Source organism: Bos grunniens, chromosome 2 (genome assembly GCF_055505025.1).
Source record: "Bos grunniens cultivar Pamir isolate PY7600 chromosome 2, Bosgru_T2T1.0, whole genome shotgun sequence".
Classification (NCBI taxonomy): domain Eukaryota; kingdom Metazoa; phylum Chordata; class Mammalia; order Artiodactyla; family Bovidae; genus Bos; species Bos grunniens.
In genome coordinates, this window is record NC_141166.1 from 2,118,929 (window position 1) to 2,227,827 (window position 108,899).

Here is a 108,899-nt window from a genome sequence, read left to right on the forward strand (position 1 = left end):
ATGTGGATAAACCACTTGTACCTTATGACAACCCAAGGGGGCAAATATCATCCCCATTTCAGAGAAGAGAAGGATAAGGCTCAGAGTAACCAGTTGTCTGGCCCATCACTCACAGTTAGCAAGTTGGGGGAGCTGGGATACGAACTTCCGACAGTCTGACTCAAGACAAAGTGGTTAAGAGTGTGGACAAACTGCACCTCAGTTTCCTCATCTGTAAGATGGGGTTGCTAGCAGTAACGACCGCATAGGCTGTGAGGCATCTGTTGGAAACAGAGGGAAGCACAGAGCGCTCACAACATGCTGGTCCCTCTGATAGTCCATCTGGCCCTTCTGCAGTGAACATCAGCACAGTACAAGCTATGACTGAGCTAAGAGCTAAGGGATATGGGAGCCCAGAAAGGCAGACCAGTAGCTTAATCATTTGGGGGGATTGTCAAATTAGATATGAGAATAAGATCCGTGCTGCTGCTAGGTCACTTCAGTCGTGCCCGACTCTGTGTGACCCCACAGACGGCAGCCCACCAGGCTCCTCTGTCCCTGGGATTCTCCAGGCAAGAACACTGGAGCACACGTTTATTTATGCAAACATGTTTACTTACTGTGCACAAGCAGTGCACAGTGACTGAATTTGAAGCCAAAAATTGGGGGGGGGGGGGCTACTCGCAAAGAGTCGGACACGACTGAGCAACTGAACTGAACTGAATTTTTAAAATTTGAGTTGTAGTTTATCTTCAGTTAAATGCACAGATACTGACGGTTCTATATGAAGGTTTTCCACAAATGTAAATGGCTGTGTTACCACCACCCCAATCACAACAGAGAATATTTTCATTACCCCAGAAAGCTCCATTGTGCCCCTTTTCAGTAAAATGTCTCTATCCTGTTTTTAAAATTTCTGTCATTGTAGATTAGCTTGCCTGTATTTGAACTTAATATAAATAGGAGCATACAGAATGTTCCGTTTTCTATCTGGTTTCCTTCACCCCACATAATACCTAGAAGATTAATCCCTGTATTAGTAGTTCCGTCTTTTTCATTGCTGGGTGATATTTCACTGCTTGCTGGCTATTCACCATTGCTCTGTAGTTCTAAACTCACCCTTCTTGCCTGCGGACGGAAAGTGAAGCTGGGCCCTTTAAATCTACCCCCCCCCGCACCCCGCCCCCACTCCCGACCCCGGCCACACAGCAAGCTCAGCCTCAGCCAGTAGGGGGCGCTGGAGAGGCGCACGGCCGCTCGCCCCGCCCCCTGGCTGGCCCCGCCCCCGCCTCACCCCGCCCCCTGGCTTCATGCGTGCGTGCGTGCGGGTCCCTGAGCACGTGCGGCGTCTGCCGTGCGCGTGCGTGGTGTTTCCCGCCCGGTCTTTGCCGCCGTGGTGTAGCAGCTGACACCCACCATCCCTTTAAGTGTGGTTTTGTAGTGGGGTGACTCTGGTGAGACGCCTGTGAGCAGCCCGTGTGCCATCCCTCAGAGTGGACTTCCGGTGAGTCCCCCAGGCTGGATTTCTAGCAAGTTACATAGGTGTGTGGCACGGACCAGCTTTCTGCCCGAGCCACAGGCGTGCCCCTTGGTGAGGCCCGGGTGCCCGCGCTGGGGGTGTGTGTGGGCACTGCTTTGGGGGGCTCTGCCCAGGGGCTTTTTCTGGGGGTTTTACTTAAGGTTTAGGAGGGGGCTCTTACTTGGGGGCTGTGTCTCAGCTCTGGGTGGGAGGTCTTCTTTGGGCTGGGGCTCTCCACCATTTAGGGTTCTGTCTCAGCCTGGTGGGAGGTTTGTTTTTTGGGCGACTCTCTGCTCCATATTAGCCCCGAGATCAGGGTGCTCCCCGGGGGCTCTGTATTGGCCATGGTTTTGGGGGGATCTTTCTTTAGGGCTCCTCCTCAGTCCTGGGGGCTCTCTCTGGACATTTGCCAAGGCCCTGAGAGGCTCTTCCTTGGGGACTGTATCTGAGTGGTGAGTGGTGGATGCTCTGAGGCTCAATCCCAGCTCTGTGGGTTGTGCCGTTTCTTACAGCTGCTGTTCTTACATTAACTGTAGTTCTTTCTATTAGCCCTTGTTTGTTGGTTCAGTCCCCTGCTACAGTTGAATAATTCTTCATTTGAAACGTTCCCTGTTAAAATTACTGTGTGATTTCTTTTTCTCAGTTGGACCCAAACCAATATAGAATTGGTTTCAGGAGAGATAACAGGAGATTGACCTGTAAATATGAGATTTATGGATTAGTTTCCTCGTGTCTTTGGGCTTGAGCATGAGCCCTTGCTAATGGGAAATGGAATGCTGGTAACCCAAGGCGTGTAGTGGCCATACAATTAATGGAGATATTACGCGTGGTGGGTTGAGATAAAGCGCTACATCCCTCGGGAGCCTGAGTGATACTGCCCTTGACTGTTAGGGCAGTAACGATGGCTATAAGGACTGTGGGGTGGGGTGGATTCGTTGGAGGGCTCGAGTACTTACACAGAGAAAACAACAAGCTCAGGTCCATTAACTCCCTCTTCTCATGTGGTGTGAGAACCAGAGAGTTCCCATGACAGCCCTTTACAGAAGTTCTTATTTCTTGCAGCCCCAGGGCTGATATTGCTGAAAATCAAATAAAAAATTTAATTGTGCTGGTTGCTGAATTATAACCACAGTTGAATTCACATTGTTCATGTGGAAATTAGGGCATTAATTGGGAAAGAAGGGGGTCCTGAAACGTGGGATGGGGACATCTGTGGGACCCAGATGAAACTGATGGTCTGAAACCTCCAAGTGGCGGTGAGCATCCCGTATGGGTGGTGGGAGGTTTCCTTCCAGTGTCTGAGGAGGCTGTTCTTCCTCTGCTTAAAAACCGGGTAATAACCTCAGTGGAGGCAGGTACCCTGAAAGGGGATGCCTGTTTTCCTTAAGATTCACCATAACCACCCTGTCTTGTCACTAGACTTTAAGGGTCAAATCTCAGTCCATTCCTTGGTGATTGGTGACTTATGAGGGAAAATGCAAAAGAATTGCCACACTTTGCTAATATATATCGGTAGAAATGTGGGAAACGTGTGTGGGAGTTTATTACAAGAGTTTTTGACCAAGAGGGCAGAGCATCGCACCGTGCTGGGCTGAATTCATTGATGTGGGTGCCCTGACTAGAGATTCTGGGTTTGATTGTTAGCATGTGCACTGGAGGCTGGCTCTGACAGTTCACCTGGTTGACTCACTGAAATCTGGACTCAGTAGTACAGTTAGTGGGGGTGTGATGTGGAAGACGGCATTGAAGGGCTTGGGGAGACAGGCATGTTGGGCTGGATGTATTACATGAAACCTGCAGATTCTGGATCCACGTTGCTGCCCAGGCCCAGAAGCCCTCTGGAGGCCAGGTCCTGTGGAAGAAGGAGCCTGCATCATTGCCGCGAGTACTTGCTGTAACTGTTCCTCCAAATCTGCCCCACAGGGACTGGCAGCCATTTGCCAGAGTGGCTGTGCATTGGGGCACAGGAAACGCCCACATGGTTCTTGAATTACTAGGCACAGGCTCTGAATTCACACTAATCCCCAGGGACCTGCAGTGCCACTGTGGGCCATACGTCAAAGTGGGGGCTTATGATGGGTAATAGAGTCTTGGCTCCCGTCTGACTCACGGTGGACCTGTTTGGTCCATGGACCCACCCCGAGGTTATTTAGGCAGTTTCTGAATGAATACGTGGAATAAGCGCACTTTGCAACTGTTTCGTTTTCTCCCCTTTCCAGTTTTATTTCGCATGCAAGTTTTTGGAACCTAGCTTTAAAGTATAGTCTTTAGGCAACAATATTCTGTGGAACTGTGACTGAATTTGAGGGGTAATTGGTGGCAGGAGGAGAAGGGGACGACAGAGGATGAGATTGCTGGATGGCATCACTGACTCGATGGATGTGAGTCTGGGTGAACTCCGGGAGTTGGTGATGGACAGGGAGGCCTGGCGTGCTGCGATTCATGGGGTCGCAAAGAGTCAGACACGACTGCATGACTGAACTGAACTGAAGTACAGTCTTGAGTGACGTCACTTTCACTTTTCACTTTCATGCATTGGAGAAGGAAATGGCAACCTACTCCAGTATTCTTGCCTGGAGAATCCCGGGGACAGAGGAGCCTGGTGGGCTGCCGTCTATGGGGTCACACAGAGTCAGACACGACTGAAGCGACTTAGCAGCAGCAGCAGCAGCAAATACAGTCTTACGACTGTGGGGCTGTTGGTTTCATTTTATGGAGAGGGTGAGAACTTTGCTTGTAAGAAGGATAGCTGTGTCTTCTTAGGTAGAAATAAAGAGTTGTGTTGTCATACAGGGGTGCGGTTCCACGTGAGAAGGGCTCACGTGGAAGCTGAGTCATCAAAGAAATGGATATGCTGGATAAACTCACCCTTCTTGCCTGCGGACTGAAAGTAAAGCTGGGCCCTTTAAATTCCTACCCCCCAGCCCCGGCCACAAGGCAAGCTCAGCTTCAGCCTGTAGAGAGCGCCGGAGAGCCGCTCGCCCCGCGCCCCCCCCCCCGCCCCCGCCCCCGCCCCCGCCCCCCGTTCTGCGCGGGCTCCTGAGCACGTGCGACGTCTCCAGTGCGCGTGCGCGGCGTCTCCCGTGCCGGGTCTCTGCAGCCGTGGTGTAGCAGCTGGAACACGCCGCATCCCTTTAAGGGCGGTTTTGTCGTGGGGTGATTCTGGTGAGACGCCTCGTGTGAGCCTCCCGTGTGGCGTTCCTCACGGCAGACTTCCGGTGAGTCCCCCAGGCTGGATTTCTAGCAAGTTACGCGGGTGTGCGGTGCCTACCGCCCGAGCCACAGGCGTGCCCCTCAGTGAGGTCCGGGTGCCCGTGCTGGGGGGAGTGTGTGGGCATTCTTCCGTAGGGGTTCTCCTGCAGTCTAGGGGGGGCTCCTCTTTGGGCGGGCTCTCATCCTGGGGGAGGGGTGCTCTCGGGGGCCTTGTTCGATCCACGTCGTGGTGGTGGAGGCTGTGTCCATCAGGGTCTGTGTTAGACCTTGGGGGTTTTTCCTTGGTACTATTCTCTAAAGTTCTCTTTACTTCTCTCTAGCTAGGCCTTGTTAATGCAGTCTGCTGTTATAGTTGATAATTGTTTACATGAAACTTGCTCTGTTCAAATTGCGGTGTGCTTTTTCCCTCCTGTCGGTTGGAAAGGGATATCCATTGTACATATAGATCATAAGATTGTTTATCCATTTCCTGTTGATATTTCCAATTTAGGGCTGTTATGAGTAATTTGCCATACATATTGTCAAATGGACAAGATTTTCTGTGTGATATGTTTTCATATTTCTTGGATAGATACCTCTAATCAGTTCCATTGTGAAGGCCAGGCTAATGGACTTTGACTTTGTCTGGAGAGTGCTGAGGAATTACTGGGAGTTTCATGGGGTGTTTTTTTTTTTTTTTGTAGCAGCGATGGGATTCAGTGTGGGTCTTAGAAGGATTGCTTGGCCCGTGTGAGTTGGGGGGAGGGGCACCAGCCTTCACGTCCCTGAGATGGAGGTGGCACTCAGCTTCGTGGCTGTTGCACGTGCTCTGGCATCTGTTTGGAAATCTGTGAAATGGGAATGTTCACACGCATCTACAGAATTGTTGGCAGGACTGAATGGGATGATGCCCATGCGGCCTTTGGCATGGGGTAGGTGTGCATGGGGCAGTGCAGCCAAAATGCTGGTTTAGTTGGGGGTTTACGCCTGGGTGTTCCAGTTTCTCCCTGGCACCAGCTCCCATGTGTCCAGAGATAGAGCCTAGAGGGGTGGACAAGGTCTCAGCACCCTGTCCAGAGGCACCTCTGGACCCAGAAAAGGCAGAGCGCAGCTGCCCACTGCTTCTCAGTGCCTGGCACTTCCCGACACTGTCTTGGGGCTTTCCTCTGGGGAGTGGACCCACAGGGTGGCCTTGGCTTCTGGGCTCTTCGCCCAGCCCCTTGACAATCACCTCAGCTGGCACCCTGCCAGCCTGAGCCCCGAGCCACTGCACCCCAGCAAGTCAACGGCCATGATTAGTCAAATAAAATTTCCATCTGTTGAGGAATTTACAAGAGTTATTACTGGCTATAAAACCGATCGGAGGAGAAGGATGGCTCTGAGGGGGTAAGTGCCTCTAATTGTGCGGTAGTGACTTTTAAATAAGGTTGCAGATGTCCTTATCGCAGTGACCCAGATCCCTGTGGGGGGCTGGGCTGGGGGGCTGGGCTGCGTGGGCCCCCTTCACTGCAGAGGGAGGAAGACGAGCGTCCTCTGCACTGGAAGCTTGGGGGCCGTGGCATTTCAGCATGATCCTGAATGCACGCTGCAGGCGCTTAATGCACGCGCTTAATGCACGCTTCTGCTTCCTCTGCTCCGCTCTGTCCTCCTCTGGGGCCTGAGGCAGGCTCCTGGTCAGAGGCAGCAGCCTCTTTGGGCCAGAGTCCTGCTAATAGACGCTGTGTGACCAGCAGTATAACACCCCTGGGCTTCCATAGCTTCATCTCTGAAATGGGACGATTAATTACCAAGAGTCCGTCCCAGAGGAACACCGAGAATAAAGGTGTTTGAGAATGTGGGCCCAGCCTTGTTCTCTTATAATATACGGCTTTGTTCTGGTGCTTGGCTTATTTTATGCCCTCCACATGTGGGGCTGGAGGTGATATCTTTTGTCTTGGATGGGAAGGTTTGAGGTGGCCGAGGGACTCCTCTGAGGTCACCGGGATGCCAGGGGCTCCTGAAGTCCAGCCCCCTTCCTTCATCCTGAGGGCAAGACTGTACTTTGGGGGCAAACTCGGGTTCCTGGTGGCTGGGGTGAGCTGGGGAGATGGGGGTTCTTGCTGAAAAGGATTCAAACAGCACTGACAGTGGAGATAATTTACCCGACCCCAGAGAGGGTGGTTCCCAGGGTCCAGACCCCCAGAGGCAGGGCTTGGGCCTGAGACCTGAAGACACACAGCCCCTGGCCTGCTTGGCTGGAGGTCTCTCTGTGGTCGCTGTCCGTTCCTCCCTGGCCTTCCGTGCCCACCTCGCGGTCAAGCACAAACTCGCCTGCCCCTCTGTCTCAGGCCCTGTAAACTCGGGGCACATGCCTGGGCCCACAGCCGGCCACACTCTCTCTCCTTGGCTGACACCCGGGGCCAGGAGCCATCGGGATTCCGCCCTCCCGGGGCCCTGGCTCCCCTCCGGACAGCTAACTCTGGTGCTGGGCCCCTTTCCCTGCCAGGCACTTTGAGGGGGACCTTTTTGTTGGAGTGTCTGGAGTCCCTGGGGATGGAGGGACCGATGCTGATGTGAGGAGCTGAGCCCTGAGGTAGGGCCTGTCCTCAGGGACGCTTTCTCCCTGGGTGGCCACCCCCCCCCCCCCCCGCCCCCACCCTGCCAGGCCTCAGCCTGGGTGTTCCTGCAACTTGTTCCTTTGGGCTGCTGGCGGCTGTGGAGGGGAGAATCGGCCTTGCAGGGGCTTCCGGCTCCGCGGTAGCCGGCTTCTGTGATCTGCTGTGTGGACCAGGGACTCGGTCTCCATCTCTGGGACGGGAAAGGTCAGCGTGAGCATGCGGGAGAGAGACTCCCGGCAGGAGCGGGTCTCTGATCCCTTGGTTCCCCTTCCGAGCCACACTAGGGCGCCTCTGGGGAGGGGAGGCTTTTGGGGCTGGAGTGAGGGTCTAGGACTTTCCCTGGTACCCCACTGGGGCATGAAAGACCCTGTGATGGGGTGGGCGCTGGGAAAAGGCACTGGCGCCTGTGAGCTTTGAATGACGGTGGGGTTTAGGTCTTAGAATGAACTTCCATTGTGCTGACCCCATCCAGAGGGGTCTCAGGGCATCTAAAATAGTGAGGGGGGAGACGGGTGGTGAACAAGCCAACCCAGGCATGGAAGGTTATAGGTCACAGCAGCGCTGAGACCACCAGAAGTGGGTGGCGTGGGTGAGGGGTGGGGGTGGGCAGGGGAGCCTCCGGGTTCCCTCGGTCACACTGCATGTTCCTGCCCCCGTGGTTCTCCCACCTCAACCTGCGGGAAGGTCCGGCTCGGTGGTGGGAGCTCCCGGCCTGGAGTCTGGCCACTCCGAGCCCCTCCCGGTGCCCCCCCACCTCCCTTCCCTGGGGCCTCTCGCCTGGAAGGAGAGTCTGGTGAGTCCCCTCTGGAAAGGATGGTTCAGAGGGCACAGTGAATCCCCCGCAGGCTTGGAGAGGCTTTTTTAAGGGTCCGATTTCATCTTTTCGTCCCAGTTTCTCGTTAGTGGGAGGCCCTCTCCAGGGTTTCTGGGCTCACGCCCAGGCCTTGGGTGCTGGAAGGCTTAGAGCTCGGTGTTCCTTCATCTTATTCCTGTTTTCCCTTCTGCCCGCCACCCCTGCCCAAAAGAACAGAAGGCTGGGGGCTTCCATCTGAGAGGTGTAGGGGGTGGTGGGTGTCCGCGGCAGGAAACCCGAGTTGAGGCAGAGCTCTGTGGTTTACCAGCGGAGGGCCTGGTGAGTCTGAGCCGTGGCTTCCTGCTCGCAGAGTCGGAGCGTAAGCTCCCAGGGCCGTCAGCAGGGTTAATGAGACAGTGACTTCTCTCGTATTTTCTATCACAATGACGGTGAGTTTTGGCGATGTGTCCCAGATCCAGTAGCAAAGGACGGAAGCAGAGCCACGAGGCGTGGAGCTGGCTGAGGCCTCGGAAGCTGGCGGCAGAGCTCGCTGGGGTGCCAGGGCCCTCGGTGTGCTCACAGCGTCTGGTTGGCCCCTTGCTCAGGTGGCCAGCCGTGGTGTGCGGCCCTTCTGTCCTTCCCCGAGGCCCCTCTGTCTTTCCCTGAGAGTCTGGTCCTGATCGAGTTTATCGGGGATCCTCTTGAGCTCTGGATTTCTCCTCTTTTTTTTTTTTTTTAATTGTTCGTTTATCTTTGGCTGTGCCGGGTGTCTGTTGCTCTGTTGTGGAGAGCAGGGGCCACTCTGCAGCTGCGGTGCCCGGCCTGCTCTCTGCAGGGGTTTCTCTCGCTGTGGAGCAGGACTCTAGGGCACAGGATCAGTAGTTGGGGGTCACGGGCTTGGTTGCTCTGCGGCATATGGCATCTTTCTGGATCAGGGATCGAACCTGCGTCTCCTGCACTGGCAGGTGGGCTCTTTACCTCTGAGCCGCCACGGAAGCCGCCCTGGATTTCCCTTCTTGACCAAAGGAAAGAGTGAGTCCCCTTTCAGTAGGAGGCAGAGAAAGTATTAGTTGCTCAGTCGTGCCCGACTCTTTGCAACCCTATGGACTGTAGCCCGCCAGGCTTCTCTGTCCATGGGATTCTCCAGGCAAGAATACTTGAGTGGGTTGCTATGCTCTTCTCCAGGGGATCTTCCCAACCCAAGGATCGAACCTGGGTCTCCTGAACTGCAGGCAGATTCTTTGCTGTCTGAGCCACTCATTCTGTTGAAAGTTCCCTGCGGGTGAAGGCTGGCCTGGGCAAGCAGGTGACCGCAACATGGTCCTGCCTACAGAGCGCTTAGTTGGAGTTAGATACGATGGAGTGTGATACGGGGCGTGGGAGCACAGAGAGTGTGCAACTTCCTCGGGGTGGGGAGTAGCAGGGAAGGCTTCCTGGAGGGGGTAACATCTGCGTGGACTCTAAACACGAACTGGCAGAAGGCAGGCAGACGGGAGGACCCGGAGGACGGCAGGCCAGGAGCAGACGGGAGGACCGGGAGGACGGCAGGCCAGGAGCAGACGGGAGGACCGAGAGGACGGCAGGCCAGGAGCAGACGGGAGGACTGGGAGGATGGCAGGCCAGGAGCAAGGAAGGCTTCTGGGCGGGATGACCTGTGCTGTGTTGCTGCTGGAGGGTTAGACGTGGGGCAGGGGATGGTGAGCATTGATGGGGCAGAGCCTTGAATGTCAAGCCACGGAGCTTGGGGTCCATGCCGAGGGCGATGGTGCCAGGGACGGTTTGAAACGGGGACAGTGAGATCAGGCTTGTTGTTTAATGGCTTTTATCTCTCTAGCCTAGTAGTCTTTACCATGTTTTTTTTTTTGCCCTTCAGGGGACTTTGGTTGTCAGAACTTGGGGTTGTCAGACGGGAGGACCGGGAGGATGGCAGGAGTGCTGCTGACGTCTGCTGGGTAGAGGCCGGGGTGCTAATGAACCCATCACGCCGCACAGGGTGCCCTTCCCCACGGCAGAGACTCACCTGGCCCCAGGTGTCGGCACTCCCTGGTCCGTGCGTGGGGCGGGGCCGGCGGCTCACGTGCAGTTAGCCTGAAATTTGGGTGTGTTCTTCCCCTTCGCATGCTGCTTCTTCCTGCCGCTCTGGTTGCTGTGGCCAGGGACATTACAGGGTTTCCACAGGCGGGCCTGTTTGAGTCTGGGTGCCCCTGGCCAGGGGCAGCTCCTGACCACAGTGGCCCAGCCTCCTGGGCCACCCCTCTGTGGACCCTCCTCCTGATGCCTAGGTCCCTTCCAGCCTCCTCTTCCTCTCCCCACCCAGGCTGTGCTGATAATCCACCAGCCCCACTTAGTATGCAGCCCAAGCCTGGCCCCAGAGCTGGGGTTTTAATGGCTGAATATTTCTTTAAAAAAACTCTGCTTGTCTCCAGGCCCTCATTCCTCTGACTCTGCCCGCCTGGCTCCCTGTGGGAGTTCATGCAGAAACCCGTGTGTTAATAGGCCCACAGCATCTCCGGGCTGGCTCCCACTTAGCCTCCTGCAGAGAGGGCCCTGCTTCTGTGCTGCTCCGAGCCCCTGCCCTCAGCCCGAGCTGTGCTTGATTCCGGGACCCTGTCCAGGCGCTGGGGGCTGGGTGGGCACAGAATGTTAGAGTCTGCTGGGTGCCGTGAGCTGCAGGCACCGGGACTGCCAGACCCTGGTCCCATCTAGGGCACGGCCGTTTATTTGTGACTTGTCGGGCCAGTCCCCTCTCCATGAGTGAAACAGACAGAGGCCTTCAAGGCTGTGCTGGGAACAGATCCACCCCCTTTGCCCAGCTTTCAAGGCCCTGGGATCTGCCTGCTTCCAGTGCCCCCCTTGTCATTGCAGAATTCCGGGGATGCTTCTGAGCTAGGCTGCCGGCAACCTTGTGTGGCTCAGTGGTAAAGAATCCGATTGGAAAGCAGGAGACGTAGGAGACAGCAGTTTGATCCCTGGGTCAGGAAGACATCCTGGAGGAGGAAATGGCAATCCACTCCAGTATTCTTGCCTGAAAAAATCTCATGAACAGAGGATCCTGGCAGCTGCAGTCCATGAGGTCACAGAGTCGGCCACGACTGAGTGACTGAGTGTGTACACACACTCTCTCTCACACACACCCCGACCTGATGTAATAATGGGCACACTGTTATTTCCCCCATTTTACCGGGAAGCTGTCACTTGGAGGGCTCACTTGGCTAGGGTCACACCTCTGCTGAGTGGTGGTCCGGGGCTTGGACCCCAGGTGCTCCCCCTGAGCCTGCCACACTTAGCTGGCCTTCCAACCCTAGCAGGTCTCCCGTGACTTCCCTGCAGTTGGATGAAATGAGGAGCAGCTTCAGTCTGCGGAGTCAAAGGGCAGGACTGGCTTGTGAAGCGAGAATGATAATAATGAAGTCGCTCAGTCGTGTCTGACTCTTTGCGACCCTGTGGACTATAGTCTACCAGGCTCCTCCGTCCATGGGATTTTCCAGGCAAGAGTACTGGAGTGGTTTGCCCCCGAGAACTTCCCATCAGCGGACCAGTCTGCCTGTGTGGTGGGCTTTCTCATGAGGCGGTGTGGCCCCGTCACTGGGGGTTATGCAAGCAGGGGGCCGATGGCCATTGTCCAGGTGGGTCAGAGCGGACTCCTCTCAGGTGTGTGAGGGACTGTGTGAGGGACTGGATTAGAAGCTGTCTGAGATCAAAATCCTCTGAGCCTGGAGTTCTCTGAACCTTGGAGTCACGGCTCCCATCCTCAGGATGAGGAACTGCGGCTCAGAAGCAGGCATTTCTGAGCCCAGGTCGCCTGACCTTCCCTTCCCTTCCACTAACCCCGGGGTCCAGGCACAGCCGGTCACCCCTTGGGTCTCGTGTGGTGACTGCCCTCTGGGCCTTTGGAGGGAAGGAAGGAGGCTTTGATCTGGTCGGTAGTGTCTGTCTTCTGCGCTGAGCACCACTGAGTGCCAGGCCCTGGGGACTCAGGGCTGGGCGGGTGACGGGCAGACAGGTTTGCGTGTGGTCCTCTGGCATCCGGGTCTTGCTCAGACCTGCAGAAGCTCTCCCGTGGGGCGCGGCCCCGGGCTCTGTGTTTGTCACAGCTGCTCAGGACCTTGATTCAGGGATCGGGACACAGGTCCCAGTGGGCAGCTGGGCGGTGGTTGCGGGGGAGGGGTGCCGTTGGGACCCAGTGTAGGAGGCGAGGTGGGGTGAGCCGGAGGCTTGCGGGCAGGGACTGTGACCCAGGGTGCTGCTGGAGTTGTGCTGGGTGGCATTCCTCCTACACTGGCCCCTGGGGCCGGGGCGTGTGTCTCCTCCAGGTCACCGCCGCGTCTTGGGGGCTGCCTGGGTCTGGCACAGGGGAGGGGCTCACACTTCATCAAGCGACAGCCCCCTCCTGGCCTCCAGACCACAGCCTCTTCGTGAACCCTGCGGACCAGACCCGAGCTCAGTGTTTCACGCCTGTACACTCAGCACACCCTCGTCATAACCCCAGGAAGGAGGCATGCTAATTACACCCATTCGACAGGCTAAGAAACTGAGGCCCAGGGAGGGGAAGGGGAATGCCCAGACCTCCTCCATGGCTGGCTCCTCATGATCCTTTAGGGCTCAGCTTCGGTGTTGCCTCCGGGGCCTGTCCTGAGCCCTGGGCCCGTGACACTGACTTCAGCCTCCTCGCTTTGCCTGTAGCATGTGGAAATGTCCTGTCTCCACTGCCCTGGAAGGTGAGGTCTCCGAGGACAGCGTCTGCCTCGTGGCGACCACAGGCGGGCAGGGCCTGCTGATCTGATGTGACATCTGGGTTCTTTTCTTTCCCGTCGCTTGGCCTGACAGGAGCTGTGAGTTCATTATGACAGCGGCGTCATTTCCCCGGGACCCTGATGCGAGGCAGAGGTTCCCCTGTGTGTTTCTACCCCAACTCCCAGGTGGTTAAATCTCACCCCAGGTTTTAGGTCAGCTGAAGTTCATACAGCCAGCCCTCCCGAGGAGTAATTGCTGTAATTCCTCTGCATAACCCTCAGCTCTTGCCTGATATTGTGACCGAAATGTGAGGAGCCGTGACACTGCCTGCCCTTGTAATTGAGGTTTTGAAAGCACAGCCGATACCTCCACAAGGAGCCGGGGGTCGTGGCGTGTGCTGGGAGCGTCGTCGCCTGCACTCTGGCTTTCTGGCCTCGTGGCTGCTGTGCGCGCAGAGTCGTGACTGGGGCGGGCGCCGTGTTTCACTGCCCCGCCCTCCGTGCGCACACGGCTGGTCCGGGTTGGAGCCCCGCGGCAGCCCCGTGGGCCTGGCGCTCGGCCCTGGCTGTTGGGCGGAGGAGCTGCGTGTCTCCCAGAGCTGCACGGCACGTCAGTGGCAGTGCCTGGCTTGCACTGGGGCCTCCCGTCCCCACGTCTGGAGCTCCTCTGCTGTCTCCCCCCTTCTTCCCAGAGGCCCCCTTAGTGAGGACCTCCTGAGGATTCTGCCACCCGGCTGACATTTGAAGAGCAGTCACATAAAAACAAAAATCATAACCTTGGACACTCATGGCTCATCAGGCACCATCCACTTCGCCTTGTCTAGTAACGCGTTTCATCCTCCCGGCCCGCTGTGGTGGAGGCTGTTATCATCCCCAGTTTACGGATGAGGAGCTGGAGCCAGAGATGACGTGCTGACCCAGGGGCGTGCGGACGGGAGGTGATGGGGCTGGAACCCAGGCAGTTCCCAGGGCCAGGCCTCTGATCATCCTGCCGTGTGAACCTTCCTGGATATACTCTGGTTTTTCTTCAGGGACTCCGTTCGTTCACTCAGCCCTTGTTTATGGGTACCGTCTGTGGCCCAAGCATTGTCCTTGGTGTTAGGGATTCAGTCCTGAACAGAACAAGGTTGCTGCCCCCATGGAGCCTCTGTTCCAGCTGGGGGAGACAAACCATAAGTGGATGGATAATTCCATTTCAGAATGGGAGAGTTGTGGAGAAAGATGAGTTAGGAAGGAGGGCCCTGTGATGGGAGAGGGTAGATCTTAGCTAGAGAGGCAGGGGGGTGGGTTAGAGACCTGAGGGGAGCCAGCAGTAACCGTGAGGACGTGATGGGGAGGAGGCTTCCTGCAGAGGGAACAGTGTGTGCAACGGCCCTGTGGTCCGGCCGTGCGGAGCCAGCTGGAGGACCCATGGTGGGGGTGGGCGGAGGTGAGGTCGGAAAGATGAGCGTGGGGGGTGCTGGTGGGGGCGTTCGGGCAGAGGAGTACAACCTGACGTGCGCTGCTGGGGAAGGCTGTGGGGCGATGCAGTGGCAGAGGAGACGGGCAGAGGTGGTTGCCGTGGTGCGGAGGAGACGGGGAGGGTCCTGGCTGCCTGGGCCACGGTGGTTCTGAGCGCACTCTCTTTGGGCATCTCTCCCCTCCCCTCTCGGCCGCCGGCTGGCTCTGAGCGGCCCTCCCTTGCGTCAGGCCTCCTCTGGGCTCCGGGGGGTGGGTTGGCTGCCTGTCTGCCCAGGCCCCGGTGCTGCTCTCGTGCTGGACAGCCTCGTCTTTTGGTCTCTCTGCATTCTCAGCCAACGCTGAAAATCCACGCATGCGGTGTTTGTCCTACTTAGGTCCTCAGGTTTTATTTTTGACATCTGCAGAAATACCTGCTTTATGTGTAATCTGCTCAGTAACGTCTCATTGTTCCCTTTTATTTTTTTCGAGCAGGAGGTACCGCTCCACTTGTTTTCTTGGTGCACTTGGATTCTGTTTTGCTGACATGGGGGAAATGAAGCTGTGTTACTTAAGCCATTGAAATCCTGGCTTTTTCTCGAAAGCGTGAGGGTTTTGGCCTCTTGGCTGCGCGGAAGTGGTGCCCATGAGCCTCTCTGACGGGCGTCTGTGGGCTGGGCTCTGGGAAGCATGTGGGAGCACGTAAGTGGTGGGGGTTCTAGTGAATCAGGGAGGGCTCTTTTCTGCAAACTTCAGCAGAAAAGGGATTGACCAGAAGCAAGTTTATGGGATCAGGTTGAACTGAAGGACTGCCTTTAAAAGGCCAGGAGCTCAGGTAACTCTAGGGAGGCGGTCTCTTGGCAAGACCTGTTCAGAGCCTCTGGGACCCACCGGGATGGGCACTGTGTGTGCGCAGTCGTGTCCGACACTTTCGACCCCGTGGACTGTAGCCCGCCAGGCTCTGTCCATGGGATTCTCCAGGCAGGAACACTGGAGTGGGCTGCCCTTTCCTGTGCCAGGGGGTCTGCCCGACCCGGGGGTTGAAGCCGCATCTCTGAGTCTCCTGCGTTGGCAGCTGGTTCTTTGCCACCTGCACCACCAGGGTGGGCAGCCCCAGCTTCCGAGGACCATGCAGGATGGAGTTCCACGTCCTGGGAGACATGGATCTAACTGAGGGGCTTTGACCAGTCCAGGCTTGGGGGCATTCGGAACTTTGTGATCGGTAGTCCTGCCAAGACTGGGTTTTGGAATGTAGGATCAGTCCAGGACAGGAATTTGGGGTGCTGGTGTCAAAAGAAGAGGTGCTGGGTGTGTGGCCATTATAAACACCTGATGTCCCCTCAGAGGAACTCAAAAGATGTGTGAGCCGCATCCTTCAAGATGCTAAAGGCACAGGGTGGTGCCTTACAGAATATTAGAGAACAGGACCAAATTCCTCTGGGTGAATGAAGGAGCAGAGGTCAGGGTGGACAGAGGTTTGAGGGTCTCGGGGAGGTTGTGAAACCCTGGATCTGGGTGGTCTTGAGTTGCAGGGCGAGTGTGGGGAACGGTGTTCTGACCCAGGCTCACCGCTTGGGTTGAGTCACAGAGGTGAGGACGTGCCTGCTGGGTTTAGTGCAGGCGAGGCCAGCTGGTGAGTCACCCGCTGGTGGGGAGCGGGGAGCGTGGCTGGAGCTGCAGGTGGAGGGTGGAACTGATCAGCAGGCGCCGGGGGGTGACTGGCTGGCCGGCGTGGGAGCAGATTTTGAGAGGCTGTGGGGTACACTGGTTTATGGGGGCCCTGGGGGCTCAGACAGTGAAGAGCCCGCCTGCGATGCGGGAGCCCCAGGTTTGACCCCTGGGCCGGGGAGATCCCCTGTAGGAGGGGAAGGCTATCCACTCTCGTGTTCCTGACTGGAGAATCCCATGGACAGAAGGGCCTGGCGGGCTGTTAGGCTACGGGGTTGTAAAGGGTCAGACGTGACCCTGACTGTGTGCCTGACGCTCTGCCAGGTGCTTTGGTGTGGCTTTGTCTAGCCTGCACAGCAAGACAGCCCAGTAGTGCTGCTGCTACTCCTGCATGCAGGTGAAGAGACGGGCTCAGAGAGGTTAGGTGATCTCGCCAAGGCCACACGGCGAGCAAATACCAGAGAGGGGTTTGAGCCCGGCCCAGCTGATGTTCTCTGCTCATCTGAGCTGCAGTCATCAGCTGGGAAGTTGGGGGCTGCTTGCCCGCCTGTCCTGGGCTGCGGCCCCAGCCTTTTCTTCCTCGGAGTCCTAGACAGCATTGGGCGCGGCCGTGGGCCGGCAGGGGTGGTGGGAGACGGGGGTTGGGGAGGGTCTGAGGAGACATTCTCCCTGTCTTTGCAGCGCTTTCCATCCTCCTTCCCTGCTCCCTGCAAAGAGATGGAGTGAAGCTGGCAAGATTGGAGTCAGCAGAAAAGTCTGCTTTTCACCTTAGACACGTTTGCAGCTGACAGATACTAGCCCAGCGCCTTGGCCCTCCTTCCTGACGGGTCTGAGCTGAGCCCGCCCTGCGTGTTGGGGACCAGCTTTGTCACGAATCTGCTGCTGCGTTTTAGGCACGCTGTTTTCCCCTGTCGGTCTCGGTGTTTCCACCAGTGAAGCGGGGGTGCGGGTCCTCGGGTGGGATGTCACAGATTCAGGAGCCTGCGGGGACCCTCCAGGAGAGACGAGGTGTGAAGACGGTGCTGGGGACAGTGGGGCCTGGCACGCGGGTGCTGCCTGCAGGGACGGCCCCTCGTCAGTGCCGGCTGCTGCTGCTACCTGGGGTGGCTACCGCCCAATCTCTAGGTTCTTTTCCAAAACAGGCAGAACTCAGAATTGTGCTGGAAAAATATTTCAACTTTTGACTGTTAGCAACTTAATTAGAAATTCTGTGGAAGCCGATAGTAGTGGCTCCATGGTCTGACGCTGGCCTGTGGTTGCTGGCTGGCAGTGCCTGCGCTTTTTGTCTGGGTTTCTTCTAGCCAGCTGAGATACGGCTCTATTTAATATGCATGTAAATAAAAATCAAATATTTGCCTTCCAGATACACTGATTTGTGTTTATGGATGAGCTCTGTGGTTTATAATGTGCATCTAAGCTCAGAGTTAATAATGGGGCAGAAACCTCGTTGAGAAACTTTAATCTCAGATTAGGGACCCGTGTGTCTGGACCTCCCTCTGGAGTACTTCCGCCTCTAACGTCTGTCTTTAATCCTTCCTAATGCAGATGTAGCCTAGCCTAGTTTCCATGGCAACAGAGCATGCTGGCGTCTCCCCTCATGTATATTCACGGAGAGTGAGGAGTGGGGAGGGAGGCCTTGAGATTTCCATAACCTGGACAGCAGTCCCAGGGACTTCTGCTTTCTGCTTCTGGGAGATCGTGGGCAGGACGGGTTTATTTGAAGCCAGTGGGCAGCCCGAGAGCAAGATTTATTGGCTCTCATAAAGTTTTAGAGACCTCTGGCGAGAGCTACTGACTTTATCATATTTGCTGCTGTCCCTAGACTGGAGGGTGCTTGTGGATTGATTTTTTTTTTTAGTATCCAGAGAGCAGTGGGTTTATAGTCCCATTTAAGGGTGGGCTTGGGAAAGATCACAAAGAGCCATGAGGATTAGGAGAGGATTTTGGGGTCACAGTGGCCGATGAGCTGACCAGGCCCTCTGGTCATTCCCGTGAGGCACAGCGAAAGCCAGGAGGGCCGATAGGCAGGGGAGTGAGACGGCGCCACGGCCTGTGGCACGTGGTAGACGTCAGCCCTGAGTCTGACAGGACGAGGGGAGTGGGTGAGACGCAGACACGTGTCAGGTTGTCTGGGTTCCAGTCTGCATTCCACCACCATGAGGCAGTGGGATTGGCAGCTGGGTGATTGAGCCTCTGCTCCTTTGTCTGTGAAGTGAAGGTCGTAGCAGTCGGCTCCTCGTGGGTTGTGCTCAGACTGAGATGGTACATGTAAAGCGTCTGGAATGAGAACCTGCAAACTGTTCCTGTAAAGGTTCCAGATAGTAAACATTTGAGCCTTTTTGGGCCTTGGAGTCTCTGCCAAACTCCTCAACTCTGCCGTAGTAACTTGAAGCAGCTGTAGCCAATATGTAAATGATGGGCAGGGCTGTGTTCCAATAAAACTTTATTTTTATAGGCACTGGAATTTGAATTTCTTATAGTTGCCATGTGTCACCAGTGAGTCCTCTTTTCTGATTCCCCCTCCCCCTAATCGTTTAAACATGCAAAACCCATTCTTGGCTCACAAGCCGTACATATAAAAACAGGCAGGCAGGCGGATTCTGCCCACGGGCCAGAGTTTGCTGATTCTTGATGTAGAATAATGCCCATTTTATGTTAGTTAAATGTTAGTCGCTGAAATTACCTTTATCTTCTTCATTATCCTTTTCGTCCCTGTAGGGGAGGCTGAAGGCAGTAAAATATTTGGCCCAGAAAGAGCTGTGGGGAGGCAGGGGCGTGTGAAGACTGTGCTCAGGGAGAACGATGGAGTTTGTCCCCGCAGCCCAATAGGGGTGTCCTCTGGGCCCGACGAATTCTTGGGTCCGAGGCTTCCAGCAGCTCGAGATACCTACAGTTGGAGTAGACTGCCTTGGGCGTGGTGGGCTCTTGCCCTGGAAGTGCCCGAGCAGAGGCCTGATGCCGCTGCCATACTGCCCTGGGGTCTGGTCACCGGGGAATGGACGTGAAGGCGCTGGGGTCCGAGCTGGGCTCCTGCAGCTCTGGCCAGGGGTGGGGGAGGTCGGGCAGGTTCCCCTTCTTCCAGGTCTCCTTTCCTGATCTCAGAGAACGTTGCCCTCTTGCTTCTTGAGTAATCTGGAGATGTAGGTGGGTCTGGCATTGCTTCTCTTTAACAGGAGGGGGGTGAGGGGATAGAGGATGAGCTGGCCACGTGGCCGGACCTGCCAGCTAGGTGGTGGGGGGCGGGGGGTGTGATGGGAACAAAGACTGTGGCCGTGGACCTGGCTCAGACCCCAGCGGCGCAGCTTCCTACCTTTGTGAGCCTCTCTGAGCCTCAGTTTCCCCATCTGTGAAGTGGGAGTGTATTACCTTGTTGACAGGGCGGTCATGAGGCTGAAATGCGTTGCTGTCATTCAGTCGCCCAGTCGTGTCCGACGCTTTGTGACCCCGTGACTGCAGCACGCCGGGCCTCCCTGTCGCTCGCCGTGAAGTGCGTGGGTGCGTGTAAAGTGTAGCGCCCCTGCTGACGGCCGGGGCTCAAGCTCTGCTCTCCTGTCCCCCCCTGGGCCCAGGCTGCTGGGGTGTCCCGGGAGGGTCAGGGAGGAGCTGCCCTTCGGCGCGTGGCCGGCCCCCCAATGGTTGGCTGTGTTGGTCTTCTCTTGGCCTGTGTGCCGGCATCCTCAGGGCACGGATGGGTGAGGGGTTAAGGGACTCCAGCCCAGCACAGCCCTCCCTGGGCCCGCAGGGTGGTGGGGCCGAGTCCGGGGCAGAGGAGCACAGCATGTGAGTCAAGGGTGACGGCAGATGGGGATGCCGGGTGGGGGTCATGGGTTTCATGGGCTGGGCCCCCTGTTCGAGCAACTCACATGGGGGAGTCCATGAATCCTCAGCTGCTCAATGAGGAGTCTTTAATTTTTACCCCGTGTGGATGAACACATTGAGGCTGAGCCCAGATACCCATCTGGGGCCACAGAAGAGGAAGGGAGAGCTGAGATTGAATCTGGGTCGGGCACCAAGAGCCTGCACCTGCCAGCCTGGCATCCCATCTTCCATCCCCATCCCCGGCTTCCGTCTTTCAGCTGCTGCTGGAGGTCACAGGGGCCTGATGGTGGGCGTGGCCAGCGTTTTGGGGGGGGGTGGCAGTGCCCCAGGCACTGAGCTAAGCAACAGTGTGAAAGAGTCAGGGTCTGCTGTGTTGATTAACTTTATAATTGTCACGACCACTCTGAGCTGCTCCCATCATATAGCTCAGAAAACTGAGCCATGGGGAGCTTGTTACAGCTTGCTCAGGGTACAGAGCTGGGCAGTAGAGCTGGGACTTAACTCTGAAGCCCGTTCTCACCTGGCTCTCCTGCCGTCACTGGACGCAGAACAGGTGAGCAGCCACCGTGAAAACCCAGGAGTGCGGCCAGCGTGACATCATTGGTGAGTCTCGGCCCACCCTGGCGGCAAGTCCCCGCCTGTGTAACGGGCACGTGGTCCCCATCGCTGCTCTTGCCTCACAGGATGGTTGGTGCATGAGAAGAACCACCCCTTTTCTGTAACAGACCCTTCTGAGCGCCTCGATACCATCGTGCTGCCTGAAATCACACAGTAAAAGCCGCGGGCTTATGGGAAGATGGGGTTAAGAGCACAGCACTCAAGCACGTGAAAAGTAGGAGTCGAATGTGGTGGCAGCCGTGCTGTGTCCACGGTTCAGGTTAAGAAATGCATGAATGTTAGACTGCCAAGCGTGGCGCTCCGTCTTGAAGGAGACCTGGCGTTTGCTCGTGGGCGTGTGTGCCATCCTGCCTGCTGGCCACCCGTGCAGTTTGCACACCTGCCGCCCAGCGTGCACAAGAAAGGAAGGAAAGCAGGTGCGGAAAGGAAAAGGCAGGAGGATGGAGAGAAAAACAAAATGGGCCGAAGGGAGAGAGTGGGGAGGCGAGCGGGCCTGGGAAGCGACGGGAGGGAGGCTTGTGGCCCCAGCGTGGGTGGCCCCTGGCCCAGTGAGGTGTGTGTGTCTGTCTTCCCACCTGGCTCCGCAGGGCAGCTGTCTTGTCTGCCTGCTGCTCCTTGTGGGTGAAATCCCGTGGAAGCAAATGGAAAATCTGCACGATGCTCAAATTGTCCCCCAACACAGGGATTGCCCTGGAAGATTCGTGTTTTCCGAACAAGCGCTCTAGCCACATTGGCTGGACTTTGAAAAGTCGGGTGTTAGGAGGTGTCGGGGGGTCTCCTAAATAGGGACTCCTGTAAGTGTGGCCTGCCCCAGGTGGGGGCTGGTGCTCCGCAGTTCAAGGCCGGGGCGGCCCGGGGGCTTGAGTGAGGCTGAGCCTCCCCTGGCATCTGTCTCCCCTGTGACTCCCGTCAGCTCTCTCAGATCTCGAGGTGCCACACCAGGTCCTGTACTAAGTCCAGCCCCCCTCACGCACCCCCGGCTCCCTGCAGCCTCCGCCATTCGGCCGGCGCGCCCGGGGCCGAGGGGTTTCCTCCTCTCAGGCCCAGGCCGTCTGTGGTCTACTTCCCTTAGCAGCAGCGTCCACCATGGGGCCTCCACGTGGGTAATGAGGTCTGGTACGTGGCTCCTCCTCGGAGCAAAGAGGGAGAAAAAAGCACAAAAGGATTGCCCGGAATTTATTAGTCTAATTACATTTTCCTAGCGCAGTTGACCCCCGCACGCGGCAGTGCGCTTATCAAAGCCGCAATCACACCGCATTATTGGAGTTTTAATAAGAGTCAACCGGTTATTGTCCTTGCTGCAGCGGACACTGTAGACGTAATCCCCTGAAGCCCCTTGGGAGGCAGGGAGCTTGCTTTCTCTGCCAGAGAATTATTTACATTAATAACAAGGATTAGGGGCCTGCTTTATGCGTGTCGGAAAAGCAGACTTCCTCGTTCAGGCAGCTTCTCGCCACCAGCTGGGTGCCTGCTGGCGCCTCCTGAGGTCAGGAGAGCACCGGGCTGGGGGTCACTGCCCACGGCAGCTTGCGGTGTGAGCTCAGGCACGTGGCCGCACCTCTCTGAGCCTTCACTGAAAGGAGAGAACTTAACGATGGCAGGGCAGTGAGAGCGCGTGGAGAGCACTCTCTCAGGCGGGAATGAGGGCTGGCTGTCTCAGAAACGGCCGAGTGAAGGGGTAGCTCAGCCCACTCACGCACACGTGTGTATTTGTGCCTGGAGGTCCCGCGGCAGTGTACCTGGGATGAGCTTTCTAGACTGCCAGTGTCCGTCCCGGTTTGCGTCGTGTGGGGAGTGGTCTTGCTTGGAGGAGAAAGAGACGGTGCCGCAGGGGCTCAGTCTGCTCTCCTCTCGGCTGTGTGACTTTGGGTGCCGTTCTCGACCTCTCCGTGCCCGGCTTTCCCTGTCTGTAAAATGGAGATAGGAGGAGGATCTCTCTCACAGGCGTAATGAGAGATTAAGCTGAGTGACGATGCAGGGTGCCGCTAGCCCAGTGCGTGGCCCATGCTGGTTTCTGGGGGACTGACGGGGTTTCTAAGCTTCCCTTCTCTGGGTAGTGATGCCGCCTCTGTAGGGTGATGAAGAGGGTATGGTGCAGTCCTGTCTGCGCGATGCCTGGCACGTTGGCAGTAGTCAGAAATGGGGGTCTGTTCTCACGAGGACCCTAGAGGTGTCTCTTCATTCCTTTTCACAGACAGCCACAATCTGACGTGCAGACTGCAGACAGCAGATCGGGACTTAAAGTCTGGAATTCTCTGAGTCCCCAGTCTGGGCTCATTTGGCTCCAGTGCGGGGGGTAGGGCAGTAGGGGGCTTTTATGACCAAAAGCTCAGCAGCCTTACAAATAACGGCTTCCTGTATTGGTCCTGGTCATACAGTTCCCCCTTTGGGAAGTGGGGGACACTTTTCTGCCAGCTGAGCAGCTGTGGTGCCCTTGGTTTCAGCCACACTGGGCATCTTGCTTTATTACTGGCTCAGAAGTGTGCCGAGGCGGGGGTGTGGGCTGCCTGGTCTACTGTTACGTCTTCAGGGCCAGACACAGCTCCTGGCACCTGGTGGGTACTCAGTGAATGTCAGACAGACAAGCACCCCTGCTCGTTTAGAGCGGTATGGGAAAGATAGAGCAGGGAGTGGGACTGGGATTCTGGAGAGTATTTCAGGAAGCTTCCGGTTTTAACTCCCCAGGGGCCAAGAAAGACCCACTGAAAGGGTGCCGTCCGAGTAGAGACTCCAGAGGTCAGAGAGCAGGCCGTGCAGCTGTCGGGGGTGTGGGGAGGGGGCAGGGGGCTCCAGCAGAGGAGCAGCAAGTGCAAAGATCCCGAGGCAGGCGCGTGCTGAGGAGCAGACAGGGCCAAGGGTCCTGGAGTGCAGTCAGCAAGAGGGGTGACGTCAGAGCTCTCCCTGCTTTGACGGCAGCTGGGGGGGCGCTCGTGGTAAAGAACCCGCTTGCCAGTACAGGTAGATGTAACAGACTCGGGCTCGATCCCTGGGTCGGGACGATCCCCTGGGGAAGGACATGGCTACCCACTCTAGTATTTGTGCCTGGAGAATCCCATGGACAGAAGAGCCTGGCGGGCCACAGCCCAGAGGGCTGCAAAGAGTTGGACACGGTTGAAGCAGCTTAGCATGCTTGGGAGTGCCAGGCTGAGTGGTGATGGTGGCAGTTGATTGCCAGGGCAGCTGGAAGGAGGCTGAGGCGCAACCCCCAGGAGGGTCGTGCCAGGATCTTCATCTGGCCTCTGGTGACAGGTGTCCCCTCTCACCTAGTGGGATGCACCTGCCTTGTCAGGCTCTGCCTTCTCCTTGGACACAGCCTCTAGCCTTCATTTAAAAAAAATCTGATTCATATGTGGGAGCCTCAGCCCTGGAGCCTGGGAGTGAGGAGAGAGAAGTCTAGGGGTTCCTGGGAAGTGCTTCCTCCCTGGGCTTCAGGGAGGGTGGTCCTGATGGCTCTTTGGAAGGGACTTGTGAGATCAGAAGAATTGACAATTTTGAACTGTGGTGTTGGAGAATACTCCTGAGAGTCCCTTGGACTGCAAGGAGACCAACCAGTCCATTCTAAAGGAGATCAGTCCTTTGGAAGCAATGATGTTAAAGCTGAAACTCCAGTACTTTGGCCACCTCATGAGAAGAGTTGACTCATTGGAAAAGACTGATGCTGGGAGGGATTGGGGGCAGGAGGAGAAGGGGACAACAGAGGATGAGATGGCTGGATGGCATCACCGACTTGATGGACATGAGTCTGAGTGAACTCCGGGAGTTGGTGATAGACAGGGAGGCCTGGCATGCTGCGATTCATGGGGTTGCAAAGAGTTGGACACGACTAAATGACTGAACTGAACTGTAAGATCAGAGCAGAATTAACTCTGACTCTCTCAACCTACCTGGAGAGACACTGAGGTCAGATGGGGCAGTGTTTGGCCCGAGTTCACCTAACAGGTAGAGACCCAGGGCTGACATCAGGCCGGAAGTCTGGGGCCCAAGGTGTCCCACGGAGTAGGGGCAGGAATGGGGGTCCTGGGAGGGGCCTATAGAGGCTGCACCCTGCCCACCCCACTGATGGGCTTCCAGAGCCTCAGTTAACTCTTATGGAAGTGAAGGAAAGAGAGGGGCCTCTTGGGGTAGGGGTAGCCAGAAAGTTTCTTAAATCAGCAGCAGGCTGGGCAGGCAGGAGGTTTTGTAGAGAGAATCGGATGGGGGTGCCAGAGGCCAGGCAGGATAGCTGGCCAGGTGTGCGCCATCAGTGGAAAGCTCAGGTGTGCCCAGAGGTGGCGTTCAAAGACACCCGTTGTAGGCCTGGACCAGGGTGGACCTCCAGAAGGCTGCAGCACCTCGCAGGGTCACCTGTGACTGCGGACAGCGAACACCCACAGCCCCTTCAGTCCCCAAAGAGAATGCTGTCCGGGCCTTGGGCTGACTTGGCTACACACCCTGTTTAGGTGGGAGTGCTTTTCTCTCGGAGGTCCCTGGGCTTTCTCCCGACCTCCCTCCTTCCTAACCCTCACCTGCCCTAGATGTCTCTGTCTGGTGGGGTGGACAGACAAAGGCTAGTAAAGCCAGCATGGGGTGGAGAGGGGGTCTTAGAGCTAGAAGGGGTATCCTCGGACAGTGGGGAAGCAACTGGTCCACCTGGAAGAGTCAGAGGGGCTTCCTGGAGGAGGCATCCCTCAGTGAAAGGACTGGAAGCAGAGAAGCTACCTGGGAGTGTAAGGTGGGGTGAAGGAAGGTCCCTGCAGGCAGAAGGGCACAGTGATAGGAGAGCAGCGTGTCTGAGAGACGACGGGGCTCCGCGTGACTGCTGTTACTCTCTCAGGGCTGGAGAAGAGAAGTGTGGGAGGTCTTGTACAGACTGACGACAGAGGCCCCGGAGTGTCTGTGGAGCGCAGGGCGCCTCGCCTCGTCCTCAGTGCTGGGAGCAGCCGTTGTCTCTACTGCGGAGCTGCCGAGGGGCAGGTGGTGGGGTCACTGGCCGAGGTCACACAGGCAGGAAGTGACAGGGATGGGTTTGTACCTTTTGCCTCTTCTGCCTGACCAAGACCAATGACCCATCCCTGAGGGCCACAGGGAGCCGTGGACAGAAACTCGTGATGAGAGCAGCAGAAGGCCCTGGGGTTGCGACCTGCCCAAGCAGCCTTCACCTTGCTTTTTCCACCAGCTCCGGAAAGAACTGTCCTCTTTGGGAGCCGCTGCTGTGGACCTAGACGATGATGGCTTTGAACCGATTCTGTGTCAGCCCCTGGGGCCAGTGAGTCTGGGAGGCTCGGTCCCTGGAGCGGCTGCAGGAGCTTCTGTGTTGGTCCTGAGCTTGCCCTGCTCCTGCTCCGGGCCTCCTGGCTTCCCTGCCACCGCCCGCTGCTTCCTCCTCCCTGCCACACGGCCTGATGGCCTCGTTTCCCCTCACAGGCAGGCGGCACCATCTGCAGCCTTGGCAGTCTGGGCAATCTCGCGCACATTCTTTTGCCTGGCGCGCTTGTGAGGGTTTTAAGTAAGCCTGGTTCTAGCACCAGTCCTTAGGGTGACCTTGCTTTTCACATTTTCCCTCCCTTTTTCTAAGCCAATAACCTGACCACAGCAGAGGAACTGAAAAACGCAAATAATATACATGTTGCACCCCGCCAGACCCTTGAGGAAGTCTGAGCTCCGTGTCCTGGCTCTCGAGGAGCCTCGTGGCCTCTCAGAGCGCTGCCTGGGTTCACAGCACGCAGACGCCGGCTTCCCCGCCCACTGCTTCCTTGCGCCTGGCAGCTCTTGCTCAGCAGGGTGCCACGCAATCCCTCTTCCCAGGCACGCTTCCTTCCCCTTCTAGCTGTGTCCTGAATCTTTCACTCACGACATCAGACAAATGTACGCCCAGAGGTGAAAGGCAGCCCTCGTGTCTGAGACCCATGGCCGCGATGGCAGGTGTGGGGAGTGGCTTTCCTCTCGTGCGCCAGCTCTGATAGATGGCTGCTGCTGACAGGAATGGGCTGTGGTGGGGTTCCAGGCTGTGCTCAGTAGGGGAGAGTCCGTGATTGATTAGTGATGTCTGCCCCGACTGCACGAGGGCAGCAGAGTGGTGGACGGTGTGCTCGAACCTGCCATCTGGGCCGGGGCCCTTTCCTCTTACCTTTTCTGCCCTCGTCGTGTCTGTGCTGTGAAGGCTGGCGGCGCGTGTGGGCGTGCCCTTTGGCTGCTCTGAGAGCTGAGTGGGAGGCAGGCTCAGGCTTGGGGACAGTTGGGAGTCGCTGTGTTCTGAGATTCGTGTTTATCCAATAGCATGCATTCTGCCAGCAGCCAGCATCCCTTCCGGGGTGAACAGGGAGTGGTTCCCGGGCACCAGGCCTTGAGATTCTCCTGGTCTCGGTGCACAGGGCCTCACGGTGCAGAGGGGCTGCGAGGCTGAAGCACTCTCGGGCCACACCCCAGGGTGTCTTGCAGGCTCCTGGGGAGTGCGGGTGGGGAGGAGCCCGGGGCTGGCGGAGTGCAGGGCCTGTTCTGCCGGGACCCGTGAAGGCGTCCGAGCTCAGCATTTGCCCCTGAGATCCTGGGTCATCTTTCCCCTCCTCCTTGCGTATTAGGCCAGAACTAACAGCCAGTCAGTGGAAGGTGTGTTGTCGGCCCGCTGCTGAATCAGCAAAGGGCCAGTTTCTGGTGACTCGTAAATCCCAGGACCCCAGGATCTAAGAAGTGGAGTAGTGAAGGAACAGCTGGGGCCAGTCACGACGCCGCGCCGCGGACTTGCTGGAGGCTCTAGGCAGGTTCCTTCCCCTCTCTGTGCCCGCTTCTCTGCACAGGAAGGGAGATGGCTGGAGATCTGAGGCCTTTCCCGCTCTGCCTGGGCTCACATGGGTCCGACCACCCTCAGGTGGAGTGTCTGTGGTTGAACCCAGTAGCCGGCGGCGGTGGGTCCCAGGAGCCCACCCTCCCCGTCGCTGACTGACACGCCTGTGGGCTGCAGAAGTGCCAGAGCTGAGCGGCCGACGGGGAGACAACAGGCGGACCGATGGCAGGCCCTCCCGGGTCAGGACAGACACGGCTGCAGGCCGCCTCGCCCTGGTTTTCCAGGCACGACCTGGGAAAGCCTCTGGTCGCCCCTCCACCGCGGGGCTCCTGTGTCTGCCTCTGCGGCCCTCGTTTCCCTGCCACCCCTGAGACGCCAGCCACGCTCGAGAGTCACGGCTCTGTGTCTGATTTCTCCTCTGGGTGTTTGCACCTGCCGATTCCCCTCTCAGATCTGTCCTTCCTCCGCCCCCGATCGTCCCTTTAACATCCAGTCGGGGTGGACCTCGCTGGGAGGCTGTCTCTGTCCTCTGCCCTGTGCCTTGCCCTTGGCTGGCATTAGAGGCAGTCTGAGACCCACACCACTCACCCCCTTGCTCGTTCAGTCTTGGTCTCACTGTCTGCTTTTTTTTTTTAATTAAAAAAAATTAAAATCTTCTGGGCACATTGCGCAGGGATCAGGCCCTAGCCCTCTGCATAGGCAGTGTGGAGTCTTAACCACTGAACCACCGGCAAGTCTCTGCTCACTGGATTTGGCTGCTGTTGGTGTGTGAATTCATGCAGGCCCCTTTACTTTCTGCCCAGATTCCTCATTATCAGATCAGAAATAGTACCTGTGTTAGTCCGGTGAGGCCAGGCTGTGCTGCTCTGATAAACATGTCCTGCAGCCTCAGTGGTGGAAACAGTCAGATCTGGCTTTTGCCTGTTCCAAGTCTGAGGTGAATCGGGTGGCTCTCCAGGATGGCTCCCTCCCGCTTCGTAACCGAGACCCAGGGTGGACCTTGGTTCCACCATCTCAGCGTGGTGCTTCTGTTGTTATTGTCTGCTCACTCAGTCGTGTCTGACACTCTGTGGCCCCGTGGACTGTAGCCCACCAGGCTCCTCTGTCCATGGGATTCTTCAGGCAAGAATCCTGAACTGCCATGCCCTTCTCTGGGGGATCTTCCCAACCCAGGGATGGAACCTGTGTCTCTTCTGTCTCTGGCACTGCAGGGGGGTGGTCTTTCCCACCGCGCCCCCTGGGAAGCCCCAGGGCCTCCATGGTCACTGCTAAGGGGGCATCGGGTGGAGATGGCTCAGTGCCTTTGCCCAGGAGGGACCACTCCTGCTCACATGTCACAGGCCAGAACTGGACTCGGCCCCGCCCAGGACTGGGACATTTCTTCCACGTGCCCGGGGAGGGGGACTGCACCTGGATGAGCCCCGAGGACTCTCATCGCAGTCCAGAAGTCCAGACCGGGCCAGCGGCTCTAAATTCGTGACTGGCAGCAGCCAGGAAGGGACCTTAGCCTGAGCAGACTTGGAACGCCTCCCGTGTCGCCTTACAGACGGGAGAGCTGCGGTCCAGAGAGGGCGGGGTCCTGCCCGCGACGGCCCCTGGGGCCTGGGGGGCAGGGAGCTGCTCCCAGCCCTCCCGTGGTCCAGACATTGTCCTCCCCGCTCACAGTTCTGATGTGTCGCCTGGTAGCCCTGCTGTCTGAGCCTGCTGTGTGATGCGGGCGGGGTGGGGGCGGCGGCGTTGCAGCTCTTGTGAAATTATTTTAAGACCTTGGAAAGCAAATTAGAATTTCAAACCATCCGGCCCTCTTGAAAGCAGACTGGGGGTGTGTTAGAAGTAATTTAATTTTTACTTTGTTTTATTAATAGGATGTGGGAGGGGAGGGCATGCGTTGTGGTGGAGGGTGCTGGGTTCAGAACCTGGGTGGATGGAATCGGCATGAAGCAGGAACACTGGAGGCAGGGGGGTTGGGGGGCGAGGGGGCACCCTGAGGCTCCGACAGAGAGGCAGCCACGGGGAGTGTCCGGGGGACTCTGGCCTGCACGTGCAGATTCAGAAAAGTGAAAGTGTTAGTCGCCCAGTTGTGTCTGACTCTTTGCGACCCCATGGACCTTAGCCTGCCAGTCTCCTCTGTCCATGGGATTCTCCAGGTGAGAATACCAGAGTGAGTTGCCATGCCCTCCTCCAGGGGATCTTCCTGACCCAGGGATTGAACCCAGATCTCCTGCATCGCAGGCAGGCTCTTTACCATCTGACCACCAGGGAAACTGTTCAGTGCAGTCGCTCAGTCGTGTCTGACTCTTCACGACCCCGTGAATCACAGCACGCCAGGCCTCCCTGTCCATCACCAACTCCCAGAGTTCACTCAGACTCACGTCCATTGAGTCAGTGATGCCATCCAGCCATCTCATCCTCTGTCGTCCCCTTCTCCTCCTGCCCCCAATCCCTCCCAGCATCAGAGTCTTTTCCAATGAGTCAACTCTTCGCATGAGGTGGCCAAAGTACTGGAGTTTCAGCTTTAGCATCAGTCCTTCCAATGAACACCCAGGACTGATATTCTTTAGGATGGACTGGTTGGATCTCCTTGCAGTCCAAGGGACTCTCAAGAGTCTTCTCCAACACCACAGTTCAAAAGCATCAGTTCTTCAGTGCTCAGCTTTCTTCACAGTCCAACTCTCACATCCATACATGACTACTGGAAAAACCATAGCCTTGACTAGACGGACCTTTGTTGGCAAAGTAATGTCTCTGCTTTTCAATATACTGTCTCAGTTCAGTTCAGTCGCTCAGTCGTGTCCGACTCTTTGCGACCCCATGAATCGCAGCATGCCAGGCCTCCCTGTCCATCACCAACTCCCGAGTTCACTCAGACTCACGTCCATCGAGTCAGTGATGCCATCCAGCCATCTCATCCTCTGTCGTCCCCTTCTCCTCCTGCCCCCAATCCCTCCCAGCATCAGAGTCTTTTCCAGTGAGTCAGCTCTTCGCATGAGGTGGCCAAAGTACTGGAGTTTCAGCTTTCATAACTTTCCTTCCAAGGAGTAAGCGTCTTTTAATTTCATGGCTGCAGTTGCCATCTGCAGTGATTTTGGAGCCCCCCAAAATAAAGTCTGACACTGTTTCCCCTGTTTTCCCATCTATTTCCCATGAAATGATGGGACCAGATGCCATGATCTTTGTTTTCTGAATGTTGAGCTTTAAGCCAATTTTTTCACTCTCCTCTTTCATTTTCATCAAGAGGCTTTTTAGTTCTTCTTCACTTTCTGCCACAAGGGTGGTGTCATCTGCATATCTGAGGTTATTGATATTTCTCCTGGCAGTTTTTATTCTGGCTTGTGCTTCGTCCAGCCCAGTGTTTCTCATGATGTACTCTGCATATAAGTTAAATTAGCAGGGTGACAGTATACAGCCTTGACATACTCCTTTTCCTATTTGGAAGCAGTCTGTCGTTCAATGTCTAGTTCTAACTGTTGCCTACTGACCTGCATATAGGTTTCTCAAGAGGCAGGTCAGGTGGTCTGGTATTCCCATCTCTTGAAGAATTTTCCAAAGTTGATTGTGATCCACACAGTCAAAGGCTTTGACATAGTCAATAAAGCAGAAATAGATGTTTTTCTGGAACTCTCTTGCTTTTTCCATGATCCAGTGGATGTTGGCAATTTGATGTCTGGTTCCTCTGCCTTTTCTAAAACCAGCTTGAACATCTGGAAGGTCACGGTTCACGTATTGCTGAAGCCTGGCTTGGAGAATTTTGAGCATGACTTTACTAGCGTGTGAGATGAGTGCAATTGTGTGGTAGTTTGTAATGGGTCTATAATACTTTTCACACAAGTATAAAAAAACTAACACGAAAATGAAACGTGTTTAATCTTACAGTGCAGTGCCTTGAAAAGTACAGTACTGCCAGCTGCGTCAGCTTCCCAGGTGGCTCAGTGGTAAGGGATCCACTTGTCAGAGCAGGAGACTTGGGTTCGATTCCTGGGTTGGAAAGATCCCCTAGAGAAGAAAATGGCAGCCCATCCCGGTATTCTTGCCTGGGAAATGTGGACAGAGGAGCCTGGCGGGCTACAGTCCCTGGGACTGCAGAAGAGCTGGACGTGACCGAGTGACTAAACAACAGCACCAGCTGCATCGCCATTGCTTCCGCACGTGCTGGGCTTGAGGTAAAGATGCTGCGCTGCTGTGCTCTGTACACTGACACGCACGACGGCGCCAGCGGCCATGTGCGCCAGACACGTGAAGTGCTAACGACTGCGTGACTGGACCTGCCAGTGCGTGTTTGAACCTTTGCAAGTTTGCAGCTCGAAGGTTCGTATGTAGGGGGCTTACTGTATTTCCAAACAAGGTGGTATTCTGAAGTTCTGGAGGACATGAGATTTGGGAGGGACACTATTCAGCCTGCTACAGAGCCCGCCCACTGGTGGGCCTCAGGAGGGTGCAGGCCTCCTAGAGCCATCACGGAGTTCAGTGTGTGTGACTCGCCCTAGGAGGACACGCAACTTTCTTTGATTTGTCTGAGAGCCCCAAGATGAGTGGGTGACTCGCCCTCGGAGGACACGCAACTTTCTTTGATATGTCAGAGAGCCCCAAGATGAGAGTCTGGCAGTCTTTCAGGACACAGATCTGGCAGGTGGGACCGTAGGGCAGAGGACAGGTCATGGGAAACACAGGAAGAAGGGGGGCTCTGGGGAACTGGCCAGGGAAGGGGCCTGACGGAGCGAGAGGAGCTGGAAGAAGGGTGCTCTGAAGGGCCTGGCACAGGGCCGTACGTTCCGGGGGCCACGGCATCTTTGGAATACTGGGACTTCCCTGGCTGTCCAGTGCCGTTGGACTCTGCGAGTTTTACTGCTAGGCCCAGATTCAGCGCCTGGTCAGGGAGCTGAGATCCCTCAAGCCGCGCAGCACGCCCCCGACCCCCCAGACATAAGAACAAAACCTTCTCCGTGTCGTCTCCAGGAAAATGTGCTTCCTAAACATGCCTGCTTTGGTGTATGACCCAGTGGGCGCGTGCCTGCCCCACCCTAAAGCCCGTTCCTGGGTCCCCAGACACCTCAGGCAGGGCCCCTGCCGGATTAGAAGGGCTTAGAAGAACAGAGAGGAAGAAAACAGCAAGAAATACTGCAGACCGCGTCGACGGCTCGGGTCGGATTTGGCGGTCGGGGGCCAGCGGTGGAAGCCCTCACGTCTGCTCCTGGTTTTGAGGATTACAAGAGAGAACGTGGGTGAGAGTGCTCCCGGGTCTTAAAAGCTAAGTTACTTATTTCATCTCCTTTTTGTTAAACTGTACAAAGCACTGTCTGCACAGTAAGAAAACACGCAGATGAGCGCTGAGAGGGAAGACGCCTTTAATCTCACCCCCCGCAGATCGGTGGGTAACGCCTCTGTCCACGGCCTCGGCAACCTCTTCCTCTGTATTCTGTTTGACAGGAAGGGGATGATAATATTCATAAGAGTTTTAGGCTTTTAATAAAGCGTAAAACTCATGCTTTAACCTAAAATATTAAATACTTCTTTATGGGAAGAAATGATGGTCACGAAGCATCTCTCCTGACTGCATAGGATTCTGGGGTCTGCATGTGTGGGCTTCACCAGTCTTCTGCTCCTGGGGCTGACTGCATAGGATTCTGGGGTCTGCATGTGTGGGCTTCGCCAGTCTTCCGCTCCTGGGGCACGTGGCCCTGTTCCCTGTCCTCCTCTGTACACAGTTCTGTTGTGAACATCCTTTCAGCTTCTTTGTAGACGTGCGTCTGTGCAGGGATGTGTGTTGTAAGCCTCAAGCAGTGAAGTGATCTATGGATTTCCCATTTCAAAGCCTTTATCTGACTCTGGGTCTGTGTGGTGGGGGGGGGGTCCCTGGCAGCTCAGCTGGTTAAGAACCCGCCTGCCAACGCAGGAGACACAGGAGACTCGGGCTTGATCCCTGGGTCCGGAAGATCCCCTGAAGGAGGGCAGGCAGGCAGCCCGCTCCAGAATTCTTGCCTGGAAAACTCCACAGACAAAGGAGCCCATGGGGGTCACAAAGAGTCCCAGGCCCGCCCCCCATCCTGTGTGGGGAATGGGGGCGCCCAGAGCCGAGGGTGACCCCCGGGCTCTAGTGCTTCCTGGGGTCCCAGCTGGGTCTCTGTCATATCACGCGCGGGCTCTCTGAAGGTGGTGGTGGTGATTTTTTAACTTTTTATTGAAGCATCATTGATGCGCGGTGTCATGTTGGTCTCGGGTGTGCAGCACAGTGAAGTCCGTGTTTATAGACAATGCGGCACTGAACGCTGGATGAAGGGTTGGCAGCGCCACGGCTTGGCTCTGCGCGTGTGCGAGGCGGCCTGGTCTGTTCTGTGTGGTGTCTGTTGGCTGAAGCACTGCTGCCCGATGCCTGTGTCCTGGGCTGGGCTGGCCGGGAGCAGAGCGAGAGGCGCCCCGTCCCACTGGCCGCTGGTGCTCTGTGTCCTCCGTGACTGCGGCTCCCTGGCGTGCCCTGGAGCTGAGTCCTCGCGCTCTCGAGAGGTGGAGGGGGTCCAGACCCACGTGGCTGTGGTGTGAGGGGTGCTGCCTCCAGGCCTCCTCCGCACGGGAGTGTTTGTGCGTGTGTGCTCCATCGCTTCAGTCTCGTCCGACTCTTTGTGACCCCTTGGACTGCAGCCCACCAGACTCCTCTGTCCATGGGCTTTTCCCTGCAAGAATATTGGAGTGGGTTACCATGCCCTCCTCCAGGAGGTCTTCCTGACCCAGGGATCGAACCCAGGTCTTCTGTGTCTCCTGCATTGGCAGGTGGATTCTTTACCACTGAGTCACTGGGGAAGCCCATGTAAGTGTTCATTTCCATTTTAAGAAAAAGAAGTTCTGTTTTCTTGGGGTATGTGTTTCTTGGGTTCCACTAGCCTGGAATTCTGCAATGAGCAGTAGCTCTTAGCCTGAGCTGGTAAAAAGGGGAGTCTTAGCCAGTTGGCTGAAAGCCTTTGAACTGTTAATAACTTAGAACTTAAGGGTTTCTGGGGTGGGTCCTCTGTTGCCCTCTAGATCTAAACAGGCACCCGTCTTCCATTCTGCCTTGTGGTGTGCGGACTGGACAGGTGGTTCAACCATTCCCGGCCTCCGTGGTCTGGTCTCCGATGTGGGAGGACGGCCTTTCCCTTACGTTCCTTGTAGGTAGAAGGCTAGTCTCCTTGAGCCCTGTGTGTGAAGAAAAGGGCCATAAGCTTGGAGGAGTGATTTACGTTACCCCGTTTCTCCCAGAGTTCAGAAGTTGAACTTTTGTTCTTTTGTCTTCATTGTTTGGGAAGGTCCATATATTCAAAGCCGTGGTTTTTCCAGTAGTCACGTGCGGATATCAGATTTGGACCGTCAAGGAGGCTGAGTGAACTGTGGAGGTGGAGAAGACTCTTGAGAGTCCCTTGGACTGCAGGGAGATCCAGTCAGTCCATCCTAAAGGAAATGAGTCCTGAATATTCATTGGAAGGACTGATGCTGAAGCTGAAGCTCCAGTACTTTGGCCACCTGATGCATAGAGCCCACTCGTCGGAAAAGACCCTGATGCTGGGAAGGATTGAAGGCGGGAGGAGAAGGGAGCGGCAGAGGACGAGATGGTTGGATGCGTCACCGACTCGATGGACAGGAGTTTGAGCAAACGCCAGGAGATAGTGAAGGACAGGGAGGCCTGACGTGCTGCAGTCCACGGGCTCGCAGAGAGTCGGACACGACTGAGCGACTGAACCGTAACAGTGGGAAAGAGAGCTCAGCGCTTTGCAGGTGCTCCTCCAAACGCTGTCTGTGCATCAGCCCGTCTGCTCCTCAGGAGGCGAGCCCCTCGCCTCTCCCCATTTCACACATGGAGGACACTGAGTCCAGGGAGGCAGCGTGGTTGCTGAGAGTGAGGGCTGTGGCTTAGAGGAGACACAGGATAGGGCTTATGACTGTGGAACCTCTGCTGTGTCACCTGTGAGATGGAAGCAGCCCTGGCGCTTGGCGGGTGTGCTTGGCGGGTGTGTGGGTGCGCTTGGCGGGTGTGTGGGTGCGCTTGGAGGGTGTGTGGGTGTGCTTGGCGGGTGTGCGGGTGTGCTTGGTGGGTGTGTGGGTGCGCTTGGCGGGTGTGTGGGTGTGCTTAGTGGGTGTGTGGGGGTGTGGGTGTGCTTGGCGGGTGTGTGGGTGTGCCTGGTGGGTGCACTTGGCGGGTGCGGGCGCCTCTTCGTGCGTGCCGAGCCATCTTCCCTGGAAAGGATTCGTGCTGCGGTGTGCTGTCGATGCTTTTTTTTTTTTGAGGCATAGACTTTATTTTTTTAAACACTTTATTTATTTCCGGCTGTGCTGAGTCTTCCTTGCTGCTCGGACTTTCCCTGATTTGGGCTCGTGGGGGCTGCTCCCTGGTTGCGTGCGTGCTCTTCTCGAGGTGTCTTCTCCTGCAGAGCACCAGCTCTAGGGCCGTGGGCTCCGTAGTTGCAGCATCGGGCTCCAGAGCACAGGCTCAGTAGTTGAGGCCCATGGGCTTCGTTGCTCCCCAGCATGTGGGGTCTTGCGAATCAGGGGTCAGACTCAGTCCCCTGCACTGGCAGGCAGGTTCTTTACCACTGAGCCACCAGGGAGGCTGCTTGACTCTTACAGAGAGGATTCGGATGGTCCCTTCCGTTCCACTTGATGGGAAGAGCGTCCATCCGATAGGCTGTTGCTCTTACAGCTGATGTAAGGCTCACTTTTCCTTTCATCCTCGCTCTCCTTCCTGGTGCCCTGGGTCTTAGGTAGCGACCCTCCGCTATGATGGGGGTGCTGTTCTTCATCCCAATGGCCTTTTCTTACAGATATTGGCTCACCGTCAGTTCACCCTTTTATTTCTTAATTTGATAAGCACTTTACTTCTCGCTTACCTCATCATAACAAATAACAAGATTTAGAGGTGGGAAACAGCACGCGTTTTTGCATGGTTTCTGTGGGCCAGGAGCCCAGGCATGGCTTAGCTGGGCTTTCTGCTCAGGGTCTGATGAGGCTACAGTGGAGTGGGCTGGGCTGTGTTCTCATTTGAAGGCTTGATCAGGGAAGAATCTTTTCAAAACTAGTTTGGATTTTGGCAGAAATCAGTGCCCTGTGGTTGGATGACCAAGGATGTAAGTTCTTCCTGGCTGCTGGCCAGGGCTGCCCTCCAGGCCTGTGGGCACCCCCAGGGCCCCGCAGCTCCCACAGGCCTGGCCTCGTGGCCTCTCCACGGGCCGTTTGCAGCCTGGCACCTTGCTTCTTCCAGGCCAGCGGGGCGGGTGGGGGGCATCCCTCTCAGCCTGCTGAGACAGTGATGTAATGCGGCACAGTCGTGGGTGTGATATCACACCAGCTTTGTGATGGTCTGTTGGTTAGAAGCAAGCCTACCTGTCAGGGGAGCGGATTATGCCATGGAGTGGATCCCTGGGGTCGCTTTTAGGCATGTCTGCCACAGTGGGTTTGATAGGCTTATTAAAATTGTATGAAATAAGAGTAATTAGCTCAAAGCACTTTCCTCGGGAGAAGAACATATAATCCTTTTTGGCTGTTAGATCTCATTTTGCTTTGTACAAAGCAACCTGTGTTCTGGAGAGTTAAGGGGGCCAGATCGATAAGGTATTACTTCTTATTTGGAATCTTCTTGCTTTTCTTGTCTGGATTGTATGACCCGAGAGGAAGAGTGAAGGAAGTGGGGGATGAAAGTGAGCAGGAAGTTGCGAGGACTGAAGGGGGGAGGGGCGCAAACGTGGGGTTTCTTTGCACACAGAAGTAAATTCTTTTCATAGGCAGTTTTATATAAATGCATAAATACTGCATTGTAAGTTTTGGTGTAGTTTTCCTCTCTTTGTTTATCCCCAATCTTTTGTTTATTCCCCTAACCAGTGACCTAGAGAAGGGAGTGGCTTCCCGCTCCAGTGTTCTTGCCTGGAGAATCCCATGAACAGAGGAGCCTGGTGGGCTACAGTCCATGGGGTCGCAAAGGGTCAGACACGACTGAGCAACTGACGCTAACCAGTGACATAATCAGGGAGGATCCCACTCTGAAACCACACTAATGATCTCATATAGATCCTTTCATACATTCCCATCATCTCAAAAGCATTCCTAGATCATCACTCATTCAACCATCCTTTGTGGAAATCCTTCTGTACCAATAGCTACAGTTCTAGGTCATTCTTTTTAGCAGCTGGACACTATTCCAGAGCCTAGATGTCCTGTAATCCCCCTGGCCATTCCCCCATCGATTGTCGCTCATTTCCTGTTTGTTATCACAGTAAGCAGCATGAAGATGGCCACCCACCACATGCATACCCTTCCGTTTCACTTGTCTGGGGCCGGTTCCAGGGGTTGGGTCACTAGGTCACAGGGTTTCTGTACTTCTAGTTCTCGTAGCTTCATTTCTCCAGAGGCTGCAGCACTCTCACCCAGTACCTGGAAACTCGTCTTTCCCCGTATCCCGCCAGTAAGCCTTGTTATCGGGCTTGTTAGTTTGCCCAGGTTGAGAGGTGTGAAGTGACAGCTTATCATTACTTTTAATTTGCATTTCCCCCTCGAGCAGTGGGTCTGAGCTGCTTCTCATCTGTTTGGCCATTTGGATGCACGCCTGTGACTTGCCTGTGTGAATCCTTTGCTCATTTGTCCGAAGGGTCATTTGTCCCTGTCTTGTCGACTTGTCAGCTCTCTGTATAGCGTACGTATTAACCCTCTTTTGGCCTCTGTGGAGCAGTTCTTTTGCAAGAGATGCTGCATTTCCTGTTAACTCTGTTTATGGTTTCTTTTGCCATACAAAACTTTAGAATTGTCATATAGTTAGGAAAACTTGTCTTTTGTTTAAATTGTTTTTTTAATTTAAGACTTTTTGATGTGGGCCCTTTTTAAAGTCTTTATTGAATTTGTCACAGTATTATTTCTGTTTTCTGGCTTTTTTGGGGGGGTGCAAGGCATGTGGGAAGTTAGCTCCCTGAACAGGGATTGAACCTGTACCCCCTGAATTGGTAGGTGGAGTTTTAACCATGAACCAGCAGGGAAGTCCCGGGAGTGTTTGTCTATTTGTCCATGGTTTCTGGGTCTCCGTGGTCTTCTTTGGTTATGAAGGTCCTCACCTGCCCGTGTTTGCTTTCCTTTCATGTCACAGTAAAGTCTAAGAAACATTTGTCAAGGGTATGACTCGAGCCAGGGGCTGGGTCACACACCACAGACCTGGGGTAAAGAAGAAGCATCCCCACCATTAAGGAGCTCCGTGTCCCGCGGGGAGTTATAGGACGGAACACAGGTGGGGGTTCAGGAGGGCTGCTCCCTCAGCTCAGAGCCTCCCAGTGAGGCCTCAGGGTGCAGGTGTGCCAAGGCCCAGTGCCCTCAACCCTCAGAGCAGACAGGTGGGGCCTGGAGTGGCCCAAGCCCCCAGGAGGGTCGCTGCCCGCCGTGGGCACCGCATCCGTGGACCCCACACGAGTATCATTTGCTCTGTGTTGGATGTCGTGGGGTTGCCTTGGCTGATGCTTTGGGGGTGGTTGCTGAATTGGCCAGGTGAGGAAGAAGGGTGCGGGTCCTGGGGGGGGCAGTGGGAGGGGGTGGCGGGGCTTGTGCTCCCTGAGGGGCCCTGACCTGTGGGAAGACGGGGGTTCAGGGGACGTAGGAAGCTGGAGAGGGGCGCCCAGGACCAGGCCTCAGTAGCCACGTGCAGAACAGAAGGAGACCCAGAGCTGATGCCCAGTGTCAGGGGACATGTGGGGAGAGAGTTGGGCTGGCGCGCTTGCCACGGCGACTCCTGTCTGGCGCGCCCATGTTGCGGGAGCCGGTGTCTGCCCGCTGGCCTCCTGGGTTGCCTTGGGCATCTCTGGGCTCGGATCAGTGGTCGCCAAGTGGGCTCTGTGGATGCCCAGGAGGGTGTGAAAGGAACCACGGAGAGTGGGAGGCAGAATCAGAAGTTCAGCTCTATTTATGTCCTCCTTCCTCCTCTGACGGTGTGTTTGTGTGTGTTTAATGATGTACATAAAATGAAGGCAGCGCATGCTGCCAGTGACAAGCACGCACATGGGACGTGATGCTCAGTCACGACTGTGGAGCACGTTGGTGTCCGTGGGATGCGTGGCTGTGGCCGTCCCCGGCCGCCCCAGGAACGAGAGGACCCCCGACGTGGACGGGAGGGCTGTGCACGTGGTCGGGGAGATCTGAGAGTGACTGCGGGAAGGAAACAGCTCCTCCCGCGCCCCTGGAAGGCTGCCGCGTCGCATCTGCCACCTCCTCGGAACAGCCCCTTCCAATCCCGCTTACAGTTTATTTTGGCTTCTGTTTTCTTTTCCTTTAGAAAATCTTTTATAATTTGTGGTTACTTGGTCTGTTTAATTTCTTGCCTGTGTGCCCACTAGACTGTCAGGAGGGACCCTGAGAGCGAGACTCAGTGTCTGAGTCCTGGGGGTCAGCTCAGGACAGCACCTGGCGCTCAGGTGGCTCTCACTGCCGTCCACAGCGCAGTGGAGGGATGTGCTGAGACATGGGCGCGAACTCCGGGAGTTAGTGAAGGAGAGACAAGCCTGGCGTGCAGTCCGTGGGGTTGCAAGAAGTTGGGTGTGACTGAGAGACTGAACAGCAGCAAAGGTGTTCTCCATGCCCCTGAAGGTCGACGTCACCACCTCCATTTCGTAGGGGAGAAACTTGGGTTCAGAGGTGTTCTCCATGCCCCTGAAGGTCGACATCACCACCTCCATTTCGTAGGGGAGAAACTTGGGTTCAGAGAGGGTGAGCAGTTTGCTCTAGGCCACACAGCTATTTGGGGATGGCAGCAGGAGGAAGGGGGTTTACCTTTTTTTTTTGAGTGTCTGACTCTCACTCCATTGGCTGTGAGCAGGCCTGTTCACAGAAGAGTGGACTCAGGCTCAGAGGTGGGAAGTGACGTGCCTGTGGCCATGCAGCTAGGAAGTGGAAGAGCTGGGATTTGAACTCAGCTTTGTGTGGGGCCCAAGCACACCCTCCTTCCATTCTCCACAGCAGTTCCTTTTTAAAAAATTGGTGTGCAGCTGACTTGGGGCTTCCCTTGTGGTGCCGGTGGTAAAGAACCCGCCTGCCAGGGCAGGACACATAGAGATGTGGGTTTGATCCCTGGAGTGGGAAGACCCCCTGGAGGAGGGCACGGCAACCCACTCCAGTATCCTTGCCTGGAGAGTCCCATGGAGAGAAGAGCCTGGCGGGCTACAGTCCCTAGGGTTGCAGAGAGGCAAACCTGATGGGAGCGACTTGGCACACGACACATAGTCGACTTACAGTGCTGTGTCAGTTCCGGGCGTAGAGCACAGTGATTCAGTTACTCGTGTGCGTGTATCTGTTATTTTTCAGATCCTTTTCCCTTATGTGCTGGTGGTGGTTTAATTGCTCAGTCATGTCCCACTCTTTGTGACCTCACAAACTGTAGCCCGCCAGGCTCCTCTGTCCATGGGATTCTCCAGGCAAGAATACTGGAGTGGGTTGCCATGCCCTTCTCCAGGAGATCTTCTGACCCAGGTATTGAACTTGGGTCCCCGCATTGCAGGCAGACTCTTTACCAGTTGAGCCACCAGGGAGGCCCCCTTGCCCTTGTAGATTATTAAAAAACATTGAGCCCAGTTCCCTGTGCTACACAGGAAGTCCTTGGTGGGTGTCTGTTTTATATGTGTATATAGTAGCACGCATGTGTTCGTCTCAGATGCACAGCAGTTCCTTTATTCACGGTCACCTCAGGGGCTGTGGTGTCCCTGAGGTCCATCGGGGGCACATAGGGGCACAGACTGAAAGCCAGGCCCCCTGGCAGACTCCTCCCTGTGGGCAGGCGACGAGGAGGCCGGCTGGATCGGGCCCCCGGTGGAGGGCGCTGACTCGTGGCACCAGGCCCCGGAGCCCGGCTGAGCTGCCTGCTTGACGAGGAGGGTGATGTTTTATGCATGGCACCTAATTTTGCCCCGCAGTCTCTGGCTATATTTAACACCATTAATCATTATTGTTGGCTCCCAGGGGGATGGATCTCTGATTACTGTCAGAAACACATCACACGAGGAAGAGAGGGAGAAAAAAAAAAGAACTCATCCCCAAGCTGGTTCTTCCGAACTGCAGACAGGAGGCGTGTTCACGGCCCCCTTCTCGCTGCCATCTGTGAGGTTCGTGACTCGCGGCTGCCTCGGGTTGGAACCCTGCCCTCCCGTGGCTGGGCTGCAGCCAGGCCCCACGCCTCGGGACCCCACTTCTCTGCATCAGAGCAGCTCAGTCGACTGAGGACAGCTGCCTCAATCTGAGCTCGATGAAGGGCCAACCACGCACTTACTAGGTGCCTACTGTGGGCAAGTGTCCCTGCCCAGGGCCACCCACCTGAACCCCGTCATTCCAACTCTCTCCTTCCTAGGAGATGCATTTTAACTCTTCCTAGTCAAAGTGAAAGCCGCTCAGTCGTGCCTGACTCTTTGTGACCCCATGGACTATACAGTCCATGGGATTCTCCAGGCCAGAATAGTGGAGCGGGTAGCCTTTCCCTGCTCCAGGGGATCTTCCCAACCCAGGGATCAAACCCAGGTTTCCTGCACTGCAGTCAGTTTCTTTACCAGCTGAGCCACCAAGGAAGCCCAACTCTTCCTACAGGATGTGACAGATTGGAAACGGAAGCACAGAGTTGGGTTTCACGGGCCTGTGACTGGTTTGATCAAATGTGGAAACACCCCCCATTTATAAGAACTGTTTGAAAATGATGTGATCCTGTGACTTTGCTTTCAGATATCTGGAAGCGTCTTCTGGTCGCATCAGACCCAGGAAAAAGCCTCATCTTTCTTTTTTAAATTTTTTATGCATTTTCAAAAAAGTCTCTTTTGACTGTGCGGGGTCTTCATTGCTGCACGTGGGCTTCCTCCAGTTGCAGCGAGCAGGGGCTCCCCTGTGCTGTGCGGGCTCCTCTTGGTGGTGGCTTCTCTTGTTGAAGGACGCGGGCTTCAGGCGCATGGGCTTCAGGAGCTGCAGTGCGAGGGTTCAGTGGTTGCAGCTCGCGAGCTCAGCAGTTGTGGGGCATGGGCTTCGCTGCTCCGCGGCTTGTGGGCCCCTGGGGAGGGGACCCGTGTCCCTGCCCGTGCAGGTGGGTTCTAAGCCCCTGCACCACCAGGGTAGTCCAGCCCTGCATGTCTCGTCATCAGATGCAAACCCCACGGAGCCGGAGATCTGAGGACACGTGTATTTTCTCTTCCTTCAGGCCTCAGATGGGTGACTGGAAGCCCCACGCATCCGTCTCCACCGAGCCCCTACTTGACCCGCCCTGTCCTTCCCACAGGGCCCTGCTCTTCCCACCACCACCTTTATGCTGACGTGGGGGACAGTGGCTCCTGTCTCATCCCAGAGTTCACGGGGGCCTCTCTCTTGAGCACTGTCCACCCTCCTGCTCGTTTATCCATGTAGCCAGTTAACCGAGGAGTGTTCATGCTTTGTGGGTAAAAATGGGTTTGAATTTTCCCACCCTTAATGGAATTCCTTTGTGTTCTCTTCTTGGGCCTTAACGTTCTCAGGCAAGTTTGGCTGTTTTCTGGCCCTTCTAGTTATTAAATTGTAGTCCAGTCTGTCTCAGAGCTGTGGGTCTTGTGCCTCATCTAAAGCTATGTCACTCCCACCCCAGACTCTTCTGGCTTTCTCCAGGAGGTGGGGGAGCAGGGCCTGCTCTCTGCTGGACTGGGCAGGCTGCAGTGGGCGCAGCCGCCTGTCCTGCCTGGTGGGTTCTGTGCGCTCTGGCGTGCCCTCCCTCTGACGGCACCTCCTGACACCTGCTCGGTGACCATCATCTCCTTGCCTGTCATCTCTCCATGGCCAGCACACTGCTCTCTGTAAGGCTGCCCTTCTGGACGCAGCATGTGTCAGGAGAGTTGGTGTTTGGGGCTGCCTGTCCTGCAGCCCTGAAATTAAAAGATGCTTACTCCTTGGAAGAAAAGTTATGACCAACCTAGATAGCATATTGAAAAGCAGAGACATTACTTTGCCAACAAAGGTTCGTCTAGTCAAGGCTATGGTTTTTCCTGTGGTCATGTATGGATGTGAGTGTTGGACTGTGAAGAAGGCTGAGCACCGAAGAATTGATGCTTTTGAACTGTGGTGTTGGAGAAGACTCTTGAGAGTCCCTTGGACTGCAAGGAGATCCAACCAGTCCATTCTGAAGGAGATCAGCCCTGAGATTTCTTTGGAAGGAATGATGCTAAAGCTGAAACTCCAGTACTTTGGCCACCTCATGCGAAGAGTTGACTCATTGGAAAAGACTCTGATGCTGGGAGGGATTGGGGGCAGGAGGAGAAGGGGACGACAGAGGATGAGATGGCTGGATGGCATCACTGACTCGATGGACGTGAGTCTGAGTGAACTCCGGGAGTTGGTGATGGACAGGGAGGCCTGGCGTGCTGTCATTCATGGGGTCGCAAAGAGTCGGACATGACTGAGCGATTGAACTGAACTGAACTGATCCTGCCTCCTGGCGAATCCTGGCAGGGGACGGGAAGGGGTGGTCTGGCCACAGTTTCCAGCAGTTACTTGTCAGCTGTCTTTTGACTCTTAGGGTTCTTGGTCCTCCTTGTCTCTCATTCTGGTTTTGGCCCCAGGTGCCAGGAAAGTCCCCTCGTGTTCTCTTCTTGCTGCTTTCTTCCTGGTTTCTGAGATTATTTCCACTGGTAGTTGAGGATATAGAAGCTCAGGGAGGTGCAGTCACTCGCCCAGATCTCTCAGCAGCAGTTAGTGAGTGAGATTTGAACCCAGGTGAGGCTAACCTCAACCCCCTTGGTTAAAAGCCTGGATTATGACGCTTGATTTCCTGGATTGGATTCTTGGCTCTCACATTTCCTAGATGGGTGACCTTGGGCAGAGTTACTTAAGTCTGCCTGGATTTCTTTAGCTGTAAACTGTGGATGGCAATTCACAGTAATACTCAGGGTGGATGGGAGGATTGGATGCTGTAACTGCGGAACTCGTATTGCAATGTGCCGGCCCCCGCCCCAAGCTCCACAGAGAAGTGCCCTTAGGCCCGGGAAGGGGCACTGAGCAGTGGCCAGCGCGTGTTGGCTGTGTTTCCCTTTTTGCTCTGTCTGCTGGGAAGCTCGGAGTGCTGCGAGTGTGTATAGGCCTTCCTGATCGCGTTTTATTTTTTTCTACTTTTTTCTTTACAGTGAATTTTTTTCCCCATTGTGTCTTATTTCCTACCATATGAAGTAATGTAACATTTTCTAAATTCCTCTGTGAAGCTCTGGTTGTCATTGGAGGGGAAGTTGGGGGTAATGTAAAGATTCCAGTTCTTCCCCCTCAGAGAAAGTGTCTTTAAAAGCAGAACTGCTCCTGTTGGAGAGGGTGATCAGTGACACCAGAAGTTCCCTTTAACCCTTTAAAGGCTGCAGCAGTAGGCCGACTGTTGACAAGGTCTGCAGAAGATGACCTCATACATGGGTCCTTATATCCATTTACGATTAATGCAGAAAAACCCCCAATAAGAGGCTTCAGCAGCACAGAAGTTGATTCACCCTTAAGTTCAAGTAGTTTAGAGGTGGGTCTGTGCTGGCGTGGCGCCCCGCTGTGTCGAGCTCTGTCTCCCTCTGTTTCTGCAGTGTAGTCATTTCCTTCTCCAAGATACTCATGTTCCAAGATGTGGGGCTCCAGCTGGCAGACGGGAGCAAGGACAGAGGAAGGCACACTTCCCCCATTAGGGGCCCTCCCTCGACGTTGCGGATAGACACCTAACCCTACACTCCCGCTGACCGTTTCGGGACCACATCTAGCTTCAGCGGAGGCTGGGAAAGGAAGTCTTTATCCCATGCAAACCTGGGCTTCCCCGAGCGTTTATCTTCTACCAAAAACAGCCTCATCACCTCGCAGGGTTCTTGGGAGGATTAAATAAGAATGTGGTAAAATTTAACAGGTGTTCGGCACATGTAAATTTCCTTCTATTTTTAGTTTTCCCTTCCCTCCGTTACTTGGGACTAAAAGGGAAGCTAAAGCTACTCCAGGAAAGATTTAGGAGCAATAAAAAAGAATGCTCTTTGAGAGGGAGTGGCGCGCACAGGAGAATCCTGGGGGAGTGGGTTCCCTTGGGCCGCGTTCAGCGAGGCTGTAAAACCGAAATGAGAAGCAGGGTGTGGGGCCCACGTGGGTCACTCGGGGTTAGATACGTGTAGAAACAGGGTATGGGCCTGACGACCTTGGAGCGACCTCACCGTCCTAGGACTCCCCCAGGTCGCTGTGACTGTCGTCCCTGAGCGTGCTCGACACTTGCTCAGGGTGGTGTGGGTTTGCACATTTGCACATGTGACTGTTTTCCAACTAGAGATGAGCTCGGGCGAGTCCAAGACTGCACACCAAGCAGTCTGGCATGGGGTACGGTGTGGCGCAGCCCCTCCTGCCCGTGCCACCCTCTCCCTATCAGGGCTCACCCCCCAGGAGTGCCTCGGGGCCTTTAAGAGCTGAGCTGGTGAGTGGGAACCCAGCAGGTGGCTCGCTCTGTTCAGTGGAGTCTGCTGGGAGTTCAGCTCTTCCCTGGCATCTCACCTCTGTGGGGCGTTAAAGTCAGTGGTGGGCAGCAGGTCCTGGTGGACCCCCGGCTGCCCTGGCCGTTGAGCATGCCAGACCCACTCTGCTGGGCACAGTGTAATTTCCTGAGGGTGAAGGAGAAGAGGAGGAATGGGAAGTAGTTTTGGGGGCGTTTGACTTGGTAGGGGTGTGTGTGTGTGATAGGGCTGTGTGTGTGTGTGTAATAGGGCTGTGTGTATGTGTGTGTGTGTGAGATAGGGGTGTGTGTGTGATAGGGGTGTGTGTGTGATAGGGGTGTGTGTGTGTGTGAGATGGGGTGTGGGTGTGTGTGATAGGGCTGTGTGTGTGTGTGTGATAGGGCTGTGTGTGTGATAGGGCTGTGTGTGTGTGTGTGTGTGAGATAGGGGTGTGTGTGTGTGTGTGTGATAGGGGTGTGTGTGTGTGAGATAGGGGTATGTGTGTGTGTGATAGGGGTGTGTGTGTGTGTGTGTGTGTGTGAATGGGCTGTGTGTGTGATAGGGCTGTGTGTGTGTGTGTGTATGTGAGATAGGGGTGTGTGTGTGTGATGGGGGGGTGTGTGTGTGAGATAGGGGTGTGTGTGAGATAGGGGTGTGTGTGTGTGTGTGCGTGCGCGTGCACGCACGCAGCCTGGCGCAGGAGATCGGAGAACTTTCCGACCTCCAGGCTCAGATACCATGGGGCTGGTCTGGGATTCAGCCCCCAGGCCCAGCTGGCTCCAGGCACGGACAGTATGCTTTCGGAATAAAGTTTACTTGCGGTGAGACAGTTCTTATTGATGTCCTTGTCTAACCCTTCCAGGTGGACCCCTCTCTGTGATACGATAGTGTGCTCTGGCCTCAGCCTGAACCCAGTGGGAAGGTTGAGACGGCAGCCTGTTGGGCTGTTACCTTGTGGTCCTAGAGTCGGCTTCTTGACCTCCAGGCTAGGACTTTCCACGATGACAGAGTTGGAATATCTCGGGGACTCCAGGGCGGCCAGGCCAGCCCCGAGGGCCAAGGTGGAAGGCAGAGCCCACCCTGGCCACTGACGGGCGCCCCCTGCTCTGCCTCTCCAGAGTGCAGCCACGGGGGCTCTCCCGGGTGGCCCAGCGCAGCAGCCATCACTCTGGGCCCCACGTTCCCCACCACAGGCTTCCAGCCCAGTTTGGGAGCCCCGTGACTAGGAAGCACTTGGTTCCTGGAGAAAGTGCAGGCCTCGCACCAGACCACGTTGGAGACACAAATCCCTCCTGCCCGACTGGTGGTCCAGGGCCGGGCCCCCAGCACCCCAGAGCCTCCATGTCTGCATCCTCACAGGCAGGATGGCACCCGCTCGGGCTGCTGGGGGACTTGAGGTGATGGCCAATGAGCCCCGCTGTGATATGTTCTCCCTGCATCGTGGTCATCAGTCGTAATGTTAGGAACCCCATCTCTCCTGTGAGGCTGTGGTTGCTTAGAGTTGGGCCCCATCCTTCCTGGAGCTGACCACATGGGCGTCTGCCAAGCCATGTTCTGCAGACACGAGCACCCTGGGAAGCAGGGTCTGTGGTGACACATGTGAGAAATGCTGCCTTAAACAGGCTCTCAGCCCTCGGTATGCCAGAGAGGCTGCCAGTTTCTCCAAGGGCACAGGGCAAGGGTGTAGCATTTCTCAGACTTGCTGGACAGTCAGACCTCTTCTCATTCCTCCTGTGGAGTACAGTGTAGAACATCCCTGAGAGAAGGTTCTGGAAACCTGTGGGCCTGGGCATGGCTCTGGTGGTGTCCTCCACTTATTAGATGTTTGCGATCTCTGCAAACCTCAGTTTACTCATCTGTGAAATGGGAAGGTGGACCCTCAGCTTTCTGGTGGTCCAAGGATTGAGCGAACATAAAGCTGGTACCACAGTGCCGAGCGTGTTGTGGGTCTCCAGCCAAGGCAGTCTTACTACCAGCACAAAGGGCTGAGGGGTGAGGAGCAAGACATCTTGAGTTGGCTTCAGAGATGAGGTGGGACCTGCATTAATGAAGACGCTAGAATGCCATGGGGTCTGAATGTGGAGAGGATGGAGGCAAGGGAGGAAGTTCCCCTCTCCCCATGATGGTTTTTCATGTAGTCAAATCCCCGGGTAAGTTCACCGTCCTCGTCCTCTCTTATCACTGCGCTGCTCCAGGGGCACCTGGGTTCTCTCCGAGAAGCTCATTGAGTTAGCTCATTAGTCCAGCTCTGCCTAAAAGGCAGAGGTGAGGTTGTATCAGGTTGTAAGCCTGTGAAGTCTGCAGCACAGCTAAGCCGCCTCACCAGCCTGGGCTCTGCCTTCCCTCTGGCCCTGGGCTCTGCGGTGAGAGTGCTGCAGAATGCTGCCACTTCACTCTGCAAACATTCGCCACTTTCAAGGTGCCCGGAGCTGGGGCACAGGGGACAGACGAGGCCCCCCAAGGAGATCACATCTTGTGGGGAGCTGGGCAGCGAAGGTACAGTTAGGATGCACAGTTGGGGTGGGGTCTGGGAGGGCAGAGGGCCCTCTTGATGCTGGGATGCAGGGCCTGGGGGACAGCGTCCTGGAGGGGCTGCAGGATCTCAAAGGAAGACTCACAGCCGACCTGTGCTGAGTGCAAGGAAGGACAGTTGAGAGATGTAGACCGACAGGGAGTTTTTCCAGTAGTCATGTACAGATGTGAGAGTTAGACCATAAAGAAGGCTGAGTGCCAAAGAATTGATGCTTTCGAACTGTGGTGTTGGAGAAGACTCTTGAGAGTCCCTTGGACTGCAAGGAGATCCAACCAGTCCATCCTAAAGCTAATCAGTCCTGGGTGTTCATTGGGAGGACTGATGCTGAAGTTACAATCTTTTGGCCACCTGATGCGAAGAGCCAACTCATTGGATAAGACCCTGATGCTGGGAAAGATTGAGGGCAGGAGGAGAAGAGGGCAGCAGGGGATGAGAAGCTGAACTGAAACTGCAATCCTTTGGCTAAGTGTAAGTGTGTAGTCACTCAGTCCTGTCCGACTCTTTGTGACCCACTGGACTGTAGCCCACCAGGCTCCTCTGTCCATGGGATTCTCCAGGCAAGAATACTGGAGTGGGTTGCCATTTCCTTCTTCAAGGGATCTTCCTGACTCAGGGATTGAACCTGGGTCTTGTGCATCACAGGCAGACGCTTTACCCTCTGAGCCACCAGGGATGCAAACAGCTGGCTCACCGGAAAAGACCCTGGTGCTAGGAAAGATGGAAGGCAGAAGGAGAAGAGGGCAGCAGAGGATGAGATGGTTGTATGGCATCACCAGCTCGGTGGACATGAATCTGAGCAAACTCCGGGAGACAGTAAAGGCCAGGGAAACCCAGCCTGCTGCAGTCCATGAGTCGTGTAGTCGGACACAGCTTAGCGACAGAGCAACAGCAACTTGAGAGTAACAGATTTGAAAGGCCCGCGGAGGCTTCCTGGGAGCTGTGGTTTTAGGGTGTGTTCGTCTGAGTCCTGCCCTAGTTTCTACCAGGGAAGTGGAGACACATGGCTTTCCAAAAGCCAAAACCAATTACAAAGGCTTCTCCTGTCGCCCCCGGGGTGAAGCCAGCTCGTGCCGTTCTACCGCCTGTCGGGGGAGCTCCCCGGTCTCCCTCTCTGCCAGTCTTTCATGCCCAGACTCTGGTCCTCTTCCTCCTCATGGAACACACGTGCTTTTCCTTTTTTCCTTCTGTGCTGAGGTGTGTGTGTGTGTGTGTATAAGAAGCGTGTAGGCTTCTGTGTTAACTTCCATCACTGGTACTGTGCTGTTGAAGAGCTTGTTTCATTTAACTGTTTCCGTTCAACACTTTCATTTTTTTATTTTTATTTTTTTCAGTTTCTTTTCTTTTTTAAAAAAATTAAAATATATATTTTTTTTACTTTACAATATTGTATTGGTTCTGCCACACATCAACATGAATCCGCTGCGGGCGTATGCGTGTTCCCCATCCTGAACCCCCCTCCCACCTCCCTCCCCATACCATCGCTCCAAGTCATCCCAGTGCACCAGCCTTGAGCATCCTGTATTGAACCTGGACTGGCGATTAGTTTCTTATATGATATTATACATGTTTCAGTGCCATTCCCCCAAATCATCCCCCTCATCCCTCTCCCACAGAGTCCAAAAGACTGTTCTGTATATCTGTGTCTCTTTTGCTGTCTTGCATACAGGGTTATCGTTACCATCTTTCTAAATTCCATATATTTGCGTTAGTATACTGTATTGGTGTTTTTCTTTCTGACTTACTTTGCTCTGTATAATAGGCTCCAGTTTCATCCACCTCATTAGAACTGATTCAAATGTATTCTTTTTAATGGCTGAGTAATACTCCATTGTGTATATGTACCACAGCTTTCTTATCCATTCATCTGCTGATGGACATCTAGGTTGCTTCCATGTCCTGGCTATTATAAACAGACTGCGATGAACATTGGGGTACACGTGTCTCTTTCAATTCTGGTTTCCTCGGTGTGTATGCCCAACAGTGGGATTGCTGGGTCATAAGGCAGTTTATTTCCTGCTTTTTGAGGAATCTCCACACTGTTCTCCATAGTGGCTGTACTAGTTTGCATTCCCACCAACAGCGTAAGAGGGTTCCTTTTTCTCCACACCCTCTCCATCATTTATTGCTTGTAGACTTTCGGATAGCAGCCATTCTGACTGGCGTGAAATGGTACCTCATTGTGGTTTTGATTTTGAAAAGATGTTGAGCATCTTTTCATGTGTGTGTTAGCCATCTGTATGTCTTCTTTGGAGAAGTGTCTATTTAGTTCTTTGGCCCATTTTTTGATTGGGTCGTTTATTTTTCTGGAATTGAGCTGCAGGAGTTGCTTGTATATTTTTGAGATTAGTTCTTTGTCAGTTGCTTCATTTGCTATTATTTTCTCCCATTCTGAAGGCTGTCTTTTCACCTTGCTTATAGTTTCCTTTGTTGTGCAGAAGCTTTTAATTTTAATTAGGTCCCATTTGTTTGTTTTTGCTTTTATTTCTAACATTCTGGGAGGTGGGTCATAGAGGATCCTGCTGTGATGTATGTTGGAGAGTGTTTTGCCTATGTTCTCCTCTAGGAGTTTTCTAGTTTCTGGTCTTAGGTTTAGATCTTTAATCCATTTTGAGTTTACTTTTATGGTGTTAGAAAGTGTTCTAGTTTCATTCTTTTACAAGTGGTTGACCAGTTTTCCCAGCACCACTTGTTAAAGAGATTGTCTTTTCTCCACTGTATATTCTTGCCTCCTTTGTCAAAGATAAGGTGGATATAAAATCAACACACAGAAATCCCTTGCATTCGTATACACTAATAATGAGAAAATAGAGAAATTAAGGAAACAATTCCATTCACCATTGCAACGAAAAGAATAAAATACTTAGGAATCTACCTAAAGAAACTAAAGATCTATATATAGAAAACTATAAAACACTGGTGAAAGAAATCAAAGAGGACACTAATAGATGGAGAAATATACCATGTTCATGGATCGGAAGAATCAATATAGTGAAAATGAGTATACTACCCAAAGCAATCTATAGATTCAGTGCAATCCCTGTCAAGCTACCAACGGTATTTTTCACAGAGCTATAACAAATAATTTCACAATTTGTATGGAAATACAAAAAACCTCGACTAGCCAAAGCAATCTTGAGAAAGAAGAAATGAACTTGAGGAATCAACCTGCCTGACTGCAGGCTCTACTACAAAGACACAGTCATCAAGACAGTATGGTACTGGCTGCTGCTACTGCTAAGTCGCTTCAGTCGTGTCCAACTCTGTGTGACCCCATAGACGGCAGCCCACCAGGCTCCCCCAGCCCTGGGATTCTCCAGGCAAGAACACTGGAGTGGGTTGCCATTGCCTTCTCCAGTGCATGAAAGTGAAAAGTGAAAGTGAAGTTGCTCAGTCGTGTCTAACTCTAGCGACCCCATGGACTGCAGCCCACCAGGCTCCTCCGTCCATGGGATTTTCCAGGCAAGAGTACTGGAGTGGGGTGCCATTGCCTTCTCTGATGGTACTGGCACAAAGAGAAATATAGATCACTGGAACAAAATAGAGAGCCCAGAGATAAATCCACGCACCTACGGACACCTTATCTTAAAGATGTCCGTGCGGCGGAATGACCTGGACAAGCCCGCGTTTCACGGTGCCTCAGGCGCTCCCTGAGCAGCGGGCCTCCTGGAGCAGGGCTGCAGGAGCGTCCTTGTGCAGCCCCGTGGTGGGTCTGAAGCGGGTGTAGACCCAGGAGGGGAAAAGCTGACATGGCGGCGTGCCCTTGACATTCCTCAGGCTGCACCAGCTGGCTCTGCGGAGGGTCCTGGCGGGGCGGGGAGCTGCCTCTCCCTGCATCCTCACAGGCACTTGGTGACTTTCTGGTTTCGTGAACCTGGTGTGTGCAAAGCGTCTGCTTGCTTTCCTGTGCGTGCCTCGGATGAGCATGTGGCTGAACACCTCTGCGTGCTCGCTGGCTGTTCAGTGGCTGATCTGCGGGTCCCCTCGGTGAATCGGCTCCTCATCCAGTTTGTCCGTTTCCGCATTTTGGGGGCGTTTTTCTTGTTGGTTTGTAAGAGACCCTTCCTTGTCACTGTTAGACGTTGCCGTGTCTTGTCCTGTTTTGATAGATTTCTGTTAAATGCATCTGTGCTTTCACCGAATAGAAGTCCATCATTTTTATGTCCTTCCCTCTCCCTCCCTCTCTCCTCTCGGCCTTAAGAAGTGTGTGTATGCACGCGTTTTTCTGTCCTGGTTTTAGAAGTCCTTCCTGACTCTAAGGCCAAAAAAATTCCCCCATGCTCTCTTCCCTTAGCTTCCTTTATAGTTACACTTTTGAAATTCAGGGCTGTAACACATCTGGATTCTGCTCTGTTTTCTGTATGGCAAGCACGCAGCTTTATTTTTTCCTTACTGTCAATCGGTGCCACCCCCTGCCCCCAACACCCACATCCCATCGCTCCTCCTTTGGTTTCGGGAACTGCCTTTATCATGCTTTGATTTTCCATACCCAGAAGATTCTGTTTCTGGGCACTCTCTTCTGTTTTGTTGGTTCATCTGCTTTGTGTGTGAGCATCACAGCTGTTTTTATTACTACACCTCTGGAATCTCTCTTAATCCCTGGGAGCCCAGATGATTTGTTCTTCCTTTTTGAGATTGAGCACGTAAAGGACATTTTCTTCCAGGTGAATTTTAGAATTAATTGATCAAATTCTTAAAAAAAACCTCACCGTCATTGTTACTGAAATTGCACTGAGCTTTTATGATTACTTTGGGGAATTAACATGTTAATACTGTTAACCTGATGTTTGGGTTTCCTGTTAATTTTTTATTTTTATTTTTTTGGTTATTTAATAGTTTTAAACTTGCCCTGTTCAGGTCTTGGGCAGGTGGGTCAATTCCAGAATAATTTATATATGTATTTGTAATTTATTTATCTTTGGCTCTTCTGGGTCTTTGTTGCTGTGTGGATGTGGCACGCAGACCTCTCGTTGCGGAGGCGTCTCTCGGTGCGGAGTACGGGCTTCAGTACTCGTGGCACTTGGACTTGGCACTTGCGCTCCCGGGCTCTGGAGCGCTGGCTCAGTCGTCGTGGGGCACGGGCTTAGCTGCTCTGTGGCACGGGGGATCTTCCCGGTCCAGGGACTGAACCTGTGTCTCCTGCGTTAGCAGGCGGATTCTTTGCCACTGAGCCACCAGGGAAGCCCTAGTTTGTATTCTGATTGATAATATGAACAGTGTCGCATCTTCTGTTGTGTCTCTAGTTGGCTACTGCCAGTGTCGAAGAATGCTGACGATTTTTAAGTTTCTTATTCCAAACTATTCAGATTCTGTTAGATTTCTTTTTGTAAATGCTGACGTGTTTATCTGAAATGTGAACAGTGATATTTTTTCCCTCTCTTCTTCCGATTATCTTGTGTTTTATTCTGCCTTGTCCTGCTGAAAATGCCAGGCCTCCAGTGCAATGTGGAATAGCACTAGCAGGCGCCTGACTTCCTGCCTTGTTTCTAATCTTAAAGGGAGTAAGGCCAAGATTCTCAGCCAAGGATGGCATTTGCTTTAGGTTTTACTCTGTAACGCTACAGAGTTGATCTAGTTAAGGAACTTCTCTGCAATTTCTTGTTTGAGTTTGAAAAAATAAATAGATGTTAAATTTGATCAAATGGATTTGTCAGTCTTGAGAAATAATTCCTGTGCTTCTGTGCTAAATCCCACTCTGTCTAAAAGTACCTATAAAGGCCGTCTCTGTGCCAGACTGAGTTAGAGGTGCTTCATAAATACTAACTCAGTCCCTCTAACAACTCTGTGAGCCAGGCACTACGTAGTACCCCTTTCTTAGGTGAGACAAGGCAGGCACAGAAGGGCTACTGACCTGCTCAGCGCCCCACCGCCGTCAGGCCCACTCTGGCATGTGTACGACAGGGGAAGAGTGTGAGTGGGCGCTCATATATCGAGAACGGGCACTTAAAGTGCTGAAACAAGCTGACAGACTGCTGAATGGATTCCACCCTCCTGTCTGAGGAAGAGACCTCAATCAAACCCTGCAAGGTGCCAGTCTGTGAGATACCAAGACGACAGAATTTAATTATTTGTACACATTTCAATATTCTGTTGATAAATCTGAGATGCTTGGATGAGTCACAGTCATACATAATTCATAATGTATACATGTATTCCATAAAACTTAGTCTTCTTGCTTCCAATTTAATAAAGTAAATTTTGTAGTGATTCAGACTTTCCTATGGTTTGTGTTGTATTGATACTAGTGATATAACACATTAAAATATGGGGCAGAATTATGTTCAGAGTATACAAAATAAAACTTTAATCAACAATGTGATAAATGCAAAAAAGAATTTCTTCACCTTTTGAAAGGTTTTTCATCTAAAATGTAAAATTATCTGCAGATGTTAGAAAGCAAAACATGTATCAATAAAAGTTTACATTCAAACTTACTTAAAGCTTGAATTTATTTACCCTTTGAAAATATAAGTCTGGCGTTCAATATCCATGTAGTTGCCGGTATAAATAATCAGTGTCATGCTTTTACCCGAATTGCGTCTAGAGCTCGGCTTCCCTTGCTTTCTTGTGCTTCGCAGGCGCTGTGGTTTTCATCACATGTTCATCCGTCTTTGACGGCGCTGGGTCTTCCTCGGTGTGCGCGGGCTTCTCTTGTGGAGCGCGCTCTAGGGCACGGGCTTCCGTAGTTGGGGCTCACGGGTTTAGTTGCTGGGAGGTGTGTGAATCTTCCTGACGAGGAATCAAGTATGTCCCTGCACTGGCGGGGGGTTCTTAACCACTGGACCACCAGAGGAACCCTAACCCTGTGCGTGTGCGTGTGTGTGTGTGTGTGTGTGTGTGTGTGTGTGTGTTGTAAAGTGAATGTGGCCATCCTGCATCAGGCAAGTCTGTCGACGCCCTTTTCCAGCAGCACCTGCTTTCTCGGTGTCACTCCGTGTCATTTTGGTAATGTTTGCAATATTTCAAACATTTTTGTCATTATTATATTCATTATGGTGATCCGTCATCAGGGAGCTTTGGTGTTACAGTTGCAAAAAGATTATGACATACTGACGTCTTTGGTGATGGTTAGCATTTTTTAGCCATAAAGTATTTTTAATGAAGCTATATCCATCGACTTTTTGAGGCATAATGCTGTGGCATGCTTCATAGACTGCAGTGGAGTGTGCACATATAAAAGTGTAACTTTAAATGCACTGGGAAACCAAGAAATGTGTGTGACTCACTTTATTCTGATACTCGCCTTCTGGGGGTGGTTTGCAGCAGAGCCCACAATGCCTCTGAGGTCTGCCTGTGAGCGTGTGGGTCCTGTGGTTTTCTCAGTGCTGCTTTTGTCTGTATGTTTTTTCTGCGCTGGGGGTGCAGTGCTGGCGCGCGGGCGTTCTCTGGTTGCCGCGAGCAGGGCTGCTCTGTAGGTGTGGTGCGTGGCGCCTTGTGTGGCGGCTTCTCTTCTGCAGAGCACGGCTCTGGGGCACGCAGGCTTCAGTGTGTGTGGGGTGCGGCTTAGTTGCCTGTGGCACGTGGAATCCTCCTGGACCAGGGATCGAGCCTGTGCCCCCCGCACTGGCAGGGATTCTTTACCATTTGGCCACCAGGGAAGTCCCAGTGTTTCAGAATGTTCCTGAGGTGCCTCATGAGGCTGTTATGGAAACTGTTCTAATCCGGCAAAATCATGAATCCCTTTTGCCTCCTGCACATTAAAACTCACAGCGACCAGGAAGTGGGAGCTCCCAGAAGCATCCTTGGCCCCGCGGGACCCTGCTGTGTGAGCCCTGGGGGAGAGTGGACAGGTCCATCCCTTCTCCTTCTGAACTGCGTCTGCCGCTCAGTTCTGCTGCGGCTTACAGCCGGGTTCCTCTGGTTGCAGCAGCGTGGTCCCCTGTTTCTGTGATGTCGAGCAGGAGATGCCACGGAGCGTCTTCTGGGGCCAGAGTGTCAGTCATGGATGTGGGTGCTGACTTGGGGGTTTCGTTGTGCTGGAGCTGTGATGGAGTGGGTGTGTGTGTGCCTGTTAAAGGCGGGGTCCAGGGCAGGGACCCCGTCAGCTGGGCTCAGGGAGTTACTGCAGCGAGCACAGGGTGGGGGGCTGGGATCGGAGCCCAGCTGTCTGACTCTGCCTCGCCTGCTCGCCGCAGCACCGTGCCTGTGCACCGGCTGTTCTCGGTTGGCTCACACTTGGCTCGCTGAACCTTTACTTTGGAATTACCTGTCCATGAGTGAGGTGAGCCTGTGATTTCCTTTATTATACTGTCTTTGTTCCATTGTGACGTTCAGTCCTTACCAGCCTCATGTAGGTTCGGTAGCCTTCCTTTTTCCTGGTACTCTATAAGCTGGTTTAATCAGTTTTCAAAGTTGGAGTTTTAGTTGCTTTACAGTGTTGCGTTGCTTCCCGCTGAATAGCAGAGTGATGGAGCCGAACGCGTGTCTACATGCACACTCTTTCCCTCGTGGCTTCTCGCCGGGTGTTGCACGCGCCCCTGTGCTGTGCAGCGGGCCTGTTTGTCCAGTCTGTGCGTCCTAGTCGCGTCTGCTGGCCCCGAGCTCCCATTCCTCCCCACGCGCCCCTTGCCCCTGGCCACCGCAGACCTGCTCTCCGTGTCTGGGAGTCCGTCTCCGACTTGTAGGTGAGCTCATTTGTGTCGTGTTTAGACTCCGCGCAGCTCAGGACGCCGATCTCCTGGTGCACCTGTGCTGCTGCAGACGGCGTTGCTTCACGCTCTCTCACGGCTGAGTAGTGTTCTAATGCGCGTGCGTGCCACATCTTCTCGTGGGTGTAGTCAGTCCGGCAGCACTCGCCCACAGTCATCGGAGGTTGCGGCGCTTCGGTCAAGGAACCTCTGGTCGCCATCTCAGCTCGTTGAACAGCCCATTGGGCCACTTTGGTTCTTTTACCACTGTGGGCACTTTATATTTTCTGGAAACTTTTGTCGTTTTCAGATCTGTGACTGAACCATGTGGGGCCCAGAGAGAAGTCTCGGCATTGACCTTTGTCCGTCTCCTGTAGACGGTGCCTGGCCGTCTTCTCCTCGGGCTGCTGTCTCCCCACAGGGCGCCCAGCCATCTCCGAGTGGCTTCTCCTCGGTGTCAGTGTCCACGTCCACTTCCTTCCGTGGCCCCAGCAGGACGGGATCCGGGAGAGGGCAGCTTGCCACGGTTCAGCGGCTGGTGTTGCATCCCCGTCTCGGCAGGACCGGGTCTGTCATTATCTAGGGGCTGCAGGGACATGAAGAGATGCCATATCACTTCAGGGCCCTGCAGGAGCGAGTTCTTCAGATAGTTAGAGATGCTGTTAGCGATGAGGCTGCTGAGGCTGTGGGTAGGGGAGAGGGCCGTGTATGAGGCACCTGTTGTTCCAAAATTAAATCATTAAGCCCACCGAGAGACATTTTTAGAGACATATATATAGAGACGGGCTTCCCAGGCGGTGCTATAGGTAAGGACCTCGCCTGCCAACGCAGGGACGTGGGTTTGATCCCTGGATCAGAAAGATTCCCCTGGAGAGGGCCTGGCAACCCACTCCAGTATTCTTGCCTAGAGGATCCCATGGACAGAGGGCTCTGGCAGGTTGCAGTCCATGGGGTCGCAGAGTTGGAGATGACTGAAGCTTCTTTGCCTCACACACACAGGGAGAGAGACATAGAGAATGAGCACAGACGCCCAGAGCGAGGGCTCTGAAACCAGCAGCGCCTGGGCTCACGTTCCACCTTTGCCACATCCTAGTGGTGTGCCCCTGGGCGCTGAGCCTGGCTTTTCTTATCTGTAAGTTGGAAAGTTGGCTCCAGTGCTTACTGCTTAGAGTACCTGCAAGCCCTGGGTGAAATAACATGCGCAGAGCGTGAGGCGCCAGGTCCGTCAGGAATCCAATCTGCCCAAGCTGGCTTCAGACGAGGAGACTGATGGGAGAACTGGGAGCCTCAGGAGAGTCTGGCTGCAGGAGCCGTGTGACCCAGGAACCGCTGCTGTCACACTGGTCCCGTTTCTCCGTGACTTTCTTGGCTCTGTCCTTCTTCAGGGATCTGCTCCGTCCTCAGGTGGTACTGTGGCCATTTCAGACCTGACAGTCATGTGGGGGGCCGTGCAGGGCTCCTCAGCCAGATCACAAGTGCTGGGACACACTTGATCACAAGTGGTCAGAGTGCTGGGACAAAAGCCTGCTGGGACACGCCTCTGAGCTGAGAGCCGAGTGAGCCCTGTCCCAGCCTCTGTGAGGGAAGAGGGGCAGGCAGGCCCGAAGCCAGAGCAGTTGCTGTCGATCAGGGAGGGGGCGCGGGCACCGGGGAGACAGCAGCTGGCTGCCCCCGATGGTTCGGTGGCCTCTGGCAGGCCTTCCTGCTCCTGCCTTGGCCTCATCTTCTGGTGTCATTGCCGCGGCCAGCGAGATTCTCCTCTCAGGAGCCGCCCATGGCAGCGTCCCCCAGGCAGAAGCTGGTTTCTGTGGTTTCCTGGCCTCAGACCCTCTGCACCCTTACTCCCGGCTGCCCCCTAAGCCCACTCTCTGGTCACTTCCTTCCAGCCTGTGCATTATGGACTTGGGGCCTGTGCCGCCACCTTTCAGGTCTCACGCAGGCGGCATCTTTTCGGAGAGACCTTTTCTGATCAGCTTGTCTAAAGTAAGAACTTTCTTCTCCCAAAATACCTACTGCTCTCCCTTGCTGTATTTTCCTTTATAGCCAACGTTTTGGAAAACAAACGTTTCCTAACATGCACATGTGAACGCGCACACAAACGTTTCCTAACATGCACACGCACACCGCCCCCCCTCCCGTGACAGCCCCGCCACCTCCTTGCTCACGGCTGTACTGGCAGACCTCAGAGGCATTGGCAGGTTTGGTTTCAGACCTTGGCAATAAAGCCAGTGTTGCAGTAAGGCGAGTCACACAAATATTTTGGTTTCCCAGTGCGTATAAAGGTTATGTTTATACTCTACTCTAGTGAGGACTTTCCTGGGGCTCAAATGGTAAAGAATCTTCCTGCAATACTGGAGGCCTGGATTCAATCCCTGGGTTGGAAAGATCCCCTGGAGAAGGAATCGGCAACCCACTCCAGTATTCTTACCTGGAGAAGTCCAGGACAGAGCAGCCTGGCAGGCTACAGCTCATGGGATCACAGAGTTGAACGCGACTGAGTGACTAACTTAAACTTTTTAATTTCATAGTGTAATAGATTAGGTGTGCAATAATGCTGTGTCTAAAAAGCCAATGTACAGAGCTTAATTACAGATATTTTATTTGAAAAAATTCTAGCCATAATCTGAGCCTTTAGTGAGTCATAATCTTTTTTAAAAATCACCTGATGTATGTAGCTGTGCTAGGTCTTACTTGCAGCGTGTGGGATCTAGTTCCCTGACCAGAGACGCTGGGCCCCCAGCAGTGGGAGCGTGGAGTCTTACTAGCCCCTGGACCACCAGGGGAGTTCCAGGAGTCATCATCTCTCTGCAATAACAACATTAACCATCACTGATCACAGATCACCGTGACGAATACAACAGTAATGAAAACATTTGAAGTATTACAGTAACGATCAAGACGTGACATGGAGACATGAAGTGAGCAAATGCTCTCGGCAAAATTGTACCCATAGACTTGTTTGAAACAGGATTGGCACAGACCTTCAATTTGTAAAAATGTGGTATCTGCAGCACGCAACACGCAGCAGAGCCCTGCTCAGATCTGCGGACCCCAGCACAAGGCCTGGCACGGAGTAGGTGCTCAGTAAATGCTTGCGACAGGCAGCAGCTCCAACCCCAGCACGTCCTCGTAACAGTCCGGAGGAGCTGCTTTTCTCTCTCGCCTGCCTGCCTGCCCTTGTCCAAGGGCCAGGGCAGGAGGGCCCAGGAAGTGGACGTCCCCCGACCCAGTGATCTGGGCTGTGTGGCCGGGGCATCGGTGTGTCCACTCTGGTCCTTGGGGGCGGCTGGTTAAAGTCATTTCTCCCCCGGCTGCTTCCTTTTCCTCCTCAGCCTAAGCTTCCAGGATCTTATTAGCCCTGTTTACACGGCCGGGATGTCGAGCGATTAATTTTTAATGGCTTGGTTTATTGCATGTTTGAACGGTTTATTGAGTAATTCCCACATTTAAGTGATTAATTCCCCAGAGTTCAGAACGACTGGTTAGTTTTACATTAATCAGGGTTTCTGAATGCCAAGAGACAATCAATCAATCCTTCCTGCCAGGGAGAGTAATGTTAAAATACCTCAAGGCACAATGAGGTTAAGAAAAGGAGTAATTAAAACGCTGTCTGCCCTCATGCAAATTTGATGTCTCTTTCTGTCTCTGTACTGTGCCCTGTGCCCCCACCCTTTCCAAGTACGGCTTGGACCCGCATGGGCTTTCCTGGTAGCTCAGATGGTAAAGCCTCTGTCTGCAACGTGGAAGACCCGAATTTGATCCCTGGGTCGGGAATATCCCCTGGAGAAGGAAATGGCAACCCACTCCAGTATTCTTGCCTGGAGAATCCCATGGGTGGAGGAGCCTGGTGGGCTACAGTCCATGGGGTCGCAAAGAGTCGGACACGACTGGGCGACTTCCCTTTCACTTTGGACCCACATGCTCCTTGGAAGCATCAGCACCACCTTTGAAAAAAACACTCATTTGTGTATTTTTGCCTGCACTGGGTCTTCATTGCCGCATGCGGGCCTTCTCGAGTTGTGGCGGGTGGGCTCCTCACTGCAGTGGCTTCTCCTGTTGTGGGGCGCAGGCTCTAGGCACGCGGGCTTCAGTGTTTGGGGCGTGGGGCTTTAGTTGCCCTGTGGCACGTGGAGTCTTCCCAGACCATGGATCGAACCCCTGTCCCTGGCATTGGCAGGCGAGTTCTTAACCGCTGGACCACCAGGGCAGTCTCACCCTTGTCCTTAGGCTTCTTGTGATGAGTCTCACCCCTCTGCCTCTGGCAGGGGGGCTTGCCAGCACCTCACCCCCAGGGAGGGGACTTGGGAGCCCATGCTCTTGGCCTGTTGTGTAGGGACCCTGGCTTCTGTGCTCCCAGCTTGGTTCCAGGTTTGCAGGGAAGCTGGGCCATGTCTGGTCTCGAGATAAAATGTCTGGTTTCCCCTGATAGGCAGACAAAGCCTGACGGAGCCTTAGGGGGTCCGCCCATGGTGGGCCAGGGGAGGGTGCTGGGGTGGGCTCTGCCTTCGGACCCTGCCGCAGAGCCCGGATGGCCTGGCCAGCTTTGAGCAGGAAAGGGCTGTCAGCTGCTCTGGCATCTGAGTTTCCTGTGGCTGCTGCTATAACAAGAGACCGCAAACGTCATGCTTAAAATTGCACAGATTCAGTACCTTACTCTTTGGAGGTCAGAGCACAGAATGGGCCTCCCTGGGCTAAAGTCAGGGCTGTGTTCCTTTGGAGGCTCTGGAGAAGGGTCTGTCTCTGCCTTTTTTGGTTTCTGCAGGCTACCTGCGCTCCTTGGCTCGTGGCCCCTCCTCCATCTTCAGAGCCAGCAGGGCTGTGGCGTCTTCCTCCCTCTAAAGGGTCGTTGTGGTTCCACTGGAGAACCCAGGTAGCTCTCCCTAACCCATGGCCAGGTGATTAGGATCCCTCGTTGCCCTTTGCCTGTATCCCAACACATTCATGATGGGATGGGATGTGGACGACTTCGTGCTGTGCTGAACACAGCAGCTGTAGGGTGAGAAGCATGGTGGCTGCCTGGTGAGAGGCATGGACTCGGGAGCCAGAGACTGTGGGTTCAGACCCTAATCCAGCTCCTAATCCACACAGCTAAAGCTGTGGGAAACAGGGTGAGTTTTCTGTGGCTCCGTTTCCTTAGGCATAAAACAGGCCAGCGATAGTGCCTCCTCACAGATGGGCTGTGCTCTGAAATGAGGACAGATGTGCCCGGCAGGGTGCCTGGGTTGTGGGAAGCACACTCCGTGTTCTCCAGCAGCAGAAGGTCCTGGAGACGGACTGTGGGTACATGAATGGATGAGCACTGGGATGATGGCATCCACCCCCTGGCACTGACCCTCCCCTGACCTCCCCAAGCTGTTTAAATAAGAGTCCCTGAGATTGGGTTTTTTATGTAGGGTGTTATGGAAGAACTTGAACAAGTTTTTTTGCCAACGCAATAGATAAAAGGGCCAAGTGGAGGACTCCTGGCGAAATGTTTAAAACCACAGAGCAGTTCACAGGGCCCAGATGGAGCCCTGACGGACAAACCCTCAAGGGCCCTGTGTGCAAACGCTGCAGACCCTGGGGCGGGGAGAGGGGATGGCCCGGGGGTGAGGGGAGACCCCGGGCGGGCAGTTAACGGGGGCAGGCGCAGTCGGGGCCCCGCAGGTCTAACAAAAGCCAGTGTGTTCAGGTTTCCACCCCGTTGCCTTCAGACGGTATTGCTGATCCTTCGAACATCCACGAAGGGAGGCTTTCTCACCTGAAGACTAAGGCTGGGAGAACTGGTTAACCTGAGGTCAGCCGTTCATCACGGGGGTAGTTACGGCTGGGCCTCTGCAAAGCCACAGGCGTGGGTTTGAGTCCTGGTTGCCCGGAAGCCAGGGTGTCCTGGAGCCGATTGCGTCACTTCTCTGAACTTTCACTGCTCCATCCACAAGCCAGAGAGAGCACTGGAGCGCTGTGCCCTCGTCCTGGGGCTGTGCAGGTTAAGTGGGGTAATCTGTGGGAGCACCGCGCAGTGAGTGCTCAGCGGGCGTTGTGTGGTCCGTGGAGGCCTGAGCCGCCAGGTGGAAGTTGTCTGGTGTGAAGTTGCCTTTGGGAGTGAAGGTTTGATTGGTATCTCAAAGACTGCTGAGGTGGGGTGGAAGAGAGCTGCAGACAGAAGCGGTGCGGGAGGGGCCTGCGTTTTAAAGCAGCCTCTGCTGCAGCATCAGGTGTGTGGAGAGGAGAGGAGGGGGGAGGGCAGCCGGGGGCCGGGACCGGGGTGCTCTGCAGGCGAGGGTGAGCGCAGGCTTCATCTTGCTGCCCGTGTGGGCCTGCTTGGGTGCTCGGTCGGGTCCGACTCTTTGCGACCCCATGGACTAGCCCGCCAGGCTCCTCTGTCCGTGGGATTTCCCAGGCAAGAATGCTGCAGTGGGGTGCCATTTCCTCCTCCAGGGGGTCTTCCCAACCCAGGGATGGAGCCCACATCTCTTGCGTCTCCTGCGTGGCAGGCAGGTTCTTTACCTCTGGCACCACTGGGAAGCCTCCTTACTGGCTGTGGGAGCTGTGAAGGGGCTTGAGCGGGCAGGGAACCGGAAGCCCGCAGAAGGAGCTGTTCTTTGAGGGGCGTGGCGCCGAGTCCACGTGGAACAGTGGCGCTGCCAGTGAGTTGGTGCATCTAAGAAATGATTCATTCAGCCCAGACGGATCTAACAGAGATGCCGGCGATGCGATGGCCACGGGGAAGCCAAGGACCAAAACTCGTCCACCTTGGACTCTAGAGTCCTGTTTCTTGAGAGGGAGATAGCTAGACAGGAAGGCGAGTCAGGGCTTACGGCTCAGTGCTGTGCAGATAATAGAAGTAGCTAACGTGAAATTGGCTGAGAGTAGCGGGAGTGGTCCCGTGACGCCTTCTCTGGGGGGTGACCCTTGAGCTGAGACTGGAAGGATGGTTTCCTGAAGAGCAGGGACAGGGCTTTCAGACAGAAAGGGACGCACATGCCGGACCCCACGGGAGGAAGGGACAGGCTGTGGTCCCGGGACAGGACAGGAGAGGTCAGTGGGGCTGGAGAGGCGCTGCGGGGGAGGGGGCGCAGGACGGTGTGGACAAGCAGGCCCGAGCTTAATGGCAGAGTCTCCTTTCTCCCTCCCCTGGATTATTCCAGTCAGCATAAGCCCTTAGCATATTATTTCTCATCTTTAAAACCCCAGACCTCCTGGGGCCCCATACCTCTTCACATCTGCTGTATTTCTTTGCTTCCTTTCATAGTAGAACTCACGCTGCTTGTCTGCCGGCTGTCTCCAGTGTAAACTAACCTCCCTCCTCTCATCCTTTCTCCCTCATGGCTTTTAATTCTTAGAAACTGTTCATGCCTAGAGGTGTAAGAATAGTTGAGTGCACCTCAGAATGCACCCTTCACCCATATTCAGTAGTCATTTTTTTGACCACATTTGCTTTGAGGCTTTTTCTATATATATATATGCTTTTTTCCCCTGATCTATTTGAAAGTAAATTGCATGACATTCTACCTGTAAATACCTCTTCACAGATCTTCTTAAAATCAAGGATATTCTCTTTCAAAACCACAATATAGTGATCAAGGGCAGGAAATTTAACATTGAAAATATAACCCATATTCACATTTTACCCATAGTTCCCGAAATGCGCTTTTAAAAATTTATGTGCAGTGAGAGTCACTCTTGTTGACGTGTAGCTCTGAATTTTGACACATGCACGCAGGTGCGTGCCCGCTGCTGCCGTCAAGGTATGGTCTGGTCCCAGCCCGCGCATGCCCCTTCCCCTCGTGGCCTGCGCTTCCCCACCCCAGCCCTGGCGCCCGCTGACCCGCCCTCTGTCCTCGGAGCTGTGTCTTTCCCACGATGCCAGGTCAGTGCGGGTGGCAGCAGGTAGGCCCGGCCTCCTCCACTCGGGCTGATTTTGGAAGTCCGTCACGGCGTTGTTTCGGGGTCAGTTTCCTCGCATTACCGAGCGGAACACATGGAATGAGTGTACCGCGGTTTGTGCATCCATTCCCAGCTGAAGAACTGGTGAAGAACCAGTGGTTCCAGTTCTTAGTGATCTGCATTGGTATAAAGTGATTTTTAAATTGGCATAAAGGCCTGAATGCGAACCTCAGCTCCTACTGCTCTTCAGAGGAGAATTGCTGGGCTGCGTGGTGTATGTTTGACTCTGTAAGAAGCGTCCAAGCTCCTGCCCTGATTGGACCTCTGTATACTCCCAGCAGCAGCATGCGAGTTTCAGTGTCTCTCACCTTGTAGCAGTTGGTTCTGTGCTTAAATTTTATCTTAGCCTAGTGCGTGTGTAGTGGCATCTCAGTGTGGTTTCAGCGAGCCTTTCCATCGTGATATTAGCATCTTTCTGGGCGCTCACCATCTATAAAGCCTCTTTGACGGCATGTGCACATCTTTGGCCCAGTTTTAAAATATTTACTTCCTGTCATCTTTTTATTTCTGAATTGACATATACGTGACTTATTATATTAACTTCAGGTGTACAACATAATGATTCGGTATTTGTATACATTGCAAATGATCACCACAGTAACCCTGGTTACCACCTGTCACCACACAAAGTCACAAAACATTTTTTTGTTATGAGGACTTTTAAGGTCTATTCTTACCAACTTTCAGACCTGAGCACCGCATTGCTGGCCGCCCTGACTGTGCTGGACGGTACAGCCTGTGGTCACCCACGCTGTAGCCCCTCACCCCCTTCGCCCACTTTGCTCCCTCTGGCGGCCCCCAGTCTGTTCTGTGTGCGTGAGTTTTCATTTTTTGTATCTTTCGCATATAAGTGAAAGCATACGGCATTTGTCTTTCTGTCTCTTATTTCACTTAGCATAATACCCTCAAGGTCTGTCTGTACCATCACAAATGGCAAACTTTGATTCTTTTTCACGGTTGAGTACTATTCCATTGCACACGTGTGTGTGTGTGTGTGTGTGTGTGTGTGTGTGTGTGCGCGCGCGCACGCACACACACACACACACACACACCTTTCTCTATTCATTTGTTCACATGTCTCCCCACCTGCTTCTTTCAAAATAGACCCAAGGCCTCTAGATGTGTGGTGTGCCTGTAGCCTGCTCCTCTGGCTGAAGCTGCAGGCGTAACCAGGCCTTTCCACAGGAAGCCTGGCAGTGGGCTCCAGGCTGAAGTCTGTGCGGTGCCCTGCAGGTGCTATCCTGCCAAGAAGTATCTTTGATTGTTTCAGGTCCATGAGGCCTGGAAATGCCAGCCCCCTTGCACACCAGAGCCAGGCGCTCGGGGATGTCCCCTGTTGGGGCTAAGTGTGCCCACCAGCTTTAGCAGGGCCATGGGGGAGGGGGAGTGTGAGGCTGGGCACGCCTGCTGGCTTCAGCAGGGGCAGGGGGTGGCATGGAGGTGAGGCCTGCCCCCTGGGGTTCGCGGGGTAGAAAGGGCGTCCACCTAGGCGGCTGGCTGGTGCCTGCATCCTGGGGAGAGCCCCGCGGGCCCCTGTCCCTGCCGCAGACGCTGCACGGCTGGCCGGTCAGGCTCTCGTGTGTACTCCAGGCACCGGCACGCTCCCTGCCTTTGCCAAGGGTTCTGAGGCATGTGAGGCTGCCAGCGAGCCCTTTCAGAGTGGATTCTCTGGCTAGACACTTACCCTGTCCCTCCTACTTCCAGCATCTCCCTCCCTGTCCTGGAACACAGCGGGGACTTGCCTTTATTCTGGGGGGACGTCTTCCGGGTTCACAGTTGGGTCCCTGCTCCAGTTGGCACCATTTCCCTGCCTCCCCTCGGGGCCCCTCCTCACCCCATGAGTCTCTCTCGGCCCTCTCGGCCCAGCGAAGCCCAACATCCTTTTTGCAAACATGTATGTCTCATTTAGCGTTGACCCCCCAAATAAAAGGAAAACATGTTAAAAAAAAGAGTGGCGTCTCCACTCCATCTGGGATGTGCTTTCTGTTGGTGTTCAAAGCCAGCTGCGGTGGGGCATCTGTCTGCGGGGCAGGTCCCAGGGTTGGGGTACCCAGTGTGGGATACAGACCCCTCTCTTCTCAGAGAGAAGCGCCATACTTGTGAGATCCCCTAGCTGTGGGTGTCTGGGCCGGGGATGGGGCTTTGGGTGAGACGGCGTCTCTGCCTCTCTCATCCTTTGTTGTTGAGGAGCGGTTGAGCTAGTTTTCAGAGGGAGTTGTCCCATATGCAGCTGTAGGTTTGGTGTGCCCTGTGGGAGAGGGTGAGCTCAGGGTCTTCCTACACTACCCCCTTGAGCCAGCTCCATCTCTTTTCTGATTATTGATCTTTCGATAGCTCTTTATATTCTGGACACAAGTCCTATGTCAGAAATTTGACTTGCAAATGCAGTTGACCCTTGAACAACATGGAGGTCAGAGACAGCGAGCCCTGCTCAGTTGAGAATCTGAACGTAGCTTTGCAGTTGGCCCTCCATCCACCTTTCTGCATCTTTGGACTCAACCGTGGGTAGCATAGTATTGTCATGCGTATTTATTGAAAAAACCTGCATGTGAGTGGACCTGTGCAGGTCAGAGTTTCTGTATCATTCAAGGGTAAACTATTTTCTACCATCCTGTGGCTTGTCTTTTGAGTTTTCATTAATAGTGTTTTTCAAAAAGCAGGAGTTTTTAATTCTGATGAAGTCTAGGATACACATGTTTCCTTTTATGGGTTCTGCTTTTGATGTTGTATCTGAGAACACTTAGATGTTCTTAGATGAAGTCATAGAGATTTTCTCTTTTGTTTTCTCCTGTAAGTCTCCAGGTTTTTTGTTGTTGTTGTTTTATAATTATGGTTTAGATTATTCACTCTGAGTTAATGTTTGTATTAGAGGTGAAGAATGGGTTGAGGGTTTTTTTAAACCTCTCGGAGGGATTCAGTTTTTCCAGCATCGTTTGTTGAATAGACTACCTTTCATCACTGAAATGTCCTTGCGTCTTTGTCACAATCAATTGGCTGTATTTGTCCCAGTCTGTTCCTGGGTGTTGTTTTTCACTGATCTGAGTGCCCACACGTGAAAGTGACAAGAAGTGGTCATGAACGACTCTGTGACTATCAATCTGACAACACAGTAGGTCTTGGAATCATATCGTATAAGTCTTCCAACTTTGTTCTTCTTTTTCAGAAGTATTTTGACTATTGTAGTTTCCTTGTCTTCCTATATAAATTTTAGAGTCATCTTGTTGATATCTAAAACAAAAATCCTACTGGCATTTTGAGTGAGTGAGCGAAAGTCCCTAAGTTGTGCCCGTCTCTTTGCGACCGCATGGACTGCAGCCTGCCAGGTTTCTCTGTGCATGGAAGTCTCCAGGCCAGAATTCTGGAGTGGGTAGCCGTTCCCTTCTCCAGGAGATCTCCCCGACCCAGGGACTGAACCCACGTCTCCTGCACTGCAGGCAGATTCTTCACTGTCTTAGCCCCAGGGAAGCTTGATTTTGATTGGGATTAAATCTAAAGATCGATTTAGGGAGAATTAACATCTTAATGATACTGACTCTTCTAATCCATGAACACAGCATCTGTTTGTTTGTTTAGGTTTTCTTTGGTTTCTTTCATCACTGTTTGTGGTTGTTAGCATATTGTACTCAGTATAACACGTTTTGTTAGATTTATACCAAAGTATTTTATAGTTTTTGATGTTATTGTAAGAAATTTTGATTTCCAGCTGTTAATTGCTAGTTTATAAAATACAATTGATGTTTAAAATATTGAACTTATGTCTGGGAGTTGTCCAAGCCCAGTTATAAGGAAAATGAGGAAATAAGGAAAAATAAGGAAAAAAAAAAAAGAAAACTTTTTTGTAAGTACTTTGGGATTCTTCTGCAAACAGGAACAGTTTTATTTATTCTTTTCCAGTTTATATGCTCTTTATTTCATACTTTCCTTGCCTTATAGCACTACTGGCTGGAACTTCAGTTAACTGAGTGGTGAGAATTGACCTCCTTGTCTTACTCCTGATCTTAGGAGGAAAACTTAAGTATATTATTTTTAGAGTTTTTTTGTTTTTGGAGATGCCTTTTTTTAGGTTAAGAAGATTCTCTTTTATCCCCTAGTAGTAGAGAGTTTTTATTATAAGTTTATATTGAATTTTATCCAGTTTTTCTTTCTGCACCCACTGAGATGGTCATGTAGTTTTTCTTCTTTGTTCTGTCAGTAGGTTGAATTATATTAATTAAAAAATTTTAAACCAGCTTTACATTTCTGGGAAAAGCCCCATTTAGTTGATGAGTGTTGGGAAGATCCTCTGGAGAAGGAAATCGCAACCCACTGCAGTGTCTTGCCTGGGAAGTCCCATGGACAGAGGAGCCTGGCGGGCCACAGCCCATGGGGTCACAAAGGGTTGGACACGGACTCAAATTAGCGACCAAAGAACAAAAATTAGCAAATTACTCTTTTTATATATTGCTGAGTTTGCTGATGTTTTATTCAGAATTTTGTTCATCAGAGACTTTGGTTTGTGTTTTTCTTTTTTTGCAGTATCTTTGATTTGGTCATCAAGGTCACACTGCCCTCATGAGATATGGGACCTCATCTTTGGCTTTCTGGAAGATGTTGTATACAATTAGAATCATTTCTTCTTTGCTTAAATTTTTGGTAGCATTTACCAGTGAAGCTATTTGGTCTGAGTTCTCTTCATTGGGAGGTTTTAAACTCCCAATCTCTTTAAAAATCCAATCTCTTTGATAGTCACAGTGCTGTTCAGTTTATATATTCCTTCTTGAGTGAACTTGAACAGATTATGTCTTTGAAGAAATTTCTTCCTTTCACTGTGTTGTCACATTGATAGTCACAGAGTCGTTCATGGCCACTTCTTGTCACTTTCACGTGTGTGGTGTCCAAGTGATGTCCCCTCCTTCCTGCCAGCAGTCCCGTGTGTCTTACCTCTTTCTCAATCTGACTAGAGGTTTATCAGTGTATTAATCATTTCAAAGACCCAGCTTATGGTTTAATTGACTTTTCTGTATTGGCTCCCTATTGATTTTGTTCGCTTCCATCCACTGCTTGCTTTGAGTCTAGCGCATTCTTCTTTTTCCAGCTTGTAAAGGTGGAAGCTTACTTGAAACATGGTTTTGGTTTTCAAATACAAACATTGAGTGCTATAAATGGTGCTGGAGGACACTCTTGAGAGGCCTGTGGGCTGCAGGGAGGTCAAAACAGTCCATCCTAAAGGAAGCTAATCCTGAGTGTTCATTGGAAGGACTGATGTTGAAGCTGAAGCTCCAATACTTTGGCCACCTGATACGAAGATCCGATTCATTAGAAAAGACCCTGATGCTGGGAAAGATGGAAGGCAGGAGGAGAAGGGGACGGCAGAGGATGAGATGGTTGGATGGCATCACCGACTCTGTGGACCTGAGTTTGGGTAAACTCCGGGAGTTGGTGCTGGACAGGGAGGCCTGGCGTGCTGCGGTCCGTGGGGTCAGAGAGTCGGACGCGACTGAGCGCCTGAAGGCCAACAGTGCTGTAAACCCCTGAGTACTGTTTCAGCGGCATCTCCTCAAGTTTTAGATTCTACTTCGATGTTCAGTTTAAATATTTTCTGATTTTGTCTTTGACCCAGGCACCATTGTTTTCACAAAAATGGAGATTTTCCAGATGTCATTCTGATTTTGACTTCTTTTGATTGCTTTATGGTCAAAGGACATGCTTTATATGCCTCAAGTCAGTGCTGCAAGAGAAAAGAGGACGCAGACAGACAGCAGCCGCGCCCCCCAGGGGCTGCTTCTCTGGGTGTGACTTTCCTCCTCAGTCTGTTTTGTTTCCCTTTTGCTGTTCAGAGTCTCCAGGGAGCTGCTTTTTGTGTGTTGTCAAACTTGTTAGTTATCTTCCACGGTAGAGAGGACTGTGGTGCACTTACTGCGTCTTGACTGGTACCAGAGATGTTACTGCTGCTCCTGGCGGGAGCCCATTCCTCAGTGTCCAGGGTCAGAAAATGTACACTGTGTTGGTGGCCGTGTCCTTTAGTTCTCAGCGCTCCCTTGGCGTGGCTTTCTGTTTTGTAGAGTGCTGGAGTTTCCGCAGAGCAGGCTCCGTTCTGTAGAATCTCTCTCCCATGCCTCAGACTTTTCTCCTCCCCTTTCCAGTGAAACTCTCTTGCCTGATGACTTCTGTATAGCTTCATCCAGTCGGTATTTATTGGTCTTCATCTTGATTTGTCAGCACATGCAGCTCTTCTCTTGAAGTATTTGTTCTGCTTGGCCTTTGAGATGGCCCCTCTGGTTCCTGCTCACCTGCATGGCCTCTGCTTCTCATCTTCCTCATTGGTTCCTCTCAAGGCCCGGCCTCCAGACCTTAGAGCCGCTCAGACATCAGTCTTCCTCTATACCGGGTCCCTGCATGATCTCATCCATCCCCAGAATCTGCAGCTCCACCCATTCACTAGGGCTCCCCAGGTGGTGCTGGTGGTAGAGTGTCCACCTGCCAATGCAGGAGACACAGAGACACCAGTTGGCTCGATCCCTGGGTCGGGAAGACCCCCTGGAGGAGGAAATATCAACCCACTCCAGTATTCTTGCCTGGAGAATCCTTGGACAGAGGAGCCTGGCGGGCTACGGTCCATGGGATCACGAAGTGTCAGACACGACTGAGCGACTGAGCATGCGTGCACCCATCCACTGATTCTCAGGTACAGCTCCAGCTCAGGTAACTGTAAACTCTGCCTTAAGGCATCCTCGTGTGTGTCTGGTAGGCATCTCAGACTTAGATCATGTCCAAAATAAAATTCCCGATTTCCTCCCTATCTGAAACCTGTTCATTCCGTAGTCTTCCTCTTAGTGAGTGCATATGTCATTCTTCTGGCTTTTTGGGGTAAAAATCTTGGCATCGCACTTTATTCCTCATCTTGTCTCACACTGCGTCGTACTCATCTTTCTTAAATACGTTCAGAATCTGAGCACCTCTCTCCTCGGGAGTTAGCAGCTTGGTGCCGCCGCCATCATCTTTCTCATCTTTCTGCCTCCTGCTTCTCATGGTCTGTACTTTACATCAGCCCAGTGGTCCTTTTTATAACTCAAGTCAGATAATATTCATTCCCCAATTCAGACCCTTAGTGGCTCCTCTCGGCTCGAGGCACAGCACAGCACCCCCGGAAAGCCCATCTGAGACCTTCAGCTCCCTTCCCCTTGCCCGCCATGTCCCCACACTGGCCTCGGGGATGCTCTTAGATCACAGCCATCAGTTTTTGCCTTGGAAAGCCCATCTGAGACCTTCAGATCCCTTCCCCTCGCCCGCCACGTCCCCCACACTGGCCTCGGGGATGCTCTTAGCTCACAGCCGGCAGGTTTGCCTCAGGGCCTTTGCACTTGCTGTTCCCTTAGCTTGGAATGGTTTCCCAGGTGACCGCATGCCTCGTTCTCTCACTGAACTCAGTTCTCTGCTCAGCTGTCCCTCTATAAAGAGGCCCTGTTTAGAATAACGCCAAGCCTCTGTGCCCCTTATACTCCGTGTTGCTTTTACCAGATTTTCTTTCTCTTTATTGTGCTAATCCCACCTGGTGTGAAGCATTGATCAGGTGCTTGCTGATGGTCTCTCTCAGTAGAGTGTAAGCTCTGGGAGGGTAGCAACCACATCAGAATGATTTGGATCCATAATGCTCAGTAGGGGTTTGTTTTATACAGTAGGTGATTCAGTAAAGTGCTTTTGAATGTGTACATTTTAGTCTCTGTCCTGGGGATGGGCTCCTTGGAGCCATCCAGACTTTCTTCCTGCAGTCATGGCCCAGGGGGACGGTGGCCCCTTGCTCCCCATCCTCAAGTTCCCAGGCCGGGCAGCTGGGCCACCCACCTGAACGCCCCTAACTGAGCAACTCGATCAAGCGTCACAGTGGACATTAGCCTGCCTGCATCTCCTGGTGCCAGATGCCAGGGGCAAGGAAGCGGTTACGAGTTGCCCTGCTCTTGAGGTGCAGAGAGGTCGGTGGTACAGCCTACGTCCCAGAAGTCATCTGGATGCCCGTTTCTCCATCACTCTCGGTCCCAGCAGGCAAGGGAGGAGACTGGTGCCTCGGTTCCGTCTCGCTCCTTCTCTTCGCTCTGCCCCATCTGTTGTCAGAGCTCATTCGAGGAAGCCTAACCAGAGGCCCAAGGCTGGTGAGAGCGGGCGGCTGCTGGCCATGCCAGGTGGTGGCTGCCATGCTCTGTGGCGCCAGGTCGACGGAGCTGCAGCTCAAACTGAGGCAGGCGCACCGCTGGCGGAGTGGCGGCTCCGGGGTGTGGCCTCGGGCTGAGCTGCTCCAGGGTCTCTCATGCTAGACACCCACGTGCATCCTTGGTAGCAAGTCTGCTGAGTGTGTGACGATTTGCATTCTGCAAGGGGATTTCATGTATCTCTCGTTTGTCTCCACATCCACTGGGTTTGCGCCTTCATTTTTACTCAGAGTAAAAGCCACTCTTTACTGTATGGATGTGAGGGTTTGGACAAATGCATGCAGTTGTGTACCCACCGCCAGAGTAGAACATCACCCCCAGCGTGCCCACGCCCCATGGGGTCAGCCCTTCTCCAGCCCTGGCTGCTGAGAGCCACAGGTTTGTTTTGTCTTTATGCTTTTGCCTTTTCCGAAATGTTGTATGAACGGGAACTCCTACAGCACACATCTTCCGAGTCTGACCTGTTCCCTTGAGCTCAATGCATTTGAGAATTATTCATGTTACTGTGTGTATCACTTAGTCCTTTTTCTTGCTGAGTGCGAGTCCATTGGATGGAGACGTGTCTGTGCCTCTCCAGTTGATACTTAGCTTGTTTCTACACTTGAGTGATTATGAGTGAAAGTTCTAAACACACGAACATGTGTTTTTGTGCAAACAGAAGCTTTTGTTTCCCTTGGGTAAATCCTTGGAGTAGAAACGCTAGGCTGTGTGGTCGATGCATGTTTGACTTTCTGAGAAGCTGCCAGGCTGCTTTCTGTGGTGGCAGCACAGTCCTGCACCCCCACCGGCAGCGTGCACGGGGCTCTGGTCCTCCGCTTCCTCGTCAGCTCTTGGCGTATATGCGGCTCTGGTCCTCCGCCTCCTTGTCAGCTCTTGCTGTAGTCGGCCTGCAACTTCAGCCGTTCTCATAGGTGTGCAGCGGCATCATGGTGCTTTTGGTTTTCATCTTCCTAACGATGTTGAGCATCGTCTCCCGTGTATATTTGCCATTCCTGTATTGTCTTTTGTGAAGTGTTTAAATCTTTCACCCATTCAAGACATTGGGTTATTTTCATGTTATTGGGTTTTGTGAGTCCTTTATATTTCTTGGATAAAAGCTCTTTATCAGGTGTGTGGTTTGTAACTTTTTTCTCCAAGTCTGTACCTTGTATGCGTTATTCTCTTAATAGTTTCTTTTGAAGAGCAAAAGTTCTTAAGTTTGATGAAGCCCCATCTCTCAATTTGCTCTTTTATGAATCAGGCTATTAGTGTTGTATCTTAGAAAACTTTGGAGATCACAGTGATTTTTCTGCTGTGTTTTCTTTCAAAACTTGTATAGGTTCAGGTTTGATATTTAGGTTTATGGTCTATTTTGAGTTAATCTTGAACAAAGTATGAGGTGTGGATTCAAGATTCTTTTTTGGTGTGGGACCTGCAGTTGTTCCCTCCCGTTTATTGTGAAGACTCTTCTTCCTTATGTCATTGTTTTTGCACCTTGTCGAAGGTCCGGTGGCATTTTTCGTGTGGATTTATTTGTGGACTCTCCACCCTGTCCTTTAGAGCTATGTGATTATCCTTTGGCCAACCCACATAGCCTTGGCTAGTACAGTTTTTATAGTCAAGTCTGAAAATCAGGTGTGACCACGCCTGCCTTCTCAGCATGCGTGTGTTTGTAATTGCCCTCACTGTACAGAGGAGGGCGCTGACCACAGTCATGGTCAGCTGTGTGGCCCGCAGCCTCTTGTATAGTCTGCTAGATTCTCAGCACACACTCAAACTCCGTATCCTCTCATCAGCCTCGCCTGGTGCTCGCTGTGTTCTTTGGAGTTTGGTTTGGGTTTACATCTCACCCTGGTTTTATTAGTTGTGTGGCCCCGGGAAACGCGTTTCCATCTCTGTGCCTCAGCTTCCCTGCCGTCAACGAGTGTCACGGCGGCGCTTGCCAAGTAGACTGTGGTGACAGTGAAGTAGTACAGATGGTGGTGAAAATGAAGTGGGGCCGTTTGTTGGGCCAAACCCTGTGAAATTGCTGATGCTTGATCGTTTCTGATGGACACACGACTGTCGTGCCTCCCTCAACCCGACACTCAGCCTCGCAGCACTAGACGGGCAAGAGAGAGTCTACTGCAGGGTGGCCGCCACATCGTCGTCGTCATTCCTGTTGCTGCTCCTGTTCTCGCTGTCACTACCGAGGGCGGTGGCCCCGCAGCTGGAGTTATGTCTCCCGCGTGTCCTCAGTCAGGCAGCCAAAGTCCACAGGCCCGTCCTCTGTGACGAGCTTCTCAGGTCTGCAGAATGCGAGAGGGCCCCCGGGAGCAGAGATGCCCACGTGGTGTGGACAGCGTGCCAAGTGCAGGGGGAGAAGCCTGCTGGAAGGGGGGCAAGTGGATCGGCTGGCCTTCCAGGTGGGGCCTGTTAGGTGCACTTCATAGAATGGGAGTGTGGGAAGAACCGTCCAGGTGCGGGTTGCAGCTTGTTCAAAGGCCGGGAAAGGTGAGCAGATGAACTCACAGGAGCCTGAGGTTTGACTGTGGGGTGGAGAAGCCAGTGGCGGCCTAGAGTGGGCGCATGGTCACCCCTGTTCTCTTCCTCCACAGGTGGCCAAACTTGCTTGCGGAGCCCGTGAGCAGGCCTCCCCCCGCCTCCACCATGTCTGGAAGAACCATCATCATTGACCACGGCTCTGCCTTTCTGAAGGCTGGCTTGTCGGGCTGGAATGAGCCGCAGCTGGTCTTACCCAGTGTCGTGAACTACATCCCCTGCCGGGAGAACCCGGGCCCCAGCTACGCTCGGCGGCGTGTGAGTCTTGGCATCGACATTTGCCGACCCGACACCTTCAGCTACCCCGTGCAGCGGGGCCGCGTCATCAACTGGGAGGGTGTGGAGCACATCTGGTCGTTCATCCTGGAGAAGCATCGGCTGGAGCACGAGGACTTCCCTGTGATCATCACAGAGAGCCCCCTGAAGGAGCCCGTGGACCGTCAGAAAACCCTGGAGGTAAGGCCTTCTCTGGGCTGCCCCTCCAGGGAGCGGGCCTGACACTGTGTTCAGACCCACGTGGGCACGGGAGCTCCGCCCTCTGAAGCATTCGCACTGTGAATGCTGACTGTGCCCCGCGTGTGTGCCCAGCACTCGTGTTAGGCGAGGGGGTCGCATAGAGGCCCCCTGGGCAGGAGGCACAGCAGGTCAGCGCTCTGTGAACAGGGTGCGGTGGGGAAGGGGCTCTGGGCGCTCACGGGCTCCATAAATGTTCACAGAGCACCTTCCGGTCCTCAAAGAGCTTATGTGCTGGAGGAATGCTTGACGGTGAGCAAGTTAACAAGAATTCCAGGTAGTAATCAGTTCTAAAACCAAGATGCAGTGGGGTGAAACTGACTGAGGGGAACAGGGGAGCCCCTTTGATGTGATCAGGGAGGCCTTCCCTGGGAGGCTGGAGCCCAGCAAGCTAGGGAGGGTGGCAACAGGAAGCCAGGGGCCGGAGCTCATCGGTCTGGTAGGCTGTGGGATGTGGTTGGACTTCACTCTAAATCAAAGGTTGGCAAACTGTAGCCAGTTGGTCAGGTGTGGCTTACCGTCTGTCTTTATAAATAAAGGTTTATTGAGACATGCCCGCGGCCGCTCGCTTACATGTCACCTGTGGCTGCTCTCACCCCGCAGCAGCAGGACTGAGGAGCTGGAGCGAGGCCACGGCTCGCCGCTGCAGGTCTGCTAGATGAAATGCATGGTAGGCTGGGATTTCCCACCAACAGCAAGCACTGTTCCAGCGAGTCACATGTTGCATAGGATGTAAAGTGAAGGGAAACGGAGTCTCTCAGTTGTGTCCAAGTCTTTGCGACCCCATGGACTGCAGCCCACCAGGCTCCTCCGTCCATGGGATTTTCCAGGCAAGAGCACTAGAGTGGGCTGCCATTGCCTTCTCCAGGGGATCTTCCCGACCCAGGGATCGAAGCCAGGTCTCCTGTGTTGTAGGCAGACACTTTACCGTCTGAGCCACCCGGGAAGTCATAGGATATAGTGAAACACTATTTGTTGTCCAGCTAAAATTCAGATTTAATTGGGCATCTTGTATTTTTATTTGCTACATCTGATACCCTGAACCATTTATAGGAAATGTTTGCCAACCTCTGCTCTGAGTGAATATGGAGCTCCTGGAGAGCTTTAAGTAGGGTGAGGGGGTCACATTTGATTTTTATTTGAAAAAGAGGACCTTGGCTTCTGTATGGGGAATGGATGGTGAGGGGACAATAGTCTGAGCATAGGAATGGACGGAGCTCCCTCTCACTGAGGGGAGCAGGTGGGCCTGTGGGCCTGCAAAGGCGGCTAGGTGGCCAGAGGCTCCAGGGGCTACAGAGCTGGGCCGTTCAAGCCTTTCTGCATCTGTGGTGTCAGAGCCCTGGGGACGCAGCCTGGGCTGGGCAGTTGGGGAGGAGGGGGTGGGGTGCTCTAAAGATCAGAATTCCAGCTTTGTCTTGGTGTCTGGAAAGTGTTTATCTTAAACAACGGGCTTCCCATGTCAGGAGGTGAGCGTCCTCCCCCCCGCCTTCCCTTCTTGCTGGCCCTCCTTTCAGGAGGCGGTGGGCTGTGTGCTGCACGGCTTTCTTCTCTCATCACTTCTGTCTTATTAAAAAGAACGCTTCAGGGGCTTCCCTGCTGGCTCAGTGGTGAAGAATCCATCTGCCAGTGCAGGAGACATGGGTTCGATCTCTGGTCCAGGAAGGTCCCACGTGCCGCGGAGCAGCCAAGCCTGTGACCCGCAGCTACTGAGCCTGTGCTTGGAGCCCGGGAGCCACAACCACTGAGCCCGAGCCCCCGAGAGCCCAAGCCCCACAGGCAGAGGGGCCGTCACAGCGAGAGGCACCCTGCAACCGCAGCGTAGCCCCGATCGCCGCAGCTAGAGAAAAGCCTGTGCAGCAGAGACCCAGCACGGCCAAAAAGTAAAAAAAAAATTTGAAAACACCTGAAATAGTTCAGGCTGCACCTCCTGCCCTGGACCTGCCCCGGCTTGCGCTGTGCTGCTCACACAGCCAGGCGCCTGCGCGCACACGCTCAGGCTCTCCCTGCCCCTCGACCAGAACGGTCTTCCAAAAGGCCGTCGTCAGGCAAGCTCCCGAGGGCCAGCCTGGCTCTTCCTGATCCTCCAGGACCCTTCCCGAGTCCCCCAGGGTGAGCCGCACGGGGCGGGCCGGTCCCTGGAGGACACGCGTCTGTGCCGCCTTGCGCTCTGCCTCACGCGGTCCTGGGGAGCTCGCTGAGCGTCTGTCCGCTCCCCTCCTGCAGATCCTGTTTGAGTTGCTGAACGTGCCGTCCGTCCTCCTGGCCGACCAGCTGGAGATGTCGCTGTACTCGTCCGGCCTGCTGACGGGCGTGGTGGTGGACTCAGGCTGTGGCCTGACGCGCGTGCAGCCCTTCCACCTGGGCCGCCCGCTGCGGCCCGGGGCGACGACGCTGGAGTTCGCGGGCCAGGACCTCTCGGTCTATCTCTTCAAGAGCCTCTTCAAGGAAGACTACAATCGCCACAACCTGTTCCAGCTGGACACCGTGGCCAGCACCCAGATGCGTAAGTGCTACGTGCCACAGAACCTGGGGGACGAGCTGGACTTCTACCAGAACCTGCCGGACGGCGCCGACGAGCGCAACAGCTACCATCTGCCGGACGGCACCGCGGTGGAGCTGACCCCTATGCAGCGGCTGGCCCCCGAGATGTTCTTCAGCCCCCAGGTGTTCGGCCTGCAGGGGCCCAGCCTCGCCCAGGCCGCCATGGACTCCATCGAGGCCTGCGAGGCCAGCCTGCGCCCGCTGCTCGCCTCTCACGTGGCGCCCTGCGGGGGCAACACCCTCTACCCCGGCTTCACCATGCGCCTCTACCAGCTGCTCGCCAGCCATTTCTTCCCCACCAAGGCGTCCGTGTTTGCGGGCTCCAACAGGCATTTCAGTGTCTGGCTGGGAGCGTCCGTGGTGGCTCACCTGTCGACGTACAAGTCCGAGTGGCTGACGAAGGAGGAGTATGACGAGAGGTTCCGGCTGTAGCCAGCTGGCCTGCTCCTGTGGCCCAGCCCCCCTCGGAAGGGCGTGGGGGCTTATCCCAGCGAGAGGCTGGGCCGGGGTGGGCTTGGCTGGCTTTGGAATGCAGAGGTCATGGGAGATTGTTTTAGGCTCTAGGGTTTTATCTTGTTTCAAGACTGGGATTCACCCCATTGGAGGACAGGTTGTCACCCTGGAAACCCTTTGGGGGGGCTAGTCTGTCACTGGGATGGAGCTGCCAGCTGCCATCTCCACGCTTAACAGTTGCTTGTTTTCTCCTGGCGTTTCTCTTGGGCGGTCCCATTCTTTTGATTGAGTAGGTTTGAATGGGAGCGAGGGAGAATTATTTTTGAGGGGGGACAGGGTGGGTGGGATGGGAGAGTTGAAGTCTGTAGACCTCCCCTTCCTTCCAGGTGAGTGGGGGTTGGTGCGGGAGGCCTGGCGTGCCCTTCCTGCCCTTGGGCCCCTGGCCGAGGTCTTGTCTTCCGTATGCAAATAAATAACTTGTTTGGAAGTGCTGGCTTCTGTGGTCGTGGATGGGGCAGGGTGGGCAGTCCCTCTGGGGGGACGCAAGGAGTGTGAGCACGTGAGTGCCGGGGTGGGGCCCGGGCTGCCTGTGGGGGCTTCAGGGACCTGTGAGCGGTGGTTTCCCCGGAGCCCAGTGGGTGAGGGCCTGGCGCGCCCTTCTCTGATGGCCGCGTCCTCCCCACTCCTTCTGGACGTCCCGGTGCTCTGTGGAAGTGGTGTTCCTGTTGGTTTAGTGTTTATTCAGTCAATACCAGGGAACCTGCCACGTGTCTGGTATTCTGCTGGGCACTGTGGACTTCAAGGTGAAAAGACATGTGAGGTTTCTGGTTCCAGGAGGTTGGCGTCTCCTGCGGGGGCACATGTGATGGGTACAGGCAGGCCTGGGGTGCCAAGGGCTTGCTTCCAGCTGGCTCTGAGAAAGCGAATGTCGCGACACAGCCCTCTGAATGTTTTGGTTTCCCACTGCGTATAAAAGGCTTCCCCTGGTGGTTCAGACGGTAAAGAATCTACCGGCAATATAGGAGACCCGAGTTCAATCCCTGGGTCAGGAAGATCCCCTGGAGAAGGTGTTGGCAGCCCACTCCACGTTCTTGTCTGGAGAATCCCAGGGACGGAGGAGCCTGTGGGCTGCCGTCTGTGAGGTCGCAAGGAGTCGGAGGCGGCCGAGCGACTGAGCAGCGGCGGCGGGGCACGTACAAGTCACGCTCACGCTGCGGCCGCCCAGCGCAGCAGCGTTGCATCCGGAAGTCCGTACGTGGCTCAGCCTAAAAAGACTTTACTGCTGGGGCTTCCCTAGCGGTCCAGGGGTTACAGTCCACCTTACAATGCAGGGGATGTGGGTTCAGTCCCCAGTCAGGAAAGATCCCACGTTCCTCGGGGCTGCTAAGCCCACACGCCACAACTAGAGCCCGAGCGGCACGCCTGCTGAGCCTGCACGCTGCACCGGAAGCCCCTGCCTGACGGTGAAGGCGCCGCGCGCCGCGGCTGAGCGCTGACACGGCCAAAAAGCCGCTTTATTGCCAACACGTGCTCTTACCCGAGCCCTCAACGTATTGTGGTAGTAACATCAAAGACCGCTGACCACACATCACCATTACAAATACGATAATAATAATGATGAAAAATTCTGGAAGGTTGTGAGAACTGCCAGACTGTGGCCCACAGTGAGCAAACACTGCTGGGAAGTGGCCACCTATAGACCTGCTCAAGGCAGGGTTGCCACAAACCTTCAGTTTGTTTAAAAAAAAAGCAGGTATTTGTGAAGCATTCTGAAGTGAAGCGCGGGAAAATGAGGTGTGTCTGTCGGGAAATCTATTTCAGGAGCTGATGAATGAAGCGAATTAAATATTATGAGGTCACGTGATCTGGAGTGTGGCAGGATGCCTGTTTTCAGTGGGGTGGACTGAGCTGGAGGTTTCTGGGGACTGTGGGTGACTTGCCCCCTCCCTCCTGAGCACGCTGTGAGCTCACACCACCAGGCATCCTTGTAGTTAGGACCGCGTGACCACACATAGGTACTGGCCAGTTCGGCGTGTGCCTGGTTCTTAAAATTGCTCTATGAGCCCTTGGGATGCAGTGGCTCTGATGGGGGAGGGGAAGAGCTGCAAGAGCACAGAGGCTAAATGAGTGGACCAGAGTCTCCACCCCAAGCCCACCAACCCGCACGGCACCGGGACACGAGGAAGAACCCACTATGTTCAGCCACTGAGATCTGGGGATGGTTACAGCAGCTTTTTGCTTATTCCAGTAATACAGAGGAAAGAGTCCTAGCTTACTGTTTATGTAAGACTGAAGGCAGGAGGAGAAGGGGACGACAGAGGACGAGATGGGTGGATGGCATCACCGACTCGACAGACATGAGCTTGAGCAAACTCCGGGAGACAGTGAAGGACAGGGAAGCCTGGCGTGCTGCAGTCCATGGGGTTGCAAAGAGTCGGACACGACTGAGTGACTGAAAAACAACAAAAACAGTTTTTCCCCTTGAAAACAGCAGAAGTGGGGTTCAAATCAGATCTGGGCTCTTAGCCACTCTGTTGTATGGCTGCTTCTGGAGGGAGACTTTGGTTCTCTAATGCTCCCTTCCCATCTGCCTCTTAACATTAGAGAACCAAAAGCTTAGTGGGTGGAGGACTGACACCGGGTAACCCTGATGTTCCAGGGATTTGTTGTTGGTCGCTCAGTCATGTTCAACTCTTGGTGACCACACGGACTGCAGCGCATCAGGCTTCCTTGTCCTTCACTATCTCCAGGAGCTTGCTTAAACTCATGTCCATTGGGTTGGTGATGCCATCCAACCATCTCATCCTCTGTCATCCCCTTCTCCTCCCGCCTTCAATCTTTCCCAGCATCAGGGTCTTTTCCAATGAGTTCAGTGAATCAGGCTGCCAAAGTATTGGAGTTTCAGCTTCAGCATTAGTCCTTCCAATAGGTATTCAGGGTTGACTTCCTTTAGGATTGACTGGTTTGATCTCTGCTGTCCAAGGGACTCTTCAAGAGTTCCAGGAATAGGAGGGGTATTTGGAGACCAGAGTCAAACTCACCTCATCTTTGACACATGAACCGCATTCTCTCATCCACATCCTTAGCCCTGAACCTGAGCCATCAGTGGTTCCCAGAGGCAAGTGGGGCCTCAAATGCCCCATGGACTCGGAGTCAGACTTGAGTAACAGGCTGGCCCTGCCAGTAATGAAGCTGTCTTGGGCTTCTGCATCTTCCCTGAGTCAACCAGGTGAACAGTAGGAGTAAAACGTCCTCCTCTCCAGGGTTTGGGGTTGAGGATGAACCAAAACAAAGGGTGAGAAGTCACGTTGAAAATGAGAAAGTGCATTGAAATCTGTTACTTTAAATTTTATACGTGGATGTTTCTCTCCTATTAATCAGGAGTATTAATAGCAACGGCAGCCACTGTGCCTTGTCAGGCACTGGTGAGTGTTTTACAAAGGGAATTGTGTTTAATCCTTGCACACACACTGAATGAAATAAGTGATATTTGACCCCACGGAACTTCAGAGATGCTAAGCACCTGCTCAGGTTCACGCACATGCTCAGGCTGATGGTGCATTGCCAGTTAGGAATGGAGTCAGCATTCCCGAAGGAAAACTAGACTAAAAGTGGCTAAAACATATTGGGTTTTTTTTTTTGGGGGGGGGGTCTCAGGTAGCAAGTAGGCTGTCCAGTGGAACAGTGGTGTATCTCTACAGTCAACGACTTTTCCACTTAGAGTTTGTTGCCTTGTGATCACAAAATAGCTGCAGCGGCTCCTGGTATCACACCCACAGTTCCTACAGGAAAAGGTAGGTTGAAAAGAGTGTTCCATTTGTCTCTACAGGAAAGAGTCATCCAGCCAATTTCACCAACTTCAGCGTGTGTCCCTCTGCAGAAGAGGGATTTGCATCTATGTCGATCCATACCAGGGCCCGTGTTGTTACCCACAGTTTCAGACTGCCTTCCCAATTTTCTGGGCTTTGTTGGATCCCTTGACCTGAGAGATGAAGATGTGTGGTTTTTCCAGGCTTGAGTGAAAGCTGCTTTTGAACTGAAATCAAGGTGTTGACGTATCAAGCAATAAACTTTGTGCTCCAAACCGGTTTATTTGTGTACTCTTGGCAGAAGGGGGGAAACACAGAAATGAGTACGAGAGAAAAGAGGTTGCTGGAGAAGAGCTGGGCAAGGGGTATTTTTTATTCCTTGTGTAGCTCTGGGCAACTGTCATCAGAACTCTCTTTCTCATTTTATTCTGAATGTAACATTTAACCTTTCTGTTCAAGCATCAAATCTGGCTGCCTGGTGTATAATTACGAACTTTGCTTTGCTTTCTCTCCCCTCCGCCCACCCCAAAAGCTTTTAAAACTCCCTTGCTGGGTACCATCTCTCTCCTCCGACTCTCCAATTAAATTAAAAATAGCACCTCTGTGGGGCTGTGCAGGGCCACGCCAGGCCTGGTAGGGCAGTGAGTGGTGCCCAGGAGATGCCTGCGGGCTCGGGCATGGTCTGGCAGCTGCTCAGAGCTGGGGGAAGCTTATCCTTCACGAGGGGTCTGGGGCTGCCTGCCAGGGCAGCCAGGTGCAGGGGAGTGGGAGGCAGGGTCTTGGCAACTGGGGAAGGCGCTGGGTGGGACTGGCAGAGGGGACAAAGGAAGAGCCCCTGGGGGACCATTCGCAGCTGTGAGGCTTCGGTCGCGCCAGTTTGTGTTGCCAGTGTCTGATGGGGCTTGGCACCATGTACTTGGGTGTGGGTGGGATTTGGATGCCCGAGTTCCCTGAGATAACCCCGATAGAAGCTTCAGGTTCTGTTGATGCAGAAAACAGTGTTAATACTGAGTACCTTCCTGGTGGCTCAGATGGTGAAGAATCTGCCTACGATGCAGGAGACCCAAGTTCAATCCTTGGGTGGGGTAGATCCCCTGGAGAAAGGAAATGGCAACCCACTCCAGCATTCTTGCCTGGAGGGTCCCATGCACAGAGGAGCCTGGCGGGCTACAGTCCATAGGGTTGCAGAGGGTCAGACAGGACTGCAGTGCCTTAGCACTTATGTGCACACACCCTCCTGGCCCGAGAAGAGATGTCCAGTGTCTCTCCCACCTCTAGGCCCCCTTTCCCTAGAGAGGCAGGTGATGAAGCGGACAAGGCGTCAGACTCTGAAGCTGGGCTGTCGGGATTGATGTGGTTGCTGCGTTGCTTTCTAGCTCTGTTGCCTTGAAGGAAGTTACTTAACCTTCTGTGCCTCAGTTTTCCCATCTGAAAAATGGACCCAATAAAGACATCTACCTCAGCATGGTTTTGCTGATTACCAGATGGTTTTGATGAGTTGACACATGTAAAACACTTAGAAAGTGCCAGACCAAAGAAGTTAGCTATTATTATATCTGTATTTACCAACCCATATTGAACAAGTCCTTAGGCAAAAAGACCCTGGCTTTCCTGTTCATTTTTACTTGGTCACATGCAGGTAGGAGATAACAAAACATCAAAAAAAAATGCTCCTTTACTTTCCAGGGGAAGGCATTAAAGGGTAATTGAGTGCTGGACCAGATTCACATTCTATACACAAAGGTGTCACAGGGATGGAGAGAAGCTGGTGATGGGTAGTGACAGGAAGTGGTGCTTGAGATGACTTTCGCCAGAGGAGTAGGAGTTAGCACAAGCTCTCTCTTCTGTGTGGAATGCCTGTCCCTGCTACCAGTAGCACAGCTGCTTTTGACCTAGGGAAAAAGCTGGCTTAAAACTCAACTTTGAAAAAATGAAGATCGTGGCATCCGGTCCCATCACTTCATGACAATAGATGGGGAAAATGTGGAAACAGTCAGATTTCTTGAGCTCCACAATCCATGTGGATGGTGACTGCAGCCATGAAATTAAAAGACGCTTGCTCCTTGGAAGGAAAGCTATGACAGACCTAGACAGTGTATTAAAAAGCAGCGACATCGCTTTGCTGACAAGGTGCATCTAGTCAAGGCTGTGGTTTTTCCTGTGGTCATGTATGGATGTGAGAGTTGGACCATAAAGAAGGCTGAGCACCGAAGGATTGATACCTTCGAACTGTGGTGTTGGAGAAGACTCTTGAGAATCCCTTGGACTGCAAGGAGATCAAACCAGTCCATCCTAAAGGAAATCCACCCTGAATATTCACTGAAAGGACTGATGCTGAAGCTGAAACTCCAATACTTTGGCCACCTGATGCGAAGAACTGACTCCTTGGAAAAGACCCTGATGCTGGGAAAGATTGAGGGCAGGAGGAGAAGGGGACGACAGAGGATGAGATGATTGGATAGCATCACCAACTCAACGGACATGAGTTTGAGCAAGCTCTAGGAGATGGTGAAGGACAGGGAAGCCTGGTGTGCTGCAGTTTATGGGGTCTCAAAGAGTCGGACATGACTTAGCAACTGAACAATGAACAGCACCGATACAGTGTGGGATTAAATAGATGGAATACTTGGAATGGCTGGAGAACGAGAGCAGTAGGGAGTGGGGCGGAATGAAGGTGGAGGTGGGTAGGGCTGGCTCTAGAAGGATGTTGAGTGTCACACCAAGGAGTGAAGACTTCATCCTGAGGGTGATGGGGAGGCCTGTCTGAATTGGAAGCAGGGTCATGACATCTCTTGAAGAGCTGGAGCTCTGGGAAGAGCCTAGACAATGGCCCAGACAGGGACCTGAGGAGAGCAATACTATAGATGATGGAAACATGCATTCCATTAGACTCTAGGATAAGCTGTTTTTGTCTGTCCAGGACGCTTTAGAGTGTGAATTTGGTATTGACAATATCTGGGCTTGTAGGTTTAGGGGGCCAAAAACCATCTTCCTGTTGTCTGTCTGAGGTCTAGTTGTTGTCAGTTATAGAGAAGCTTATCCTGGATGAACTGTGGCATCCTGATATGTGAACCATGAACTTCCTGATGTTCAAGCTGATTTTAGAAAAGGCAGAGGAACCAGAGATCAAATTGCCAACATCCGCTGGATCATGGAAAAAGCAACAGAGTTCCAGAAAAACATCTATTTCTGCTTTATTGACTATGCCAAAGCCTTCGACTGTGTGGATCACAATAAACTCTGGAAAATTCTTCAAGAGATGGGAATACCAGACCACCTGATCTGCCTCTTGAGAAATTTGTATGCAGGTCAGGAAGCAACAGTTAGAACTGGCCATGGAACAACAGACTGGTTCCAAATAGGAAAAGGAGTTCATCAAGGCTGTATATTGTCACCCTGTTTATTTAACTTCTATGCAGAGTACATCATGAGAAACGCTGGACTGGAAGAAACACAAGCTGGAATCAAGATTGCCGGGAGAAATATCAATAACCTCAGATATGCAGATGACACCACCCTTATGGCAGAAAGTGAAGAGGAACTAAAAAGCCTCTTGATGAAAGTGAAAGAGGAGAGTGAAAAAGTTGGCTTAAAGCTCAACATTCAGAAAACGAAGATCATGGCATCTGGTCCCATCACTTCATGGGAAATAGATGGGGAAACAGTGAAAACAGTGTCAGACTTTATTTTTCTGGGCTCCAAAATCACCACAGATGGTGACTGCAGCCATGAAATTAAAAGACGCTTACTCCTTGGAAGGAAAGTTATGACCAACCTAGAGAGCATATTGAAAAGCAGAGACATTACTTTGCCAACAAAGGTTCGTCTAGTCAAGGCTATGGTTTTTCCTGTGGTCATGTATGGATGTGAGAGTTGGACTGTGAAGAAGGCTGAGTGCCGAAGAATTGATGCTTTTGAACTGTGGTGTTGGAGAAGACTCTTGAGAGTCTCTTGGACTGCAAGGAGATCCAACCAGTCCATTCTGAAGGAGATCAGCCCTGGGATTTCTTTGGAAGGACTGATGCTAAAGCTGAAACTCCAGTACTTTGGCCACCTCATGCAAAGAGTTGATTCATTGAAAAAGACCTTGATGCTGGAAGGGATTGGGGGCAGGAGGAGAAGGGGACGACAGAGGATGAGTTGGCTGGATGGCATCACTGACTCGATGGACGTGAGTCTGAGTGAACTCCGGGAGTTGGTGATGGACAGGGAGGCCTGGCATGCTGCAATTCATGGGGTCGCAAAGAGTCGGACATGACTGAGCGACTGAACTGATCTGATCTGATCTGATCCTGGATGATGACTGGAGAGGCAGCCCCCGGTGTGGGGCCTGGGGAGAGTCATCTCCAAGGCGAGTGAAGGAGGTGAATTCAGGTTGAGAACAAGATGTGCCCTGTACCAACTGAGATGCCCGGGCTTGGCTCCAGGGACTTTTTCAGCACCACGAATGCCGGACAGCTCCCTGGCCTCTCACTTCCCACCTCCTCATGGTCTCCTCTTCAGAGAGCCAATCCCTGCTGAGAAAGGAGGAACCATGGCTGTCTTTTCCTTAGAGCTCTGGTCAGAATCAGGCAGACCTGAGCTTGCGTCTCTGTTCCCCACTTGGCTGCTGTGTCCCCTGGGACAAAGGACAGCCCCTCTTAGGTTCTGCGGCCTCCACTGTAGGGAGGGGATGATGGCCCCCACCTCCCCGGGCTGATGTGGGCTCTAAGTTACTTATTCACTCAGTGACTATTTATTAGCCACACACTTTGTACTGAGCCCTTTTCTACACTCTGTTAGATTGAAGAATGTTTCTGAAGTGGCTTAACACCGTGCTTGGCACATAGTAGGTGCTCATTAAGGGTTAATTTCCTGCCTGAGTTATTCATCTGTAACAAAAAGCCGGGATCAATGACTCTAAGAGCAACCAACCAGTTACAGGCGTCACAAAGCGTACCCCCAAAGTTCTCGTGCTGCAGGCAAACTTCTTTTTTCATCCTGTCCTTTTGATGAACTTTTCCAGTAAGGTGTTACGATCTTGATATACAACCACTCTCGGGACTCTTTGGAGTTTTAAAGTGGCCCTGAAATCACAGTGTGAGAGGTGGGTCCAAACTCTTCTTAAATAAGGTAGAATTCATTGGAATCCTTTGCCTAAATTCAGGCCACTTCTTCTGACCCCCAGTTCTGTGGCCAACCCCTTGACTTTCAGCTTCCTCTGGGAAGAAAACGATGCTTAACACAAGAACACTGGTGGGGTGAAGATACAGATTCACTCAGTTCCTTCACTGAAGCCTCTCTGGGTACTTGGTGCTGCCCAGGACATAGAGGACAGACCTGGCCCTTGCCGCCCGGGATTCAATAAAGGGTGGGCAGGGCAGCCAGGACCATCTCCTCCAACCCTAACTCGGAGTCGCCACTTGGCCGGCAGCCAGGCTCCTGGAGGGAGTGGAGTAGCCCAGCAGTGCCCTTGCTGCTGGAGACAGTCGGCTGGGGGAGGGAGTTGGCTGTAATCCGTGTTTAATTTCTCTGGGGCCTCCATTATAAATTCCATAACTCCACCAGTCACAACATGACTAATTCCTGGGACTGCAGCCTCCACTGGGGAGTGGAAAGCCCTGTGCTGTTTTGCCGCCTTTTATCACCACTAATAAAGGCTTGGCAGCCAGAATTTAGCGGCTGTGGGTGGTTTTCTTATGCATGTGAGTTCCTCCGCCTCCCCTCCCCACAGTATCGCTCTAGAATAAATGCTTGCTTGCTGGGCTGGTTTTCTACCAGCTTTGTAATATTCTCAGCCTGAAAATCTGTGGGTCTAGGGGAAGTTTACAAAGAAGGGGCCACAGTGCTCAGGGTTAATTGGGTCTTTGATGATTCTGACAAGGGCAGTTCGCTGTGTGATTTAGGAGAAAAGAATGGGTTTGTTGGAAGTAAACAGAACAGAATTGCAGGTGTGATGTTTTCCCTGCTGGCGCGCCCCCTCACCCAACCAGCTTAACACCCCTGTGAGAGTGGGCTGTGCAGGCAGTGCCACCTCGTGCCCCCTGACTGTGCTGCCCTGGGCAGGCAGCTTCACCTTCCTGAGCTTCAAGCTCCTTATCTGTAAAATGCTGCAGACAAGCCATCAACCCTGGCTGTCCTGTAAGGCTTACGTGAGTATGGACTTAGTCAAGTGCCTGGCCCATCGGAAGAAAGCCAGCTAAGCAAGGTTGGAGGAAAAAAGATCCCCCACGGTCGTGCCATTTTATCTAACACCTTAGTCATTATATATTCATTAAAAACGTTCCCCGACTGCCTTAGTAAGGTATTAGTTTGTTGTCTTTGCAATAAGCAACCAACTTGGCTTTCATCTCTAAATACATTCCAACCTGCTCGCCCCCTACCTGGAGTTAAGGTGGTCTCACTGTAGGTAGGAAATGGTTGATGGGTGGAGCTTTGCTGGGGGGAGTCAGGGGGGCACATGGATGGAGTGTTGAGAGCTGGCCCCACCTCAGAGAAGGGTGAGACGGTGGTGGTGGTTCAGTCGCTCAGTTGTGTCTGACTCTGCGGCCCCATGGACCGCAGCACACCAGGCCTCCCTGTCCATCACCAAGTCCCGGAGTTTGCTCAAACCCATGTCCATCGAGTTGGTGATGCCATCCAACCATCTCATCCTCTGTCATCCCCTTCTCCTCCCACCTTCAATCTTTCCCAGTGTTAGGGTCTATTCCAATGAGTCAGCTCTTCGCATCACGTGGCCAAAGTATTGGAGTTTCAGCTTCAGCATCAGGCCTTCCAATGAATATTCAGGACTGATTTCCTTTAGGATGGACTGGTTGGATCTCCTTGCAGTCCAAGGGACTCTCAAGAGTCTTCTCCAGGGGCCAGGGGCTAATGATGACGTGACGATGAGAAGTGGGCCTGGGTGGTGAGCTCTGGGAGGGGCCTTTGGGGACTGAGAGCCAGTCGGCGAGGAACTGTAAGGGCCGAGAGAGCAGTTAGAGAGACCTGTGTTCAGGCTCTGCTGCTGTCATCTTCTAGCTGTACTGAAACCGCACCCCAGCTTGTTTGGAACTCAAACCCAGCCAAAATTCAGACTAGGACTTGAGCCCCAGCCCCTGCCTTAGGCTGCTCACCTGGTGCCAGAATTTACCGAAGCTCAGGTTCTTTTGTCTCACAGCAGAAAGAATTCAGCATGGGGCCAAGAGGTGAAGAGTGAGTTTATCAGCATAGGAAGTTTGTGAGAGATTCAAGTGGGCAGGCAAGGGAGCCAAGCCCCGAGAACAAGGAGGGCTACATTTTCATAATCAAAGAAAAAGTGAGGCGGGGAGAAGACCACCTTCTTCCTCAGCCTGAGGCAGACGTCAAGTCTTAGATTAGTTCCTCCTTTGACCCTAAAGGGTCAAACTGGAACTGTCATGGTGCTATTTAAGTCATGTGTATTAGCGAAAGGGCAGTAACATTTAGTAAAATACGGTGACTAATCTCAGGTTTCAGCATCAAGTCCCCCTTTACCTGGATTTTTCCCCTCTCACCTGTATTTCTGTCTCGACTACATACAGAAAGGCTACTTTCAAGGACCATTAACTCCCTGACCTCGTAACAAGATCCAGGCCCCGCGTTCACTGTCTTGTGCTTTAACTAGTCAGGCTTTGTGGGTTGAGTGTGCCTGGACCTTGGATGCAGCTGGTCTTCCTTCAGGTGGTACAGATTGTCGCTAGGTGACCGGCTTCTTTTCTTCAGCAGTTACTAGCTTAGAGCAGGCTCCCAAACCCCCTTACAATTCCCACTCTGTCTTTAATCCCCTAGTGGGACTCCTGAACTATTTAATTATCCCATTCTATCCCTCTCAGTGTGACCTGAGGCTGATTCTCAGGATCTCTGAGCTTCACCCCCCTTATCTGTGAAATGGGGATTGTAATATTACCTGCCTTATGGCGGACAGAGTTGTGTGAGCTGCTGCAAGCGGAGTGCTCAGCACAGCGCCTGGCGCACAGGAAGCGTGCAGCGAATGTTGGCTGCTCTTGCCGTTGTGATTGTGGTGGTGGTGAATGATTACACGTCTTTGCAGCTGGTCTAAGGGGGGGAGTCACTGGCATGAATAGCCACTGTTGTGGTTCCGGGGTTATTGGCCATGCCAGGGGCAGTGAGTTCACTTTCCAGGAATGGTTGGACCCCCTGCAAAGGCTCACTCCCCCAAGCTTTGCCCAGCGCATCTTAGACCAGCCTCAGCAGAGCTGGTCTTGCACCCGCCCTGAGGTGGTTAATAGTTTTAATGTGAAAAGCCTCTTTTCTTCTGGCTTCTGGGGGATTAGGGTGAAGAAGGAGAATGTCAGTGTCAGCCACGGGCAGTTCGAAGCAAAACTGTTGGCCTGGTGGCCAAGACCTTGAAATCCAGATTCACCTTGGATGAGCCCGAGTAGCAATAAATAATCTTCCTCTTGTCTTTGCTTTCAAAACACATCCAGAAACAGTCACGTCTCACCCGCTCTGTAGCTACCACGGCGGGCCTTCCTCTCTCCCCTGGGTTCCGGCGTGGGACCCCCGCCTGCCTGAGCATTTCCAGCTTTGCTCCCCACACAGGTAGTTCTCTATGCACGCGGCGGCCAAGGCCTGTTAAACGCAATGTCACGTGCTCTGCTTGGAAAGGCCTCCCTGCTGAAAGCTGGCCAGCGGCTCACTTCTCACTCAGAGTAAAAGCCTCAGTACCCGCTGTCTCTCTGAGCCCTGCTGGAGGGCGCATGGACCCCTCGCCCCCTCCCACCCTGGCCCCCGGTAGAGCCTCCCTGGTGGTCCTCGACTTTGCGGGTGTGCTCTGGCCCAGGCCTTTGACCCCCGCTGTTCCCTCTGCCTGGAGCATCTTCCCCAGACATCTGCTAGCTCGTCCCCTTGCTGCTTCAACTAAGTGCCACCTCACTAGAGAGGCTTCCCTGACCCTCGCCGCCCACCTGAGAAACCAGCAGCCCCACACCCCTCTCTCCTCTCGCCCAGCAGCCCCTCACCCCTCTCTCCTCTCACCCGCACCCCTCTCTCCTCTCGCCCAGCAGCCCCGCACCCCTCTCTCCTCTCACCCGCACCCCTCTCTCCTCTCGCCCAGCAGCCCCTCACCCCTCTCTCCTCTCGCCCGCACCCCTCTCTCCGCTCGCCCAGCAGCCCCACACCCCTCTCTCCTCTCACCCGCACCCCTCTCTCCTCTCGCCCAGCAGCCCCACATCCCTCTCTCCTCTCACCCGCACCCCTCTCTCCTCTCGCCCAGCAGCCCCACACCCCTCTCTCCTCTCACCCCGCACCCTGCTCTCCTCTCACCCAGCAGCCCCGCACCCCTCTCTCCTCTCGCCCGTACCCCTCTCTCCTCTCGCCCAGCAGCCCCACACCCCTCTCTCCTCTCACCCCGCACCCCGCTCTCCTCTCGCTTCTTTGTGTTCAACACTTGAGTTTGTCTCCCCGCTAGAATGTAAGCTTCATAAATGCAGGACTTCGAATTGTGCTCACAGCTGAAGCCCCAGGGCCCAGAACGGTGCCAGCGCACCCTCAGAAATGTTTTTTGAATGAATGAATGATCACATCATCCTTCCTTGAGAGCAGTTGTGCAGTCTGCAGAGAATGGGCAGTTCAGTTAGTTGAGCTCAGTCACTCAGTCGTGTCCACCTCTGCGACCCCATGGATGCCAGGCCTCCCTGTCCATCACCAGCTCTGGAGCTTGCTCAAGCTCACGTCCATTGAGTCGGTGATGCCATCCCACCATCTCATCCTGTCTTCTCCAGTAGCATATTGGGCACCCACCCACCGGGGGAGTTCATCTTTCAGTGTCCTATCTTTTTGCCTTTTCATACTGTTCATGGGTTCTCAAGGCAAGAATACTGAAGTGGTTTGCCATTCCCGTCTCCAGCGGACCACGTTTTGTCAGATCTCTCCACCATGACCTGTCCGTCTTGGGTAGCCCCATACGGCATGGCTCATGGTTTCATAGTTAGACAAGGCTGTGGTCCGTGTGATCAGATTCGTTAGTTCTCTGTAGAGAATGGGCAGCCAGTACCTTCTCTCCTGAACCAAGCAAAAGAGTGTGACTCCAAACACCAGCAGGATGTTCAGATGAGCTGATCACAGAATTTTCTGGCATTTTCAGTTAAACACTGGCATGGTAAATGTCTTGTGGGTACATTTATTGAATTGACTTTTGAAGCGGTTTGAAAGCCTCTCAGCAGCAGGATTACGTATTTAGGTAGCTGCCTGATAGACCTTTCTGTGGGAGATACGGGTCTGATTATAGAGATAAAGAAGAAATCCAAAGAAGTGATGGGACACCCTCAAGATGGCCTACGTGTCAGTAGTAGCACGCGTGCACGCTGAGCCGCTTCAGGCGTGTCTGACGCTTGGCGACTGTGGACTGTATCCTGCCGGAACAAGGTCTGACCAGGTCACTTCACTTCACTGCCCTCATATCCGTTTGGGCTTCCCAGGTGGCTCTAGTGGTAAAGAGCCCACCTGCCAGTGCAGGAGGCGTAAGAGACGTGGGTTCGATCCCTGGGTAGAGGTGATGCCTGGAGGGGGGCATGGAAACCCACTGCACTTACCTGGAGAATCCCACAGACAGAGGAGCCTGGCGGACTACAGTCCCCGGGGTCACAAAGAGTCAGACGCGACTGAAGCACTTAGCGTGCACGCATATCCATTTCCTGAGCACCTGCTAAGTCTTAAGCTCTGAAGATTCACAGATGGGTGGCTCCTGTCCACGAAGGGCTCACCGTCCAGACCCTCAGTCTTACCACCTAAGCCTCCCATCCCAAATCACAGCACTTAAAGCTCTGTCAACCTTCCTCCCCAATGCTGGCATATTTCAAGCTCACCCTCCATCTAAATGTTTCCACCACCTTCCCCACCTCACTGCCCAGTGACTCCTCCTGGTTTCCATTTCCCTCCAATTCAGTCTGGCTCAAACGCCATCCCTGGACTTCCCTGGTGATCCAGCAGTTAAGGATTCTCCTTTCAATGTAGGGCTTGATCTCTGGTCAGGGAACTAAGACCCCACATTCTTTGGGGCCACTAAGCCCAGCTGCTCACGTGCTCTGGAACCCGGGCACCACAACTAGAGAGAAGCCCTCGGGCCACAAAGAAGGACCCCGCATGCCTCAGCAAGGCGTCTGCGTGCTACAGTGAAGACCCAGCACAGCCAGAAATAAACAAAACCCCGTGCCCGGTCCCGCTCAGTCTGCGCCCGGCCCTTGCAGGCGATGGTTGGGGGCAATGCCTCTCTTTCTTGGGTATCCGTGGGAGGCTGAGTGTTGTTGACCGTGGCTACTGGAACCCAGGAAATGTGTCTTACAGTCCAGGGGCAACAGAAGAGCTCAGTGGAGAGACCCGAGGCCTTGCCGTTGTGTGGGAAGCCCAGCTTCTAAGTCTGGGCTTGCTGTGAGCCTCAGGGTTCTCGCCTATAAATGAGGATGCGAAAACACTTCGTCATTACTGGGGAGGTAAGAGGCATCACCACGTGTGAGGAGCCCATCACGGCCCCTGGCCTGTTGGAAACGGGCAGCGCAAAGCCTGTGGGGTGATGGCTAAAGGCGTGTTTCCTGGAGCCCGAAGGCCTGGGTTCAAATCCTGCCTTTGTGGCTCTCCAGCGCTTTGACTTTGGAGAAGTCACTCGGCCTTTCTTTGCCTCATTTGAGTCCCTGAGAGTCTGTGGGTATCTTGTAATAAACCCATTAGTGGCTTAGGGAAAAGACTGGAATCTTCTAGGAAAAAAATAGCAGCTCTCTGATTTTCAAATGGGGAAACTGAGGCCCAGGGAGGCAGAACAGAGACCCTGCCCTCTCTCAGTCCCGTGTCGCTGTGTCTGCTGCCCCTTGGGGACCCTGTGACACCTCTGAGGGGCGCGTCCTGGGGCGGGGCCGGAGCTGACACGCCGTCGGGAGTCAGCCTCTGGCTCCACGGCTTCGTTCCCCCCAAATGAGAAAAAATGCCTTGGATACGCTTTGTGTCACAACCACCCCTTATCTGCAAACCCTGTAATTCTCTGAGAGAAAGGAGGGGAAAAAAAAATGCCGACGTAGTCTGCCCGACTCCTGGGCCAAGATTTAGTGATGGGAACTGTAGCGAGGTCTCACATTACGGAGCCTTCATTACTTTTACAAAATACGTTCCAGTGGGTTCACCCGCAGCTCTAAAGCGCTGTCGTAAATAATTAAACTCCGCTAGTCAAGGGGGCTGGGAGGGGGCTGCAGAAACCGTGACTCTGCAGGGAGGAGGGCCGGGAGGCGGGAGGTCTGGGACCCCTGGGGCTGTCTGTGCCCTGTGACCTTGAGCAGCAGGCTCCTCCTTCGGCCCGGCTCCCCAGGTGCTGACATGCAGGTCGGAGCAGGCGGCCTCTGGAGCCCCTGCCGGCTCTGACGCCAGAGACGCTCTGTCTCACCAAGCACGCCTTTTGGGGAGGGCAGCTCTATGCATCCTTTCTTTAATCCACGTTCCAGGCGCGCTGTCAGACTCCTGGAGAGCAAGTGGGCATGGAGCGCGCAGTCTCAGCTCACGGTTCAGTGGAGAAGGACATTCAGGAAACTGATCACAACACTAGCAGAAGCCCGGGGTGGGGAGAGCCCAGGAGGGCTTCCTGGAGGAGGTGCTGTTGGACTTGCCCTGAGACGATGGGTTGGAGTTAGACAAAGGAGGGTTTTTGAGGAAGAGATCATCCCGTGCAAGGGTGCAGAGGAGGACCTAAGAGTTAGAAGGCTGGCGGCCAGTTCTGTCAAGGGCGAAGGTGGCTCAGGAGCGTTGGTGGGTGGTAGGAGCTGATCTGGTGGTCTTGAATGTCAGGCTGAGGAATGTGCTTTATTGCAAAGGCAGCAGAGCTTCCACAGGCCTGTGCCTCCACCTTGGCAAAGCAGTTAGGGTTAGGTACCTTTGCCCCCTGCCCATCCCCCCCATTTACTCCTTCCTTGGACTTGCCCCACTCTAGTACTCTTGCCTGGAAAGTCCCATGGACGGAGGAGCCTGGTGGGCTGCAGTCCATGGGGTCGCTAGGAGTCGGACCCGACTGAGCGACTTCACTTTCATTTTTCACTTTCATGCATTGGAGAAGGAAATGGCAACCCACTCTAGTGTTCTTGCCTGGAGAATCCCAGGGATGGGGGAGCGTGGTGGGCTGCCATCTATGGGGTCGCACAGAGTCGGACACGACTGAAGTGACTTAGCAGCAGCAGCAGCAACCACTTTTTCTGGAGGAGGGCATGCAACCCACTCCAGTATTCTTGCCTGGAGAGTCCCATGGACAGAGGAGCCTGTGGGCTACAGTCCATGGGGTTGCAGAATCAGACACGACTGAGCACACACACACGCACACACACACTCGCTTTTTTGGGCTGCTTGACAAAGTATCCAGCCTGGGGGCTTAAACAACAGGAGTTTCTTCGCTCGGCAGTTCTGGAGGCTGGGTGCCCCAGACCAGGTGCAGGCAGGGCTGGGGTCCGAGGCCCTCCCTGCCTGGCAGGGGCACCTCCTCGTGTCTCACCGGTCTCTGCTCTGCACGTCCCTGGCGTCTCTCTGTGTCCCGGTCTCCTCTTCTAATAAGGACACCCAGTCAGACTGGACCGAGGACTAAATGGCCCCACTTAACTGGGTCACCTGCGCCTGCAGCTGGTCCTTGGGATTCCCGCCGTCGTCCACCTACTCTGTAGTCCCAGCTGCTTTGTGCAGGGACCTCCTTGCTCCTCCAGGGACCTTTCTGATCTGCCCCCCACCGCCCCCCGTGATGCCCACGTCGGCCCCCGAGGGGCTCCGTGCTGGGCCAGCGCCAGGCTTTAGGTGCCCTCCCCCAGCCCACCGTGATGCCCACTCAGCCCCCGAGGGGCTCCGTGCTGGGCCAGCACCAGGCTTTAGGTGCCCTCCCCCAGCCCGCCGTGATGCCCACTCAGCCCCCGAGGGGCTCGGTGCTGGGCCAGCGCCAGGCTTTAGGTGCCCTCCCCCAGCCCGCCGTGATGCCCACTCAGCCCCCGAGGGGCTCCGTGCTGTGCCAGCACCAGGCTTTAGGTGCCCTCCCCCAGCCCGCCGTGATGCCCACTCAGCCCCCGAGGGGCTCGGTGCTGGGCCAGCACCAGGCTTTAGGTGCCCTCCCCCAGCCTGCCGTGATGCCCACTCAGCCCCCGAGGGGCTCAGTGCTGGGCCAGCGCCAGGCTTTAGGTGCCCTCCCCCAGCCCGCCGTGATGCCCACTCAGCCCCCGAGGGGCTCAGTGCTGGGCCAGCGCCAGGCTTTAGGTGCCCTCCGCCCCCGGCACTGTCGCCTTGGCGTTTTCCAAATCACTCATCCCTGTTGCGCTCCTACCATCCAAGCACCCAGGGGTCTCATATCAAACCCTCTTGCTGAAGACCCTCTCCCTGGGCTTGAGGGAAGGGTGGGCACCCCACCTTCTCTTGGTAGGGGGGAGCTCTCAGAATCCCAACAGTTCCCCCTGCCCTCCTCATCTCCAGCTCCTCTTGGTCTTTCCACCCCCTTCTGAGCTGGAGGTGGGAGCACAGGGTTGCAGGGCCAGCTCTCCTCACCTTCTTTGTAAACCCTGCTTGGGTGGCTCATGCCTTGTCTGAGGATGCAGACGTGCTTGGCATCTGCTGTCTATTGTTTTTGAACCTAATCCCAGATGGAGACCCCGCAGTTGCATGTTAGCATCCAGTTCCCCTCACACGCACCGTGAGCCCCTGGACCCAGGGCCTTTGCGCGTGCTGTGCTGTTTCCTCTTTTCTGCCCAAACAGCCTGTCCCCAAACCCCTGCATGGCTGAGGCCTCGCATGACAACCTCAGATGTCTCCCCTCGCCATTCACGTCCCCTCCCCAGCTGGTCACGCTGTCAGATCGCCCGGCCCTTTCCCTCTAGAGAATGTGTATCAAGCCCTGAAGCCATCCATCGGCTTGTTTATCGCCTGTCTTCATGCCACACCCTCTTCCTCCACGGACCTTAGCACATTCGCTCCCTGAGACTTGGTCGGTTTTGTTCACTCTAATCCCAGAGGTCACAGTGGTGCCTGGCACAAAGCTAACAGTAAGGATATGTTTGGGTGACCTTTGCCCTTCCTCTGTCAGTCAGCGCAGGGGGTCTGCACTCTGGCCTGTAGGGTTTGATCAAGGCGTGGGGACATCTCAGAGGGTCCAGGTAACAGGGGCTGCAGAGCTCTGGCCATCTGTTAGATGCAGATGGCAAGGGTGAGTCACTGCTCAGAGCAGCTCGAGCCAGCCTGTCCAACTCTCGCTGGGTCCTCTTCCACACTGCATGAGTCAGGAGCTGGCCCGCAGACGCTCAGACTCCAGGCAGGAACTCTCGGGCCAGGGGAGGTGGCTGTGAATATTGAAAACAGGAAGAAGCAGGGGAGTGAGGAGTCAGTGCGATGCTGACCACCTCCCTGCCCAGATGGAGGTCATGCAAGGTCCCCATGTCACCAGGAGTGGGATGGGGCCCAGCTGTGAGCCAGCTTGCCTGGAGGTGGGAAAAGTGGAGCTTGCCCCGGGGAGAACCAGCCATCACAGCAGGCGGCCCGATGGGAGAGGCTGATCAGACTAGGGATGGGAGGGCAGAATCCCCAGGGCAGGTGGCAGTCGGGCAGAGAAAGCCAGTCTAGCCAAGGGAGGAGAAGTTGGAGATTCACTTCCTCAGAGGCTGTGACCCTGGTCTCAGCTTTCCTTGGCTCTGACCCATGTGGGGAGAGTGGCCTAGTGGCTTGGGGCGCAGTGCCCGGCCTAAAGCTCACAGGCCACAGGCATTGCTGTTTGTCCTAACTTTAATGAGATCAGAATTTTAAACAAGGCTGTTTGCTTGGTGGGCAATGGGGCAGCTGAGCAGCTGTTCACGAAGCGTCCATTGTGTGGTCGCTGCTGTGCTAGCCATGCAGGGAGGTGAGTGGGGCTGTGCCTCCCCACGGTGCGGGCAGACACCCCCAGGTACGCTGCCAGCCCTCACCCGGGAGTCAGTGTTCCGCACGGGGCGGCAGTCCTGAGCCGTGCCCGTGCAGTCTCTCAGAGGGCCCCAGGGGGACGGGGCCCGTTTCTCCCAGGAAGGTGCTCAGTGCTCACCTTCGTGGCCTCCCGTCCCCCTTCCTCTCCCTTCTGACTCCTGTGCTGGGCACGTGGTGTCCTGGGATCACCTCCTTCATAACTGACCTGCACCCAAATCCTTGTCTGCTTTGGAGGGAACCCCAAGAAAGAAAGGTGGTTGGGCGAATAGAAGAAGATGGAGCATTTCGTTTTTCTTATGGAGGAATCGAGAGTTCAGAGAGGTTGAGCAGCTCCCCCTGTGTCACGCAGCCAGCAAGGGAGGGGCCTGGCTCAGAGCCCAGGCCTGTTTTGGTCCTCAAGGTCCAGATGGTAGCCTGGAGAGCAGAAAGTGCAGCTGGGTCTCTGGAGCCTCGCTAGCCTCTTGCTTATGGGGCAGCAAAAGGTCCCTGGGCTTGGCTTCCAGAACATTCTGCAAGGGGCAGAATTTAAAAGAGATACTGAAAGTGAAAGTGTTAGTCGCTCAGTCGTGCCCGACTCTTTGGGATCCCATGGACTGTAGCCCACCAGGCTCCTCTGTCCATGGATTTCCCAGGCCAGAGTACTGGGGTGGGTTGCCATTGCCTTCTCTGGGGGATCTTCCCAACCCAGGGATTGAACCGGGTCTCCTGCATTGCAGGCAGATTCTTTACCATCTGAGCCACCAAAAGAGACCCTGCGGACCCCAGAGTCAGGGGCTGAGAGGCCAGCACTCTGTGTGTTAAACGAGGAGAGTCAAGGGCCCGGGCGTCCAGCCAAGTCCGCGGCCGTGGCCCCGGCAGCTGTGGGGTCAGAGAGGGAGGGCCGCGCAGCAAGAGCCCTGCAGGTGGGGATGTGGAGTTAAAAGCGACAAGGCGGGGAGGGTGAGGGGAGGAGGCCCGGCCCTCCCCCGCACAGATGGCGCAATTAGAAGGTTGGACAGATTCTCTGCTGAAGAAGCCATGCCGCTGGGGGAAAGGAAACAGTTCTGCGGGGGGTCTTTTCTCTATTTTAAAAGCAGCCGGCAGTGTGTAATTCCTTCAAGTAAATTGTATATTTAAGTGCTCAGGGTGGAGATGCAGCCGCTGTACTGGCTTCTCTGTGGAAATTAGAAAGATGCTGGGCCCTGTCTCGGCGCTCCCACTGGGGGCGGCAGGAGCAGATGGCTGCCCTTGTATTGTCTCCCAAGGCAGCGGGTCGCCCGGTGCCCCCTGCTGAGATGGCTGTGCCTGACCCCACCCCCACCCCCTCCCCCGGCAGAGGACACTCTCCCCGGGACTCCTCAGGGCTCAGACGCCCCACTGCCCCTGTGTCCTGCACAAAACTGCAGGACCACCAGGACGGAAGGGGGCCCCGTCGACGGAAGAAGGCCTACCCAGGGGATTTTAAGGAGATTCTCGACGATGGAGAAGGCAATGGCAACCCACTCCAGTACTCTTGCCTGGAAAATCCCATGGACAGAGGAGCCTGGTAGGCTACAGTCCATGGGGTCGCAGAGAGTCAGACATGACTGAGCGACTTCACTCACTTCCTTGGAAATGGTGCCTTGGAGCAGAGCCAGGCACACAGTAGGCATTTAGGAGGTGCCAGGCCCGGTGTCCCCCAACTCGCTCAGCCCTGCTTCCACCCCGTGACCTCTGGGGCAGGGTGGGGGTGGGCTACACTCGGGCCCTGGGGGCTATGGGGCGTCATTCCTTCTCCCCCTGAGCCAGCCCCTGCCCCGCACGCCCTCAGCTCCCTCCCCGCGGTCCAGACACCACCAGCAGGTGGAGGAGGCAGGAGGCAGGAGGGGGCGGGCTCTCTGCGTTGAGAGGAGCGGGATCTGCGTTTACTTTAAGGGCAGGGACGCGGTGAAGAGCCCCGGGGACCCTCCACCCTGGTCCTTCTCAAGAGGGCAAATCTGCCGTTCCCCTCTGAAGCCTGGGATGGACGGATGCGGGTAGGATTCCAGGGAGCTTGAGTTCCTGTGTGTGCGTGCACGTGTGTGGTGTGCGTGTGTGCACGTGACGCAGCACCCTGCCCTGTGTCTGTGTCTGACGCCCCACCTCCGTGTGTGTGTGTGCATGCGTGTGTGGGTGTGTGTGCGTGTGTGTCTCTGTCTCTGACGCCCCGCCTCTGTGTGTGTGTGTCTCTGTGTGTGTGTTTGTGTGTGTATGCACGCACACGCGTGTGCGTGTGTGCGCGTGACGCAGCACCCGTCTCTGTCTCTCTGTCTGATGCCCCGCCTCTGTGTGTGTGCACACGCGTGTGTGTGTGCACGTGCATGATGCAGCGCCCGTCTCTGTGTCTCTGTCTCTCTGTCTGACGCCCCGCCTCTGTGTGTGTGCACGTGTGTGTGTGTGCACGTGTGTGTGCGTGTGTGTGTCTGTGTGTGTGTGCACGCGCGTGTGTGTGTTTGCACGTGCGTGACGCAGAGCCCGTCTCTGTGTCTCTGTCTCTCTGTCTGACGCCCCGCCTCTGTGTGTGTGCACGTGTGTGTGTGTGTGTGCACGTGTGTGTGTGTGTGTGCATGCGCATGTGTGTGTGTGCACGTGCGTGACGCAGTGCCCGTCTCTGTGTCTCTGTCTCTCTGCCGCCTCGCCTCTCTGGCTGACTAAGGGCACTGCCCCTCCCCACCTGTGTGCCCCAGCCCCCTCACCTGACGTCACAGGTGTGCACATGCGACGACTGACTGTCCGAGACACAGGCCCTGGGCCAGCCCCCAGCTTCGTCTCTCTGCAAGCTCCCACCAGCCCAGACCCCTGGAGGCAGGGCTCTGCTGGCCTCCCCAGAGCAGGCAGCCCTGAGCTGAGTGTGCCCAGGCCACCCTACTGTCCCTTCCCCGAACCCCTTCCTCAGTTCTCGCCTGCTCTCCAGACACCCTGGGCAGGCTCTGTTGGGGCGGTGGGGTAGAGGGTTCCATTTGGGGGTGGGGGACACAGGAAGCCTGAACACCAGCTTTTCTGGGGGCTCTTTAGGCCACTGTGGGCTCCAGTCCCAAGCAGTCTCCCCAAGGGCCTGGAAAATGTGGCGCGATTTCCACCCCAGCCAGGGCCCTGGAGCATGAGACAGACGCCTGTGGATAAATGGTGGGCCGCCTTTGACCACTGAGGCAGCCGTCCTGGCTGGGTGGGCAGGCTTGGGGTGGGGTGCGACTTCACCTCCTTTTGGAATGTTCCAAACTCACAGACTTCCCTCTACCAGGGGCTCCTGGACTCTCGGATGCTGGCCGCCCCACACAGAGGGAGTGGGGACGTTAATGACACCCGGAGGCCCAGGCTCAAGTTCTGCTCTTTGCCCCTGTGAGCCTGATAAAGCCCCTGATGGGGACTGGCCTCGGTTTCTCAGCCTGTATACTGGGGCCAAATGTCTGCCAAGGGTCTTCAGCGCAGGTAAGAGGGACCATGAGCCTCCCTGGGCCATGTTCCCCCTCTCAGGCATTACCCGGGGGACCTTGATGGAGGGCAGTGGTTTTCCATGAGCGTGGGAGCTCCGTGAGTGGGCTTTATTTTGTGCACTGCTGTAGCACCCAGCTCCTAGCACATAATAGGTGTTCCAAGTTTTTTTTTGGAGTTTAATGTTCTGCGAGGGCAGGGATTTTTGTATGTTTTATTCGCGGCTGTATCCACGGAGGAGTCTCAACAGGTGTTCTAGAATGAATGAAGGACGGCTCCCGGGATGTCTTTGGAGCTGAAAGGTCCGAGTGGAGCTCTAACACTCACCTCCTCTCCTTACTCCAGGAAACTGCACTGAGCCCCTGGCCCGAGTCCACAGCTCTCCTGTTCCCGCCACTCCCTCCCCACCCCTGCCGGGCCAGGTCAGCCTGGTCCCCTGAGGTCAGCTCTGGCCCGGCCGCCCCACCTGCTCAGCCTGCTCCTCCCTGCCCTCCGGCTCCCATGGCAGGCGGGAGGCGGTGGGAGGCATGATTGGACCAAGGGTTGGAATGACTGCTCCAGACTCAGCTTCCCAGGTGGACCAAGGCACTCAGGAAGGTCAAGTTGAATGGGCCCCTGGAGATCTGGGCCAACCTCCCCACTGTCAGTAAGGGGACGCCAAGCCCCAGCTGGGGAAATGTCACATATCAGTGCCTCATGAGGCAGCTTCAGGGTAGGGACTGATGGATTTCAGTCCATCAAGATGCTTAGCTGAAGCGTCTGAAGACCTGGCTCAGTCCCTTTCTCCAGCCCCAGCCCTTGCAGCAGTTCCCGTCTCCTCTCCCCGGAAGGCGGCGGGGCTCCTGGTGGCCTGCTGTCCCCGCCTGGCCTCTGATGGAGCGACCCTCCATCAACAGAGCCCAGGCCGCAAAGCCCCTTCTAGCGGCTGCCTGCCCGCCGCCCCTCCAGCCTTCTCTCCACCCAGCTGCCAGAGCGAAGGTTTAAAAATAGAAATTAGACCATGACACTCCCTGCTTAGAACCCTCCAAGGGTTCCCCTGCAGTTAGAATAAAATCCCTTCAACAGGAGTTGACAACCTTTTCTGTAAGAACCAGATAGTAAATATTTCTGGTTTTGTGGACCATATGGTCTCTGTTGAAACCATGCCAAAAAGAAAAAAAAAAGCACAAAAGCAGCCACAGTTCACAGGTGAATAGATAGACGTGGCGGTGTTCCAATAAAACTTTATTTACAAGAAAGGCAGTGGGCTGGGTTTGGCCCCAGCTGGGGTTTGCTGACCCCTGACCTACGGGGTCTTGCGCAGTCGCGTCCCCAGCTCCCTCTCCCGCCTCGTCACCCACCATCCTCCTCCTGTCTCTGTCCATGCCACTTCACCCACCCTGATATCCCTCAAAAACTGCAGGCTTACCCCCATTTCAGGGTCTTTGCATTTGCTCTTCCCTCTGCCTAGAATAATTTCCCACAGATCCTTGTAAGACGGACTCTGTCAAAATACAGATCTCAGGACAAAAGCCACCTCCTCAGAAAGCCTTTCGTGGCCCGTCTGGCTAATAAGCGTACCTCCCTGCTAATTCTTGCTCTGTCTGCCCGGTGATACTTTCTCGGAGCGGCTCTCGGAGCGGCTCTCGGAGCGCCTCTCGGAGCGGCTCTCGGAGCGCCTCTCGGAGCGCCTCTCGGAGCGCCTCTCGGAGCGCCTCTCGGAGCGTCTCTCAGAGCGTCTGAGATGCTGCCTCCTGGGCTGCACTCCTCATTTTGACCCAAATACAACTTACATTGCAAGTCTCAAGTTACGCATCTTCAGAGCACAGAATTTGCTTAATCATTTATTTCTTAATCCACCCATCCATGTATCCATCATCCAACCATCAGTCCATTCATCTGCCTGTCCGTCCATCATCCATCTGTCCATTCATCCATTTACCTGACCATCCATCCACCCATCCACCCATAGTCTAACCCTCGCTTCCAGAATGTAAGCTTTACCTGGGCATCACTTTGCCTGCTCACGAACGTGTGCTAATTGCCTAACCGAACTTTCCATCCAAGGTCACACAGGTGCTGTGTGAGCAGATGAGGACAGGCCTGCCTGGCTTAGAGGAAGACTCAGAAACCTCCTCAGGTTTCCCCTGCCCCCACCACAAGGCAGCAGCTCTCCACCTGCTGGAAAGCTCTTTGCCAGCTTCTGGGCCACCCCATCCTTCCCCAAGGTAAAACAAATCTAAAGAAAGAAGAAGTCACCACCTTTGGGAGCCTCCACATGAGTACGGTTCTGGTTGAGTCAAGGAAGCTGTGCTCCAGAGGCTGAAATGATGTTGTTGAAGCCCTTGAAAATGAAGTGTCTCCCGTACGAGTGTTTAATTATCCTTTTATAGGACAGCAACTGGGCATTAGGATTTTTTTATAATTATTAATAGGGTATTAAACAATGAATTATCATGAACAATTAAAATTAATTGCGTTTCTTGGAGTTAATTAAATTATTTCTTTAATAGAACAAGCGCCTGAGCAGACATGACAATGAAGAGCCAGTCCTGTGCAAGTCTGCAGGGCCGTGTGTGATGAGGCAAGGCGCTTTCCCTCTCCCACCAGGGGAGGGGATCAGAGAACAGCCCGGGGCCTTGGGAATCCCACAGGCTCCTGGGAGGAGGGTGAGCTGGACCCGGGTGGACCCAGGCCGCCTGCTCAGCCTCCTGACTTGAGTCCTCACCCATCAGACCCAGCTCAGAGCCTGACGCCTCCCTCCCTTCGTTTCTTTCCTTTGTTCCTCTTTCTTAAGCGCTTTCTTCTCAGTTATGGTCCAGGAGATGTCCTAGGCCCTGGAAGCACAGAGACAAATCAGGCAAAATTCCACCCCTCCTGGAGTCTATCGTCGAGCAGAGAGAGCCGGCACTGCGTTAATAATGGCTAAGAGTCAGACAGCTGGGGTCAGCTTTGGACTCTGCCTCTTAACCAGCTGGGTGACCTTGGACAAGTTACTTTCTCTGAGCCTCAGTTCCACCATCTGTAAGTTAATACCTACACTGTGGAGCTGTTAGGAGACCAAATGGGTTACTACATGGGAAGCATTTAGTACCAGGGCTTAGAACACAGTGAAGCGAAGTGAAGCGAAGTGAAGCGTTAGCCGCTCAGTCCTATCTGACTCTTTGCGACCCCATGGACTATAACCCGCCAGGCTCCTCTGTCCTTGGAATTCTCCAGGCAAGAATACTGAAATGTGTAGCCATTCCCTTCTCCAGGGGATCTTCCTGACCCAGGGATTGAAACTGGGTCTCCCACATTGCAGGCAGATTCTTTAAGAAGAATCTTTTAAGAGAATTAAGAGAAATTTTCTAGAAAGAAAGTCCTTATCTGAGTCTTGAAACATGAGTCTTGGCCAGGCTGAGATGTGAAGGAAAAGATTTCCAGGCAGCGGGAACAGCATGTATGAAAACGCAGAGGCTTGGCAAGGGCAGTGCCAGGAAATGCAGCGGTTCCCGTTCCAGCCGCTTTGCCTGAGAGTTGCGGGCTGGGGAAGGATGTGGCTTGGGAGCCAACCTACAGAACGGTATCCTGCCCTGTGTAGTTCTCTCCCACACTGTACTGGGGTTGGTGTGTGTTCCTGAAGGAAAGGGCGGAAGTGGTGGCAGGTCACTCCTGACGCTAGCTCCTGAAAGGCATGTGGCTTCTCTTTTGCTCTGGGGTCACTTGCCTGCAGGGAAGCCTGCCGTCATCTCAGGCAGCCCTTCGGGGAGGACCCTGTGGTGAGCAGCTGAGGCCTCCGGCCAACAGCCGTGTGCGTGAGCCATCAGATACGTGGATCCTTCAGCCTCATGCAAGCCTGCCAGTGGCCACCGCCCCAGCCGACACCGTGACTGCAGCTTCAAGAGAGACCTAGAGTTGGAAACACCCAGCTGAGATGAACCCTCAGAACCTGGGTGAGATCATCGATGTTTCTCATTGGTTTAAGCCACTACCCTCTGGGATAACTTGTCACACAGCAGTTGACAGCTAACGCGAGTGCTTAGTGGGGTCCCGGCTGTGAAGGGTCTAGTGGGAAGCACTTTCCACGGGAGACGAAGGCAGATTTGCAGATGAGGACGATCACTCCAGCTGCATCAGAGAGGATGGAGTGAGGAAAGATAACAGCTGCTAGTTATCGCTCATTTATTATGTGTCAGGCACAGTTACGACTTCTTCATATATATTAACTCAATCCTCTGAACAACCCTATAATGTGGGTACTATTACTATGCTAATTTAATTTTAATTTTTAATTGAAGTATAGTTGACTTAAAATGTTGTGTTAGCTTCTGACGTGCAGCAAAGTGATTTAAAAGAACTAAAGTGAAGAAGAGCTAAAGAGCCTCTTCATGAAAGTGAAAGAGGAGAGTGAAAAAGCTGGCTTAAAACTCAGCATTCAGAAAACTAAGATCATGGCATCTGGTCCCATCACTTCATGGCAAATAGATGCGGAAACAGTGGAAACAGTGACAGACTTTATTTTTTTGGGATCCAAAATCACTGCAGGTGGTGATTGCAGCCATGAAATTAAAAGACACTTGCTCCTTGGAAGAAAAGCTTTGACCAACCTAGACAGCATGTTAAAAAGCAGAGACATTGCTTTGCCAACAAAGGTCCATCTAGTCAAAGCTATAGTTTTTCCAGTAGTCATGTATTGATGTGAGAGCTGGACTATAAAGAAAGCTGAGCACTGGAGAACTGATGCTCTTAAACTGTGGTGTTGGAGAAGACTCTTGAGAGTCCCTTGGACTGCAAGGAGATCCAACCAGTCCATCCTAAAAGAGATCAGTCCTGAATATTCATTGGAAGGACTGATGCTGAAGCTGAAACTCCAATACTTTGGCCACCTGATGCAAATAACTGATTCATTTGAAAAGACCCTGATGCTGGGAAAGATTGAAGGCAGGATGAGAAGGGGATGAAAGAGGATGAGATAGTTGGATGGCATCACCAACTCGATGGACATGAGTTTGAGCAAGCTCCGGGAGTTGGTGATGGACAGGGAGGCCTGGCATGCTGCAGTCCATGGGGTCGCAGTCGGACACGACTGAGCGACTGAACTGAACTGACACATATACACCACATGGTCTCCATTCACTCATCTGTCGATAGACGTTTATTTCCATGTCCTGGCTATTGTAAACCGTGTTGTTATGAGCACAGGGATACATGTGTCTTTATGAATTACAGTTCTGTCCAGACACATGCCTAGGAGTGGGACTGTCGAATCACACGTGTGTGTTTGTGGGTGCTTAGTCGCTCAGTTGTGTCCGACTCTTTGTGACCCCGTGGATCGCAGCCCACCAGGCTCCTCTGTCCGTGGCATTCTCCAGGCAAGAATACTGGAGTGGGTGGCCATGCCCTCCTCCAGGGGATCTTCCTGACCCAGGGATGGAACCCAGGTCTCCCACATTGCAGGCGGATTCTTTACCTACTGAGCCACCAGGGATGCCCAGATCATACGACAGCTCTATTTTGGTTTTTGAGGAATGTCCATGTGGTTTTCCGTGGTGGCCATTCCGGCTTGCGTTCCCACCAACAGTGTTGGAGTTCCCTTTTCTCCAGCGTTTGTTATGTGTATACTGTTTAATGCTGGCCATTCTGACCATTGTGTGAAGTGGAACCTCACTGTAGTTTTGATTTGTGTTTCTCTAATAATTCGATGCAAATTTTAAAGACGAGTAAATTGAGAAAGGTTGGAAAACTTGTTCTACATCCCACAACTAGTAGCTTATGGTGAAGCTGGGTTTTGATCCCAGGCAGTTTCTCAGCTCTGTGTTATGCACCCTCTCTGGAGGCCGGGAAGACCGCCAGAGCCAGACGTGTGAGCACAGGGACTCAGGCAGGTGCTGGGTGTGGGAGGCAGTTAGAGTTGAGAGACATGTGCGAACTGGGGTTGGCAGGACTTGGTGCCTGCCCGGACAGAAGAGTGATGGGAAGGGGATGGCCGCAGGCTCCGCCGCTGCTCTCAGCTGGGGTCCAGGCTTGAGGTGGCTCCACCCTCGATGGTGAAGCCGGTGGACGGGAAGGTTTGAGGGCAGAGTGCAGACATCCTCGGGGACGTGATGAGTTAGGGATCCTGAAGGGCATCCAGGTAGCTCAAGGGAGATGTTGTTCTGAGATCAGGTATTCTCTGTATCCCACGGCTCCCCCTTCTTAGTTTTTGTCAGACCTAAGAGTGACCCATACGCCTTTCTCCCTGACATTCCCCTGGAGCCCAAGCCTTGGATCTGGGTCATCTTGGGGCCCCCGTGCCAAGCATGCAGCTGGGCCCCCGAGGCTGCCAGGGATGCCTGTGGAAGGCGAGGCTGAGCCCGGCGTTCAGCTCTTGTGCCACGCGCCGCTCCTGGCTGGCTGCGGTGGGGAGCACAGCGGGCAGGCGGGAGCCTGGAGCCACGCGGCGGATCCTGACGGCCAGCTCAGACGTGTGGCCGCCCATGTCTCTACCCCATCGGCTGGCCTCTCCCCAGCTCAGCTCCTCCAAATCAGGCTTCTTGGAGCCTGTGGGGTTATGTCACCATCCCTCTGTCACACTGGGTGGGCAGCCAGGGCTGGGGTCCCCTGCTCACAGCACCAGTGCCTGGTTCCTGGGTGATGCTGAGAGACTCATCTCCTGGGCCCGGGGAGGGCCTGGAAAGACCCCCTCCAAACTCATCAGGGCCTCTCCTCCCACCAGCCCTCCTCCGCAGGGTCGGAGTGCCAGCCTTGGCTGTTATCTCCTGTGCGTCCGGGAATGCCTTCTGCTGCTCCGGCCCCATGCTGGCTCTGATAGCACTTGGTTCCATGAAGGAATTTCCTGGGACAGATGGCCAGGTCCACGTGGGCGGTCCCCCCTCACATAATCACATGGGCTGGCCGAGACCCAGACGTTCCCACCTGTCTGAAGGATTCCATCAAGTGACTGGGTACCAGGGTTTTGAGGGGGCTTAGGTGAGCAACCCTGACCTGGAGAACCTCT

The 108,899-nt window shown here is 54.1% G+C and overlaps 1 protein-coding gene across 6 annotated transcripts; it reads left to right on the forward strand.

The window, feature by feature from the left end:
• Nucleotides 1–1,279: 1,279 nt before the first annotated feature.
• On the forward strand, nucleotides 1,280–79,302 carry ACTL8 (actin like 8). 6 transcript variants are annotated; one of them, XM_086364617.1, is made up of 3 exons: nucleotides 1,280–1,483; nucleotides 75,365–75,764; nucleotides 78,045–79,302. In XM_086364617.1, the coding sequence occupies exons 2-3, from the start codon at nucleotides 75,417–75,419 to the stop codon at nucleotides 78,792–78,794; spliced, it is 1,098 nt and encodes a 365-aa protein (XP_086220743.1). In that variant the 5' UTR covers nucleotides 1,280–1,483; nucleotides 75,365–75,416; the 3' UTR covers nucleotides 78,795–79,302. The 6 variants fall into 6 exon arrangements, with proteins under 6 accessions (XP_086220743.1, XP_086220750.1, XP_086220763.1 ...); XM_086364624.1 differs by lacking the exon at nucleotides 1,280–1,483 and adding an exon at nucleotides 4,521–4,716; XM_086364637.1 differs by lacking the exon at nucleotides 1,280–1,483 and adding an exon at nucleotides 62,051–62,644.
• The last annotated feature ends 29,597 nt before the right edge of the window (nucleotides 79,303–108,899 follow it).

Excerpts from the sequence above, each read along its gene's own strand:
- ACTL8 (XM_086364617.1), top strand. The coding sequence starts at position 75,417 with ATGTCTGGAAGAACCATCATCATTGACCACGGCTCTGCCTTTCTGAAG. Across the intron at positions 75,765-78,044 it reads ACCGTCAGAAAACCCTGGAG|ATCCTGTTTGAGTTGCTGAA; the intron begins GTAAGGCCTTCT and ends CCCCTCCTGCAG.